Consider the following 144,179-nt stretch of genomic DNA (forward strand, 5'->3'; position numbering starts at 1 on the left):
TTTGTTCAGTGTTTCTCTAGGTAATAGCTTTTGCATATATATGTAGGCAAACCCGAGACACCAAGAAATCATTTCTCCATCTCTACACTATTGCTGTCTATTGTTTCATTTTTACTGCAGAGCATCCTAAAGGCTTCTTTTACTATAATCAGGGAAGTCTGACTTACAATCTCAAACCAAGAGGATCAGACCATTGACTGGACTCAGACCTGTCAAAACATCACTCTCTGCAGTGGCTTCCCTGTTAATATATCAGATTTCTTTTTAAAATACCTTAAAATTTCATTACAGAATAATTTAGGTTGGAAGAGACCTTTAAGATCATCAAGTGCAGCTGTTAACCCAGCACTGAGCATTCCACCACTAAGCCAGGTCCCTCCTCCATCTACACTTTTTTAAAATACCTCCAGAAATGGTGACTCCACCACTCTTTTAGGTGTTCTGTTCCAATTCTTGACAACTTTTTACATCGAGAATTTTTTGCTAATATTCAATCTAAACTCCCCTGGCACAACTTGGGTCCATTTCCTCTAGTCCTATTGCTTGATATCTGAGAGAAGAGACTGACTCCCACTTAGCAACAACCTCCTTTCAGGTAGTTGTTGAGAACTTCCCTGAGCTTCCTTTTCTCCAGGCTAAACACCCCCCTCCCTCAGATGCTTCTCATACCACTTATCCAGACCCTTCCCCAGCTCTACTGCCCTTCTTTGGACTTGCTCCAGCACCTCAAGGGCTTTCTTGTAGGGAGAGGCCCAAAACTTGATAAAAGTTCTGTCTAAAAGCAATGAATTGGTCTCACTGTTACTTTTTGCTACAGCCTACAGCCTGTGTAGAAAGAGAATTTGAGTGAGTTTATTGACAAAAGCTCAGCACCTCTTGCTGCTGCACTCACCCCTAACCCTGGCAGGAAACCTTTCAGCTAAGAGAGGGTTTTCAGCTAGGCAGCTGAACTGAGAAGGGTTAAGTGATATTGCTCAGATACTGCAGAGTAAAGCTATAGAGAACTCACAGGGAAATAAAGATACCCACTTTCAAGTCTTCTGTACTCCTAATAATATGTTCCCAAAATAACTCTGTGCATTTCTGTTCCACCACGCACTTAATTAGAAGACTGCATTTCACAAACCTTTCCTGGTTTAGATGCCTGTTATTTTTTCCACTTGATAAAACCTTGTGATGAAGTCCACAATCTTTCTGACACATTGAGAAAAATCCATAATCAAAGGGAGAAAGTAAATTTTTAAAAAAACTATACAAGAAACATGGAGAAGAATTGTAAAATCTCTGTCATTTCTTACAGAAGATACTGGGATATTTGACACTGGGATTTTTTAGAAGACAACCCACATAATCAAAGTGGCTATGTGACAGAAGTTCACATCTGCTCTGGAGCTCACAGAAGTCAGTGGAATCCTACTCATTGATTTCAAGAAAGTTTAATGCCCATCTTTGATCTCCACTTACCCTTCTCAGCTCACAAGGCTTTTTCCCAGCATTGATGCAAATAATGCAGTGCAAAGCTTGTCTTTGACCTTCTTTTGTCCTGCACTTATTTTGCTGCACAAGAACGCTCCTTCATCTGGTGTCATGAAAAGCAACCACATTTAGATTCTGCTACCAGGATAACGTACAGTTTGGGTGGCTGTAGTTTTCCTCATGAGCAGAGCTGAAATGTCATGGAATAAGGGCAGCCTGTCTGCTCCCTTGCAAACTCACCAAGGGAAGCCACAACCAAGCAACAAGAGATGTGACAAACAGCTTCTTTCATTATCTCACTACTATTCTCAACTAAGCACCCTCTCACAGGACTGGCCTTTCAGATTAAAATCATAAGCAGAAAATAAGAAGACATAAAGATGAAAGTGGCTGAAAATCTTGGGAGGAAAAAAGATAATCTTGAGTTACCAGTCAATAGAGAAACTCCTTTCTGTGTAGATTTTGACAGAATTAGCAAAGATTAATGCCTCTGGGAGGGCCACTCACTGGACTGGGTCACTTAAGACTAACAAGAGTACTTTTAGAGTAGAGCTTTTACTTCAGAAATTGACCCCAAAAATTCTCCTGTAAAGGAAGAGTACATGGTTGACTGCACTTTTTCTCACTTTCTAGCTTTCTCTCTCTCTCCCTACATACCCATATGGCCAACAGCCCTTAGCAATTTTTCTCTAAAATTCTGCCTATAGCAAAGTTAACATTCAGGCACAAAGCCCCAGGCTCTTTACCCTCTTAAGTGTTTCAGCTTCAATATTCTTTTCCTAAATTGCTACATCCTAGAAGCAAGGAGTGAGAACAGCCATTTCAGCCGCTTCATATGCTGACTGACCACACGTTTCTGCCTGTACCTTTTTTACAAAATGTAATCTCTGCTCAATAAATGGTTAAACTGAACTGTACAATCCACGTGCCCTCAGTACCTCAATACCAGATTCACTAAAAATAGTGACCATGCACTTGTTTTTCAGGGTTATGCAGGAGCACATGAGAAATGGCTGGAAAGGCCATCTTTACAGAGAGCCCAACAGCAGGAGACAGAGGTGGCCAAGGCACTCCTTGATCCTTTTGGCATTGGGTCATCCAAAAAGCATCCCAAAATTTGGGCACTTAGAGCACATTTAATGCTGCTGTCAGTGCTTGGGAAGGGATATTTTGGGGTGATAAAGCCATGAATAAACATCCAACAAAAGACTGATCCATGACCCTAATCTTGAGAAGAACTCTGCAGAAGTGCCCTGGTTAATGCTGCACCGTGCTGTGTAACTGGATATGTGTTAACAGATAAAGTCACAGCAAGAGTACTCAAGAAGTCATAGCATTTCAGGGTCTTGACTTGCTTTTTCAGAGAAGCAGTATTTGTTTCTTGTCATAAGGGGTTTCTTATGGCAGCTTGACGCACGAATTTTTAGTGTATTTTGGGACTGATTTGTTTTACTATAATGCCTCTTTTACAGGGCTCTGTCACTGGAAAGCCACTTAATGTGGAGCTAACGGGTAGGGAGTAGAAAACTGTCTTGTTGCAAAGAGAAGTTGTCCTTTGCCTATAGTCTGGGGAAAAGCTTGCAGAGCTACGTATTGCTTTATGTGTTTTGTTAGCAATGAGTTAGAGTGAGAGCATCAAATACATCCAGCATCTGAACAACAGCTGCACTAATTTCTGTGACCATGGCTTTGTGCAAAAAATGTACATCCAAGGAGCAGGAAGAGAAAGGCTTTTTGACTCCAGAACCTGAGCAATGCTCAAGTAAAAAACTCAGCATGATCCCAAAATTGTAGTTCATTTTAGCTGTCTGAGTGTAGTTTCCTCAGATTGGGAATGTACATGGCAGTCTATGTCCAGTCTTTGAAGAATTTCTTATAGTCAAATCATTTCAGTATTTCTGTAATATAATTATTTCCCTGAAGATATTTCCAAACACCAGGGAATCTCTGGATAAAGTCTCTGCAAGTCGACTAAGTGGACAAGTTGGTCCAAACCTTGCCAAAAGCTGAGATCCTGGAAGGCTGCATTAACAGCACTGGGAACTGGTGTCATCAGCACCTCAGTTCACATCTCCTTACAGTGTCCTCCAAAAGCTGTCACAGATCCTGCACTGAATCTTGCATTTCGCAACTATCAAAAGTCACAAGGGCTGAGCAGCAACATAAAGGGAAAATTAAAATATAAGAGAGTTGATCTTAAACAAAGATATGCAATGGAGCAGAGATAAGTTATGTTGAGAGAAAATCCAAGTCTTAAAATATGCTCAGCATGCCCAGGACCACTATTTTCCACACCAGCAATAACTGTAAGATTTGGGGGCAGCTTTGTGGGTCCATCTTTTCTAGTACTGCAGCCAAATGATGCTCATCTATGAGAAACAATTTAGGAATAATGTAATCATTCTGCCAGTGTGATTTACTACTGATTCCATTGACCCAAAGGTCATTGTAATTCCTCAAGCACAGATAACCTGGTATTATTTCATGGCCAAAAAATCATTCTTATATATATCTTTATATGTGTGTATATATATATATAAAAGCCCTTTATTTACTGTAACAATAAACTATAGGCATCTGATCAGGCATCACTGCTTCAGCAGAGGCAGCCTGACTCCATAAAAGTACATTAAATCATTGTTGCCAGGATTATGAATAACAACTTATGGGAGTCCTCAAGAAAGTCCTATGACCATTTAAAATGAGGCAAGAACAGTGTGTATGCTATTCTCCTTCCTCCAAGAAAATGTTTTAATTTATAAAAGCAGTGCATTGTTCAATATCCATTGTGTTTTCTTCATTAACTCCAAGGTTTGCTTCATTTCATTTTTCCACCAAAGGGGAAGAATATATTGAGCTGTCAGTGATGTTATCTATGAAGAGAGGCTGCAGATTTCATATATTGAATCTAAGCTTTACAAATAGTCAAGTAATAGAAAAGGCTTTGTAATAAAACACAGGTAAAAATAAGCTTGCAAAAGTCAAAGGGAAAAGAAAAGTCTAAATTGTTTATATAATCAGTTTTACTCCCCTGAGTTGTTGATCTGTCTCTTCCTTTTGAAAATTTTCTCTTGTATATTCCGGAGTTGGTAAACCAGTATTTGAAAATGGCTGCAGAAAAGAGTATCTCAATTGCTTCACAGATATTGTGATCCAGCTCTTATCCATGTGGGAGGAAGCTCAGATGTGCACATACATGCACATACTCTCTGATCTGATATGGTTTAGGAAAACTGAAGTAGGATCTGAGCAACATTGACTGGGTAAGATCACAGAGTGTGGAAGGAGGTTTCCTTTCACAAAAGTTGAGCCTTGTTCACTTCCCTTGATCCTGGAGCATTTGACAGGGAAAAACCTGCAGTGCAAAAGAAAGGAGATACTGCTGCAGACCGGCTGGGAGGGAGAAGAGATTGGAATCATTTCCATGAAAATGGCAATTGAGCAAGTTTGAGTGAGTGGGAGAACTCTGATGCTGGGGCATGGGGGAGCACACTGAGAGGTTGGAGGAACCTCAAAAGTCTTGGAAATGTATCATCATGGAGGGACTAGCAAAAACAGTTGAGAAGATAGAGAGGATTTGGATGACCAGAAGGACTGAAATGAGGTCAAAAAGACGTTTGAGACTTTGGGAATCGCCATTTCAACACAATAAAACAGGAAAGATTGAATTTATAAAAATAAACCACTTACATGGAAATAACTGAGGCTGAAATCAGGCAGCAACAGGAGCGGGAAGCAGTGTGGGGGTGAGATTGACAAGGGCTTTGTGGAGAATGGCCATCGAGTAACATATTTCGAGATGATAAAGAGCCATGAAAAGGATTGAAGAACATAAGAGGAAGTGTCAAACACTTGGGAGAAATAACAGACTAGTGCAAAGACCAATCCACAGGTGACTTTGGAGCCTGTGGTACTTCTGAAAACTTCAGGTTATATAATGAAATACCTTGATATATTAAATTTTAACACAAAACACTCAGGAACACAGCCTCACTTAAGTAAATGCAATGTGTTCCCGAGCAAATGCTTTCCAAATTCCATCCCAACTGTCTTCAACTCTTGGGATAAATGTTGAGGCACATCACAAAAATAGTGCAGACTGAGATAGGAATATTACAGGTCTGCCAAACCTTTGCCTGCCAAACCGACTAGAGAATCAATATAAAAATAGATGAAATTGCATTTACTTATATGCTCCATGTATTTGTTTCACACACAGTCTCCCAGCAGTTTTGTCTTCTCTCTAATTCTCTCTTTCCTTTCTCTTAAATCTAATTTTCTTTGCAGCAGTTCAGCTCTAGATGCTACAGATTTTTGTTTGTTTGCTTGTTTGTTTAGTGAATAATCATCCAAAACCTCTAGAGCATATCCTTTTCTAATCTAATGTGAAATGTTAAAAGCTGCTTACCAGCAAATTAGCTCTTTCTAAATTAGGCGCACACCAGATCCTACAAGTCAAATAAAATTAAACTGAAGTTTGGTTTGCACTTTGGTAGAGATAACTTAGAAACTGGCCCTGGGGCACACAGTCAACTAACTGGTTGTCTGGCTTAATAGCACAAAGCACATACTGTAATTATGCCCATCATTTCCTCTTAACCACTCATTGCTGCAAAATGAGCACTTCAGAGATGTTTACCTGCTTTTTCAGGGATAAGGTACACCATGAAATTCTACTGGCCGAACAGAACTGCAAGTCACAGCTTATAGCACACTGCTTTTCAGGAATAGCTTGAGCTGTTTGAGAGCTAAACATCATTCAACATGAATGACAATAGCCTGGAACTCTTCTGCCCCCCCAGCCGGCATTTTCCAACCCGTTCTGATCTTCATTTGGAATATCCTGCTTATTTGCACAACGGTGTGCTAGAACGAGACCTTATAAAGAATTTGATGGTTCAGACATTGCCAGACAAAGATTTATCTGCTGCTTTGATTACAAATGACTTCCGAAGTCTGGGTTGCTCTGTCTCACAATCACAGCCTTTGTGATGGAAATGCATCAGGATAAAAAACTGTCCCATCCTTAAAGGGTAAAACCCCACCTCTGCTGAAATCAGGGCTGTTTGACCCCACGCAGCCTGTACAAATTAAACGCAGGGAGAAAAGTAGTGGAGCAGGTTTATTCCCTAGAATAGGGAGTTTCCTCACTTTGAGAAACAATCTGCCTGTTTAACTTCATTCACTCCAGACCAGAAACCTTCCACAATTCAACAAGAAACTAACTCAGAACAAAAACAAAAACAAAAACAAAAACAAAAACAAAAACAAAAACAAAAACAAAAACAAAAACAAAAACAAAAACAAAAACAAAAACAAAAACAAAAACAAAAACAAAAACAAAAACAAAAACAAAAACAAAAACAAAAACAAAAACAAAAACAAAACAAACAAAAAAAAAAAAAGAGAGAAAGGTGAAGAGCAGGACACTCAGCATTTTGTTATTAGTGGTGCCAAGCAGTCCATAAACTCACCTCTCTCAATACCACTACATGAGTTCAAGCAATTATCCTGATGTGAATCTCACTGAGCTTCTGGTTCTCACAGGTGTTGGGTCAAGTCCATAGCGTGTGTTACCACCAGCACATGTAGCTGTAACATAAATATTTCTTTAATTTATGCAGGTTTTGTAGAACAAGTGAGTGCCACTAATCAGCCGAGGTGATTTCACAAGGACAAAGCAAATCCACATGATGTGCCTTTTCAAAGGACCAGCATGCCATCTATTAAAAATTCTTAAATTATTTCTAATAGTTGAGTTCCTTCAAACTAGATTGTCAAAATACACCTAAAATGCACCTGTGAGGCTGAAGCTATTCATAAATCATAATAAATATTTTCAGCTGAAAAAAAAGAGTTTTAAAGTGTGACATTTGTAAAATTATAGAGGAGAGTTTCAGCATAGAAGCAGCTCCATTTGGGTACACCTGAAGGGATTTTTTTAAAAAAATAATTCATTTATGAGAGAAAAACCAGTTCAGATTAGCTCAATTTTAATGGGGGGGGTGGTTCTGTTTGGTGGGGTTTTTTTGTTTTGGTTTGGGTTTGTTTGTTTGTTTCTTTCTTTCTTTTCTTTTCTTCTTAGTTTGTCCAGGAGTTCATGAGTTTTACTGTTTGGATCCTAGAGGAAATGCCATTTTTATAAACAACGTGTTACCAGAATAGATGCCTAATAAAATAATGCAGTTTCATGATATACTTTTAAGACTGCTAGCCTTGTCAGTGATTAATTCAGCCTCTCTGAAGTGGAATGCAAAGCAGAATATCAAGGAAGAGAGATAGTAATCAATCAATATTGTAAATCACTACTAAAATCCACAGACAGCACAAACGTAGAGTAACAGAAACACCTTTATATGGAATTCATGTCAAAGCAGCACTGCTCTGGCACCCTGGGGTTCAATTATATCTACAGTGCCTCTATATAGGATTAGTCTCTCATCTCTGAGGGTGGAGTGAATGGGAGAGGAGAAGGAGAATGTCACCCAGAATTGCTAAACCTTGGATGAAAAATGTAGGTGTGAGCATTCTTTCTGGAACTTTAAAGTGAGTTTAATTCAAATGAAACAGTCCAATAAATAATACCTTGCAGCTGACTTTGAAATGTTCGCGCTACTGAATTCTACAGCTGCAAACTCTCATTCCCATCATAAATGACATGCCATAATTATATTTTTTTCAGGGTTCTCTATATATGTTGATTTATTTTTTTTTAATTTCTCTTTCATTAATAGCTTTTTTCTTCCTTGGCAAGATAAGGTGATCTGAAAAATGCCCACTGGCTTATTCAGTGACCCTGTTTTTATGGCGTGACAATACCAATAATAAAAACTAATTTCCTCCTCTGATTTCCTCATACATACAAAGCAAAGATTACTTCTGCCTGTGCTTGAAAGTTATTGAGAATGCAAAGGCCATCAAATAACTGGTCTAATACACATGCATATTTTTTTCATCTTCTCTTCAAAAGCTCACTTTTTAATCCATTAACAATCACAAACAGCAAACTGAGTCACGGGTGGTTTAGGTTCCCCTGTTGTGGTATGTCACCACTGTAATTGATTGCCAGTTAACTTGTGTTAGCCAGCCAGTTCAGTAAGCCACAAACATCCATCTCTGGGAATAAATGTTTGCAGACTGTCTATACTAGCGTTTACAAATGCATTATCTAACCAGAGTTAATTCCAGCCATCCTTTAACAAAATTAAATCTAGTACAGAGAAGAGCTCTGTTATCACTTCTCCTTGCACACCTGCTTCTTGGAATGTTTAGACGTGTTATTTGCTGCTGACAGTATTGAATTACAGACCCTCACACTGGGGCTTCCCTGGAGATGGCCTTGTCTGTCTTTCCTCCTTGGTTTTTTTGGCTTCCATGACTGCTTTTGTCTCTGTGATTCCTCCTGAGAGCCCTTCCTGAGCCCACATCTGGGTCAGCTGTTTGGCACAAGTCTCTGTTTTGCCAATAGGGGTGGTCTGCTCCTCTTCCTGGTGTATGCACACACCTTGATGTACACCAGCACCAGACAGAGGGCAGTGGAATTATGTTTTGGACTGTTTCTATATCCCTAAATTTACGTCTCCAAAGTGAGGGTTAAGAAAGGGCATGCAGACACAAGAAATGGTTCTTTCCCCAGAAAAAGTATGAAATGTCCAGATGATATGGCAGCAAGGTCTGGGAGGAAGGACACAAGACATATCTTGTGGTCCTCATTTTTTGCTGTTGAAGGAAGACAGGAAAATGGGAGAGATAGGGGAAGTAATAGAGTAATGGCAGGAAACCATCAGGAAAAAATTGAAGGAAGAGCAGGTTAAGTCAGGATGGTAGCCAAGTGCACTTTCCAATGGATGTGAGAAGTGGTGCTCATGCTTTTGCTGCTATCTTCCAAGGCTCTTAAGCACTGAGGGAGGTAGTAACATGTAGTAGTAATATGTGGTAGTAAAAAAATCATAATAAGTACTCTTATGTGGACTAGAAAAAGGTTCCACACCCAAGTTCACTGTGAGTATCCCAAAGAAACTGTGGAGATCTGTGCTTTAAAGATAAGACACATTTAACAATGAGCCTCTGTGTGAAAGGAGAGGTTATGAAAAGCAGCACTACACAAGAAAACATCTTTAGGAATGAGCAAAGAGGATGCAGTGGTTTGGGAAGAGGTGGTAAGCCAGGCTTGTGCCTGTATAAACACATAGTTTGAACGTGTTTACAACCCCTTAAAGCAGCATTTGGGCTCTCTTCACTAAAATGCCTGCAGACGGCCCCAGGGCTGCTTAGGTAGGGACATAAATGGTTTGTGATGCTGAGGGTCCCACTGACAGACTGCCAGGAGGCTGAGTCACACTTAATTTGCATATAAATTGCAACCATTTTTATCAAATATAAATGCATGCAATCATAATAGAGCATTTGCTTATTCTTCTCTCTCCTTTGAGAGATGAATACAAATTGTTTGCCTTTAAGTTTAATATTAAATAGCTGCAACATCTGAACATTGCAGCAAATGGAGGAGGAGGAGAAGACGTTTTGCAGTGGAACCTAACTTAGGGTCCTGGCAAACCAGGCCTAACCAAGTATAGGTTTAGTGGATATTTACATGAACCATTTGATATCTTCAGACAAACCAAAGGTGAACAAATTCAACCCAATGGACCTGCCAGATTAGCTGCATAACTACCAAAAAGTTCAGACCAGAAGCGAAACTTAATTGTACCTGAGATTTATACTGAACTCAAGCCTGATTTACCATGGCAATTAGGGCTCCTGCAGTCCTGGATTGAAATGTTTAAGCTATTTTACCCAAGGAAAATTCTGGTAGTGGGGGTGTCGGCTCTGTTAATATCACCAGATTTGTAGTCACAATTTTTGATAATGGGATAAACACATTGCTTAAGACACTAAATTACATTGTCCCAGATTCCTAAAAACAATGCCCTGAACTTCTCTTGTCCTTCCTGTGCTTGTTGACCGAGGTTTGCAGAGTGTGAGAGCATTAATGCCTAACACTTTTACCACTGTTCAGAACTGATTTCGTTCACAATGTAAACACTGTGTCTACTCTTAGCCAGACAGTATAGTCTGTGGGGTTTAGTCTTTATGTTTGACAGTGACACAGGTTAAAAATATTGCTATTAGCTGCTAATCATGCGTAGTGATAATAATCCCATTTTATCATGTGCCGAGGCTGTGAAGAAACAGAAGGAAACCCAGCTGGCATGAGGCCAGCAGCAAGAAATCACCATTATAAGGCCAGAGAGAAGGATGCTGATGAGTAGCACTTGAAGCCTGTGTGAAGAGATTAAGGCAGAAGGCACTACAGCTAGGCAGTAAGGAGAAAAATGCTGGATTCCTGAGCCTAGGCCAGAGAAAGTTTTCATTTGTGCATAGGAAACATGGAATAAGCTGAATGCACGTTGGCAGCAACAAAGATTCTCTCTGGGTAGTTGATGAATTTGCACAGCCTCATCTTTGCCTCCTCCCATTCTCATGGAGCAGCCAACAGACAATTTTTTTCTTTTTGCTACTAAGTTTTCTTTCACACTTTGGAAGAATCTCATCTCTTTCCTTTTAGCTTACTGATAACATTTCCTTCTCCCTTGTGAGGACACCACTATACAGGTGGTTTCTTTTTCTTCACAGCCAGCACTGTGAAGATACCAAGGGCTAAATTTGGCTCTGAGCAGTGTGTCCTAGCAGACTGTCCCAAACTGCACTAATAGCTTCCCCAGGTTCATGGGAAGCCTTTTTCTTTCTTCCACTGGCAACAATGGAAGAAACTACAGACAAATTGCTACCAGTACTGCAGGTAGAGGATGAATCCATGTACACAGAGCTCTGGAGAGCTCATCCTCTACCAAAGTGCCTTTCCCCACCCTTCTCCAAAAGGACAAAAAGGAGAAGAAGAAATTTAGGTTCCACAGTCCAAGCACAACCTCCCTCCAGCCCTGGCAATGGATTGTCATCTCCAGCCCTGGCAATGTGGTGAAATCAAATGTTCATACACACATACAGCCTAAAGGTGTAGATGATGCCAAATTAGAGTCCCACATGCAAATTTCTTTGCCAACTCCTAAACACCTGAGGATATTCATGGCATAGAACCTGTCTTCCTTCTTTCACAGATTACCATATCAGTTGTCACAGCTGGGGATTTGGTAAAAGGGACATGTGTTTTCTGGATAACATAAAATTTAAAATGTCTCTCGGAGGACTTTCTTTGAACCTTCTTTGTAGCCTTTAGCTCATTTCTTGCTTATTGTGCAGCAATTTATATCAAAACTAGTAGTCAAAGATGGGTTGCTGTGATTTACATGCTGCTGGCAGTGCAACAGAGCTTCAATATATAAATGAGAATAAAGTCAGGTATTTCAAGCACCTGCCTGAGAATCAGTATTGCAAGAGAGTGTTTCTAGCTGTGGCTTAGTCTCACCAGGGAGAAATAAATGCCATAGGCAAAAGAATGTGAGAAAAAAACACCAGGAAGGGAGAAAGTTTGCTGCTCTCCTCTTTCCAAAATTCTGGGATTTAATATCCTCTGAACACCACGAAGTTCAGCTAGTTACACATTTACACACTGAATAGTCTTGGCCTTTGGTATCACTGTAAATAGCATGATTAAATGGTACTTAGCACCTCAAGTAATAGTGATCAATACTTACAGCAATGGCCAACAATCTGACTTTTCATCATTCCAGAACTGCTCCCTAAAACGTCTAGACATTTATAATTGCAACTTGTTGCTACATAAATAGTAAATTAGTGCTAAGGCTAGGAAAGAAAATGTTATTTACAGCAGAAAGGTCATTCCTTCAAAAGAGGTCTTCTGTCATACATCTGTCCTAAGAAAATTTGTTACATGCAGTTTGTACATTGCTAAATTATTTTAACAGTTGTGAAGCCTATTGAAAAAAATTTAAACCTAGAAGCAAAAATATTAATTATACAACATGTCTAAATGGAGAATTGAACTGGGAGTATTATCGAGAGAAAAAAAATAATCTTTAACTACAAATAAGTTGAGCTATGTTTGTCAAGAAGTCAAATGTACCCAACAGACAAAAGAAAATCCCAGAGAAGGACTCCTTTGGGCCTGGCTCTATCTTTTTGCCTACTCTCCATGCCAAGGCTGACAACCCACCCTTGCTGACACGGGTAAGGAGGAGGATCTTACATGGACCCCAACCATCACCAGCTACAGCGATACTCGCATCCTCGGGCAGAGCTGCTTAGGTTGGTGATGCTTTCTACCCACAGCTGTAAAGCCTGCAGCAAGGACAAGCCCTAAGCCCCATCAGCTGTGTGGTGTGACAGGAGCCAGCAGAAAGAGACCTCTGGCAAACCTGCACTGCCCTCGGGGTGACCTCACTGCCATGCCTTCTCCTCATCAGACCTTCAGGGACTTCATGTGTCAAGGTGTTTCCACAGGGAGGTTGTAGGGGTCCTCTGCTGTGGCTGACACCTTTCTTGGGTGGCTTTCCTCAGTGAAGGGACCCTTTCATCTTCAGGTGGATGGAGCTGCACTCCTCCTTTCAATGCTGACAAAACCCCCAGGACCCTTCCATTTCCCCTCTACCCTTTGGTAAATCAGTACATGGAACCTCGCTGACTGTCTTACCCCAGGGTTAAGGTATTGAGTCCAGTGAAATCAATACCAGGTGCTGTGGGCAGCACATATGCTCTTTCCCTTTCTGGGGAATAAGAAATGCTACTCTGTTGTTCAAACTAAACAATATCCCAGGCACTAATCCCATTTCTTAACAACACCACTATAACCTCATATTACTTTGTCACTTGGGGATTTGACACTGTAACATTTTATATTATCCTTAGCTAAGTCTAGAAAAAATTAAGCCTTTCTTATTGTCCATTTGTGAAAATTTTCTTAATCCTAAAAAGAATGTGACAACCTCTTTTTCTCCATAGTAGATAATGCATAAATATTTTAAGTAAGTAGACTGGATGGTAGCTGTAAACTTTCAGTAAAAAAATAGTTCACTCAAATAAAAAATATGGCATAATGGGCATTAACAATAAATAAACTACCTTTATTTTTTCAAGTAATTTTAGTTAACAGTAAGTTAACTAAAGTTAGCAATACAAAATAACAATGAATGCTAAATCAATACAAATTTGCTTTTCTTATAATTCTTGGTTTCTTTCTGATAGCTGTAAGCTTTGGTTGCTATTCTAAAGTATATAGAATCTGATTTTTTCAAGCAAATATTCTCCAAGTGATACAATATTTCAGAGAGAGCTTTTGATAGCCTTGGCTTTTGACTATTTAAACACATCACTAGTAAATAATTAAACATGAAAAATTGAACTTAGTAAATGCTCTAGTGAGAAGATGGCACTCTTTCCCTCAAAGGCATGTAACAAGAAACCCTGTTTGACCAGTTAAACAAGCAGAAATAAAATCTTCACAGCCTAATGCAAAACTTGCTGCAGTCAATAGAAACAAACCTATTAACATCAAAGGGGTTTAGGTTATCTCTTCACTGAATAAGTGTTTGTACTATTAGAATGGTCAGGGAGAAAGGGAATTAGCTGTTACTGATAGGACAGCAATTCAGCCATCTCCTTTGTTTTTCCTGCAGGATGCATTGCCTTTGGCTGTATGGGCATTGAGAGGCACAAGGGCTTCTCAAAGACTCAGGATAGGTAATTTTTGATTTCTTTTTCCTTCCTGTGAAAATAAAGGAGGAGACTCACCTGTGATCCAACCAGGCCATGTGGTTTATTGCCTGCTATCTAGAAAAAGCCTCATATGGCAGTTTAACTCCAGAAATTTAAATGTACAAAATTTCTGTGGATGGAAGAAATGTTCCTCCATCATGCACAAACTATGAGAGAGCAGGCCACAGTCACACCATCTACATTTCATGTCCGAGTGACAGATCAGGGCTCCTCCTGTTGCTCCTGGAGAAAGCTGATTTGGGTGTGCTGAGCTGTCCACGAGTGACACAGCACACGCATCTGCAGTCAGGCTGTGCATGTCCACTCACACGTACATCCACCCACATCACTGTAACTTTGCTTCAGCACCTCACAGAAAGGTTCTCAAAAGCCCTGCACTGTATGAAAGCATGCACTTTTGAGAATAAAAGCCAAAGATCTTTTAGCTTTGGTGCAGTTTCTTAGATGAAATTCCTTCAATTGTCTTCTTTAGCTACTCTACTTGTTGTTGTTTCCTAGTCTGAAATATCTGATCATGACTGTGAGCTGTTTATCAGTTCACAGGTCTGTGCTCTTCCTCAGCCACAGGTACATGCAGCAGTAGTTTTGTCTTTGCCCTGCTTCTGTTACCACCAAAATCAACAAATTTGCTCTGACTTATTGTAGTTAGAACCTATTGACTTCTCAAGAAAGGTACTCTCCACCTTGTGCTTGACTCAGTGCATTAAGCTGTAAAACTGAGAAAACAAAGTGAACTGTGTTTCCCTTGAAAAAGAAAATTGAAAGACCTTTTTCAAAAAAGCAGAGGAAAGGTCCCTTAATGGACTTGGACTGCATTAAAGATGTTATAAAATACCATGCAGCTTATTATATTACTCCTGCCATTTTTATTGAGTAAGCAAAAAAATCCCAAACAGAAAGCCTCTAAAATTCCTTAAAATCTATTTTAATACCACCTGAGTTAACATTTAAGCAGGTTTTTTTTTTCATTTTCTTTCTTTTTTTCTTCCTTTCTTTTTAATTTATTTTTGTATTACTATGTTGGATGCTAGGAGCAACAGTTTCCATAGAAGGTGATGGCCACACAGCTTATCGATTTCTCAGTCAGTTATGCCATGACAGATCAAAGAAGTAAAAATATAACAAATCAGTTCAGTGCCATTGATATTAGTAGCAGCAGACTTTAATGTATGAGTCAGTATTACATCAGCTGGAAGATCACACCTTGGATCTATCAGGTACCACAGGGGAAAAGAAAAAGAACCAGTAAGTAATCAGGTGACAGGTTTTGGGGTCTTTTTAACAGTGACCTTGCAGGAGCTGGCGACCAGCTAAGCATGTATGTCTGGGAGAGGTTATCATCTCCCCCCTTGTATTTGGGGACAGCACACACACACACACACAAACATACACACCCTCATGCCAAGCACAAAATGGAGTGTCAGGATTCCCTTTTCCTCCAAGCCAGGTTGATTCAGCAGGGAGGTTTGGGGGGCTGATTGCTTGGATTATCTCTCAGTGTTCCATTCAACTTTTAATAGCAGGTATAAAAATTTTATCTGATTTTCTACTTTACTCTTTTGAAATATTAACCATTGATAAATTATTAAACTAAATATAAAGTGGTACAAATGTACATAGATTTCATAAAGAAGTCTGCTCAGGCAGGCTACATAATGGGACTGCTTCTGTCACCCAAACAGGTCAGAAACCAGCTTCTCTCTTCTCTTCTCTTCTCTTCTCTTTTCTCTTCTCTTCTCTTCTCTTCTCTTCTTTTCTCTTCTCTTCTCTTCTCTTCCCTTCCCTTCCCTTCCCTTCCCTTCCCTTCCCTTCCCTTCCCTTCCCTTCCCTTCCCTTCCCTTCCCTTCCCTTCCCTTCCCTTCCCTTCCCTTCCCTTCCCTTCCCTTCCCTTCCCTTCCCTTCCCTTCCCTTCCCTTCCCTTCCCTTCCCTTCCCTTCCCTTCCCTTCCCTTCCCTTCCCTTCCCTTCCCTTCCCTTCCCTTCCCTTCCCTTCCCTTCCCTTCCCTTCCCTTCCCTTCCCTTCCCTTCCCTTCCCTTCCCTTCCCTTCCCTTCCCTTCCCTTCCCTTCCCTTCCCTTCCCGGTTAAGGGCCCCCAAGAAGTATATTCATGCACCCTGACACAGCTTCAGTATATTTTTGCTTTGAACCAGCCAATATCCAACCAAGCTGTTCTTAAGAGACTTTAGCAGCAGAGACTATGAGACCTCTCTTACTTGTTAGTACTGTAATAATTTTTTGTCCCTCGAGGTCTAATGGAAATACATCTCTCATAGCTCTGTCAGCCTGACATTTTTTGCTTTATGCTCATATAGAAAAAATATCTCAATGAAATACCATAGATATTCTTGTGCCTTCATCTTCACTCTCTTTTCCTTCTGACTAGACAAGTCAGGTTATGTCCCCACAGCTCACGCCCTTAAAAGCTTTGGTCATCCTCTGTCCACTTCCCTGGGATTCCTTCGAATGGTATTTTGTAGAGGGAGCTAAAACCACATTACCAATGTGTCCCTCATGGTGAACTCCTCGCACAGTGGGTCCCCTCACCCTGGAAAATGAAATCCCACTTGGGACCCTGGCCACAGGACACAAGGAGGAACATGACAGCTGTGAACTGCAGCTCCTAAGCACCATCCTGCAAAGCAAAATGTTGCTGTCTCAGGATTTGGCAGATGTTGCTTCACTGGTCCCTGAAATGCCAAGAATTCCACCACAAAGAGAAGGAAAATCCTATTTTATAGTCATTACAACTGTAAAAAATCAGGAAAATACAGAAAAAGTGGATATTATGCCAGCTTTTAGTGAGAGCTGTGTGCACCAGGGAGCAGAACTTGCAGCTCACTCAGACACTGTATCATGGACTTCAAAGAGACAGTGTGTAAGTCATTTGAGAAAAAGTCTAAATGCCACAGTAGGTATTGTTTGTCCTTACATAACTCCAACAGCTTTAGCACTATAAAGAAAAAGGTTAAATCTGGTCCTGATTTGTATTTGTATTTGAAACCTGGAGAATTACCCTGGATATTAGCTGTATTAAGTTCCTCTGAAAATATAAGCCTTAACAAAAGTAATTAGCACTCATACCTTGTTTTACATTGCCAATGCACTTTGTGGATAAGAGAATAACAGTGGTGTTAAAGTCATGCACATTATGCTTTATCAGACTAGTGTATTATAGCCCTTCAGGTTAAAGGGTTCAGAAAAATGAAAAAAAGTCCAGGTGCAATTTCCTGCTGCTGTTTTGCTCTAATATCAAATCCTTGCAGGGTTAACTCTTTACTTGCTAGATTCCCTATGAGTTTGCAGTTTCAAGTTGCCATGAGATCATTTGCTGTACCTATGCAACTTTTTGCTTGTTTCAAGAATTATGGGAAGTGTTAAGCATGAAAAAAGTGGGAATACAGATCAAGAAACTGGTAGCAGAAATCTATCTAGATTTCTTTTCCCATTTTTAAAATGAGTGGAGTTTTTTGCTTTGAAGACCATAGGCAGAAGGATCACTGCATATTCATGGGGATGTGCTTGCACCTCTATCTTTTGCATAGATTTTTGTTTCTGCTTTTCCCTACAACGAAAAGTAAGACGCAGAGCTGTGGCCCTTCCCCACAATTTGCCATAATCATCCCTTTTTTTGTGGCAGGACATTTATTGAAAACATGGTTATAGCGAAAAAATGCTCAACTGATTTTGGGCTAATTAAAGCAAGATACAACTGGGCTGTGAAGTGGCTGATGAGAATCCCAAGCCAAATCAGAATTACCTGAGTGCAGCCTTTGGAAATATGACTTACCTTTTCTGCTGTACAACACTGCAAAATTACTTCTTGAGTCAGTACTCATCGTCACTGCTTCAGCTCAGCTGAACTCCCTAAGAGAAAAACAAGAATCCAAGGCTGCTTAGAGCTCAAGACTTTCCTGAGGAGGATATCAGATAATAAAGACATCAGCCAAAATAATCTAGGACCTTTTACCATGCAAAAAATTATTTCATTGATCACCATATAACATATCACATTTTCTGACACATGTAAAGTTAAATGAAAGCAAGTTATCTTTAATGTTCTCCCAACTTAAAAATAAACATTTCATGAGTGCTCTATATATATACCATATATATATTCATGGGTTTTTTCTCAGGAAGGATGACAGTTTTAACTATTTACATGAAGGAAGGAATTTTCTTATTCATACATGGGTATCCTGGGAGGCTTTTTCCCAGAAGTTCATAATGTCAGCATATTAGGATGGAATGGACATTCAATGGGTAAGAAAATCATCAGTCTCCAGAAAATCCTCTGAGAAAAATTTTACTAACCACAGAATCCTTGAAAGGAACATAAGCCCACAAACCCACATGCCTCAGGCTTTAACACAGCCTCTAACTACCAGAGGTTACAGCAGATTCTGTGGGCAATCTTCTCCATAATTAAATACTGTGGGGTCTCTTGCTCTGTGTTTGCAGGTTGTATCAGCTATTGCTAGAGACAGAATTTATCAAGACACTGGGATTACAGTCTGCTCAGGCAGTACCCATTTTTACATTAGAAATTGACACCTTTCAGAAAAGTAGAGGTATGCTTTAATTGAGGTCTCAAAAATAATTCCAATATGCTTAAAATAATCACGATGGTTTGATAACTCTCTTAATATTTTGTGCTAGGTTTGTTTGCTAAAGTGCAATACTTGAGGTAATCCAGGTGACTTCCATAACAGGACAGAAGGTAGACTCAGTTCTGTCTCACTATTAGCATTCAAAATACACCAGTTCTCACATTTATACAGTATGAAGAGTGCACCATAGAGGGGTGTATATTAGGTAGGAAGTCTCATGTATTTATTTTTTTCTCACTGCATTACATCCCTGGGCTGATATCCCTGGATATGCTCTTTTCCATCACCATGACATGCTATGTTAAAGTAATGCATTGTAAGTGAAGCAAGTGTTGCCATAAAGAAATCTTTCATAAAATCATGTCAATGGAAAGTAACACATTCCATTCAGACCAATCTCCCTGATGGAAAAGGGTGCTTTGAATAAGCAGAGATTGTCTAGCTCCATGGATAATTTATCAGTGCCACCAGCTGATCTCTAGAAAAGGCTTAAAAATAACAAAAGACAACTAATCCATTAAAAAAAAAAAAAAAAAAGATTGAAGATGTGTTTCAAAAGCTCATTGGTGCTTCTCGCATTAAAAAGCTTAGCCTGGTGCATTCCATCGATGGCTTTAGACTATTCATCATATCATTTGCATGAGGAGGCTTACAGCTCTCCCCAGACAGAGAGCGGATTACAGATGTTCCTAAGTCAATAGCCTTCGCATTTTAAAGTATTTGCTTATTAAAGGCTAGTTTTAAAAGTTCAGAACCAAAACCTTGCTACTCCTGTTTGACAAGAGAACCTTGGCAGCTCCCTAATTCTCAGTATAAAAATTATGCTTTACATTTCTTCAGTAGTTTCTCTCCTAGGAACTCCAGGTGCTTTGGATAATTAACATAATTCCACTACGTATCCCTAGACACATCCCTCTGCAGTACAGAACTCCTTACACCACGCTCTCTCAAGAAGAGGTCACAAAGCTGGCATCCAAAGGCAATCAATTCAGAGCTTGGATTCCTACTCATGTGGAGTGTTTTTTGATAGATTACTGATGGATTTGATAGATTGTTTGGTGTGGTTAGGGCTGAAGGACCTTCCATGGGCACACTGGCTGACCTTCACAACAGTGAAGGATTGTGCCCAGTGAATCTCTAAGCTCTTAATCCCATGGATATGGCCCCAAGATTCAGCTTTTCTGCATTCATTTGTATGCAGATGTTGTTCTGTCTTTGCTTAGATCTCAGAGGAGGAAAAGGCAACGCAATCACAGTGTCTGCACACTCCGTAGTGTGTCCTTGCAACCCACAACCCTCAATCTATGAAGAATTCTAAGTAATTTTGGTGTAGCAAAAGAGACCTCACAGATGGTCCAATAATTTTATGGGGAAAAAATTATAGGTCTCAGCACTCAATCTATTACTGCAGTGGAGCTCTAGGGATATAAGACACAAATCCACAACAGACTCTCTTCATTAGCCAGGATGCCCATGGACCAGACTATTGTACTGGGACAGATAAAGCAATTCAAATTCCAACAGAGACAGGGAGAAATATGTAGGACTAATAATACAATAACATTGAAGTGACTGTACCTTTGTCTTAATTCTCACTAAAGTTTGTGAGCACAAGGATTATCCTGTATCAAGAAAAATAAAACATTTAACAAATAAAATAAAAACTCTAGGTGCAAATAGACTGTTGTAGAGGCAACACTTAGTTTTACTGACTTGCCAGCTGTAGACGTAGTTAGAAATTCACCCTCTTTCTAATAGGGACAAGACAGGCTGGTTTGGAATATTGAAAAAAAAACCTACTGGGCCCAAGACAAATAGCAAATATTAGATCAAAAGAACCAGACAACCTGGTGGGGTAGAGAAGAAGTTGCATCTGTTTTACAGGTGATGATTTGTCCTTTATTGACTCTGGCCTAACTGAATCATGCTGGTTTTGTGGGATTACTAAACTGAATAATAATAGAAAAGAAAATAATGACATTCTAGTAAGAAGCCTTTGTGAATGACATTTACAGTTGTTTTGGATCATATAGATGGCTTAAAAGAACATAGCATTAGTTTTAACAGTCCCTATTTTTCCCAAATGAACTCACTGGTGGATTGATTTTTCTACTGATTCCTTCCTAAATATTAAAATCTAGAGAGAAAAAAAAATGAAAAAAAAGTGCCAAATTATGCCTTTCCTATATCTGGAAGAGCTAAATGTAGTTTCAAGCTCTCCTACAGACCACTACCCAGAATATTTTTACCAGTATGTTGTTTCACTTGCAGGGAACATGCCTACTGCAAGAGTAAATCAATACGATTTTATAAATTGTATCAGTGTAAAAGTTCTTAGTAGCTGGGTAGTATATTGCTCTTTCTGGACAGACATAAGATCTATTACTACAGGTACCTTAACACATATATACATGACTCTACTCTTATAGTGCTATGCCATATTTATACCAGAATTTTGAAAGCAGCTTCATATTTTGTGCTATAAAAAGATTACCTAATATTATTTAATACTTAATGCTTCAGATCTCTCCCTATTTTCTCCCACTCAGAGGGAAGAAGAGTTTAATATTCTTCCACCCACTGCATGTCTTACTTGTCTAAATATATAATTTCTTTAGGTCAGAGTCTTTTACTTAAGATGAGCGTGTGTGTATCTACAAATTCTTTTTGCTGAGCAACCTGGGCACAGTGATAACTGCTTGGGAAAAGCTGGTGGAGGGATATACTGGCCTCCACCCCATTTGAATTCTTTTGAGCTGCTGAAGTGAACTCAAAAGATGCACCCTGGATACACCAGTGGTTGTGGGTTCAAAGTAAAATTTACTGAGTGAAAAATGAATGTCTGATAAACACTCAAAGAAACAGTAAATAACTCTAGAGGAAACTAGTGCATTATTTGGATCTTATTTAATCAGGGTTGCTTAGCAATATTATGATAATAGAAAAATTAATACTAGGAAAAACCTTAACCATAGACTAGCTGTATGTGGGCAGATATAAGTGTAAAGAGATGTGGATAGAGATGTAGCTTAGATGTAGATGGTGGATATATAGATAGAATGGGGGGCACTTTCCTAAGTATTGTAAAACCGAATGCTGGGATAAAGTTCTGAGTCTCAGAATCTCCATCTGTGGCACAGGGAACCATCACACTCAAGTCCAGTAGCAGCCTCCAGATGCTCCTCCTGGAATCAAGTCAATTCCAGTTGCTTCAAGAAATGTCAGCTAAAACACATTGGCTGGTACTCTACCTTAAAGTCCTAATGCTGGCATAAGTGACTTACAGCACTTGCAAGCTGAGGATATGAAAGGGGGAATGAGACTCTTGACTGGCTCAGTGACAGAGTTTGTCTGCTTTGGGGGATTGTTAATTATTATCCTCTTAACTGAATCACCCTCATGTGGAGCTTATCAGTCCAGGTAAGTAGACAGGCTGTTGAGTGGAAAAGCTCTGCAGCTCACTTTGACCTTCATTTAGCAGTTTCTTCTTTAAAATGTAGCCCTAATGTGTATGGTATTTATCCTATTCAATAGTTGATTGCACACCACGTAATCTCTTTATGTTGGTCTAATCCATCCATGCCATGGATTTTTGTTACTGTTGCCAATACTGGACTCCCTTTATTTATCACAGTCACTCTCACTACATCTTCTCAGAAAGCCATATCAATCAAGCAACACTTCTGATTTGCTGCATCCCAGGGTAACAAGAAATGCTTTGTTCTGACTGTATATTTTGAAGCTATTTTGAGCCCTCCCACAAATTAAAGTTAGAGGAGCAGTAACTGAGATGGTTGTCTGTGTCACGGGGGAGCAGCATGAGCTGTTCACAGCACTAGGATGGGTTTTCAGTGGTGACAGGAAACTTCTACCTACCCTGAACGTTTCTCTCAGGACTTTTCTCAGCCACCCAGGTTCTGTTCCCTACAGACACCACGATGAGCAGGATTCACCCTAATGCCCCAATGGGTCTGAAGAAACCACCTTCCCAGAGGCAATAGCACACAGGGACTCTCCATTAGAGAGAGGGGCTATGTTGTTCTCAATCATTCTCAAACAGTTCCAAGCTGGTCCTTAGTTCATATTTATGTTTCCAAATGTATCCTATAATTTTCCCTGCAACTCAGAAAGGCACCATGGAACACACTGGTGAATGACTACAGTCCCTATGCCAATTTACATACACTGCTGTTGCCATCCAAACCACGGGTCAGTGTAGAGGGGCTGGGAAGGGCAGGAGGGGTGGGAGCAGGGCAGAGGAGAGGCTGCTTGGGTGAGTTTTCTTATCTTGGGCAGGATTCTTCTGTCCCTGACAGGGGCATCAAGTTTGAGATTTAGGTCTGATCCACGAGTTCTTCTACTAAGTCTCACTTTATTAATAAAGGAAACAAATGTGTAAACTCTACTAGAAAAATTACACTCATCAAAACATTCATAAAGCCATGCATATTTGCACACAAATCTAAAGACTGATAAAATTACAGCCTAAACCATTTTCCAAAGAAGTTCTCTTTAATTGGCACAAGGTGTTGAATTATGCAGAACAGATCTCAACAGAGATTTTTTTTTAATATAAAGTTAATTACTTTATCTTGGTGTGCATGAGGAAGCACAATACTTTTTGCAGCGACTCTTTGTATCACAGACAGCTAGTATCCATGTTAGTCTGTTCATGTAATAAAAATCAAATTGCATCAATTCCTTAACAAAGCACAGCAGAGGCTTCTCTTAATAGAATCCTTATTAGAGAATCAGATACAGCTATCTCCAAAGAAAGGATTTTTAAAAGGTACTGGGATTTCTCTGTAGTTTATTAGAAAAAGCGACACTGGAATCAGCTGCTGGGAGATGTCAGGTTGGAATAAGAACTGCTGGGTGGATGCAGAGGCAATTAGGATACCCTCTGCTGTTGACAGGACACAATGGAAATTTTTTATTTTATGAGCCAAGCTGGAGAGGTGAGAGGGGCAGGAGTGCTGCCAGTCGACTTTTGACTCTTCCATTTCTATCTGCAGAGAGCTCCTCCCTCATATGCATTTCACTCCCAGGCAAGACCAGGGTTGCAAACCAAAACCCATTCATCTCTGCAACCATTCCTGAAGCCCCAGCACAGGAAACAGAGGCAAACTGGGAACTCTGGCAGCTCTGCTGTGATGAGATTTGGCTTAAACTCCTTCCTGTGCCCCAAAACCCAAACAATTTAACGGGCCACATCTGGGCTTGAGAATTTGTAAGCAAGCAAGTGAACTTTGCACGTCTTTGTTTTTGTGGAGAACAGTTCTCACAGGCTCATCCTTAGCCTGAAACCACGTTCAGTTTGAGCCCTGAAGCATGGGGACTGATAGCCCTCGTTGTTTGCTCCCAGCCAATGTAAGTGCCTTATCTAAGCAGAGCACACCCCACTGCCGAGGGACTCCTCTGGAGAACAATTAGCAGCGGCAATAATGACAGCAGGGCGCTGCCAGCAGGGCCACACTCGGGCTGTGGAGGAACAGACCCCGTGGACATTTCAGAGCTGCTCTCCACAGCTCCCCAAGCCATGGCTGGGGACACTGCTGGCAGGAACTTGGCAGCGTGTTTAGAGGCAGCTGGCAGGGCTGCCCAACCAACAGCCACTGCAAACCCTTCCTGGCAACTCCAGTACTTCACAGACTAAGGTTTTGGAAATTCCAGTTTGTGACATTTTGTGTGCCAGACTCTCAGTCACCACTGCGTATGGTATTCTTGGCCACTAACTTTAATCTGTTGGTCCATAATGGCCATGCAGAGTTCAGCGTGCACTCCAAGCTTGTGTTCAACCTGATGCTGATAGTAAAATGCCAGGCAGCACCATGGCACCCAGGGTTATCCTCCTTCCTGCGGCATCCTCTTGCTCCAGCATTCCAGAGATGCTGAAGTGGGGAAAGCAAAATTGCTTCTAAAACATCCTGCCTCTTCAGAGTTATATTTTCTCTCCTGGCATGCTGCTATATAAAAGGTTTTAAAGACCAGGATTTCAAAATGAAACTAGTTTTCCCCTTTCCTCTCTAGCTTTGGTGCTTTAGAAGTGCATGGACAACACCTGCAATACAGAGGAGGTTAAAGATTCAACAAGAAAACTCTATGAGTATTCCAGGATTAGGAGAGGGAAGAGACAGCCAAAGAAAAGGAGTAGGAGCAAAGGCTTTGCTTGCCAAAGCTGATGGTATTTTCAAACTGCTGAGGGGCTGGGTCAGAAGGAAAAATAGCAGAAAGTTATGCATTCCCATCTTCCCCTTCTCTTTGTCTTCATTCTCCAGATAAATAAAAAGACTGTTTCTTTGCTGGGGATCTAGCAAAACTGAGGCAGGAACAGCTACTGGTACCTGACTGTCACAGCCTCAGAGGTGTGCTGAGGTTGATGCTGAACCCTCATCAACTGCCAAACTCCAAGAAAAGCAGGCAGGATGCAGTTCAGCAGCATTTTCTGTATTCATTCCCTCTGACACGAGGTGTCTAACTGAGCTGTCACCCTCATGCCCTGCTACAATCAGCAGCACATATGGGACTTTCCACAGAGACATGGTGTCTTGTGCAGGCTGAGTTACACTCCAAAGAATCCTAATTTCTGAAACTGTTCTGGATACAACTGTCTGGGAGTGTAGCAGAAACCTCCAGCAACTCTGTCCTTGTCTCAGACCCTGAACAAAAAAATCTGTAGCAGTAAGTGCAAAGATACAGGTTTAACCAGCTAACTTAAGCATAAAACATCTGCTTGAATATGTGCCCTGACGAACTGCAGGTGCTGTTTTTTAAGTAAAAAAGCTACCTGTAATAATTTTAGCAAGCACTAGCTGTTAAATATGAGCACTATTAAGCATGCTTTTAAATGCCCAGAAGGCAGCAGCAACACGACTTTTGGACAGTTCCAGCTTCAATCCCTTCTCAGTTTGCACTGCTGGGACAAGGGCATCTGGTCCTGCCCTCTGAATTTTTGTTTCCCACCTACCTCAGGCAAGTGCCAGGAAATAGTGTAAAGTGCTTGTCTCCAGCTTGCAGAGGCATTTGAAGACAAGAGACAAGTTTGAGTGGAGTTTGGCATCCCGTGGGGTGAACTCTTCCTGGCAGCCAAAGCAATGATATTGAACACTATCATTCTCTGCTGTACACATCTTTGCCTGACCTTATCGTGGACGCATCCCCTTTGACTTACTTCTTTAAAGAGCCTAATAGATTTTCTTTAGCTTGAGGCAGAGCAAACCTCTGCTGGATTGAAATAATGTAGAAGTATTAGAAAAGATTGGTGCTGGGAATTTTTCTCCCCTTTTCTCGTTGCTGCATGATAGGAAGAAAATATATGACCTAAATCTGCCAAGAACCTTCAAAGAGAAGGAAGAAACACGTGGGAAAGCATTAGAAGGCCACCCAGCTCCCTTTAATTATAATGAGAATGCCACCACTGCTAAATGAATAGAAAATAAACGGAATAAGTATTAAATGATTATGGGTCCCCTCACATATTTCTTCTCATCTATCCAGCAGCAGATAGGTTTACAACACAAATTAATCTGAGACGTAAACAAGTGTGCGGCACAGAGCGAGCGGCGATCTGCAGCACCCCCTGCAGCCGGGCCGGAGGGCGGGCCGCGAGTCCAGCTCGGCCCTGGGATCCAGCCGAGATCTAAAACGCTAAAGCGCATTGCACACGCGGTTCACACCAGTTTCTCGCTGTGTCTTGGTCTCAGCACAGAAAGGAACTGTGTTTTGGAATGACGAAGGTGTGCGGAGCGGGAATGCGCTTTCTGCGGGAGGCCGCGCTCCCCGCGGGGCCCCTGTGCTGCCGCCGTGAGGGGCCTGCGAAGCGGCTGCGACTCTGCGCGGAGAGGGAAGGTTTGCAAACCGCGAATAGCTGAGAAGAAAAACAATCTAGATTTTTTCGGAAACCTGAATTTCTTCCCGACGCTGGACGTAGACTGCCACATTGCTTTCCATTGGTTTGCCTTCTCCCTGCACTAGAGACACATTCCAGTCCCCAGCTCTGACTGGCTCTATAGGGTGGACCAAAAAAATATAGTTACACTCTTCAGTTCTTGAATTTTCCAATTTAGCCCTTGATATGTTGACCAAATGGCTTTCCATGCCATCTCCACAGATCCAGCACTGACCTGCTCTACCTACTGAAATGCAGTAAGAACATAGGACAGGGATCATACCCTTTAAATTCACTAAAATGGGTTAGAAGCCTTGTTCCCAGTCAGCTACACAGCAGCAGGTACCCTGTGCAGGGAAACATCACTGTGGGGGCTGTCCCGGCTGCCAAATCTATAACACAGTAAGAGTAGAGAGCTGCACTGTCAAAGATGCTCCCCAGTTCGGTTTGATGCCCTCCAGAAGGACCACCTGGCTGCAGAGCTGCCAGTGAGCCCTTTATTTTGCTGAAGTGCAAACGGGAACTTCGACATATTTGCCTCAGAATCAGGATGGTCTGAGACTGTTTTTTGCTAACACAAGAGAAAAGAAAATTTACAAAGTGTTCTTTTCTTTGCCAGACTGCTTCCCAGGCAGGTTTTGAGCAGAGTTAATTTGACACATCCCCACAGGCCTCCCTGGTGACAATTATGCAACAGACCCTTCTCATGTGGGGCATTTCACACCGCTCAAACACACATCTGGGAAGAGATCTGTTTATATTGTATTTATATCCTCCTTTGCATCCCTGAGCTGCTGAGTGCTGCATGCCCCTCTCCAGCTGCCCACAGTCTCCAGCCCTTCCCTCCTGCCCCTTCTGTTGAGCCCCTAGCGTGACTTTTCTCCTCTGCCCTGTCCCCTTGTCAAGTCACCCTCCTGCAGAGCAGCTGCTGTTAGAGCAGGTGTAAAACGGTTCAGTGACACTCGCTAATATTAGCATTGACACCAGCACAGAGGGGAAATAAATTCTTTTCTGGGGGAGAAGCACAAATTACTTAATGCAGCAGATCAGAGCAGCATCTGTAACAATGCTGGAAGAGAACTGGTTTAATATCTCCTTGAATATAGAACACAACATAAAGCAGAGTCACCTGTCCACCAGGAGCCACGGTATAGCCTGTCCCAGCACACCATGTACAGCCTGTGGTGATTCTTCCCCAGCCTTGCAGAACTTTGGCCATTAATCTTGGATCTATTTGTCAGTCCATAAAACACTGCTTCCAAGGGCCTTTTCCATGACAGAGCTGGCACTGGCAGTTCTGGAGAGGTGGCTGAGGCATGTTGAGTTGGAGGGGCTGCTTGCTGGTGTTTGATCAGGCACAGGTCACAGGTCATGAAGCGGGGTGACAAGCAGCACCCCAGCATGACCAATCCCCTGCATTAATACTTTGCCACAAGGCATGCAACAGTCAGGGTGGCCAGTGGGAGGAGCAGAGGGGTTTACAGTGGATAGGGAATCTAGGCTGAGTGTTGGGGTGATTTGAAGAGGTTTCAGCTTCCTCCTCAGTCGAGGAAGAGGAGCTTCTCATGGCTATGTGCATTGCTCAGCAGTCAAATCCCACGTGCTCTGTACTATGAGGCCTTCAGCTCCAAAACCTGCTTTGCCAATGGTCCTGCTTCCAGCCCTGACAGAAAAAAGGGATGCAGGGATGGAGCTGTTGCACAGGGTTCAAGGACTCTGAAGCCTACAGGAAGTGTCTCAACATCTGCTACTGCAGCATAGCTCATACCAAGAGATAAGAATTTACTCTGCCCTGAGTGACGTCTCCAAGGCAGGAGTTTGGCCAGTGATTTATGGAGGCCTTGAGCTGGAGAGGAATCACATCTCACTGCCGTGTTACGTGCCAGGTTTTCTGTCTGTACCAGCCCTAGTAAAGAGATTTTCACCTGCCTCTGAAATCTCAGGTACAAGAGGGATTTGACAGGGATGGGATGACCTAATATGCAAATGATTACGTTCCTGACCTGGAAACTCCTCTTGTTTCTCCTTTGTTCTGCATTTGGGATGAAATCAATGAAAGCATTTCAGCAAAGTCAGTACCAGCTGCCCTGGTGGGAAATACCTTCAAAGGGTCCCTTTTGCTGGTGCTGCAAGGCTTAAACACAGCTCAGGAAATAAGGAATCACTTCGAATTTGTGAACTGCATCCACTGACACCATCAGTAATTGGCCCATTGTCCCTTTGAGGAGTTCTAATGGAAATCTTGGCTGGTGATGGGAGTGTTGATGTGTTAATCACCAGAGCACACAACTGCCTCAATTATTGGCCAGCTCTGTGGACAATTTCTGCTCAGGTTATAAATTGGTGCGCCATGTGCAACACAGAGTAGCCTTATCCAGGCAGAAAGAAAATAATGAATTCAACACAAAGAATCAAGAAATGAAACTGTTTCGATAACCTTAGGCATTTTTCTGCTAAGAAAAACAATATGGTTAGAACTTGGAAAACTACCCACGTTGCCAGAAGAGTCAGGCAGCAGAGACACAGAGAAGCCAATATGAATAACCATAACGGTTTAGTTTCCTTGGTTTTTTGGTTGTTTTTTTGTGGGTTTGGTTTGGTTTGGGTTTTTTTGCTTGCGTTACCTTTTAAAAACAATTCTAAGTATTTAACTGTAGTTTTTTAACTGTAGTTTACACCTATCTCTTAAGGTACCTTTGCCTGTAAAGTTCAATATTATTTGTATCCAAAATCTTGGTTCTCAGTCTCCTGTATCTGAAATGCTTCAGCCCTATGAGTTCCCTTCCCTTTTGATGATATCTGTTATTGGAGCACAGAAAACCTGGCATAGAAAAGACTGCGTCAACTTGCAGTTTCCCAGCGTGGGTAGTTTATTCTCTGTATTCCATTCACACATTTCATGTCCTCACCCCGACAGCCAACATGGGTGCTAATTAGCAGTTACACTCCTCCTGGCAGGTTGTGTGAGCACCCTTCAAGTAGCACTTGACATGAATTTAATTCGCATCACGGATTAACTGTTTTGTTATTTGCATTGCAAAAACACCTTCAGGTACCAGGTAGGGCTGGGACCCCAGGCCACAGATGAGGGAAAAGGACTCCCAGCAGTGTGGAAAATATAATTAGGTGTGAGGGCATTAATAGGCCTCAAATGACCCTAACCAGCGTCTGCTGGGACCCACATCCACACCCTTCCCCTGGGTCTGAGAATTCCATTTAAGCAAAGACCAGGGAGTTCAACCCTTCCCCAAGCTGTGCTATGGATGTATCTGTTCTCAGCCCTGCTGCAGAAGCTCTTTTCAGACTTGGCCCAGGGCTGTAAATAGCTTCTTTCTAGCCCTGTCTCATGGGTGGTGCTTGGACCAAGACTGCAGCCCATTCCCTGTCTTCTTTTGCTCCTGTGTACATTGTTTGCATGGATTCTGGACTTGATGGATTCTGGACTTGATGTGTTGCCTTTCTTTATCTGGGACTGTTGATAGACCCTGTTACCTCCAATGCTATGGTCTTCCTCAGCTCACAGCTTCCCTTCTGTTGCCTTCTGTTCTTGCTGCTCCCTGATAACAAGACAAGAGAATTGGGGAGGAAGGAGTGACTACAGCAGCTCAGGGAACACTGGAGGAGCTGCCACTAAAGAGTGAGTGGACAAGGAAGAAAACCTATCCTCGTGTGCTGCAGCGAGGAAGGGATGTATTTGGTAGTCTTCATCCCACAAGGTGGACAGAAGGAAATTGTGGGACTACCTGTGTCTTCCTTATCCTCAGGTAAGGATTCAAAGAGAACAAAGTGTGTCCACACCACCTCTTACTCCAGCAGTCAGTGGATGCAGTCAGGGCAGGTGGCCAAGGACAGCAGTGGGTTGTGCTTGCTGTGGGTCAATCTTTGATCCTTGCCTAAAGATGCAGGGGAATCTCAGGCAGGAGCTCTGAAACACCTGGCATGGGGACCCATCTCTGGGTGTACCCAGAGCTACCTCTGCAGTGGGAATGCTAACAGTGGTTTAGCTGATTTCATGTCTCCCTCTGCCCAGCCTGAGAGACTAAGCATGTGCTCCTGCTTTCCTTAGTCATTCCCACCTGATATAAGGCTGTACCATGTTCTCCTTAGCAATATGGGTATGCCCTTGAGATGGCATACAGAAAGAATTCTGATTATTGGAGATGGAAAAACACTAGAGCAAAGAGCTCTTTTTAAGCAAATAACAAAATAATCTTTGGAATATTATTCCCTGTGTGTTTTAAAGCTTATGCTACAGAAAGGAGACACCATTTGCTGCAAAAGTTTGGGGGGTTTTGTTTGGTTTTTTGTTTTGTTTTGTTGTTTTTTTTTTTATATTGGAAAGAGACTAAAGACAGAAGCACTCAGAAAAATAAGTATCTACAGATACTGAAGAGTCAGGAAACAGTGAGATCTCCTCCCTTTCCATACTTTGTATGCCAAATGGCTACCAGTGCTTGTCAGCCTTACAGAGTATCAGCAGACTGTGTGTTGCAGACATAAGGAGAGCCAGCTGGGCTGCCCCATAAGGCAGTGCCTCTCTCAGTGCTGCTGAGCCATCTACATCCCCAGCACCAATAGCAGGTTGGTGAAAGCCAAGCTGGAGCCCCCCAACAAAGCTCAGAGAAGAGAGTTTAAATCCCTTGTGGGGGTTTCTTAAGCTCATCTGGCTGTGCTGCCAGCCTGGAGTCTGCAGGGAGCTGCATCAGCCCAGGTGGAATACTGTGTGAAACAGCTCTGCATGCTGTGGGGAGGAAAACTCTAGGAGATTTTTACTGAGCAAGAAACCCTAGATTTCCCCATAGGGACCACGGATGTGCATACTGAGGTGTTGGATGATGATATAATCTATAAAACTCTCATGCAAAGAGGTGTTTCTCTGTAAAGAATGAAGCGATGCTAAACAGTGGGAGATTAATCACTCCTCCTCCCCTTTCCTCCCACTTACCTCGTGGATCATTAGGTCTCAGGAAGGTTTTAATTCTGCATGTACACAGAAAAATTGACAAGAGCTTCACCTGACTGGTGACTAGGTCGTGTTAAGATCTGTATCACAACCAACACTCATTAGTCCAAAACAACGAAGAAACAACGCATCCTACTGGAGGAAGAGGATATTTATCAAGTTAGGAGGCTTTTATGGGGGATTATCTTGACAACTGTACATACAGCTCTTCTTTCCTTCCACAAGAGCTTCCACTTATATAAGCAGGAGACAGGGAGAACTGGTGTCCCTTGGCATGCCTCTCACTTGAGCCATCACAGCTTTATGTTCTGGACTGCTTCCTCCAAGGAGGCTTTCCATCACAGGAGCTTCGGGGAGAGAATTTCAATGTGTTAATCAAAGCTCCTCTGTTTAGTGCTGAAGTAATGTCTCACTCAAATGCAAAGCCCCTGAGACTGTCCTGGACTGGATTTACTCCAATCTGAGCCCACTTTGTGCCTGGAGTTATTTACTGTGAAACTGTTGGGAACTGGACTTTCCCATGCAAAGCAACAGCTGTGATTCACCCTCAGTCATGTATTGATCAGATTTTGATCCCTTTTCATAGCAAATGCTCCTGAGACTCTATTTCTGTCCAGAAGACATTGGGTTGTGTCTGCTCTTTGTGGGTTAACAGTTGAATTCTTGTATTCATCTGCTGGTGCTTCAAGCAATGCTAATCTGTGCAGAGAACAGGGACAATGATATGGGATTTAAGGGATCAAATCAACTGAAGTAAAAATCAAGATTGCAGAGGAAAGAGGTTTGACTTAAATGTTTGAACTAAGATAAAACTCAAAGGCTAAAAACTTGCAAGTAAGTAAGGGAAAATAATCAAGTACAATCTTTATTTCTTACCAAGTGTGTTTTAAAAATAGAAATAGATTTTTTTCTGGTTTTGAAGCTTCTCGTTTTTATAGTATTGATAACTAAAGTTAGAACTAGTTTAGAACTTAAAAAAATCTTTAAAAGTAGTTTATAATGACTATGCTGGTCTTTTACGGATAAAAAAAATCTGCTTTCTTCCCCAGTTTACCAAAACAAGCATCAAACACGGCCTTTCCCTCTGCAGATGAAACTAGAAGCAATATTTTATTCCGCCTGTTCCAAAGGTGATTCCACTGGTAAATGCTTCCTTGGGGGGGGTGCAGTGAATTGTAAACAGTCCATCCTCTTCTGTAAAAGAGGTTATTGAAGTGTATTACAAGCTGTTATCAAGTTTACAAAAGAGATTCACTCTGGAGTTATGGTATTTTATACCAACTTTCAGCTTAAACTAAACTTTTATAGCCAGGATATAAACTCCTGAATATGGGGTCTTTGTAATAGAAAACTTGTCTGACTAAAGAGTCAGGAGGAGCAATGGCATAATGCAATTTATAGCCTGCTCAGCTTGGATTTACACTTCTTCACAGTACAATATCAGGAGCAGATGTTACAATGGCAGTCTTTCTTTTTGTTGCTGCCGTGTAAAAACACTTTTGAGTCCTAAAACAGAACTGCTGTTTTCCTAATGGCAGAGCAGGGTAGCTCATGTTTTCCAGAAGTATTTTTATAAGCATAGCCTTTGCAACAGCCTCAGACACCCCCAAGACCCTTCAAATACAGGGGCATTCAAGATAAAACCTCTGATTTTGACCTGTGAAATTAGAGATTAGAAGCACAGGAAAATCAAAGGCTGAGCTTCCTTGAGACAAAGATCAAGCTATAGGAGCTCCAGAAGGTGTTGGGAAAGGAAAGCTTCTTTTAAAGATGAGAGACAGGGCATTTGCCATGGGTGGAATCATTAGGGTTGGAAAAGGAGTACTCTGGCCAACACCTGCCCAAAGCAGAAGGAATAAAGTCTCATATTATTAATGGTCCATGCAAATAAGTTATACTCAAGAATATTGCAGTGCTTGCTCAGTGCCCAAATCGACCAGTTCAGTGACAGATATGTCACCCTAATGCTACCTGAATATAAACTTTCTCCCTGGATCACTGTACAATGTGCATGTAACAGATAAAGTAGAAATGTTTGAGCCTTCTCTTGTCTCCTTGCACCCTCCACCCACTTCCTTTTAACTTTGCTAATAGGACAGAAATTAACAGTTGCTTCAAGGCATGTAATAATTATAAAAAAACACTGTTTTCAATCCTGGGTGTTGTTTTGAGGAAAACTAGTAAACATTAAAGTTTTCATCCAGTCTGGCAGAGCTTGTCTTGTGAAGGATCACTGGGACCAGATAGCTTTTTGTTCTGTGCTTGTTCAGAGTCTGCTCTGAGAAGGGAGAGTTCAAATACAGAGCTCTCAGGCATAACTGGAAATTAAATAATGATATCAGGAATGTCTCCCAGTAATTTTCAGAAAACTGATTATGTGAGATTATTTACTGCAGCAAATCACGTATGTGATTATTTCTGTCTTTATTCTTTATTGCCATCTGAAAGTCTGCAAGGCTGAGGGAAGACCAGTCTCCTTGCATCACCTCTTTGTCACTGTAGAGATACTTTCCAGACTACAGAGCTACATCTCTTGCCATCTACCATTGTATAGCTCTGTGGAGAGAGCAATGTTGGTAATATTAGCAAGGAAATTCTTGGGCAAGGCTGAAGCCCAAGATCCAGCTGGTGCCTATCGTTGAGGTATCATTACCCACATGGTGGTGCTCTGCGCCACCAGCAAGGCTCTGCTAACCAGCAAGGTTAGCAGGAAAACAATGATATTTAAAATAGATCAAATGCATTCTACTCACTTTAGTTAGCTCCTGGCTGCAAGAAATGCTGCGAAGTACCAGTGAACCTTGGCTGACAGTTAGTGCCTGCCATTTCGTGATTTTTGGGCAGGTTCCCTGGAGTTCTCTAATGGTGCTTCTGGCCTTGAAGGTGCCAGATAATCCATGCAGAGAAAAGGGCAGTGACGGTGTCTGTGCGGTCTGTTTGAGGAGGTCAGAGAGTGGAAGTACTGAAGGGAGAAGTTCAGACTGTTGCAAGAGAAGGAGACTGAAAACATACCCTTGTTTAATATTCTGTTCTGTGCCAGTGTGTACCAGAAAGCACATCCTGGGCATGACATTCAGAGCAAGGCCCAATCTGCCATGTCCTGGCTATACTGTCAGTGAAATTCGACTTAGCTTACAAACTCTGTACAAGTAAGCCTCCAAAATATTCAGTCTTCTGGTTTGCAAATGGATACCCAGACTCGTCTTTTACTATTTGGTAAGTCCATGCATAACATCTTTTTGCCCTTGCAAAGAACTTCCCAGGAATAAACTTCCTGATGCCATTTTGGCTTGTCTGAATTGCATATGCAAACACATGATTTTCAAGGTATTTTTTAGAATTTTCTGTTTTCTAAGCATTAATTACAGGGGAAGCAAGAACTACATGTGGTTGTAATAAGAGTTTCTCCTGACTCTATGTAATTTATTGATTGTCATAAACCAAATAATGGATCTTTATGGCATCTGTGATGCTATCTAGTAAGCTAGGTGCTAAAGGACAGAGCAGAAGCTCTGTTGTTCCCTGTCAGTTCCCCTCATTTTGCTGCTTTCCTTCTCCACAACTACTCTGCTTCCAACCTGACTTCCTATCAAGTCCTTTCTGTATGCAGTTTGTCACTCCATGATAATCTTGATAGAGGCATCAAGGAGAAATCAGCATGAAAGAAAGAGGTAGGATAAGTGATTAGAAAATTTCTGGAAGATAGGATGACAGCGTGAATCTCATAGGCAGGAATTTTTCTCCCCTCCCATAATCCTGGGGAACCCAGGACTTTCAATTAGGGCAGATGTGTTTTGTGTTTTCACACATCAATCTTTCATTGGCCTTGCATCAATCATTCACTGGTTTGTGCAAATAACTTCTCCCAAACAATATTCTCCTGTCAGAAACAGGCACTGTCATCTGCAAAACTGGTTGAATATTTCATTATTACCAGATGATGCTTTTTGTTGAGGCTTTTTGTGTATTTTCTGGATGACATAGCAATATAATCCCTGTGCTCCTTGCCCTCATGAAGCTGGAAGGCCAAGGTAAAGCCAGTAACTGGGGCTGTGTCTTAGAAACCTTTTCTTTGTAGACTATGAAGGCAGGAACAAAGGTAGCTGCAGACAGGGAACCCTTGTTCACTGCTTGTTTGATTCCAGTCCAGCCAGGCTCAACCTAGCTGATGGCAGGAGTGACTAATTGGTTTTGTAAATTCAATGTATACCCACACAAAGCTTACTTTAGATACCTATTGCTTCAGGCAAATATTAAGCCATAGGTCACAGTTCCAGCAGTTGTCAGATTGCTTTTCTGAAGGTGCTACTGGAAGCTCTTTGTGCATGATTCCTGAGAGGCCACACTGGCCTGAGTCTAGGTCAGCATGGATGAAATGGGCTTACATGGGGAGAAGAATAGAAAAAAAAAAAAAAAGAAGAAAAGAAAAAATAGAACTGAGGGGAGTTCTGGTGAAAACTAACCCACCCAATAACTTCTGAAAATCAGGTTTAGCCAGCCGTGGGACACTACAGTTGGCTGATGTGAGCACTGAAAATGAGGCCTACCCAGAGAGTATATCACTGATGCAGTGAACAGTTAATGCCTGTGAACTGGTTAACTCATGACTGGCTTGGGCAGTACAGTGTCTACTCAGTGAAGAGAGCATGGCACTTACAATTTTTATTCCTGATGACACAGAGATGGCCATTACTTTCTGTGATGGTAAATAGCTTTGCCAGGAACAGTGCTTAACTCAATATAGGTCTTTTCAAAAGTGCATCAACAGATTAAAACTACAAATTAACACCATGTTGCTGTGTTCCTGTGGTCTCAGATTTCTCCCTCAATATACAATAGCTCCTGCAAGTGTGTATCGAACTTTTTGTCTTTGTGCTCTCTCACCAGGTTTCTTGGTGCTATGCTTTTGCAGTAGAAAAGGCTTTGAAATCAGTTGCTGAAATGTAGTTCAGTTTATGGTTCATAAAGAGCTTTGAGAAACCATTTTGTATAGAATGTGTAACATAAATAAAGGCAGCATATTCATTCCCTTTTCTTAGTTTTGAAATTATCCTATTTAGCTGGCAAACCTGTCAAATATGTAACTTACCTTACTGAAGCCCTACCTACCAAAAGGCACTTAAGTGGATGCTTAAAATTAAGCATGTGATTTAATCCTGCCTTATATAGTTCTTAACCACAGGCATAAGTCTGACTGGAGTCAAGGCAAGCACATTGAAGCTAAGTGTGTGCTAAACACTTTGTGAAATCAAGGCCTAACTCTGGTTATTTTCATATTCCTTTCTAATTCTGAAAAACAACAAGTGTGCTACAAGAGGCAGTGACATCTCAACTTCTGCCCCCATTACATAAGTTAAAAAATCATGAATCCTAAAGCAATTGCATTGCCATCATACTACTTTTCTTTTATGATTAATCCAGAGTTTGATATTTCTTTCTATAGGATTAATATCTTAACAGCAAGGTAATAGGTAGTGTGACATTTAATCTCTTTGATTAAATTCCATACTAAAAATGTCCCATAAATAAAAGAAACAATTGAGGCAATCATAAATTACCTTCATTGTTGCAAAGTGATGGATTTAGTGGTTACAGAGGGTAAAATCTCATGAGCTCATTAAAAGCTATAAGGATTTTTTCCTTCCATAGCCCTAAAAGTCACTGTGGCCTAGGGCAGGTTTTCTCACATTGCTTTAATTTAATCAGTTGAAACCTTAAAAGGAAATAGGAGATGCTTCATATGTGTCCATTTCATCTTCTAGGAGAGATCACCAGATCCAAATAGGGTTTTCTATCTCAGGTGCCTCCTGTGGCCTCAGTACTGTGTGCCTAATGAGAGAGGGTGTATTTTTGAGTTAACAGGCAGAATGAAATGATTTCAAAATCTGAGTCTGCTTTTCAGCTCTGGCACTGACCTCCATTGTGACCTTGGGCAAGTCACAGAAGGCCAAGTATTCAAGAGCTCAGTATCAACCACCAGAGCCAGATCAAAATGTATCAGCCACTCATAGTGCCAAATTAACATGGTTTGGATGCAGCCCAGCAAGCTGTTCTTTTGAGTACTTGCCTAAAAGTAGCACAAGGGAGATGCTTATCTGAGTGTCTCTGAAAATTCACAAGCAGGTGAAGGTCCCAAACCTTTCAAGGCTCTACTGTACTACTTAAATGCACCTAGAGGATTAATTTCTACCTTTCCAAAATTAGCAAAAGGTTGTACCCAACCAGAAGGGTTTTACTTAGCCTAATAAGACATCATTTTCCTGTTAAATTAAAAACTTTTTACTACAAATACTAGGACAGCTTTTACCTTTCTGTTTGACTATAGCAGGTAAAAAAGTCAAGTGACAAGGGCAATAAAGTGAACAAGACTTTCATGCAAATTGCTGGGGGTTTCAAGGGCTCTCATAAGAACTTTCGTAGCTCCTGAAATCTGTGTTGTCCCTTTGATGCCTCACAATGAACTGTCATGACATGAAACCCATTGTCCAACAAGGAGCACACAAATGCACAGGCTGCACTGTGCTGCCTCTGTTGAGCTGCAAGGTTAGCTATGGACAAGAGCCTTCTTTACTGTCTCACAGTGCTGCTAAAGAAAAAAAAAGAATTAAAATGGGATTAAGGATTCAAATGAAAGGCTTTCTGTAAAGACGCATTTTTAATATAAAAGGCTGACAGCAGAGGAGTCCCCCATGGTGCAGTTTGTATGATCTTCTAAGAGTTTAGCAAGATTAAGTTAATGTAAATTACTTGAGGAGTATCTGCATAACCCACAATGAGGTTGGTTTTGCTGCACATTTCACCAGATGAAATGCTGCATTTCAGATTTAAACCTCATTCAAGTACCCATGAAAACAGCACAGCTGACAGTGCTGGGAGCAGTAGGTTTCCTGCTGGGGAATTACTGTGGGAAGCCTTAGTGCCCATGGCATGGGTGTTCTGCACGGGTGGGCCATGAGTGGTTTTGCTGTAGGTCTTTGCCATCAGCAGAGAGTGGGAAACTCCTAATTCTGCCTCAAAAACAAACACAATAACAACAAAAACACATGAAAACCCCCAAAACCAAAACAAACAAAAAAAACCCCCCACATAACAAACAAAAATAAAACCCCTGGCCATACTGACCAAGAAATTTCTCATTGCTGTCTCAAGAGCTGCCTACAGCTTAAGTCCCTTAAATTGTGGGAGGACTGTTTTAGCAAAGATTCATGGAGGGAAGAAGCTGGCTGACAGGCCCTGATAAATCAATCAGATCTTGGATTGCTTTTCAAAAACTTCAGCCTGTTTTTCTGAAATCTGTTATTAAGCATGCCCTGTTCTGACCAGTTCCTTTCACAATAACCTCCAACATTGTTTTGTTGAAGAAGCTATAAAAAAAGAATGGGCTTATGGCCAGGGACCCTTAAAAAATGCCTTGCTATAGAGGATGGCAGGGCAAGAGTGGCCCAGGACTATATCAAAATTCCAGTTAGGGGAGATTTAGTAATGCTTTGGGTGGATTAGCAGGGAATGCATCCCAAAGGGTTCGAAAAGGGAAGAAAACATGACTTAGCATCCCTGTGCTTTGGTTTTCTTGTCTTTCTTTGTGTACCACCATATAGTGACTGGTTTATGACAGACTGGGCCAGTGCAATCCTGGATTACTGTAGAAATCTCACAGTGAGCCTCCAGACGTGATTCTTCATAAGCCTTGCCAGCCACTTCTCTTCCATCACCTATGTTGGTCTGAGAGTCATAGGCTGTAGGGGATGGAGATGTTTTGCATTCCCTACAAGAATGTTTTTTAGATTTTCACAGAGAAAATCAAACATTTTTCACTATGACTGAATTTGATTCAAAACACAACTGTCCATAGGGAGGGGAAATTCAGATTTTTCCCACCTCCTTTGTTATTAAGCTGATTGTGCTCCAGGCAAGAATTAATAGGATTTAGAGGGAACTGGTCACTACCAGGACAGTTTCAGAAGTTTGTGACATGACCTGAAGAATTGATTGATTTATGCTATCCCTAGGCAAGGAAGATAAGTCATGTGCAGGGAAAGAAGCAGCCAGGCATCTAAGGTCCATTGACCAGCAATCCTGCAGTGCAGAGATGGGGTGCAGAGCAAATGATCCAGTTTCTTTGATAACAGGAATTCAGCCCTGCTTTCTTTGAAGCTGAGAGAATTGTTTTCAATGCGTTCTGATTTATATTATAAAGAAAGTACCCATCTCAGGAAGCTGAGTTGCCTGATTCAGACCAAAGTAAAACATTTCTGACTGCTTTAATATTTGCTTGGAAGATAATAATTTAGAATTAAACAGGCAAATATTTGATACAACTAAATCTTAATGATTGTTGTTGTTGTACTCAGTTTGCATTTGTTCTAGTTTCTTTTTTCCAAAAAGACCAGTTCACTCTTTCCTGGTAACCACAAATTAGCTCTAAGTGTAGTCCTTGCAGCAAACACAGTATTCCTTTTCCCTTACTCACTTTCAGTCTCCCCATGTACCTTTCACAACCTCATGCATACGTGGCCACTTTTGTGCCCACATGCATTTTAACAAGTGAATTTCCAAAGTTTGTGTGGATGAGTATTTACAGGAGCTTCCTTGTCTTCCCTCACTCTTTGTACAGCTATTGAGCCTAGTGCCCTATTTGTAGGTATTTGTTCTTATAACATATTTCACTCAAGAAAACTGCCATAATTATAAGGACTATCACAAGGGGCACCTTAAAGCAGAGAGTTAGTATTTTTCAGGTAGACTCTGATTTTGTATTCATATTTAGAATTGATTTATAGGTTATTCACTGTAGGGTTTTAGGGATTCTTTTTTTTTTTCCTTAAATACTGCAAAATGTATCTCAGGTTGGCTTGAAGAGCTGTTCAAGGGATCTCCCTGCATATTTATTTGATTTTTCTTCTTGAAGCCCATAACTTAATTTAGCAGATTTAGAAAAACAGAAATCTAAAATCTAAAATCTGTAAAACAGAAATCTAAGCAGGGAGTTCTGGCATTGCAGACAGTGTCCTGAAGAATGGGTGAAAGCTGCAGGTATGCTGCCACATGCATCGGGCAACAGGTAAGCAGAATGAGAATTCAGAAGAGGGATTGAGCTAGAGAGAAAAGGGATTTACTGGATGTATTTCAGTGGACGAGGATATAGGATTGGATGGCATCCTAGGATTGACCCCAGCACTGTAGGCAGCCTTGAAGACAAACACAGTGTTTCTGTCATGTATTTGCAAATACCCTGGAGCATTAGGCTCCAGTCACGGCCCGAGGGTTTTTTCAGGGTTGACAATACATATTGATAATAATTGGCATTTACCTGCCAAGATGAGAATTACTGGTGCTGGAATCTTTGTCTGTTTAGTTAAGGAGAGCACAGTAACACAATCTGATTTCCCCAGCCATTCACACCTTCACAATGAAGCCTGAGCTTCTAATGCTCCTGGTCCCATTGCTGTGTAGGCGTTCTTTAAACTATCAAGTTCATGTGATAAATAGGTTTGAGGAAATCTCTTCATTGCAGTGGATCCCATGAGCAAAATAGTTGGAATGTATATATGAAACAAAATTTAGTTCTGAATTATTTACTCAGCTCTACCTACTTGCTCTCATTTCCTTCTTTTTTACTTAAACTAGACCAGTCATCTTCTCTTCTTTCCTTAAAGATATGTCAAAGGTTTTTTAATCACTTTGCACATATCAAATGCTGTTAGATACCACAATCATACTTCTGTTTGGGATGCCTACAAATAATATTATATTTATTGAAGTAAATAAACCTCATTACCTTTGTTGACTCCATTAATCGCAGTTAATAATGTTAATGAAGCCTATTTTAACATCACTGTCAGAGATTTAGAACGAATTGATCTCATTATTAACTTCTATGGCATTACAATCCTCTTCAAATTTATCCCTCAGTACTATCAAATTTTATGTGAGGTCAACATTTTCCTATGAAATTCTTAAACATAAATTCAATGAAAAAGATTGATTTGGGGAGCATTTTGAAGGGGTTTGAGTTTGACAGCAAAAAGGCCTAAGAATTAGAAAGTGAGGAGGACTGGAAATTGAAAGAGGAACTACACAGAGTCAACTTCTTTTCTCCACTTGCTACACTCTACCCTCCAAGTGACAGACGTGTCACCTGAGCAGCAGTGTCCCAAATCCCAAACAGGACTCACTCACCCGGGAGCCAAGTCTGACATAAAGATTTTGCCTCAGAGGCATAAAGGCCACTCCAATGATTTCGAATGCACATGGACTTTACCTCACTGTTCCCTCACAGGTTGTCTTGAATACATTTATGCACTTGGATCTCCACATCTAGGGGGTTGCAAGGGGTGTTAGCAGTCTAGTGTATTAGTCTGTTTATAGACTGCACTAAAACAGTTTTATTTAGCAGATATACAGGCGTGACACCATACAGTTAATTCTAGACAGAGCCACAGAAAAGATGATTTTATTTGCATTAAAATGTTGTTCTCTTTTTTGGTGAAATGTTGACAAAACAAATATATTTACATTTCCTGAGCATTTTAAAATTTAAAGCAAGACCTCTAATGTTACACTAATACTATTTTCTTCTTTTGATGCTTGGGGTTTTTTCTATATATCTCCCATTCTATTTTCTGGCATGGATTAGAATTGGCAGTATCTAAAATACCTTGAAAAATATGTCTTCCAATAAATCTTTGCAGCTGAAAATAGGAATAACCAGTGATATAAAAGAGCCAGTTTTGCAGTTAGGCTTGATAAGTATCTATTCATATTAATACATACCAGCCTTCTGTATGAGGTACCCAAATCTTTCTGAAGCACAAAAGCCTTTCCCTAGAGTTTTTCCCATTCCCACAGCATGAAAACAGATCAGTTGCTCATTTCAAAAGTGCTAATCCTAAATAAACATAGTTTCTCTATTTCAGTCTCCAGTTATAAAATGTTAAATGTCTGTGTTGGGCTTGAGGTCAATCAGTTTGAATTTTTTAAGAACCAAAGCCTGAAGTATCTCCAGTGTGGCATTCCCTCAAGTCAGGCAGCCTTAAATCCCTTCCCTACTCCTCATACTTCACAAAATAATTATTTTTATTCCTACATAATTACCAGGCAGAAAGATTCAGGAAAAGAAGGGTGGGGAAAAAGACACTTTAGAGCTCTACCTAGTGAACTGTCTGAGCCTTTCCATCAGTTCCCTTTAACTGCTCTGTGGTTAACTTCCCAGGTTTCTTTCAGTGACTAATGCTGGATATAAGTTTAATGGGTCATAGTTACTGATTGGATCCTAAATACAGAAATTCCACCACTGAAGCTTAAAAAAATCCCTTAGAGCTATTCAAGAGGAAAGTAAAACTCAGCAGAATAACCAAATATAGTATCCAACTGTTGGCTTTCCCTTATCAAGCCTTTCCTGACCTTGCTGCATTTCCCCTGTGTGAAAAGGGTGCTTATTTCTTCAAGAAATCCAGATTATATAATATCTTAGGCCAAATTCTATTTCCCTTTTATTTGGAAGGAAGGGGGATCAAGGCTGAGGCTACAAGCCCAGGTCACTAGAATGACCTAGAATTTGTTTAGAATTATGAAGACCATCAGTTTTGCCGGGTGTCAGTGGCATTTCTGTTCTAGGGCAGTCTGGTACAACTTCATTATTGCAGTGCTTTATTGAAGTCTTTGAGGGGTAACTAAGGAGCTATTTACATTGACCTTTACAACACCGGCCTGAGGCTCAGAACAACATGGCAATATTCATTGCCAGTACAGCTCTGCAGAGATGCCTCACACTGTAGGAGGTGGGAGGGAGGCAGACTGTCACAGCAGTGGCCTGAAAGTTTCCAGGTACAAAGACTCTGAAGTTCAATGTGCACCAGTGTCTGGGAGTGTTTGCAGCCTTCCTTGCACACCTTGTTCCTGCTCTGCATGGGTGTTGGACTGCCACATGCTGCAATGGAGACACCTGCTCATTCAAAGTTTTAAGACTGACATTGTGGACCTTTGCCACATCTCACAGTATCTAGGACTGCATTTTACTTTGATTTGTAACTGTTAGGTAATATTTGATCACATTTGTACATCTTCTCTTTAGAGCTGTAAAAATGAACTAAAAAAAAAAAGTGAATACTGAAGCTCATTGGGCTCAAGAGTGGAGTCTTTAAAATGAAAGTATTTCAAGACTCAAAATCCAGCATGTGAGTAGTACCAGTTGAGTGGGATTGTTAATGCTCTTTTCCTCTCACTATTCATTTGCTTAGGAACATTCATTGTATCAGCTACTTGCATCTGAGTTCCACCTTCAAGGAAATATAAATCTCTTAATGAAATATAATTTCCAGGGACAGGTCCCCTGTCTGGCATGTGTCAGGAAGGACAAACCAGAATGTGTATATTTTTACCACATTAACTCCTCTCAGGACTTTCTGGGAAGGAAAAAAATCCTTATCTTTCCTACCTGCCTTTCCAAAATCCTGCCTTTCAGTCATGTATAGACACACATTAGAGGGATGCAGTGTAAAAGAAGCATGCCATCCATTTCTTGTAACTTTATTTAAATCTTTCTTTTCAATACAAAGTTTCAGGATGTTTTCCCATTCAGAATCTGAGCCAGCCATATTAGCTTTCAGACAGGTTCAGATGAGTTTTCATCCTGTTTATGAATGAAAACGTGAGTATGATGTGAAGGGTTCAAGAACTCAAAATTATTTCATTGTACTTTGGAGGAAGCAAATTACAGATTCAGGATGAAGGCACAAGTCAAATACAGCTTGACAAAGATTTATCATCTTAACAGAAATGTAAAAGAACTTCCTGGATGACAAAGTTTAGTCCACTGCTAATACCTGCATGATATAATCCCTTTAAAAAAAGTATTTACTTAAAATGGACTTTTATTAAAAAAAAATAGAGTGGTACTTAGTAAAAAGGAAAAGACTGAAAGTTTTTCAGTCCTGGCACAAATAGGTAGACAAGCCTTAAAACAGAAAACAACAGCCTTAGTGATCTGTATTCACTAAGATCACTGAGGAATTTAAGTAGTGCAAGGTCAGAGGATCATTACATGCCCAGCAAAAGCCAATAGGAGCTTCTGCTCTCTTGTATTCTAACTGGAGAGAAATACAGGCAGTGGCATAGGAAAAGACTGTCTGCAGTGATAAAGCATCCTGTAAACCTTGTAATTCTGTGCCTCCTGTGAAGTATGCCAGAACTGCAGCAGAAGCTGCACAATCCAGAACTGACTGACACTTTGCCAAGGAAAGGCGCAAGCGCAGAAATGAAAGGGTTGCCATCCTCTCCTCACAGCTCAAATGTCACATTGAGATAAAGGTTACCATGAGTAACAAGTCTCATTTCCCAGGGAGAGAGCATGCAGCACCACGGCTCTTCACATATGGAAAGTGGTAGTGGAGCAGTGAGCTGGGTACACACACAGGCTTCGAGATTAGCAGCAACAACAGAGCTGACTTCCCTGCTGTCACACTGCCAGCTGCAGAAGTTTCATGCTGTTCCTAACTGATCTCTCAGTAAATCTTCAGGAACATGGAAAGAAAACCACACTCTGAAAAATTATGCACCCTACAAGCAGGAACCCTTGCTGTGTCATTTCAGAGTGCTTTGAAAATGCAAAAATAGTAGGCTATAGGATCAAAAATAGTATTGGCTTTGCTTGCAGCTTAGGAGAACTTCCAAAGTCATCAGAGCTCCTGTTTTCATCAGAATTTGCCTCAATCCCTTGTATCCACTTAATTAGATTGAAATTAGTAAGAAAGCATTGATTCTGAATCCCAATTTAACTTCCTGATGGAACATGAGTCCTTCACAAAAATTAAAGCATGAAGTAAAAGACACACTTCATTAAATGTTTAGAAGCTTCAGGAATAGATTATTACACTAGGCAGAACAAACAATCCTGCATTTTACTTAGTATTAAATACTTCACCTTGAGCATCTTATAATAATTGTTATCTTGCTAACAATTAGCCAGCAAGGCCATCTTTGATGTGCAGAACTTGCCTCTGAGAAGTCAGGAACACTGAAGGTGATTTGATTATTTTAGGATTAGTGGGGAGGTAGGTGAAAAATTACTCTTCTTGTGTTGTTGCCTGATGCCCCAATGTAAATCTAGTTGATGACAGATGCCCTCTGCCCTTGCCCTCTACAAGTTAGAAAAAAAAAAAAAAGAGTAAAAGCAAGAGCATTTCAAGACTTCCTTGTTGAATGTTTTACATCTCTTTCTAGTTATTTTGCCATCATTAATTTTCCTCACAGTAAATAGTCTGGGGCTTTTTGATTTGCGCTGGTAACAGTGTTGATATTTCAGGGGTGTTTTTGTTCTTGCTGAGAAGCACTTGCAGAGCATCAAAGCCCTTTCTGCTCCACACCCCACCCACCAGTGAGGAGGCTGGGGGTGCACAAGGAGTTGGGAGGGGACACAGACAGGATGCTGATCCCAGCTGACCACAGGGATATCCCATCCCATATGGCATCATGCTCAGCACACAGAGCTGGGGGAAGGACAGGGAGATGCCCAGAGTGATGGAATTTGTATTCCCAAGTCCTCATTACATGTGGTGGAGCCTGGCTGTCCTGGGGATGCTGAACACCTCCCTACCCATAGGAAGTGGTGTATGAATTCCTTGTTTGGTGTCCTTGTGTGCATGGCTTTTGCTTTGCTGTCTTTACTTTGACCCTGGAGTTTCCTTGCTTTCATTCTTCCAATTCTGTCCCCCACTCCACTGTGGTGCTTAATTGCTGACAGGGGTTAAACTATGACAAATACTTGCACTTTTCTCCCTTCTTCTTTCTGTCTTTTTGTCTGTGTACCTATTAATAGACTGTCAGGATTAGTGTAACGCTTGATTGACTGCTTGTTGTCAATCAAGCCTCTCTGCCTTAAAAACTAAACAGTCATTTGGGTAGCAAATTCTCTCATAAATAGGAGGTGTAATGGAGGGAAGGCTCAATTTAGTCTCACAAGATTTGTCCTTATAAAAGAGGGGACAAAAGTGCTGCTTCTGATTTCAGCTTTGGGTTTTTTTAAATCCAGAATATCCCTGTTGGCCATTTGCGATGTGCAGTACACAGTAGCCGCTGCTCCCCACCTCTCCAACAGGCTTGGTGGTATGCTTCCTTTCCCAGTTAGGAAGATTGAATTTCTTTCTGGTTTTCACTAGCCTTGCCCCCTCAGCAGCCTCACAAAGTGCAGCTGCAGCAGGGGAGGGGAGCAGGCGGTTTCCTTGCCCGCCTTTGCCGCTCCGCAGGAGGCTGCAGCCGCATTCGCGTGTGCGCTGTGCCATCGCGCGGTGCTGCCGCCGCACTGCCGCTGCAGCGCGGGGACCTGCCCGAGCCCGGCCGCCTGCACGACAGTCCCCGGTCACTGCTGCCCCCAGCCCGCCTGCACGACAGTCCCCGGCCACTGCTGTCCCCCAGCCCGCCTGCACGACAGTGCCCCGCCACTGCTGCCCTCCTGCACGGCAATCCCCGGCCACTGCTGTCCCCCAGCCCGCCTGCACGACAATCCCTTGCCACTGCTGTCCCCCAGCCCGCCTGCACGACAGTCCCCGCCACTGCTGCCCCCAGCCCGCCTGCACGACAGTCCCCGCCACTGCTGCCCCCAGCCCGCCTGCACGACAGTGCCCCGCCACTGCTGCCCTCCTGCACGACAGTCCCCGGTCACTGCTGCCCCCAGCCCGCCTGCACGACAGTCCCCGGCCACTGCTGCCCGCCTGCACGACAGTCCCCGGTCACTGCTGCCCCCAGCCCGCCTGCACGGCAATCCCCCGCCACTGCTGCCCGCCTGCACGACAGTCCCCGGTCACTGCTGCCCCTAGCCCGCCTGCACGACAGTCCCCGCCACTGCTGCCCTCCTGCACGACAGTGCCCCGCCACTGCTGCCCCCAGCCCGCCTGCACGGCAATCCCCCGCCACTGCTGCCCGCCTGCACGACAGTCCCCCGTCACTGCTGCCCCCAGCCCGCCTGCACGGCAATCCCCCGCCACTGCTGCCCGCCTGCACGACAGTCCCCCGTCACTGCTGCCCCCCAGCCCACCTGGGAGCGGCTGCTGCTCCAAGGCTTCCCGCACACTAAAACATTAAAACATTTGTCCTACAGACAAATTAGCGAGGGGTCAAGGAAGAGGGTGATGGGATCTGCCTGTCCTGACCCCCAAAAGAGGCAAAAGGGGATTAATTTTCTGTTCTATGGAGCTGTCTTCACTTGGATTTGGGAGAGATACAGGGAAACTGTATTGGTTTTTACACATTCTTTACACTATCTAGTGATCAGCCCTTGTCAGGTCCGTTGACAACATCAGGGACATGGGGCACACAGGTGTCTCCTGCACCGTGTCTTGGCTGGCTTGTGCTAAATTGTGAAAAACTTTTGCTAGTGCTTCTTGCTCTGTAAGCAATGGCAACATGAGTGAGAAATAGTAACATTAGTAGAAAATACGTGTCTAATGGCTTTCTAGTATATTTTCTAAATTGCATTATATTTTCCAGTAGGTTCTGACAGGGAATAATCTGTCTCATTATCCTGATTTTCTGTAGCAGCAAAGTTTGCAGGACTGCAAGTATCTCTACCATTCTTTCCTTCAGTTTGAATTTCTTTGACACAGTGGAAGTTTCAAAGACCTGAAATTCCCATACATTTTGCAAAAATAAGAAAAGATCAGAGAGACTCTAGAAGAGCTTTTACCCAGAATAAAGAGTGGAGCATAAACTGACCCTTGATTAGACATCAAAGTATGCACTTGAGAGAGCATACTTGGAAGACATAAGTCCACAGAATCACTGTCTCCTTTTGATATGCTACTTGCAAAATAACATCATATTCTCCCCTATACGTGCAGAGACAAAGCAACATAAAGTGAACATCACAAGTGGTTCTCACACTGCTGCAATTTCCTGACAAGTCATTTTATAAGGTCATGGCAATACTTGAAATTGTTAAAATGGCATCTGGGCTGCCTTTTGATCTAGAGGATTCCATTATCATTCCTTTTATACAGTTTATTGTAGCAAGAAAGCACAGAGCTTGAAAATCTATAATCCAATGTTTGTTTCTCAGGAATATTTATATTCTTATTAATATACAAAGAAAGAACTCCTCTACATAAATAATTTCTACTATAAAATTATTTCATGTAAGGCCAAATACATGTTGCTAATGAAGTACAGCCTTCTGAGTTAGTTGTCACAGTAAAGCAAACCAAACAATTTTAGAATAAAATTTCCTAGTACCTATAGATAGTAGGAAAACCCTTAAATCAATTCAGAAGAAAATGTTCCGAAAAAGGGCATGAACAAAACCACACAGTAGAAAGAGGTGACATATTACCAGAAGATGGAAAAGGAGCCAATTGTATCAAATAATTCTGCACTGTTTTGATTACTCCTTCTTTATATTCATATATATATCTGAATATTATATATATATAAATATATATACACACACACACTCTTTGGAATATACTCTTTGGAATCATATGTTTGAGACCCATGGTACAGGAAGAGCGTGCCCATGCTACATGCAAGCCAAACTAAGTTACACCTGTACAGCTATACCTGTTCCCCTTGGCTCCTTTAAACTCTTCCTTCCTGCACTGATTATCTTTATGAAGCTTTTCTTAAACTCTCTGTTCTCTATTTTTTCCAAGTGATGAGGGGCCAAGGAGTCCATGACAAATAGCAATTCAGGCAAATTTGTCTTAACTACTTTCCACTTTTGGCTTTATTTCATCTTCTCAATTTCATCTGCCTTTGACTCCCTGAAACAATTCAGTTTAGCTTGAAGATTTTCTCTTATTATTAATACAATGGCTCATTAGATTAATCTCTGCTTAAAATTCATGTCCTTCTCTCTCACCTCTGAGAGACAACCACTGAAAAGCAACTTCCTCTGATGTGTGTTTACTGGCTGTTGAAGGTCACTTTCTGAAAAACCTTTTTCCTTCCCCAGAAGTCTAAAGATTCAGGATGGATGGATGATAACCCGTATCCTGTCCTCTTCCTTTATAGCTTGTTGTTTTAGATTTGAGGGTTTGGGTTTTTTTTCAATCAAAGGAGATTTCAAAGTGCTTGCAGGAATTCAGTATTTGTTATTCAAATTGTCTGTGCCACTGTCTTGACAAAGCAGCTGTGCTCTGAAAATGATGACATTTCTACCCCTCTGGGCTAGAAAAGGAAACTTCTGTCCAGGCTACACAGATCTCTAGTGACATTAAAAGAGATTTTCATGAAGTGGAAGGCAAACACCACTTAAAGGTGTAATTTTTGCTCTTAAGAAATTATGCATATTTAACCAGATGTCTTTGAACTCATGCCACCTACGTAAAAAAAACCAACAGCTTTTTTGAGAATTTGAGGATTATTTTACACGAGAATTTAATTTGTTTTAAAGGAAATTAATATGGATGAGGATATTTGAATAGGTTTAGTGTGTTTGTCAGTCACAATTGCCAAGCCGGGACTAATCTTGGTGATTAGTAAGGGTAGTGATAAAAAATGTGCTTGTACCCAGTGTGCCTCCTGATTGGCAGTTTATTGCTCTTAGAGGAGCAGATGTCAAAAGCCATATGCTAATACTCAGCATAGAACAATCCTCTGGTTTACGCTTTAAAATGCACCATCATCATATGTCAATATGCAGCACAGAACAATCCTCTGGTTTGTGCTGTAAAATGCACCGTGGTTGTCACTGCTGAGCAGTGAGCGAGCAGCAGCCCTGAAAGACAAGAGCCCTTTCAGGCACAGGCAGCATTTGCTGCAGCAGTTGGCAGAGGGGCTGCGGGGGCTGCGGGAGCTGCTCCAGGCTCTGCTGCCCACTCTGGGCATCTTATGGAGACCATCAGGGAAAGGGACATGAAATATTTTACCTAAACTACACTTCATACTTATTTAAACCAGGAATTATTTTCTCTTTACACAGCATCTGGCATAGATGGTTCTGCCTCATTACTGGAGGTGCAGCAATGGAGTTACTAAATCAGAATTAAAAAGTGTATTATGTGAGAAGTGCATTAAAAAGAAAAAAAAAAAAACTTCTAATATCAATGACTTAAAATGTCTTGTGTTTATATAGGATTTGAGTTCATGATCTTCCTGAGCAGGGGTAGTTTATATTTTACTGGAATTATGAGTTTTGAATACAGAATTAACAATGAAAAAAAAACCCAACCTATTAACTGTTTATTTAAAAATAGAAGTACAAGCAAAAGAAAAAAAAAACATGGAGGGAAAAATACACCCTTGAAGCATTTCACTTACATAACAACGAAGCCAGCTTCTGCCTGCAGTGAAACCTTCCAGCCCCAAAAATCAGTGATACAAAGTTTGCCTGAAGGCAGGATTAGGATAGGTGTATTCTGGTAGCATTTTCTATATGCCAAATATATTAACCATAACAATTTCAGGTAATATTAGCCATAATGCCAAGGAAATAATTGCCAGAGCCATTGGCATTCGCTGCCCACCCAACCAAACCATGGGGACAGCAATGGGCAGGTCTCTCTCAGGACAAACCAGGCTGTAGAAATGCGGAGAACCAACAAGATTGCCAGCAGTAAGCAAAGCCACCAAGGCATTCTTAAAGGCAGTGGTGTTCTGCAACTGCAATACTGCTGCAATTTCCTGAGGATTATTCTGAAGTTTCAATTCCTTCTTATTTGATAGTTGCTGCAGAAAAAACCCTCTTCAAAGATCAGTTGAGTTGAACAGCACTCACAGTAGCTGATCTTACAGATTGTTAACCTCATTTTACATCCCATTTTCTTGTACAGAGACTGAAATGAGCATAGTTCTGTACTTGCATAATTCCATCTCCAAATGCATCTACAGCCACAGCCTAAATGGAAAGTGTTTCTTTGAAACATCTCCATTCCAGGCTGTATTTTGATGCAAGATGAGAATTACAAAAGCCTTACCAAAAAAAAAAAAAAAAAAAAATCACTTCAATTTTTTTTTCTTTAAGGAGAATACTCAGGTTTCAGTGTGTCAGAGCCAGAATTTCAAACTTTTGGAAAGTCAGTCTGGAGTACATTTAAACTGGAGGAGAAGATACTCACTCCTATTCCTGTACAGCTGTATTACATCTGACATGAGCTTCCCCTTCATCCTTTGGAGAGCTCTGTCTCCTTCTAAAGGAGAACTGAACTCATTCTAAAGGGTGAAGGAAATATTAATCCAGTTTTTATGCTATTCCACTCCCTTTTTTTTTTTTTCTCAAAGTAGCAATATGGGGAGGTCATATGCTCCTCTATAATAATTTACACCATTTAATGAAATTCTTTTCACGAGTTGTGTAATCCCACATTATCTCTCTTTAATTAAAGAGGGCTTAATAGACCATTACATCTCCATTAACATCACCTTGTGTTCCTCTTGGAAGGTGTCATACACAGGGAGGACTGAACAGGAAGGACCTCAATGGGGGTAAATGATCTTCTGGAGGCAAATGGTCCTGTGTATCTGTAGGAGACAGTGCTTGAGGACAAAGGTGTGTGTTTCATGCTCCATAATATGTAGATTGTGCTTTTCTTACCAATATTCCCTTCTTTGTTTTCAGCTTTGTTGGGAGAGGACCTTGGCAGAACATGCTGGAAGATCCCAGGCTTCAGAGGATGCTGTTGGACAAGAGGATCACTGTGACAGTGCTGCTGGGATTGTGATGGCTGAGGTTAAAAAACAAAGAGACTTGTAATGGCATCTTCAGAGAGTGCACATACCCCTGAACAAGTAAGTTTTAAAAAGTTGTAGACTCTGTGGCCAGGGAATGATGCACAGATGGATGTCTTCTACAGGGCTTTGAACCAGAGCTGGTTCAGAGCCTGCCAGCTGGGAAATGCAGGCAGAGTTGGTATGCAAACCCTGAGCCCCAAATTATTGCTGTACCCTGTAATGTCTTAGTTTTAATGGATTTCTTGAGAACTGTTTTAATATTTCACTGAAGGCTTTGACAAGGGGAAGCTTCAGTAAATTTCAGAAAGACTCATCTGCTGTCTTAGTCTGGTGAGCAGAATGTGCTCTGAGATGCTCCAATGATTCGTAAAAACTAATCTTGGGCTCCCTGAATTTTCCCTGTGTTTTTCAGTCTGATAGTTTTATTAACTGCTTTTCTAGTACTGTATTATAAATCCATTAATTTATTTGGTTCAGGCTGTAATACTGACTTGGTGAGGGTTGTTAAACACTCCTGGCTTTTAAGAATAGTAGCTTAAGAGTTTGTTGAAAAGACTAACAAAACTACAGTGGTTTGTTTATGGGCAACCAAACTTCTGTAAAGGATTTAGGCTAGAAAAAAGGAGTTTTTTCCAATAAGTAGGATCACTTGTAGTTTATTTTTTGTTTTACAAAATGGGAGAAAAATCAGCCAGGATGAAACTTCGTTTTTCCTGTCACATAAATGAGAAATGCTGAAGCCTTCTCCTATGTATTACTAGTCCCTTAACAAAATTGTTTATGGTTAGGATGAGCTCTATATAGATACAGATATTTTTCTCATGTACTTTGGTACGGTGATTAAAATCAGTGACTTAAAATGTCCAGAGCATTGCATCTCAAGAAAGCCCTGTCCCTGAAAGCAGTTTACAAAGTCACTTACAGTCTTGCTGTGAATCATAATTGATTAGCTGCTTTAAAGACAATAATATTTATAAGAATCTAGCTGAAAATCATGAGCTGTCAAGATCTGAAGGCCTGAGGGACTTCTGAATTGTCTATTAGATTGGATCAAACTTTTTTAAGAGGTAGGAATACAGGGGACTGTAAGTGCACATGGATTATTATCTCTAGAGATGTTAATTAATTTCTGCCTGCTAAAAATCACTTGACTTTGGACTTAACAAAGATGAAACTTCCCTTTCATTTGTTACAACACCATATATTCTGCAGCATTAGCACTAATATAATAGACATGTTTTATTTTTTCAGCATATACTCTAAGAGGTCATGTAATTTTAAAGTTTCGTATTACTCCAAACTTAATGATTCTGGGGAGAAAAATCTCTCAAGTTTGATTCACTAAGTCTTAACAAGTAATGCAGATGCTACAAGTCACAGTCTTGTGGGCCCTTAATTTACAATTCTTTTGAAGCACATATTTTATATCTGAGTCACCTTGCCAGCAAGTGCTCTTGGTAGAGGGAGGACGGTGCTCTCAGGGGGGTTATTCAGGCTCTGTTTGTTAAGCTGACTTAGAATGACCCTGGTATGACCGAGACTTTTAATTTTTATTTGAAACCCCATTCTTTATTCTGGTTCAACCCCCACTAAACCCAGAGCCTATTTCTTAGTAGCTCATAACAAAGCTGATGTGTGACTTTGAGGAGGCCAAAGGAGATCACCTTTTCAGTGGAGCTGGGGAATCCCTGTTTCTGGAAGAGGCTCTGGGTAGGACACCATCTGCAGGTGCTCCAGATATGCCCTTGGCTTTGTCGAGCTGCCCAGGCCCCTGTGGGAAACACAGGCAGCGACTAAAGACAAATCACTCTGGGCAGAGACCATGCTCACGTTTGTGTGCTTTCATAATCTTGCTTTTGATACTGAAAACAGCATTCCAGTGTCCTGGGAGATGCCTACCCAGGGTAAAACTGAGAGCATGCCTGGATATTGCTAGACTTGTCTTCTCAATGGGTTGTTCTGAAAAATCAATGCAAGCTGGACAGGATGTGGTCTCACCATTTTTCTCACACCCTGGTGTGATTTTCACCTGAAGGACTTATTTCCTGATCCTGACATCATTCCTTGTGGGGTCTTTTGAAAAGCAGCTGTCATCTTGGCCTGTTTTGTGCCCTCTCTCTGTCTCAGAGAAGAAGCAGATGGAAGCTTTGGACTTCTTCTCTTTTTAGATATAGTATGTTAAGAACATAATGGCTTCTGTAGCCAAGAGTGGCTCCTGGCCAGGCCAGAGGAGAAAACATTTGTTTGCACCATATGTGGCCCAAGTGCTGAGCTTTAAGGAATGCCCAACAGCTCGAAGTATGGGTATATGAAGAGTTTGTGCTCTGTAAGACAGGTGTGATGAGATGTTCCAGCTGCAGGTAAGTTCTGAGTGTAAGAGGAAGTGGCTGCTGTAGGTGGCTCTTCAGTGCTTACATGTCCCCAGGTACTCCACAGGGACCCTTGGGAAACCTGGCAGCACTTCAGCCCCTTTCTTCTGTTTATTTAGATCCAAATGTGTCTGAAACCCAAACCCTTTCTTTTATCCTCTTTTGCTGAATTTATAATTTAGCCCTGTTTAGCCTGTGTATCCCAATTGTACCCACAATTTTTTAAAATTGGAGGAAGGAGGACACAGTTTATCAGTGAATTTATTTTGATTTCCCGAGTATTACTGTATACAATATTCTCCCAATCATAGCTCTTTGGAGGCTAAAGAAGTTAGAAGCATAGAAATATCAGTAGAGCTCAACTGAATTACTTGTGCTAAAATAGCCCCATGCTCCTGCAGGGCCTTGTGAATCATTACACTTGTAGCTTTAATTTAGAAGTGTCAGTACTTTTTTTTTCTCTCAATTCCTGCAAAGCTGTTTCTTAGGCAATTCCTGGAACTTTTGGACAGTCCAGATTGATCCTGGACTCAACGCAGTCCTGAAATCCTTTACAGGTCCCCTTGACACCTGCTGTTCCCAAAAGGGCTGCAGTGGCCATCTGTCAATTTTTAGTCTACAAATGTCAAGTAGCCAGGATGAAAACAGCCAGGAGAAGGCTGCAAACTCTTCCCAGCTGTGTCAGTTGTCTGAGTGAAAAACAGCCTTTCCCTGTTTATCTCATCTGTGGACTGTCACCATTGGTGTCCCTGGTGTCCCTCTACTCCTGGCGCTTCTGCCTCTTGACTGTTCCTGGTCTGCTCACAGCAGAGCTGCCTGCTCCTAGATTGCTCTCCCTCTCATGAGGGAACAACATGGAACCGAGTGGACAAGGGATTAAATTTTAATGCTTTCTGTTGATGTCAGAGGCTCTCTCTAGCTCAGGCTGTTTCATGCTGGCTGTGCTGAGAAGTGCCTGAACGTGAAGCAGTCACACATTAGGTGGTGCTAAACTCCAGTAAATGCGGGTGAAGTGATTCCTGGAGCTGTTTCCCATCTCACTTGCTGCCACTTGCCAAGGCTCTGCACTCATGCTCATGCTCTGAATGCTGACCTGGATGGAAGAGATTGCCAGTTCAGAAGCTTGCCAGTTTGCTGCTAAATTTGCAATCAAAAAATTCAAGACTAAAAGTTTCCTGAGTACTTTTTTCTTTCCCAAAAATTATACCAAATATTACCAAGCTTAGGAGCCTGAACTTAATGTTCTGGGACTTTCCTGCTCCTAGCTACATCTCTGTTGCATTTGAGGGACACATAATAGTGAATCTGCTGTTGGGTATCTGGTAGAGCTTGAGACATGCTGCAGGGTATGAGGAGAAAAGGATGTCTGTGTTCTTCCCTGTACACTGCTGAGCACAATTTTGTCATGCTCTGCACACACCTCCAGGCTGCATGAAAGGTCAGGGGATGCAGCAAGAATTGGAATGGAGTGCATGGAACTTGCAGACACCCATCAGAGTTTGCTTGTAAAACTTCTAAGATGTAAAAAAAGGTTCCTTTGTGTTCTGTTGTATGGGGGAAGTTTTGCATTAGGAGATCAGGACCTTACAGGAAAATCATGGACAATATTAGAAATGAAAGCACGTAAAATAGCTGAAGAGGTGCTTTGAAACAAGCTGCCGAGTAATGAATAATCACAGGGAACTTAAATGAGACTCACAGTACAGCCTTTTGTTTCTTAAGGCAAGCTATGTCTCAGACTTCTTTTCCTCTCTGAGAACAAAAGGCAGAATCAATAAGCCAGTCAAAGAGACTACTGGAAATCACTTTGAAGTTGGTGATGAAAGAGAATTTTCCTTCCTGTTTGAATTGCAGATTCCTTAACACAAAACATAGCTAGATCACTTCTACCTCAACAAATCCACCCAAGGAGTCTAAGTTATTCCACCCTAGCACCCAGCTCTCCTGAGCTCCACTCCACCAAATGAGTTCAACCAGCTGCAGTCTCTACTGTCTGTCAAAATAGGGGCTGAATCTGCTGTTTCACCACCACAGCTCTCAGGAAGTTTTGCTGTGGCTACTTTAAAGTTCATCTATATTACAGGGCGAAGTAGGGGGAGGTTGTTTCTCAAGCAGCCCTAAGCTCTTTAGCCTTTTGATTTTTGCCTTTAGTTTGTGTTCATGCGTTGAGAGAGCTACAAAAGTACCATAATCATTACCAGTAAATTAAGAGTTAAGTTATATTAGCATGTAAATTAGTACTCGATAATTCTAAACAGTTAATGAACTATTGGTTGGAAACTGGTTGGACAAAAAAACCACGTAATTCCTAAGGATGAACAAGTCTGAGTGCTACGAATCATATCGGTCTTGCTTTCAACTTTTAAACATATAACGCAATGAAGTTGGATCTCTTGACTTTCTAGCTCACACCTGAAGGACAACACCACTTTTTCCTGGCTGATTCTGGCAGGCAAGGGATGTTTGCTCACTAGCTGGCTCCTACTTTACAGACACTCAGTTTCTCTTCTGCAGTTTCGGAACTGCTCGAAGGCAGGGTACCAATGGAAGTCACTGGTCAGGGTTATCCAGGGACTATTACATTTTAATCTTACCTATTTAATCTTCTTATTCTTTGCTGCCGTTATGAGTTAGTAATGGTGACAGAGACATGGGTGGTCTTTATTAGCATGCAGTCTGCAATACAAGATTGTCCTTGGCCAGGGCAGTTCTATTCCAAACGTATCCCTGACAGGGATGGCTTCTGTGCTCTGCATGTTTGCAGCACCTGGTGATTTCCTTTCCATCGAGGCCCACTAATTAATATCTTACTCTATTCAAAGACAAGACCTAAAACATTAGGATAGCTACTTCCAGATAGATGAGTAATTGGCAAAGCAGAATTTATGTAAGCTTTCTTAACCATAAAAATTATCTTGCTAACACTGGATGGTCTGTTAACTCCTCTTGCATCTTACTGCACAATCACTCAGCCTTCAGTTGTTGAACTACAGCCTTTCAAACCACCAGGACCTGCTTTCTATCTGCCAAGGTTCATGCTGCTCGCCTGGTGAACCCCAGGAGACCTGTCCACATCCCACCTGGCAGCTCCCTGCAGGTCCTGTTGGGCCCTTCAATTAATCTCCTTTTAAGAGGGAATGCAGAATGACAAAACTTGGTGCCTCATCTTACTGATGGCAAGATGGAAAGCAGGATGGACAGCATTTCAGTGGCCCAAGAGAAGACATTTCCACCTTCCTTCCTATTCTCCCAAACACATTTCAGAAGACCAGGTGTGCCACAGACTTCAGCTGAAGACTTTAATGTCCCTGGCACTGCTTCAGTGCTCACAGAAATCCCTGCCATCCCAGTCATTTCTCAAGGAAGTTCACCCAACAGAAGTGCTTTTATGCTGCTAGTGGCCTTAAACACTTGGCTTCCCTCTGAGCTAAGGTAAAGTTGCAGGGAGATTTCTTCAAGTGGAGGGTGGGGAAGAAAAGGTTAACCAGCTGACTGCTAGACCATTCCCTTTAACTGCAGGCAGGGAAGCATGCTGCATTTTTTATATAGCTTGGGACAGAGAAGTGCACAGTATGGCATGGATGCAGAATAAATGTTTCATAAGTCTCCTAAGAGACTCCTCCCTGAGAGGAGGGAGCTGGCATGGTGGTGGCAGCCTCAGGGCCTGCAGGAGCAAGCCGTGAAGTCTCTGGTAGCTGAGGCAGCTTTCTTAGAGGATCTTCCCCCTTGGACTTCCATTGCTTTTCATTAAATAAAACTTGATCCCTTTCGTGGCAGAAGGGTGCTGTGCATCCAGCACGCTGCACTGGACATAGAGCCAGGCAGCACTGGAGATGTGTTTGATGCAGCTCTGTGAGCCTGCCTGCCCTGTACTTGTGAACACATGAATAATTGAATGTTCTGTCAGACCATGCTCTTATTTTTAGCAGCATTGTTGCAAATGCCCTATGTGCTACACAGATCTCTTTCTGCAAAAAGAATGTCATTTGCAATCTAATTTCCACATGGTTAGCAGAGTTTGCAAACACGATAATAGCCTTGGGAAAAATTGTTTCTGTGAGAGAACCACCTTTGGTTTAGTCTGAGACTGTTATTATTCTATCTCTTATGCTATCTCTGTTCTATGGCAGAAAGGTTGCAGGGAATTTGTTATAGCTTGCAGTGAAAACAGATGGTGCAACAAAGGAGTCAAAAAACAGAGAAAACAAAATAGATTATGTTCTTAGATTAGATTATGTATATATTGTTATCTATGATACTTTGGCCAGTTCTTTAAAAAATGTCAGGCATCAGCTTTCTGGTATCAAATATAGATATCAGGTGGGTTTTTTCAGAGTGACTATGTAAATTACTACACATTCTTCAACAAAATCCCTTTGCTCCAGTTACCAGGGAACATTCTTTCCCCCCGTGAACGTCCCAAGGTACTTTCATAGTCCCACCACAAAAAGCTGTCAAAAAAAATAATTTTTCCCTGGCAACAGTGTAATGATCCTCACTGCTTATAAATAATGACATTCCACAAGCAAAGTAGAAAATTCATTCATCACTTCCCGTGGTCAAGTAGGTGTTCAGCCATCTCCAGTGTGACACCAACTGAAGAAAACAAACATCATCACACTGAACTTTTTGCTGAGCATGTCACATACAGGAAATCCCTGTGGCCAGTTGGTGTCCTGTGTCCCAGCGGTGTCTCTTCTCAACTTCTTGTACCCCCGGGGAGCAGAAAAGGCCTTGACTCTGTGGAAGCACTGCTCAATAGTAACAGAAGAGGTGTCAAAAGGTGTTTAAGAGGCATCTGGAGCTGGGAGATAAGGTTGAGTGGTGTTGGGGTTGCAGTGATAGTGTTGGGCTCACGATCTAAAGGTGTCTTCCAACCTGCATGATTCTATGATTCTAGAAAAACATCGCTAAATTATCGACACTACTGGCAGCACAAAACAAAACCATAGCCCCATACCAGCTGCTATGAAAAAAAATTAACTCTCAGCCAAAACCAGCAGAGTCACACTGAATAAACTAAAACATTAAACTGTCCAGAGCACCAAGCTGGCATGAAGAAACAAGTCTGAGAGCATGGAAGACCAAGGGTTCTGATGTTCCCACTGCCTGGCACAGGGACCAGGCTGTGTCATTTATTCTGTACAGAACTTGTGCACGTCTGGAGGCCAGTGGTGCCACCGCTACGTGTGTGAACATTTTTCTATTTAGTCTGGCCACAGCCAGCTCCAGTGGTCACTATCACCTCGGCTGTGCCCTGGCCCCCCGGCAAGGGGAGCTACCCTGCGCCGGGAGCCGGCTGCGAGGTGCCGCAGCAGCAGCTGCTGTTTCGGGACTCTCCACTCCGTGTCCTCGCTCGCCTGCTTTTGGATCAACTACGAACAGGGAGGGCTCTCGTTCCAGGAAGGACAGAGGCTGAAAAGCAAGACCTGAGTTTACCCGCATTTTTTACGACAAGAATTAATCTGAAAAATCCCGTCCTCCCCAGGCTCTGACTGCGCACCTTTGAGGTTGCAGCATCTCTCCTGAAGCCTCTTGGCTTTGAATGGCTTCAGGATGGGACCTGCACTGTGTAGAGATTGTAAAACACATTCAGGGCCCTGTCTTGGCTCCTGGAAGCCTGTGGAGTATGGCAGACTGACCTGCAGGGTCTGATACAGAGCTGAAAATCCCCGGGAATCCCTTCTGATCCAGAGAGAGTGTCTGCCTCATCGTGGATAAGCAAGTGTGAACTCTTTCACACCATATCTGCTAATTAGTTACTGGACAGAGTGTATTGGTCTCACTTTGAGTCCTGATGCTGTAAAGCATCAGTGCGTGCTTCATGCTGAAGGTAATTCTTCCCTTGCATGTTCACTGATAACTACACAATCCAACTGGGAAACATCCATAGACCTCTGTGTGTATTTCAGACTGGAGGAAAAACCTGAGTTTTCACAACTATCCCTGTCAAGCTCATATTGCTACCTTTAAAGTTCAACTAGCTTGTTAACAAAATCTCATTTCCTGGATGCCTGGGGAGAATAAAGTCTGTGCAGACCAGCTCATGTATTGCAATCACCTGCACCTCACAGGACATGTGGAATTGCAGGAGAATCTCTTCACATTTCCTCTTTGCCCAATTCCTCAAACCTGAAATGGATCTCTTCATAATGCAAAATATTTTAGTAAATGTAATGAAAGAATGTATAAATAATTTTATAACTTTAGTATGATAACTATTGCTCAGCTTAAAGAAATGTCTTTGCAGCTTTTACATTACGACAACAAGGAGTGCACAGAACAATGCACCTGCTCCAAAAGTTTTCACCAGCTTGGACAGAGGAGATTGAACCATGTTGCTGAGCAGCCCCGTGTTTGCCATGATAATTGTTTCAGGAATCTTTTTCTCCTTGGGAGTCTGGAGCCCTGAAAGCTTTAATTCTGTAGCCAGTAGAAGAAAAAAACCTATTTCAAAACCGAAGTCTTTTGTGAAGGAAAAGCATTGTATTTCATATTATCTTCCTTTTACCATGTTCTCCTTTTTTAAGGTCAAAACCTGTGCATTTTTTTCAGATCTTTTCTCCATACAAAAGCACAAATTTGAGACAATCCAGCCCTTTCACTGGGGATTTGTTCCAATGATAAAAACTATCTTGACCTATTTCTTTTGTGAAACATTTCTAGCTTAAGTTTGCAGCAGGTTGTTCAAGTACTGCCAATCACTGCTAGGGTAAACTTCAGAAGGATAGATTTCCTGTTAATGGTAAATATTCATGGCATCAATTCATGTGTTGGACTTTCAACCAGTAATTCCAGAACAGTTTAGGAGCATAATAAGAGGATTATCTCCTTCAGTTCCCATTCCTGTTCCCCAAACTCAATGCTCATCAGTCCAAAGTCTCTTAATTATTTTCTAGGGCTTCTGACTTTTGTCCAATTGAGCATTAACTTGAACAATTGTATCTGGCAATATTTCATGTCTATTTAAATCCAGCATAATTCTCCTTTGCTATATAATTCTTGATTCCTTTTCTTTGTCCTGACAAATATCAGGATACAGGCCTCTAACCCAAACCTTTTCCTTGTGAATTGTTAGGATCCGAACCTTGAGGCTATTGGGAAGTGGATGGCAGAGCTGGGGGTTTTTTTGCAAGATCAAGAATAAAACTGAAAAAACAGAAGCATTTCTTTCTCCAAGGTGTAGACCTATAGCAACTGGAAGGTTTGGGCTGTCACTGATGTACTAGATGTGAAATAGCCACTATCTTTAACAAGGTGAATCCCTGACAGCCAAGCCTTTTATTTGTGGTATCAGAGAGAACTTCATCCATGGGGCAACTTTCTGTGCAACTGAAAATCTCACTGTATTTCTTTACAAAAAATGCACTTTCTTTGCAGGAACTGATTCTATTTGGGTGAGTTGTACTGAAGGAATGCTGTTATTTTAAAAATAACTGTTATTGGTTTTAGTTTGATGTGGAATACAATAAAAACTAGGCCAAATTATGCAGGGTTACTATAATTATTTTGAAAGCTCAGCATGGAAAAATATGTAACGGCTCATGTGCTCACATCAGGGATCATTTCAATTTTACCCTCAGCTCATTCATTGCTGATTGCAACAATCTTTTAATCAAGAAAAGAGTGTGGATATTTTACTTCAGCTGGTAACAGGGATTGAGGGAAATGGTGAGATAAATTTTACAAGCTGAATTTGAGAACTAAATTCTTCAAAATAGTAATACTTGCTAAATAGAAAGAAGTGGCTTTAAAGCTTTTTTAAAAGGAAAGACAGTGTCAAATTCAGCCTTTAGGAAATGTGTTGAAAATGCTTGGACCTAAGAAGCAGCAGTGGGAAGGTCTGTGTCACAGCCAGACTACAGAGGGAGTTTTTCCCCATTGCTCTCCATGTGGCAGCAATGGGCAGCAGCTCTGGTTTGCTTCACCAGCAACAAATTATAAATCACTAAATGAATGAGACAACACACAACAAAACAGCTGGAAGCAAAGATCTTCCCTTCCGTTCTCCTCGACACTCCAATTAGCTCATGCAGCGCTTATTTACTCTTCAGTGTCCAATCTCAGCATCTTTCTGACTGCCTTAGAGCTGGTGTTATCTGACAGCAGAAAGGTGGACAGACACTGCTGTGCTTCGCAGAGAGGCAGATACAGGGAGGGGATAAGATAATGAGTCTTTTCTCTGTTCAAATCCCACACTCCTTCCATGTTAGTCATGGCCCATCTGAGGACACGAGTGCAAAGGAGAGTTTACCCCACATCAAAGATGTACTTTTTAGCAGTAAAACAACACTGCAAAGTTATAGACAAGTTAGGGCCTTTTCTGTCAGTGTAAAAGGATAAGGCCCAGGCTCTTCAGGTGGAGTGACACCAGATACCAAAGGTGCAACTGATAGGCTTCACTCCCCCTGCCCTGGTTAATGCTTGGTGGTTTCACTGGGGATCTTGCATACCTGCAGAATTCAGGTTGGGACTAGTCATCATTAATACAACAAAAAGCAAATGAGAAATCACTGGTTAGGTGTGTTTTTAGTGTCTGTTTTCACAGATTGCTCTCCAGAGTGATTTGGTTTAGGGGGTTGTTTTTTCTACTGGCTCTTCTGGAATGCTAGTAGAGACTGGGAAACTTGAACCTCTTCAAACTGATCTCTTGATATTTCTCATTCAGTTATGTACTGAGATTATTCCATAATGAGAAAATGTTTGGATTTTTCATACAGAATCAAGTTGCTTTGATATGCCATACTTTACCCCAGCCACTATCATCTACATAGAGGGAGAATAGATTGACCTCTGTCATGGTGATATTTTCCTTATCTTTTTAGTGGCATGAAAACTGGCAAGTAAGTCTTCTACAGAAGCTACCGTCACAAAACTGAAAATGAAATATTTAATCCCCATGGAAACAGCTTATCATGGAGGGAAGATTTCCCCCAAAATCAGATTGTGAGCTCCCAAGAACACATCCTGAAAATGGTGATTTCACATCAAAGCTGAAAAGGCAAGTGGGAGGAGAGAGATTTGGAGGAGGAGGGGGAACCTGACTGCTGCTGTTCACCAGGCCTGTGCAGTCTCACCCCCCAAGACCTAACTCCTTTGGATTTAGTGTACATGTGAGCACTTGCATAGATTTTAAGCACTACGGGCAGAAGTGCTATTGTTAGGTATTTAATCAGAAAGTAAAGAGGATCATCTTTCTTCCTTTCAAATCTAAATCCCTTGTTGGCTTAATTTCTTAAGAGAGGAACACAATCAGATGCTTTTTCCCCCCCAATGCAATTGTCAGGCTTCTTTTCTGTCCTTACTCCCAAAGAAAAGGTACAAAGGAATGCTTACTTTTATTGGTAGCTTTTTTCTGATCACTTAAATGCACGTGATATGTCAGCCCTTAAATCCCTATATTCTGTGTCTGAGTCTCCCCTCTTCCAAGAATTTTCTTTTCAGTCTGCTGTGTCACTTCCCATTTTCCTCAGATGTTCTCCTTTTAACTGCAGCATTTTAAAACTCAGTAACCACACACCACCACACAACCACATCATCTTCTCTTAGGTTTTAGATTTTCTACTCTACTTCTAGGCAATGATCAATGCACTTATTGCTCATGCCATCTACCAGTGGTAGAAGAAAGGAAAATCCCTCATGAATGGCCCAGACCACTTTTCACAATCTGTGGTTCAACTAGCTCCCTCTGCACTTGTGTCCTGGAATTTATTTTCTTTCTGCAAGTCACTGGATTGTCCTCATATGCTTTTCTGATAATTCCTTAAGTGTCTCAAGTTATGGCACTTGGACTCCTCTTCTCTGTGGCTTCTCTGCTTTAGAAACACTGCTCAGGCACTCAAGGTATTTAAGTGTTCATAATCTTTGCACAGCTGAGGGAGAACGGATGGTTCCAGCTGGTAGCCCACTTCAGAACCTTTTATTCTAATCTTGCTGATTTGGATCTTGGCTGATGTCTGAGTAAAAACTGACATTACCTGACAGCTGGTTTTAAAATGAACTGGCAGTTTCTATTTTCTAAAGGTATGTGGTTGATATGGAATACTGGAAATTTTGGTGACACATTCTTAACAGAGAAGAAGCCAAGGACGGAATTAGCATTCAGTCTGAATTACTGCAGCATGATGAAACATCTCTTCAGATCAAATTAACCTCTTGTCAGTGCAAACCACCCCAACATATTCAAACTGCTTGGATTATTCCTTTGGAACCTGGACTGTTGCAGAATTCAAAAGATTATGTTGTTGGATATAAAGGCCTGTGCAAGCAACAGCATCCTTTATCCAAATGGACTTCAGAGTGGCAATATACTGCGGGTGAGGTGGAACCTCAACACTGCAGCAGCTTTGCATGTGTCCATCCAACGATATTCAAGCAGAGGCTCTTTGAGCATTAGAGGTCTTCATCATCCACTGAAAGCCTGAGATGAGCTTTGCTTCTTGCAAAGAGACAGCTATGAAAATGTCTGGTCTTCCATAAACACCACCCAGTCCTGGTGAGTGAGGGGATGTGAAGGTAAAGGGTTTAGTCCTTCCTCACTCAGGCAACATATCATTAATTTCTTTCTGAAAAAAATAGTTCACTTTTATTAAAACTTGGCAGCAAGCAGAAGTCTAGAGAGCAGCACAGTCCCAGCAGCATCCCCATGAGGTCTCCATGTGGGGCATGGATGCTGGGCAAGCAGTGTCTCTTCAGGCTGAAATCATTACTGTCTTTGAAGCTGTTCCAAACTCAGCTCCTCTTGAGGAAGCACTGAAAAAGAGTGGACTTGTATCAACCATTATGGCAATTTTAGTGACTTTCCATTTCAAGACAGTCCTTCTTTGAGTAAGGAGTTTCAGTTTGTTTGTGACCTGATCTAATGCCTGCCACATTCACTGAGTTGTAAGATTATCTCTTCAAATTTGCTTTGCTTGAAGGTTTTCCATCAACTACCTATAAAACAGTAGGGCAAAGAGCCTGTTTTCCCATTTCCCAGTGAGGCTTGTTTTACTGATGTTTGTAAAGCACATGGTAGTTTCTGCTTAGGGATTTCAAAGATTTGTACTTCTGCCTAGTCTAAGTATCCTGACTTCAGCAAAGCTATAACCAGATGAATATCTCCTTCTTGTGCTAGTAACTCCTAACTAAGCTTATTAAATCCTTTCCAGACCCAGATCAATATCTGAAATACACTCGGTCCTGTAATTAATCTGATGAGCCTTGCTAGCCTTGTTTATAAGTCTCTTTAGAATTTTTCTTTAGAGATTTTTATTTTAAAATTAAACTTGCTCAGTAGAAGCAGGGTCATGATCTCTGTTTCTCAGTAGCTTTTTCATGCCCTTTTTACATCTTCTGTACTGAGTGCATTCAGTAATTCAGTGATTCTTCCTGGTGAACAGGGCTGGACACCAGGTTCTCAGAGACCCTGGACCGGGGCATGTTTGGCAGTCTGATGGCTCATATGTGAAAGGAATCAATCAGAACAACCTGACAGATTTGTGGATTTGTTCCTCGGACACATAACTATGTGATGAAGTGTGTGGAACTACACGAGTTAGAGCAGTGTCAGCACTCCTGGCTCCTACCTCATGGAGCCACGTGTCCTCACCAGTGCTTGGTCTGCTTCAGCTCTTGTGGACAGGGTCCACCTCTTGGCAAGGATGGTTTCCTGACACCTGGCTCTTTGGGAGTGAAGGGCTATTCAAAAATCAGTGATGAACCACTAATCAGTGATTAGTGCTACTAACTGATTAGGGCATGAAACCACCAGCCTTTAGCTTCATTGCCCTCCAGAAAATTATCTTAGTTCATTAATAGCATAGATGACAGCAGGACTTAGAAGTAAGATTAGAACAGAAGGAATGAACAAAACAATATCCTGACCCAATTCTGTTGCTGTTGACCAACAGTCACATAGCTCACGTACACGAGAGTGCAGGAGGCAGCAATTAACACACTACTGTTGTGTGCAGGCTCAAACCCACGGCTGCTGGTCTAGTGCTGGCAGCAACTTCCAGTCTGAGCAGGAGGCTGGACTGCAGACCTCCACAAGCCCCTCCCAACAAGCCTTTCCAGGACTCAGTGACTCTGCCTGAGAGCCTTGTCCTCTTGTATGACACACAGATATTCACACTCTAGTGAGAAAGAAAGGGGTCTAAGCATGAGGAGAAGCTACTGGATATACACACAGGGAATCATTAGAGATCTGGAAACAATATAATGGTGTTGGTCTCTTTTCCTTCATCAATCTTTAGTATTCTTCTTTGGAAAGAACTCAGCTAATTCAAGACATCAAGGAGGTGCTGAAGAGGCTTATGGCAACAGGGGCAACACGCAGGGCAAAGCTGAGACAAAACACTGAGATGCTGGGTGGAAAACAAAGCCACAGATATTACCTCATCCCTACACCTTTCTGTGGAAGTCTGAAGTTTTTCCCTTTTAACTACCGGGACGCACAAAGATTTTTTGCCTTAGATTTAAGGTTTCTCCATGAGACACAAAGAATACTGCACAGTTCAAAATGCAGTATGTGAAATCACTGAGAAAGTGTCAACTCTTGGACACTGCTGTTGCCCCTAACAGTGCTCAAAGGCCCTGTGAGGAGGTCCATGACAACCCTTTTTATTATTTGAAGCTTAGGACATCACAGAATTGCTTAGATTGAAAAAGAGCTTTAAGATCATTGAGTCAAACCATTAACCCAGCATTACCAAGGCCACCACTAAACCATGTCCCCAAGTGCCACATCTACACATTGTTTAAATACCTCCAGGGACAGTGATTCAGCCACTTCCTTGGGCAGTCTGTTCCAATGCTTAACAATCTCTCCAGTGAAGAAATCTTTCCAAATATCCAATCTAAACTCTCCATGTTGCAATTTGAGGCCATTTCCTCTGTCCTGTCACTTGTTACCTAGGAGGGGTGAGGAGAGAAATGGGCCTTTTTGTCCCTTCTGTAGAGACTTAACGCACTTAGCAACAGTTCAGCTAATGATTTAAGTTTGGCACAGGTCTAGACTATTCTTGTGCCCAGTTCATAGATCTTATAGCTGATAGATATGCTAGTTTGGATTCAGAGCCCCTTTAAGAGCATCTTCCTTATCTCTGAGGGAGTTTGCATGCCTCACTGTTCCCCTTGTACAATGAGGAAAGCCTGACCCTCCAGCTTGTGAAAATCAGCCCACAGCTTGTGAAAATTACCCTACTTTTTTGGGGTAATTTTTGCATCAAAATTTTTGCCTGAGCCTAGTGAGCCAGCCCTGACTGGGAGAGATAACTTGACCAGGCAGGACCGTGCTGGGCTGACAGGAAATCGGCAAGCTCAGTTCTGCAAAGAGCTGCTCAGCTGGGCTGCTGCTGCGTGGGATGCGAGGATGAGAAACCCTTCCCGGATGAGGTCTGGGACACAGCTCGGCCCTGCGTGTGGGCTGCACCACCAGGGTCACACCAGACCCCTGCTCCTGCAAGGAAATTTTAGAAGAGTGCTCAGCATAGTTTGAATATCCCAGCGTGGGGTGGGGGGTAAGGGAGGGCTGGGGGGCTCTTCCTCTCACCCTTCCTCCTCATGGGAATTAAACATGAGAGCTAAGTGCTCGCTTTTCTGAAGCTATTATTGGCAACCAATGCAAAATGCCCCTTTTCATGACAAGTAAATGACCTGCTAAGTACAAGCTATAAAAATTCAGGTCATGTTTTCTGTTTCATTAATATGCTGCCTGACAAAGCCTTTGCCTGCTGGGACTCTCTGCTGGGGAATGGGAGTTAGAAAACCCTTAAGGATTTCTCACTGTCATTATGAGATAGAAAGGCAAACAGCCTTCTGAAGGAAAGACGGCTCCCAAAAGACAGGCTTTGTGTCCTGATCTCATGAACAACCACAGGAGGAGGCAAGTAACGCCATTTACACACACAGTCCCAGTAGTGTGGGGTTCCAATGCTTTTATGTTTCACTAATAGCTGGGCCTGACTGTCCCAGAAGTCAATAAGAAGGTTCTTTTGATTGCAATAGGCAGTGGACCAAAAATGTTATTTAGACACAGAAAAGTTTGTTAAGTTGGCAAGGAGGGGGAGAAGAACAATATTAGACAGAAAGAGAATTCAAGGGAGAGTCTCTGAAATGTTTTTCCACAAAAAAACATAGAAGTGTTTACATTGGAAAAGCTCTCTAAGATCATCAAGTCCAGCCATTAACCCAGCACTGTCAAGGCCATCACTAAACCTAAGTGCCACATCTAAACCTCTTTTAAATACCCCCAGGGCTGATGACTCGACCACTTCATGGGCAGCCTGTTCCAAGGCCTGACCAACCTAACAGTGAATAATTTTTTTCTAACAAACATCCAATCTTAACCTTCCCTGGTGCAGCTTGAGGGCATTTTCTCTCATCCTGTCCCTGGCTGCCTGGGAGAACAGACTGAGCCTCACCTGGCTACAGCATCCTTTCAGGGAGTTGTAGAGGGCAATAAGGTCATCTTGGAGTCTTCTCCAGGCTAAACACCCCCAGCTCCCTCAAATGCTTCTCATAGGACTTGTGCTCCAGACCCTTCACCAGCTTCCATGGCTACTGTAGTCTTTGGGTCAGCAGCATCAAGAATTTACTGGATATTTTTAATGTGGTTGTTCTCCCCACATAAAACTGTCTTTCAGAAATCAGAGAACTGTATCCCTGCAGGAGACATCCAAGGTGGATTCAGAGGGTGCATCACCACAGGGATTTCCCATAAACGATGCAGCGAGACTGGACCTTCATTCAGATGCTTGGCTCAAGCTGGATTAATCTAAAGCTGGGTTCTGGATCTAAAATCTTTTCCTGGTGTAGGGAGTTTAAGCTTGAAGGAATTTAAAGAGCATTAGGTTTTGCTCTTGGCAATATTGAGTAGGATGTGTCCTGCCTTCCTGAGTGTGTTCTCTGGGCTTGCAGGATGGTAATTGATGTGCTGTCCTGCCTAGGGCCGAGGTTTGGCTTTCCACCTCCAGGTCAATTCCCATCTTCTCATCTGTTCTGCTTCCTCAACTACAAGCTGATAAAGTGAGTTTCATATGGAGAGCTGAGATCCAAAATTTAACCTGACTGCCATTCAGAGGGTTATAAACATATAATTTATAAATAAAAATCACTGCCATTCAGAGGGCTATAAATATTTCCTTGAGCTACCAGGTATTTCCAGGTTTGGCATCCAGGAGTCATGAATTACTTCTTGCCAAAGGTAGGTCTTAGGGACCTGGCTGCTGTGTGCCCTTGGTGTGGTTCACTACCATGTATTTTGCTCTCTGCAGGCCTCTTGCCCAGAATGCCAATGTTTTGGAGCAGCACTATCAGCCTCATTCCAGGGATACTCAGCCTGCAATGAATGCATTGATTCATAGCTTATTTTCAAAGCCAGAAGGAATTGCTATGCTGATCTGCTCTGACCTCGAGCATTCAGTGGGCACAGGAGTATTTATAGCTCTGTTTACAACATTCTGCTCTGTATACAAGCAAGCAGGGACAAGAGAAGGTTCCCTGTCCCAGTGTAGGTTTGACAGCCACTACAAGTTCAACAGCTTTATTAAGGTATTGCCCTCAGTAACTGGCAGGGTAGATTAGCTCTGCCAATTCCAGAGCACGTGGGCAGAGAGTCACCCACACACAGCACTTGTGCATATAGTTATGGTCTGTGCAGCACAAGCAGAAATAAACTCCAGGTGCAAGGACAGAGATCTGGGAAATCCTGAGCCTGTGTTCCTTAGTTTCCTTGCTAAGCCTGTCTTGTGTCTTCTCTTGGGGGATCATGTATCCTATGTTCTAACCATATGGAAGCAGCCCAAAAGATGCACAAGATCACTGGATAAGATGACTGAAATGAGTTTAGGAATAAAAATAACTTGTAGGGAGGTTCTAGAGAATAGCTGGACAAAGCCACAACCAACTGCAGCTGTTACAGCTCTCCCAGTCTAATATTTCTCAGAGTGTGTTCCCTGCTTTGTATTTGGAGTCATTTGGAGCATGTTCCAGAGCACACCACACTGCTGCATTTCAGATGTGGTGATGAACAGACCAGCCCCAAGCTCAAGCAGTCCCAGAAGATAAACTTGCTTCTATATGTGGAACTGAGACCATTAAAATGGAAACTGCTAAAAGTTACCTCACTTTCCACTTGCCATGTCTTGTCTTCATGCCCTGCAGCACACAGCCAGTCTGCATGGCCATTTGTCTTTCCCCTGGGCTTAACTGTGTTGCCTGAGCTCCTGATGTGTAGTGAATGTCCAGCCAGAAACCTGAGCAACAACCAGATAAATTCATTAGACAGATTAGCTAGGTTTTTTTCCTGTTCAAGGTCAGATTTCTGCAGGTTAATGCCCTGGAACTGCCACTGCAACATAAGATGCCCTTGTCACTTTTTTTTCCAGTAAAATGGAATTTACTACATTCCTCAGAACATGATTTTCATAGCTAAATTTTGCTAGAGTCCTGATTGACATATGTCCTCTCAGGCTCAAATTCCCCTGAGAGCCTGCCTTTTTCACCAAACTATATTTGTGAGTGAACACATAATTGACTAACATTGTACATCTTTCGCATGAAATCCCTAAGAGGAAAAGTAATTGCTTTTTTACATGCACAAATGGTAAAATCAGCTGGAGCTAATGTTCTGATAGTTAAGAGAAGCAGTTATTAATATTTCTGCGCGGAGGCAGCACAGCCACCAAGCCTCTTGCAACTGTGAATCTCAGAGTCTTGCTCTTGGGCAAAGTATATGCAGTCATCTCTAATCTGTTCTATCTCTCCCCAAGCAGCTCACCCAGCAGTGTGAACAAATTGCCTGGAAATGTCGTCATCGGGCTTCATCTGGCACTATCTCTCCTTCTGTCTGGGTCATTGATTTCCTCATCTCTGCCTTGAAACTCACATCATACATTAATTTGTGGCTCTCCAGCACTGAAGCAGCTGCACTGTGCCTTCGCTGCTCAACACCAGCAGCTTTCAGCCTCTGAAGTGTCCTTCACTGCTGCTCACATGAAGACCTCCTGAATGTGTCTCAAGTGGCCTCCCTGCCTGCCACATAACAACATGTGCTCTGCCAGTTTTTGTTTCATCACAAGAGAACCATGAGCTCTTCTGCTTTTGGAAATTGGGTAAGATTCAGCCTCCTTCCTACAATGACTCAGTGTGCTGCAGAAATTACTCCTGCCTTGTACGAGCAGCTACTGTGGATCTCTCAGAGCTGTGCCAGTCTCTGCTAGCCACCAGCTGCCCTCTGGAGAGCAGAGCAAAGACCTGGGGCTGCTCCACGCTCTAGTCTTATGATTGCTAAATATAGTCCATTGATAAATAACATAAATGCATGAAGGGCACAAGAATCAACAGTTGTTGCAGTTGCTAATGCAGCTTTTTCCTCTGTTCTTTTACCCGTGTCACTGATGCCTTTCAACATCACCCTCTGCATTTTGAGTAGGTATTGTAGCTTTGCACAGCTATTTCCAAGGATCTAATCTGGCCAGCAGAAACTTACTTCCCTTGCATTTTATTAGGAGCAATAAAAGTTGCACCTTCTCTCAACACTCTCAACTCAACTGAGTGCCTCTGACATGGAAGTAAGTGCAAGATGGTGAGACATCCAATGTGAAGCCCTTACTCCTAAATTAATGGTGATCTTAATGGGGATAGCGCCATTCAAAGGAAGTGTCAGATAAAATGAGTCTATTTCCTTAGGGAAGTGTGTTCTTTTATGAAGCTCTGCCAATCCTTGCCTTTTTAGAAACCAAATTGGCAGTCCCTTTGTTTTGCAGCCAAATTCCTCATCCTAGGCCTGGAGTATGTCTGGAAAAACATTTCTAGAGAATCCCCTGTTATAAATAACCTGGAGGAGGGAAGTATTCTTTGTATTCTTCCTAGAACAAAGAGCAGTAGGCTGTAAAAGGGCATGAAGAAAGGGCTGATCTCTTGTACCAAAGAAAAAAAATCTTGATCTTGAGGCTGATGTTTGCAGCGTGTGCTCAGGATGAGTCACATGAAAGGCAAATTGAGATAAGAGCAAGGACTCCTGAAAGAAAACGACCGATTTTAATCTCTGCATCCCAGCTTACAGGGTCTTTGCTGTAGATTTAAAAGCTCTGCACTGCCCTATAATGTCTCTTTAAAAGGTGCAGCAGCACCAGCTCCCCTGAGCTTCCTATCTGTGCCCTCACTGTGTGTTCCCTAAGCCTCTCAGGAGGTTTTTTTCTTTGTGACCCGTTTATAGAGGGTGCTCATGGTCAGCCTGTCCCAGCCCTCCTGCAGCTGTCACAGCCACACTGTGTCCCATCTCCAGCCATGCTGACTCTGAGGCAGTCACATGAGAACTTTTATCACGTTTATGTAGTTGCACGTGAATATCACTAGATGTCCTCTACTGCTAAGTAGCTTCACTGTGGTCTGCCAAGCGCCAGAGAAATTCGGTGAAATCAATCTCAGTTGCTTAAACTGTGTTACAGCTTCATTGTTCCTAGCCCATAGAAGCAGAGCAATATTGTTCATCCATAGCCCGAAGGTGTGATCTGCTATCTCTGACCAACTGGACTCACAGTGGCAGCAAAGCTACCAAAGCTACTGCATTGTTTTCATGCAGATTTGGAGTCAACTGGCAGTGGAGGAACACCTCAGCCTTCTCCTTTGCAGCTCTTTTAAGACTGAGCCATCAGACAGGGCTCAGGCTATGGTCTCCTTGTACTCTTCTCCAAATTCAACACTGAGGGTCAAGCCCGTAGTCAAGTCTCTACTCCTGCAAGATCTGATCTGGTGCAGGATGTTGCATTCATCTCTGCAGGGTGCAGGCAGGTACAGATCTCTGCTCCAGCACAGCCTGCCTGTCCTCCAGACAGTGATGCCAGCAGCACCGTGGGTTAGTTCCTGGGAGGGCCACTGCATCCCCTCAACCTCATCTCCGTCCTCTGACTTCCCTCAAGTGACCTCTTATCCCTGGCTATGTGGCACCAGCAGGAACTCATATTGACAAAAATCTTACTCATTGCACTGTTCCTGCAGGGAAAACATTTTTTTTTGTTTTTGTGCAAACAGTCCCTGCCTTGCTGTGGTGCTGTGCAAACCCTCGTGTTTGCAACCTCCTGCTGCAGAGCCTGGGCAAGGGAAGTGTCCCCAGCAGCCCAAAAGGCAGCTGCCAACAAAACAAGCCAAGAGGCTCATGCTGCACTAACCCACTCAGCTTTAATATGGGATAATAAACAGCCCCATTCATCTAGACCTAATAGTGAAATATTATGCTACGTACATAATGCATCCTCTGATTTTGTGAGAGCTTGCCTGGAGTGTAATCTGACTTGAGGAGTTCAGAGGTTGTATGGCCACTTTAATCTATCCACTGAAGCTGAAACAAACTGGAAATGTCATGTGCTTAAATTGGCATGGGGGAAATGTTGGCTGAAATTTTAAGGCACTCTTTTCTTTTAGCTTTCCAGGGTTTGAAGTGTCACCCATCCTGCACTCACATCCCCCCCAGGGAGGGCTGGTAAAGGGGAGGCTCTGCATACCACTGCCTCTGCTGTCAAAATGAACATGATGTTTTGTTTGAGGGCTCCTTGGGGTGACTCAGCAGGAGACAAAAATGCACTTTAAAAAGAGTTGGATTGTATAAGTGCTCAACCACAGCAGCAATTCCCCTTTAGCAATGTTGTTAACTAATACGCACTACAAGAAATTTAACGCTGCTCCAGATACTGGAAGGAACTGAAAGAAGACTTTTTTGCTTTCCTCTGTCCATAATTTTAGTATTTCTTATGTGTAGGAAGGCTACTGAGAACTGAGCAATAGCCCAGATACCTGACATAGAGGAGCCAGGCCACAGGCTTTTCCTGCCAAATGTTACAGACTTTGGTATGAAATGCATCAGAGATTTTCAGGTTTAGGTGTCTGAATATTTGGCTTGGTTGGCAAATGCAGCTATCTCCACAGAAGCAGAAATGTGCAGCTCTGAAGGGTGATCTGTTTAAGATGTCCAAACAGAAAGCTGGATGCTCAGATTTAAAGATCTAAACCTAAAATCTTTGGCCTACCTGTTCCAGGACTGCTGTGTCCCCAGCATTTAGTGACAGCATTTCCACACCTCTGAGGGTGTATAAATGACCTGCTGTGTGTGCAGCTTTGCCAATTCTACCCTTGCTGGTGGCAAGATGTGATGATAGCAAAAACCAGATTCCTCATAGCCAGTCACCTCCATCACTGCACTGCAGTCTGCCCTGGGAAGATGAGGAGACTGGTTTGTCCTAGAAGGAAAATTTGTAACCAACAAAGAAGCTGTTTCACACCGAATTCAGGTGTAAACATGTGACTTCTTTTGACAAATGCATGTCTTACAAACCCAGCTGTCGATTCATGTGAACAAAACGCATCTGTCCCATGGTTTGTTTGGGAAAGCCCGTGGGGATCCTCCTGCTCTGCTCCTTCTCACCTCTTCCATGCTGCCGGACCAATGCAGATTTTGAGGCCGATACTCACGTATCTTGTATGTTAAATGGCGGTACACTCCTCTCTGCCTCTTACAGGTGTGGCAAAGATAGCACAGAGGCTGTCTTGTTCTATGCATGCCACAGCACTGTGCCAGACTCCTTGGGTAGATCTTTCTGGGGCCTACTGGAGTGTATGTAATGCTAATTCAGCAAAGGAGGAGAGCTGGAACTGTTCACTTGGGTTTAAGAACCATTTTGAGTTCCTGTACCTCTGTTTTGAACACCACCAGGGAGGTAAGCCCTGACCCAGCAAGGTAACTTAGCAGGTGCCTAAATGTAGCCCCCTGAGATGCTGTGGGCACTGGGTATGTTGTTTAAACTGAGCGCCTGCAGAGTTGTGCCCAAGGTGTTCCTGTGGTAGGACACATCCTTCCTGCCGTGGATTATTCTCACACAGCCATTGCCAGCAGCCTCTGTGAGGGCAGCATGTGTTTGTAAGCGTGTGTAGATGCAGGAGCAGACCTTTGGCTGGTGCCAGGTACAAGGTGTGAGGCGGCAAAGGAGCCCGCAGGTGGCACGGGAAGCAGTGCTTGGGTTCTGCCTCCCAGTGCCAGCCAAAGACACAAATGAGAGGTAAGAAAAGTAACTACTGCCCACGTGTTCCTTGAGCGCTGTATGGGATGAACTCTGGTGTATTAAACACAAATTCTCTTACTGGGATTAAAGTTGATGAGGCTTCCTTGTATTAAGTATGAATATAAGGCGCGGAGGGGGAGAAGGGTGGTTGTGTGGGCATAGTAGCTGGTTCTCAAAGGCTCGGTGTGTGCCGTGTTCATGGTTCTCAAAGGCTCGGTGTGTGCCGTGCTCATGTGGCGTGAACGGCGCTTGTACCAGTCCGTGCCCTCCGGCTGCTGCCCGGTTCATCAGACAGAACCGGCTGTTTACCGTCCCCCTCCTCCTCGTTTGCTGGCGGCTGCACAAACCCGCGGCCGGAGGGTCGCTCCGCTGCCCTTCAGTCCCAGCCCCGAGGGGCCCGGGGTGCCGGGCGGGGAGAGCCGGCCCGAGCGGTTTAAGGTGCCGCCGCTGCCGCCCCGCTCCACCTTAACGCGCGGCGGCGGCGGACGGGCCCATTGCCGCGCCGGGGGTCGGCGGGCCCGGGCCCCCGGGAGCCGCGCCGCGGCCGCGCCCGCCGGACAGCGGCACCCACGCGCGTCCCGAGTGGCAAACGCGGCCGAGCCGCCGGGCCGCAGGTGACGGCGGGTCCCCGCTCCGCCGCGAATCCCCCTCGGCGGCGCCCGGGCCGGCCCCCGGCGGCGGGGCCGGGCTATTTATAGCAGCCGCCGCGGCGATATAAGGGATGGCCGGGCGCGGGCTGCGCTGCCGCGGCCGCCGGGGCCAGAGCGCGCGGGGGCCGCCGGCGCTGCCCGGGCGCTGAGGGCGCGGCCCCGCAGCCCGGGTGAGCGGGCGGGGAGCGGCGCCGCCGCGGTCTGTGAGCGGGGCGGGGGGGACACGGCCCAGCAAACAATAACGCGGGTGTGCTCTGCCCGTCCCCCGCGGGGCGCGGGACAGCGCCGCGCACTTTCGGCGCTCCACGCGTGACAAGCCCGCGGGAGGGGCGGGACCGCCGTGACACCCGGCGGTAACCGCGGCGGGGCTTCCCCGTCTGCTTCTTTCCTCTCTCCACAGCGATTCCTGCTGAAATGCGGCGCCCCACGCTGGCATGAGCCCTCCCGTCGGGAGCAGCGCGCCCCGGGCACCACCGCTTTCCCTGGCCGCAGCTCGGTGTCGGGAGGAAGGCGCTGTGGCCGCGGAGCCGCCGCTCGCAGCAGCGCCGGACGGACGGCACGGACGGTACGGGCGGGGGGCGCGGGGCCCTGCCCGCCGGGGCCGGGAAAAGGGAACGCGTGGCGCAATGGTCGGAACGCCGTGCGCTCCGTGTCCTCTCCGGGGTGTGCGCTGAGGAGAGGGGTCGCTCTGAGTTGCGGGGTGTAATGGAAGATGTTTGTAAATTGAGGGTTTGTTGGATTTTGTGTGTGTCAGGGATTACTCTCCCGCCGCCCCCCGCCACAGATTCAGAATCACGGTAATGTTTTAGTTTCCTACCCCGGGTGTGTTTGGATGTGATCTGGTTATGGCGAGGTTTCTTATCTTACATTAAAATTGCTCTTGGATCGCTGAGTACTTTGTATAAGCTTCCATAACTTTTAGAAGGATAGAGATGCTATCTTCAATTACAAAGAGAGGAGGAGGTACGGGTTTGGGTTGGGTAGTTGTTGTTTGTTTGTTTTTTCTGGTTTTACTTTACTTTTACTTTGTATTTTTACTCTCTGCTTTAAGAAGACGAACCGAACCACAGACAGGACAAAGATTTTTCAGACCTTGTGATTTGGATTGCTGGGGATTAGATAGAAAACTTATAGGTTGTTTGTTTGTTTATTTCTTTTAATCAATGGCTCAAGAGCCCTAGAAACAACGTATAAAGGCCCTGCTTCCTAGAGAGAGAAACTAAGATAGAGCCACGCTGGCTGCAAGCTGAGGAGCAAGCTGTGTGTTAGACCTCGGGTGGATCAGTCTCAAGCATCCTGTACTCCTCTGCTCCAGTGACCTTCCCTGTCGGGCTGATCACGTCGTGCAAGAAAGTGAGACTGCACACCGGCAGGTCGGGCTTTTCTTAAAACAGCAAAGCGAACACAGGAGCCCTGAGCGTGAGGCTTTTTCCCAGCACAGGGAGCTGCAGCTCTTCAGCACTGTCAGCTGGCACTGCTCTCCAGTAATGCCATGGAAATACAAAAATCTAAGCCACCAACTCCTCAGATAGCTTAAATCATCTATGTTTGGATTTTATTGGCCGGCATAAAGAGATATTATTGACTGTAAGTGTCTATGTACGTCTTACCTGGAAACAATTGTTCATACAAGAGGTGATATTAAGAAAAGTGAATCAACTTTATAGTGGTATCAGCTATAGATGTGCTTTCTGAATTTTCACTCTGAAATGGTCGAGTTAGCTCAGGCTCTTTCTGCACAAGAGAGATGCATTTCAAAGGCCTAAAACTGTCTCTTTTTAATGAAAGGTACTTGTCTGTTGCTCTGAATCTGTTAAAATACATTTGCAAAAACAGGGTCTATTAATTTAAGAAAGGCTAGGAGAAAGATAAGAGATGGAACAGGGGGTGTGGCAAGGAAATTATTAAGTAATAGCTTTAAAGAAAAACACCTCTCTAATAGAGCTTTGGACTGCCTGAGAGAGGTAAGGCTTCTTTCTAGATATTTGAGTCTGAAAAAACCAAACTAACAGCATCTCCTTAAAAACAATAGTATATGTAGAAAATGGGTTTGACTAGCTTCATATTATAGTTCTGCATCAATTTGTTTGCCTTTCTTTGATTTTGCTCCTCCATTCCAGGAGATACCCAATATGATAGAGTGTATACCCAAACTGCAGAGCGCCAAACACCAAGCATCACTCCTGAACCACAGCAGCTGCACTAGGGTCAGAGCTGGCCTAGCACCTCTTTTCAGAGATTATGTGAGAGGCAGTTCTATTTACTGAAGTTTTTGGTGGCAATTTTCACAAGCTCAAAATTTTTTTGCAGAGGTGCTAAGAACTGCAGAAACTGAACTTGCCCTCTTCACGGAAGAAGCTTTTGTTACATGTGCATATGAGAGCTTTTGGTATGTGCAGCACTGGATAGTTTTTTCTTAACCTGAGACGGAGGCTAACACTAGGGAGTAATAACATTGTATCAGAAGGCGATTAGAGAGGACTTTCTTCTTTCTCCCAACATTTTTTTGGCACTGGTGGAGACATGGCATTTGGGGATGGAAGAAGGAGGATGAGTCCTGCACATGAGCTGGTGGTCATTGGCAAAGGCAATGTAAGGCAGGTGGATATAAGAAAAAGGGATGTGGTGATTCATTATTGTTGACTTTGTGCTGTAGTTTCTTAGGCTCTTCTTTACCTGCAGTGTCCTGAGTCCTCCCTGGCGCATGAGCTGCACCATGCACTCTTAGTAGTGTTTCAGGGCTGACAACATTCGAACAGAAACTCTATTCCCTTCTCTTAATTCTTGAAGACTCCTTGAGCAAAACCATTCAGCTTCATTCATTTCTACCCCTCCATTTTTATCTTCCTTCCTTGGGTGTGAAGTCCTTTTTGCAGCTGGATTCAAGCCAAGAACCTCTACCCACAGCTGCCAAGCCTGGCATTCCTGCTGACCTGCTGGCTCTAGGTGAGTCAGTTCATTAGGATGAATCAGTATGCCCTGTAAAAGTTTTAGGCTCCAGACTTCAGCTTCACCACTCTTAATAATTTGGTTTTGCCCAGGTTATTTGTTTGTCCCTTCTTCAGCTAAGCTGCCACTTCTGGTGGCTCCTTGCTTCAGACTTGCCCAGCTTTTGGAGCCATACAGGGCCTTCAGTTCAGTGCCCCTACACTTTGTGGAGCTGCTTCTGCCTCAGCATTGTAAACTCTCCATGACTGCTCTTCCCTTTACCTCTCTTACCTGCACAGGTGGTTAGGAAGGATTGCACCTCAGCATGGGAATGTGCAGCTCCCAATGCAGAGAATAATTCAGACTCTGGAGGTGGAGAATATTAACATGAATCCACAGGAATGAAGAGGGGAGTGTTTTGGTGGTGGTGTTTGCATAAGCTTTTACTGTCATAAATAAATAGACAGGGGACAGATTCAATGTGAAAAACAGGGAATTAATTTTCAGGCTTCCAAGGCAGGGCTGAGGAAGAAAAGTAGTGTTAAAGATATGGAAATGTGCCTTGAAAGTGATCTTTCAAAGATAGATGACATTATTTTTGTTGTCTGAAGCATCCAAGTTTAATGAAGTACAAAGCAGAAGGGGCTGATTTGGTCCAAGTGACAACAGAATGAGCGTGGGACTGGCAGATGGGAGGAACATTAGCCCACTCCCTGGTGGAGTTGTTGCTTCTTTCTCTTGCTGTATCTTACAGGGGTGCTTGAGAGAAGATACTGGGGAGGGGAGATGAGCCTTCCTGTTCTACTTGAATGTCACTGGCTGTATTTTTCTCCGTGGGCAGACAAAGCTCCAGTGCTCCAGTGGGTCACATCCTGAGTGTTTGTTTCCAAAGTAAATCTAGAGCAACACCATCTACTTCAATAACATCTGCAATAGGCCACGACTGGCTCACTCTGAACACTGAGGAGAGATGAACAGCTGTAACTTCAGATGCTGAATTTTTGGACATACTCATGTTTTTGAGATTTATGGCTCTTTTATTCTCTGTTTGAGAATGTAGTGGAGCAATTGCTGATCCATGCATGTGTATGTGTGAGAAAATGTCAGTGGAGGAGTAATATATATGGAAATCTTGCATAGAGATAGAACAGGCAGCCAATTTGCCATTAGATAATGAAATAATTGTACAAAAAAATGTCTCCTGAAATAACGATTGAGGGGAGGGGTAGGGACATGGTTGGGGCAGGTTAACAATATTTTTAAGTAGTTTGTTCTACTTACAGTACTTGTTACTGTCTTTCCTGCAATTTTACTGCTTCGGACACTGCTTTTCCAGTGAGTGGTGTTTAGTGTTGCACAGGCAGATCGGTTTCATCTGAGACCAGCCCAATTGCTAGAGCTAGGTAAAGGCATGGGAAACTGCCCCCAAGTACTTTCTCTGCCACAAACTGGCCAAAGGTGGGTAGGCTAAGGTCAGCAACTCTTACAGGTACCAATGAGCCTGCTTCCCACTGAGACCACTTTTTTTCTTTCTAAAATAGGATAGTAGAAGTTATTTCTTTGTGGGATGTGTTTGGAGCATAAATATAGCTGAACTTCATAAGGCATCTAAGGATCAGAGACAGTCTTGGATGGGATTCCCCTTCCTCTTCTGGCCAGAACTGACCAGCAGAAATGTTCAGGGCTTGGGCAATTTACATATTAATATTTTGGCTAAAATTTGTTAACCTTGAAATTTGTTTGACATTGATAGGCTCAAAGAGTAAAATCTTTAACTACTTTCTTGTACTTTCTTCTTCTTCTGTAGAGCAGCTTAAAAAGTTCCTGGCACTCCTTCACCTTCTCCCAAATAACACAATGCCTGCCTTCCCTTCTCTTTGAGAAGGTCTGCTTCTGCAAAGAAAGTCGTACCAAATATATAACTTTATGCAGGGTGGTAAAAATGGCTTATTCTTTCTTCATCGCAGCCCTTGACTGCATCTGCCTAGTTCTTGGTCTAGAGATGAATGTCACTCAGGACTGCCTGGGGACTATTTTGCATCTGAATGGTGACTTGTAAAGATTCAGGTAATAGGCCAGACCACTGTTTTATGTAGTGACTGGTGCTAGTCCACTGAAGTCCAAATAGCTGCTCCAAGTTTCCATCATCTCCAGTGAAAACAAGTACAACAGCATCAGCTTGCAGCCAGTTTACAGTAAACCTGCTCCCTGGGCTCTGGGTTAACCTCCTTAAACGTCCCTTGTGGTCAGGTCTGTAACTCTGTATGTGAAAATCAGTCTTGGTGTGCTTTCTGATTTACTGGAGTGTAAATAAACCAAGAAGGTCTTTCACGTTCAGGCTCTCTCATCAGCATATATTAGTAACGCTCATCAGCTTTTGACTGGAACTTTGATGGCATAATTACTCTGAAAGGGTAACATATTCAAAATTACCTGTGTGACTTTGGGAGTTAGATTCCTCAGAGTCTTAGTCATTATTTTAAATAGGAATTAGCTTTTTAAGCTACATGCACTCCTGGAAGTTTTAAGCAAAGGCTTCTCTTTAGCTTGTCTATAAAATGCCAATTTCTAGGATGAGAGTGGCAGCTCTGCCACTCCACTCATTTCAGATATGAAATAAGCATGTTGGAGAAACAATTAGATAAATACTGTGGTAAATAAATTCTCATGGGTAATCTTACTAGAGAGGTCCAAGAGGTAATAATGGAGTTTTCAGTCACCTGACAGCAGGATGGATATGGGCATGCATTTTCAGCTATGTCTTTAGGAAAGCTGAGAGGATAACTGATGTTTCAGCTGTTGTTGTAGGCAGAGCAAAGCATACATTTCTCTAGACAGGATTTGGTGCACTTAAACAGCTTGTGACTAGAACAGTTCAAGTCACTGGGGCAAACATGGTTATCAGAAGAAACAGATAAACTAAGAAAACAGTCCTGCATACTCCAATGTTTGTGTAGGTTAGATTTTAATTTGCTATCAGTCCTAGGGCTCTTTTTAAGCAGTGATGGATTAGTCTTGATACTTGTGCAAGTTTTAAAGCATTCCTGTAACACTTGTAATGCAAAATCTATTTATTTTGCAACATACCTGTGAGATAGGGACCTGCTCTTTATCTCATTTGTACAGCTAGGAAACTGAAGTATTCAGTAAAGCTAAACACAGCATGAAGGATTGATCACATGAAGTCTGCAGCAGGACACAAAGGAGGGTGCTGAAACTGGGTTTCAATTCCCATGAAAATCAACAAGCTCTGGTCCATGCTTTTCCCATCTGGTTCTTTCTTGGTGCTTCTGAAGCAGCTTGTGGTATTTGCTTGGCTAGATGATGCAGGTTTGGCTTTTCTGAGGAAGAAAGCTCAAGCCTGGTGATGGAGGGAGGGAGCTGATGCATATCTGGGGGAACGTGAAGAGTGGGGAGCATCCCCCAGCTACAGATGCCTCCACCACGACTTCTTCAGTGAGTGCCTTCCCCAAAGCTGGCACAGGCTGCTTGTCAGCAGCCACTGAAACTATGTTCCTCTCTGGAAAATCCCTATTCTTCCTGTACCCAAAGCCAGCTCTGCTCTTCTAATAAAGCTGATATGAGTGGCTGGGTTGATGATGGAGCTTTCTGCCCAGCTCCACATCTGCTGCCACAGTGCTGAGCCCTGTGCTGCCTGGGTTCCCTGCTGGAGCAGAGCCTCTGCTACTCCATCTCAGTTGTGAGGGTCACCAGTGTTTGCAGTTTGGTGGAGGAAGCTGTCCAAAGCTGGCAGGAGGAATTTTTTGTTATGGTTGCATGATGAACAGTAACAATGTGAGTTTTATTGCTCAGAATGTATCCACATTTATAGGATGCTATATTTAAAAAGGAGAAAAAATGAGTCATGGGGAGCTATGCTAATGCTAAGTATTTATGTCTACCTCTTGTGAGGCTGAAGGCAGTGGGAGTTGAGCAACATTCTTGTGAAGTGTCTAGAGGATTTAGGGATCAAACTAAAGCCTGCTGAAGTCAGCTGTAAGTCATGCTGTGCCTTGCTCGGGGCCTGTGTCATGTACTGTGTGTGGGTTACAGTGAAATATTCCTCTGGGGGAAACCTGGGAGTGCTCAGTGCTGCTGGCTTCCCTGGGCTCGGGCAGGAGCCCAGGGAACTGCTCCCAGCAGTTATTGCCTGTGACTGAAAAGTCACTCCTGGGTTGGTGCCAGGGCAGGGATGTTGCTGTGCCTGCAGCACCACAGGAATGGTACCTGTACCCCGAGTGGGAGCAGGCAGAGCCTGGCATGTCTCAGCTCCTCCTGCTCCTCCACAGGAGCTGCAGTCCCAAGGAGATGTAATGTCAGGGTCTGCTCTGGTACGAGCTGCTGGAGCTTTCCTTTCAGAGCTGCATAGGGACACAGGGGATGCCAGGGCTTGGATACTTTCACTTATGGCATGTCTTGACATTAATTCAGTTGGCTTCCACTTAATTATGAAGTGCAAATGTTGGAGTTTGTTTTATTTAAAAGTTCTTTAATGAAATTGCGATCTGATTGAGAGCGACAGTGAGTTCAGCTTTCCAAACGTCTGCTTGCCAGCATGCCTCAGCTCCTGTCACAGCTATAGGAAGGACTGGGGTCAGGATTTCACTGCTGGGTGAGCCAACAGTGGAGTACAGAGAGGGACTCTGTGAACAAACCCTGACAGCACCATGTGTCCAAAAAATGCAGATTTGGCAACAGCAAGAGGCACGACAGTTCCTCTGTTTTATCCTCTTTATTGGAAGGAGGAGATTTTGAAGTGAGAAAAAAATAATTATTAAAGCAAAATAACATTTTTTCGTTTGTTTTCTTGTGATTTGTTTTGTGTTGGATTTTTCTGTTTGTTTGTTTGGGTTTTTTTTTGAGAATTGGTCATATCAGTATGAAAATGAATGTGATGAATGTGTTTGAACTTCCTTTAATACAGTTTCGAGTGGTACACTATTGCAGCCTGTTCTGTTTTCCAGTGCAAGGCATACTCTGGTTTATGGAAACAAGTACTTGCTCATTTTGCAAATATAAGCGGGGTTTAAAAGCTTTTGAATAGGGATCTGCTCTTTGCAGTGCTGGAAGCACTAAGCCTCATGGTAAGTCTGATAGGCAATAGCTGGAAAAAGACCCACCCAACCCAGATTAAAATATGTTAATGGACATCAGTGTAGGGGGAATCACATCCAGTGTTTTTTTCTTTTTCCTTTCCACTTAAAGAGCTACTAAAACACCCTCTGTAGCATGTCTTCAGGTACCTGGTGACTCCAAAAAAGCATTTAACTGTTTTGTTTTTTTTTTTTCTGTAAATTTGTGATCCTGTGATACAAGCTCTTTACCAGTTGTTGAAACACAGACTCTGAAGGGGTACTAAATGACAAAATTAACAGGATGCAGATGGAATTTAATCTCTTGGACACATCCAGACGCTGTTATCAGGTCTGTCATCTGTACTTAGCATACCCAGATAGCTCTGAGTGGTCTGCATAGACAGCTGGCAGTTTAGTAGAGATTGTGATCTTCAGAAAATATGTAGCTGATGTCTTGTGTAATACTTGCTATGGAAGTCTTGGTGTCACCAGCCTAAGTGCAACATTTGCTGGCTGGGGAACATATGTCTAGAAAGCAGGACCCTTTGGAAGAAGTTATTCAGTACCAAGCACTCAATCCCAGAAAGAGCCATGAAGGGCACCCACAGAGCTTGTGCTGCAGAGTGATGAACTGGGAGTGGGGAGATCACTGAAGGAATCCCTTTGGCCCAGTAGAGCTTGCTGCTGAGCTCCAGCTGCTGACTGAGGCTGGTTTGGTGGCTGCCGAAGTTTTGTGGGGACAAGAATCCCTAACTAACCTTGGAACAGGAGGAGACATGCCCCAGTGCTCTGGAAAAACCCTCAGCTGTTGTGAATTGTTTTTGTGCAACAGTGCAAGGTCAAACACTGCTGTGGTAGCTCTCAGAATAGTGCATGATCTCGCTGTTAAGGTACCTGCCTGCATCTGACACAGCTGCCCTTGGAGACCAAGGCAGGAATTGCCTGAGCCCACTCTCTGCACTTCACTGCCACTTGAAGAGACCTTGGTGGTAGCTGGAAGGATCGTAGCTCAGAATTAGCAAGTCCAGGGGCTGTGATCAGCTGCAGCAATGAGGTGGACTTGAATGAGTACTTGCAGCACTTTCCTAAGAAAATACTCTGTAGCTCAAGGGCAGAGTACTCGGAGAGAGGCTTCTGCTTCCTCCACATGCTGTGGATGCTTTCAGATCTAATCTGCAGAGAATATGTCAGGCATGAGGAGCTGTGCAGACCATTTGCTGTTCCTGAGGTTTGGGCAGGTCTGAAGAGATACTGAATGCTCTGTTAAGATGCTCGGCCGGGCATCCCTTCTTCTGTGCATCCTGCAAAATAGCTCCACGAAGCACAAAGATGCTGAGAAGCTGCTGCATCACCCCAGTCCTGAGAGCAGCACAGGGTTTTGTTAGATGAGATTTACTTGAGTACTAAGTCTGGCTTAAAAAGTTTGACTTGGACCAAATGTCTGTGGAGTGTGAAAAGGCTTTCATGTTAACCCGCAGAGTTAACTAAGAGAATATATAATTCCTTATTCTTTTTGCAATGTAGCAAGCCTGTTTAATTAGACAACTGGGATTTGAATTATTAAATACAGAACATTTCAATCTACTTTTCTGTTGGTAAAGATCTCCAGCAATCCCATTTTTATTCCATAGATTTTTAAATTGAGAGTTTCAGAAACTCTTTGAACCTCAGGAGGGTGACTTACTGGATCCAGAAGGACAGAGAAATAGGACTCTTATTTTAAGGTCTCCTGAGCACAGCAAGTTACTCTCTGTTGTTTACATACTAGCCTCAGAAGAATATGGAAATAAATGCTAGGCTGTTGAAGCGAAGCAGAAAAATTGCGGTTTTGGGCATCTCCTGTGTCAAAGCAACTGTTTGGTTTTGTGCAGCATAAGAACAAATCTGTCTACTGCACAAAACACTGGGAGCAGTTCTCTGGTTTGGGGGAAAAGAGAGCAGAGCAAGGCAACAGGAGCTGCAGTTCATGTGGGCTTGGTAAGACTGGTGAAGATGGACTGGCATAGCTGAGAGGTGGGAAGGGACAAAGAGGAGCTGTCTCAGCCAGAGCAGTGAAGAGCTGCTAAACCTGGGCAGTGATTGGAGGTCTGCCACCTTCCAGACAATGACAAAAGGGCTGAGGAAATGCCTACTAGTGTCCAGGGTTGGGGCAGACATGCTAATAGCCCTGGGTAGGGTGTCCTTGAGGGCAGCGGGAGGTGAGGGACTTGCTTACTTAGCCCCAAAAAACTCCTTAAATATCTCCCAACCTCAGGCTCCTCAAGCCCTCCTGACCCTAGGCTAATGTATTCTGGTTCCTGTTTGGGACTGGTGCACTTCAAAAGCCATGTGGAGTGGAGGGGTGGGTGGACACCGTGGGTGGAACTGGTGACCCAAAATACCATTTCCCCTTCCTAAGGCTGGGCGTATACCAAACTTGTGTCTCTGTGTGGTAAAAGAATATGAACCAAAAGTGCTGAGAGATGCAGTGGTTAAATTGAAACATGCTGTGGCAGGATGAAAGTAATCTTGTCCCTTACAAGGCCTTAATGCTTTTGGGTTTTATTTATTTTATTTTTTTTTCAAGTGGCTGCTATCCATGCTGTCTCTCTCTGTGCTTATAATAGAGATATTTTTATATGCAGAGATGTGTCAAGATGCCATCAGGTTAAAACACTCCATGTTGTATTATTGCTCACTAGGTTGATATAAAAAACAATAGTTGTGTTTTAGTTAAAATTTTAAGTCTGAAGTGTCATTGAATATGCTGAAGCGTAAGAGGATAACTCCATGTAAGGGTCTGTGTCCCTTGCAGAGAACCCTGCCATACAAACAAGGGCCAAATACAATTTTTTTCCTGTTTCTGTGAGTCTGGTATGTAAAATATGATGCAAATGAGAGATTTACCTGGATTGCCAAGACTAAGGCTAATCCATAATCTCTTTGCTTGGTTTTGAAAATAATGGCACTGTACATGTAAAGGAATGGGATATGAGATCTACCCTGAGGCTAGAGCAACATAATTCTGCGTCCTGCTGGTTTTGAGAAGGGACCTTGGTGTATTGACTTGGTCACAAGTTTGCAGCAGGGTAGCTGTACTTCAGAACTGTGTGGTGGATAGAGTAAAAAAATGGGTCTTATGGCACAACCCAAACATTTCTTTGGAATTTCTCAGCCAAGGTCCGTAGGAGATTGAACATCTTCCCTTGCTCAGATTCTTGAGTTTCAAACAGAAGGAGAGCAGAGTAGTTGAACCAAAGCAGTGATGTGGAAGAGCTAATCAAGGACCAGGGATTCTTCTTTGATGGTAGCTCTTGAATTCCCTCAGTAGTCTAGACTCAGAAACTTTGTCCAGGTACTTTGCTTTATTTGGTTCATTTGGTTTGTGATCTCACCTGTGAAGTGACCCTTCCCTACTGCTCAGGTAAAGCACAAGTGCTGGACACTTGTAGGAGCTCTGTACCACTCAGGGGCAGCTGCAGAGTACAGCGGCACTTAGTACCACCCACAGTTAAGGAAAGGTGAGTGTGGTCCAGCCCCAGAAAATGACAGCAGCGTGGCAACACCAGTGTTTAACTGATGCTTTAACCTCTTGTCCCATCAAAGGTCCTTATCTGCCCCTTTGCCAAGACTCAGTGGTGTGTTCACTGCATGTATTGCTCTGTAGCCCAGCGCATCTCCTCATTCCCTCTGGGGCAGCATCCTCTCAGGGCACCTGACTGTGCAATTTCTGCAAATCTGTCAGTGTCAGCCAGATGATAAGACAGCAGGAGGCATCATGCTGGGCGTGGGGTGCTGACTGAGGCTGGTTTGAAAGCTGACTTCTGAAATGAGTATAACCAAGTGTGGTGTGTTTCTCCCATGTGAAAACAGTTTATAGGGTAAAAGCAGATGTTATTGTTTGGTGTGTGTGAAAGATGCTTTGTGGCAGAAGTGGGTGTGCCTCTCTTTTCCTTTAACTGGCAAGAGAATCTGCTGTTGCTTTCTTCTTTTCTTTTTTTTTTTTTTCCCCACCAAATGGTAATTGAGTTTTGAGGAGGTTTATCTTCCCCTGAAGTTGTGGGTGAATTTCTGATGTGATTGCACAGTGTAGTGGTGGTTGGAGCCCTGCTGTTGCCTTGTTCATCAGAGCTGCTTCACGAGAGTGCAGAACACTTTTGAGGTATGATTTCCCATAGCATGCTAATCCAGGGAAGTGCTGTAGATTCACTTGCTGGCACTGTTGAAATCCATAATGCAGCACCACCTGCCAAACCACAGGGCATAATGGAAGTGTTAATGAATGTACATACATACCCTCCCACACGGCTGCAAGTTGAATGACTTAAGAGTCAAGGCAGAGAATTTAGGCTGAGTGTAGAAGGAACCAGAATTAGGGCATCCTGATGCAGATCTCTGCTGAAACCAGAGCTGAGGGATGGCCACAGGGGTCTAAAGTTGGGTCAGCTGACTTACAGGGTGCTTTCAAAGATATGTTGATTTTCAGCTGCTGCTCTATGGATTCATCCACTCATGACACCTGAGATGTAACTTGGACATTCAACAACAAAGTGCAGGTACTGAGCAGCACCAGCTGGGGCCCTGGTACCTCTGTTCTGGGGAGAGATTCTCAGGGGATGCTTCTCTCCAGTGCTGGCAGGGTGAAGGCACTTGACAGGAGAGTGGACTCGAGTCATGCAAGGGTGAACTGTGCTCCTCAGGGCTGGTTTGGCCAGCCGCCCACTGTTGCGAGTGTCAAGGTGTGTGTTTGCCACCAGGCTGGCACAGAGCAGACGGAGCACGGAAAGAGCTGACAGCCAAGGGATTTGCCAAAGAGAGGAGAGGAAGAGGCAGCAGGGCTGGCCTGGCACATGGCTGGGATGCTGGCAGTGTACATGCACCCTGTCCTCAGGCAGGTTCAGTGGAGTGCTGTGGCTTTGTAAAACCCTGTATCACCATGTGTGAGGCAGAGCAGGGCCTATGCATGAGTGGGCCTCAACCCACTCCTCATCCCTGTACCCAGCCCCAAGTTCTGCCCACCGTCCTCTTTGAGACAAGCAGTTGGATTTGCCAAGTATGGAGTCACCTCCCCAGCATGCTGTACGTAAATAAGAGGCTTATGCTCTTGGCAGACACTGTAACGAGCCTGGAAAAAATTACTGTTACGGGTCCTGGCCCAGTGATGACATCTTGGAGTCTTCCAAGTGACAGAGTAATGACATGGACCTGGGAAATGCCTGGAATAGCCTTCCACACAGTTCTGGGATTTAGCGTCATTAAATTCTAAGAAAAATGGGCCATGTGCCTATTTGGGTAAATTTGAGAGATAGCCATTCCTTCATCTTCTGAAGTCCATGCTGGTGAAGCTCTACTAAATCTCCAGCATTACAGACCAGCATACTCTCTGTTCTTTGGTACCTGTACATGAGTATTACATGTGTTGTGGGGAACTGGAAGGACTGTCCTTGATCCAAAACCCTGGGAAAACTCAGAGAGCCCTACAAGCCTGCCCTGTGCTGTGGGGGTAGAACTATTGCAGAAACATCAGTGCTGCCCCATAGCTCACAGATAATTTCAGGGAACATTGTGATGCAAAGTGAACAGGCTATGTGTCTTTTTTTTCCATAGGATATGTATAACAATAGTCTTTTTGCCTAGGAAGGACATAGAAATGAGTCGAGTTTTGGAAAAGATTTGCAGGTAGAGGACAGATTTTGGAAATAGCCTGGAGATCCTCACTCTCCTCACCTTCCTTCATCTGTCCCTTGGACTTGATAGGATTCACCCATCCCCTAGTGGAAATGCTATTACCAGGGAAATTCACAGCCTTCAGCTCTTTGCAGCTGTCTAAGAGATGCAAAATGTGTTTGCCAGGAGGGAAGGGAGTCTTTAAAAAGCCATTTAAATCCTGAAAGACATCCGGTAGCAACACTGGAGATGTAAAAAGCATTAAATACTGAATTGAGCCTGACTGGAAGACAAGCTTGGAGCCAAATGCATTGATTGATTTGCAGGAGGGTGACTGGAATGAGTTGGCCCTGTACCATTTCTATCCATTAATCATCTCCAAAGCATCCATAGGTGCCATGAAGTCTGTGCCTTGGCTCAGCCATGTGTGGGCAGCAGGGTGCCCATAAGGCTGCAGGGCAATGACCCATCGAGGAGCTGGGCAGAGGGGTGGACACACCCCTTATTTTGGCAGGGGCTTTGGGACTGATGTGGGGAAGGCAGGGGTGGAGCTGTGAGGAGGTCCATGCTGGGCAATCCTTGGTGCTGCTTAGGATCCCCTCACAGCTCCATGATGCAGCACAGGAATTCATTGTCTGGACCACTTCCACCTGCCCAAGGTGATGCTGGTTGAGGCTGGGAGAGCTGTGCCATGCACATCTGGCTGTGCCATGCATCAGGGCCTCATGAAGGCAGCAGAACATCTGGGCTGTAAACGGGGCGTTGCTGAAGCACTGAGCTATTGCTTCAGAAACCTCACTGTACAGTATTAAGAGTAGCAAAACCACCCAGGGCAGTGAATTTGGGGTCTTTTCTATTGGTGTGTCAGCAGGCTGGGATGTGTAGGAGGGAAGCTGCCCATTTCCAGGGATTGTGTGAGCAGGAAGGGCAGCTATTGGAATTCGAAGCCGCTTCCTCCACTAAATTTGTTCTTGCTGTGTTATCTCTGCCTGGGCAGGGCAGGGGAACATCTTGGCTATCTGCTTTTTTGCTACAGTGTGTTTAGGTCAGCTTCATTGGTTCCATGATAACATAGGAGAGGCCTTCCTGGCCTCATTAGCAAAGAATTTGCAAGAGTAATACAGGAATCTGTCATCCCCTGATGTCTCCTGAGAGCTTTGGAAATAAATGGGTAAGGAAAGGGATGGTGGATTTAAACACACAAGAAGTAATGGAGGTAAGAATAGCTGAGCCAGGCCCCAGTTACTGCTTGGGATGCTCTCATTTTGTACCTTGGCTAAAGGCTTGGATCAGCCTCCAGTGGACACCCCTATCCATACAGTTATATTTGAGGTCTTAGAGATACAGGAATGGACCAGTATCCCTTTCTGGTAGCATAACTGTATTCTTCTACAGAACTGGTAGTGGCAGAGCTGTAACTACAAATGATCTAAATCTGACTGAAGTGCTGTTTTTAATAATAATAATAAAAAAACCAAATCTGGCTTCTGCACCTGACTGTTGGCTTGTCAGAGTGACAGAACTCTTCTTATTTTGAAAAGGGCACCACATCACCAAGGGAAACAGGCTGAAGATTAATGGAGTTGCTGTGGGAGGTGGAGGAGGAGTTGGGAGAGGGAGCAGAGTTGGTTTTGGATGACATTTGTCAGTATGATTGACTCATGCTGTGCTGCACTTGCATACAGACTGGGACACCGACAAGCACGTGCTTCCCAGTAAAAACAAGTGAGTCCCTGAACCCCGGCTGGCCACGGGAAAGCTGCTGCTCTGTTCTACAGCAAGGGCTCCTCCTTACATCACCTAGGGATTCGCAGAGGGGGACAGTGAGGGGGCCGCCCACTACCTAAGCCATTTCCAGTGACGTGGCTTTTTATTATTATTATTTGTTCAGGCTATAATTCTGTGTTTCCTGAAATAACTATCAAGTATTCATCAGGCAGCTACTGCCTTTAGCTGCCTTTTGTGTGAATCTTAAGTGCTTCATTACTCCCCCAGTGCATTTTCTTTCTCTTACAGTAAATCTGAGCAGCATCTGTGTGGTGGAGGAGGTGATGCAATTTTGGGTTTAAAGGGAGAAAAGTCCTGTGTGGCACAGGAAGCCAGTGAGCCATTCAGGGAACACAACACTTGGGGTACAGCATCTTTTTGCCCAGGAGGAGAATTAAGAGGCCACTTCCAGGACCCACACTTGCATCCCCCCACATTCAAAGCCCAGCCAATTTCAGCTCTTTATTGCTTGGTAGAGGACTTTATTTTAAATGACAGTTGTTTTAAGGCTCTTTTTTTTTTTTTTTTTTTTCCTTTTAGTAGCAATCTGATAGTGCTTTGATCACTGCTCCAAAAGGAAATCCCTGTAATTTCCTGTGCAGGTCTTACCAGGTGCTGGGCTCCATCAGATCCGGAAGCTGATGGGAGTTGGGAGCACCTGTTAGAATCTGCCTTCTTAGAAAACCTCAGAGACTTGAAATTCCACTTGTGATTTGAAAAACTTAGTGCCAGAACTACAAAGGGCATCAGACTCTGGCTTCCCACATGACAGATCTGTTCCATGCTGACTTCCCACTGAAGACTGGAACATGGTCCAACTTCTGTTCAGTGTGTCCTTTTGGAGGCATTGACTGGGAAGGAAATCTGACAGGCTGGAGAAACTTGGCTAAGAGTTAATCATCTTTATTTAATAATAATTGGCAGTGGTTTTTCATACACCTACAAGTCCTTTGGGTCTTGAAGGCTTGGGACATGGTCATGCCTACTTGAGGGAGAAATTCCTGAAGTTCATTCAGTCCTGATGAGCATGACTCAAGGGAAGCAGCAGCTTCCTAAAAGGGCATGTCCTGTCTTTCAAGGATTCTTAGTAGTTCCCAGCCCAAGGGATTGCCTACAACACATCGGGCTGAACTATTTTAGTACCTGGCTGGCGTCTCTGGGTGTGTCGTGGTGGTTGTGTGGCTGCAGCCAGCAGTCTGCAAGAGGAACAGAGAAGGAAGTGTTCAGATTTCGCAGAGTTTCAGCCCTGCAGGCACTGCGTGGAGCTGCTAATGCTTACAAAGTGGCCGGGTAAAAGGGTGTAATCGAGTGAGCTGTGGGTAGAGGAAGAGTTCTTAATTGCAACCGTGGGAGTAGTTGGCAGCCTCAGTGGCTGATAGTCTTCCTCAGGTGAGATTGGCATCCTCAGCTATGCAGAGCTCTGGCAGGCCATGGGTGAGGAGCCATGGACCAAAACAAGCAGATGATAGGAAAATTGTCTTGGCCATGGGTTGATGGAATCATCATCATCCATGCTTATACATTAGTATGTGCTAAATCATAGCCTACTGCTGAAGTGGACACAGGCTTCCTGAAGTTGTCTGCTTTGGAGAGCTGCAACAGAGGAGGAGGGAGCTTGGTAGTTCCTACACAGGCCCTGCTGTAGCTTTTTCTGGAGGTTTCATAACAGAATTAAGCAATTTGTGTTGCATGTTGCCATGGAGACTGTAAATCACTGTCATGCTGGCCTTCTCAGTCAGGGAGCTGGTGCCTTTAATTGCACTAACCTCTCCTACAAATCCAGGGCTTGGTTCTGAGCTTGCTGATCTTCTGTAAAGGCCTCGCCTTGGAAGCTCAGCCTCCAGGACAGCAGAGCAGGAACCAGGGAAAGGGGTGCCAGCACACTGAATATTAACTATTTGGGGTCCATTTTATTTTTTATTATTGTCTTATATGGCCACAACCCTGCTCAGAAGCTGTGCTCAGACCCACTTGCATTCAGGGCAAGTTTTGTAATGGGGGTGGGGATTAGATACACTACCTACATTTTGTGGGGCAGTCATACAAAGTTGAATGTGGTGTTTTTGTTACTTGGCTGCTCCAAGGGGATAGCTCAGCCCTTCCACTCCATCTCCATGTCCAGACAGGTAAATGGGCTTTTATGCAGTTTATTCTGCCTCCTAAAAAAGCTACTTTTTGCTGAGGAGGCTTCCTCAGTGACACCCTTGGATCAATGTTTCTTTTTTCTTCACATCTATCTACCATAGAAGTAGCCACACTTCTGACTGTCTCAGCATTACTGGCTTGTGCTGTCAGTCCACCAGTTGTTGCCAGTGTGTATGAAGATGTTTGTATAAATCAGACTCCTTCCAGTGACTAAACCAGAGCCCTGACGGCATTTGTCAGCGTAGGGTATGGATCCTTCTCTTGGCTCCTTCAAAATAACTATATAAATTGTAAGATGATTATCATCAGAGCTTATTAGTGTATTACCACATGCTGCTTTGTATTCAGACAATAGATAAAAACATTCGTGCTTCACTTATCCCAGTCAGATCTACAGCAAACACGCTTATTCTTGCTCCCATCTGAGGAGGACTGTGTCAGTACTCTTGCCAAAAACACATGAAAATCAGCCCAAGTCTTTTGCACTTGGAGCTCTGTGCACCTTTGGAAGTGTTCAGTCTTTTTTTTTTTTTTTTTTTTTTTTTTTTTGGAAATGATATATGCTGTTTTAAAGGTTTGACTCATGAGCTGGTTACGTTTATAATCTTGTCAAGGCAAGAGTTGTCTTCTTGCTTTGGTTATCAGGGCAGATGGAAGGGTAGAGGGACTGAAGTGCTTGACTTTCAGAAGGTTTTATGTACATGCATGGCTGGAACATGGGACCTGCCATCTCAGTAGGAAGAAGTGTTTCCATGAGCAGTAGAAGCAATCCTGCAGAAACATCTAAACTTGTTGCCTTTTGATGCCCTGGAGTTTTCATCTGTTGTGCTGGCATCACCTAAAATACAGGGAATTGTGCTCAACAAACCAGCCTACAGTTCTTGACTTTTTTTTTTTTTTCCCAAAATTTATTTTTTCAGTTCAGTTCTTGCTGTTTTCACCCAGGCTGTGTAACACCCAGTCTGGTGGTTCAGACACAGCAGGACAAACTCCTGGCCAGGCTGATTCAGCCGATAAGCATGCTGGGCAGAGACACAGTTTGTACAATGGGCTAAACATTATCCTAGCACTTCGGGGAGCATTTCGTGCAAGATAAGCTTGAGGCTTCTTAGGAGTGGGTTAAAGGGCTGGCACAAAATGTCAGTGAAAATGTAATGCTTGTTGCCAAGCAGCAGCTTGTGGTTTTGTGAGGAGGTCAAAAATCGTGCATAAACCGAGTATGTTTTTCACATCCACAGACTGTCCCCCACCATGTCAGTAACAATCAGTCTTTCATTCTGCCTGGCTGGAGCTGCTCTGCTGTGTAAAGAAGGATGGGGTGAAATCTTGGCCATGGGCAAAGAAAAAATTGTCATTAAATGTGTTGGAAGGAGGGGCCGAGCTTTAGCCAGGGTCTGTGTCTCAAAAAGCCCGTGAGGATCATCTGACCCAAGAAGGATTACAGAGAAATAAAACTTGGTCTTTTGAGCAAAAATAAGGCATTTAGTTGAAATTCATAGGCTTTTCTGCAGCTGAGCCTGCTCTGTATTGTTGTGTGGTCTCATAAATATGAGAAAGTGGCTTACTCAAAAATAGGGCTAAAAAACTTTTCCTTGGGGTTGTTGTAAGGAAATGCAGAAAGACTATTCGAAACCTTAGCTGGTTTGGTTTTCTCCCCATCCAACAACTGTTGCTTGCAGTGGAAATTCTTGCTGTTCTAAAGAATTCCCTTCAAGGGTGATTTAGAAACAAGCAGACTTGATCATGCTTCTTCTTGCTCTGAAAATGTTGGCTTGTCTCATCTTGGACAAGAGTCCTTGGCTGTTCTTAGACTCAGCAATCTCATCCTCTGACTCCTCTTTATGGGTTTTTCTTCTTAGGGGTAGTATGGGGTCTCCAGTGTACTGAAAGAACATAAGACCCCCAAGTTTGCCAGGTGAAAGTGCTTTTATGGTTCAATATTTTGGATTAAACTGAAGTAATGATTTTGGAGAAAGCAACTAGAGAAATCAGAAGCTAACCTGGATTAGGGAATTATGTTCTTGTGTTTTGACAAGAAAACATTCAGCTTCTGTGGCACAGAGCACATCAGTCTTGCTTGGTGGTTTCTGAGAATGAAAAAGTTTAAGCTGTCTTTTTAGTGAAAAAGAAATCCCTGGGGTTATTGGGAAAGCCTCCAAAAGCTTGTGTGGGTTGGTGGGGACACAGGTTGGGAGCCAACAGTTTATGGAGGTTCTCTCAGAGCAGTCCTGGTCCCACCTCAGTGCTGAGCCCAGCCAGCACCTGCAGCCCAAAGCACACAGCAAAACGAGAATGTGTGGGAGCAGGTGTCTGCAGAAAATGTCACCACAGCTGCTGCTGCACTGAACAGTGTTTTCAAGAAAAGCAATACCAAGAAAATCAACTGCCTTGTCTTCAGCCTTATCATTATGATGGGTTTTTAAAATTATTTTTCCTTCAAATATGTGAAAGACCTCCCAGAAAATGCAATGGTCATTCAGATCTGGGAGATGGCCACCTGTTTGCTCTGTGATCTGAGTCAGCATCACTGCTGCCCATGGGTAGGTGGAGGGCACTTACATGTACACAACCTCCTGCCTGGCTTCTCCTTCAGTCAGCAGTCTCTGCTGCTGAGGGTTGAAATGGGCCAGCTGGCAACAGCTGCCTCTTCTCCTTTCTCCACATACCTGTGCTATTGCCCAGTTTCAGCCAAGGAAATTTTTTTGTCTTTCTTTTAGGAGGCAGCACTGAGGTGAGGGGAGCAGTGTGACCGTGCTGCTGGGAAGGTGCTCTCCTGGCTGTGTCACAGCCACAGGCACCAGCCTTGCTGCCACAGTAGGGTAGAGGGTTTAAAAAAAAAAAAAAAAGAGGCAAAACAAAAACCACCTGTTGTTCCTGGCCTGCTGCCTTCTTGTTTTTATTTCTCAAACTTGAAAGTGAGAGAGAAGAAAGCGGCTAAGTGCATTTTTGTCTGCTGGCAGAGCCAGGATTGGACCTTTAACTGCAGTCTCATCCATCACCACCAGTTCTGCCTCCAGATCTGGCCCTGGGATGTGACACACCATTTAATGTTTGCTATACCTTGGGTTAAGCAGGGAGGAGCAGCACAACTCTGACTTAGCAATGAGATTTGGTCTCTGGCAACAGGAAACTATTGGGAGCTTGACAGGTACACTGAGCCGGGTGATTTTTGTCATTGCCATGTGGACCCAGCCCCTGTAGGAAAGCTGTTCAATGCCAAAGGTGTTGCATGTGCATTTGGTGACAATTAGCAATGCTTATAGACAAGGCAGGAGTAAACAAGGCACAGTGGTGGAGTTTTCTGCACTTGTAAGTGCTGGGTCTGAGTTGGAGTAGATCTTTTGGGAGGGGTTGGTGCTGCTGCTCCTGACGAAAAGGATTTTGGATGTCAGAGCTGTCTTCATTCTCACTTCTTGGGCAGCAGATAAAAGCTGCCTTGTGCAGATTGCCCTCTTTTCACTGCTGCTGAGTGACTGGAGATGCTCTCTTTCTCCAGCAGGCTCAGCACACTGGAAGCATGGCTACAAGTGCTGTTCCCAGCGAAAACCTCCCCACGTACAAGCTGGTGGTCGTTGGAGATGGTGGTGTGGGGAAGAGTGCTCTCACTATCCAGTTTTTCCAGAAGATTTTCGTGCCAGACTATGACCCAACTATTGAAGACTCCTACCTGAAGCACACAGAAATAGATGGGCAATGGGCAATTCTTGATGGTAAGCAAGCCAATCTCACAATCCCCTTTCCCTTCTAGCTGAGCATAACTGCAAATAGACCTCAGTGTCTCCCACAGCCTGTTGTGTACCTGTGTCCCTCCTGCTCTGCTGTGGGCTGGCGGGAGCTGGAGCTGCAGTGCATGGTCTGCAGCAAGTCTCCAGCAAAGCTTCTGCTTGCAGTTGCTTTGGTTCCAGTTCTGCACAGAAGTGTTTGGTGCAGGCCTGTGAAAAGGCCTTACTGCTGTTTGGAGTAAGCTTTTGCAGCAGGTGAATTACAGCACTGCCAGGTGGCTGTTGCTAATGGTACTTCATTGTGGTTGAGCTCATCACCTGGGAAATAACAGTGGGCTGGTAACTGAGTGAGGGTTATAGCCAGAAAGAACATTCAGTCAGAACTGTTGTCCACTGACAGTGAAGAATTGCTATAGCTCTTAACTCCAGCTATTCAGGTGTGATGTTTTTATATTTATTCACCTGTTTCATTTAAATATGGGTAGAGTACCAGCCTGGAGAATTGTTGTAACCAAGAGTTTTCAGTTCTTTGAAGAAAAACTGCCTTTTTTTTTTTTTAACAAAACAAAAACAGTGAAGCACACAGACAAAAACCCCACACAAACAAACAAAAAAGAAATCATTAAAAAAAACCCCACCACCCAAACAAAAGTGACGTGATTAGGAGGTGAGGAGAAATTTCTGTATTACCTAAAGCTGCAGCTTGTTCCTTTGTGCTGCATGAGGCAGACTAACCACAGCTTCAAAGGGAATCTTGCTCTTAAATGTTGTAAGTTTTTGTTTTGCTTTATACAATAGTTAGGTAGTACATAAAAGCAAGCATTTTGTGCTGTAATTACCCAAGTTCATGTATGTGGCCACTAACATAACTGAGCTAAATTTAGCCTCGCTTGTGCTGAATTCAACCTCTACCCTCTTGTCAAGAAGGCTCAAGATCTTTGGTGTCTCTGCAAAAGTGTCTTTGGGGTGTGGGGACAGAAAGCTGGGGGATTGTCACGAGTGGTGGAATGTGGATGCTGGTGGGGTTTGCTGTGAAGACTGTTACTTGGTCTGGAAACCTAAGATCTTAGTTGCACTTTTAAGGATTTATCAGGTATAATTTAGTGAGTACAAATGGCCACAAAGTCCCTAAAAGAAGAGCTTTTTTATTCAGTATTAAAAAACCAAAACCAGCAAACAACAGAATAAGTTAATCGTGCCAACATTTGTTCATTTGAATATGTTAATAGTTGATATGAGGGAGTATTTGTGAAATTTGTGCTGAAATGTCTCTTCTTGTCATCTTCATTAGAGATATCTGCTCCAAATTAACCATCTCATAATGCATACATGCACCCTTATTTTGAAAATGCCAGCCCTGTATAAAAGAAAAATCCAGTCCTGCTGTAAATTAAATCCATTATTTTAAGTCCAGAATCCAGCCCTCTAAAATGAGCAACCTTTATCTTCACTGATATGCCCCATGTTCTGATATAACAGTACCAGCTGCTGTACCTGTTGGCTGTTGGTGTTGGCTGAAACAGCCTTGGCGTTGCAAATTATTGAAAAGTAGAAAAGGTGTCTTTTACTGAATATTTGGAGTTTTTGTTAGGCAAAAAACCCCAAAAAAACCAAAAGAACAGCACAAAACCCAACCGAACCTGATCTGAGTGGGAGTGGTAAAATAAATTGTTTTCCAACAAGCAGCAACTTAACCCTTTGTTTTAATGAAAAAGCCTTTCTTTTGCTCAGATGGTGCTTAGTGGCTGTACTTGGGCTGACCTGAATTCAGCTGTGGCCTTGAATGGCATGTTGGGAATCCCTGACTTCCAGGGCTTGTGTGCCCACAGATGCTTCACAGCCACAGGAGTGAAACTGCAGCTGCTTCTCTTTCCTCCCACTTGAGATTTTGAACAATCACAATTTTGGAAGAAAGGCAATAGTCTTCCCTGAAAAAAGGATGTGACCCTTTTCCATCTGCCTGGCAGAAGCAGGGCACCAAGGTTGACTAACACTCGTGTCATTTGCCTCAGCTCTGTCACAGGCTTTGGATCTAGGCCATTCTCAGAGGTCACCATATACTGGGACAGCTGCTCTTGTTGTGGCTACATGAATCACTTACAGTATAAAATTAGGGGCAAACATGATAGGTAGGGTGAAGATGCATCATGATAAATCCTGGACTTTCCAGTTGTTCTTTATGACCAAAGCCTTTACAAGCTGAGGTTTCATGCAGTGCTTGGGCAGGAGCAGCTGCCCACCCCCAAAATAGGAACTAGTTTTGGAACATGAACAATGAAGGGAGGATATAGCATGAGGGGCTCTATAAATTTTGAAACTTTCAGAAACAGTTATTATTCAAAAAAATTAAATCCACAGACATCCAACAACTTAAAACAAAAAGGAAAACAGCCCACCCTTTTCCAGGCTGTTGCCTGAGCAGTTCTGTACAAAGCATCTCAATCATTTTGTAACTGCACCAGTATTATATTGTAAAAAACCCCTTCTGCTAGCCAGCTTGCATAAAGAATTTGGCTTCCCTCCATGAAGACCTTCACCCACATTTATTCAACAGCACTAACTGGCTGCATGATGAAATGGTTTGACTTGCATTTTTTTCCTTTGCTAAAATCTCTCTCTGAAGGTACACTGAAATGGAATAGAGTTTTATTTTAAATCCTGGAGCAAAAGCTACATTCAAAATCTTTTTACCTGTTTGTTCTTTGGCTTGAGCACATCTCTCTATTTTTCTCACCACAGAGTTGTCTGTGATAGTTCCCTGCTTCCCAGAAGACTGTGGGACCTGTGTTTGTAGTGTTCATGTTCCACACTACACAAAACCACTTTGTTGTTGACCTTATGCCAGCTTTAGAAGACCATCAGTGCAGTGTTTGGAAGACAAGTGTTGTAGAGTGGAAGAGCGCACTTAACCTGAATCAAAGATGCACAGGCAATTTGTGGCTAGCCCATTTTTTGGTTGCTGCCACTCTAATGAGGCTTTAGGATCAGCCTCCAATTTTTTCTGCATATGTTATCTTGGTTTATTCCCTGCTGGTTGTGCTGAAATCAGCACAGTGCTGTGCTCAGGGAAATGCACTCACACACAGGTGCTGTGCAGACATGAGGTCAGAATTAAGTGGGGGCTAGGGTTAATGTGCTTTGATTAGCTCTTCCTCCAATTGCATTGCTGTGATTAATTTTGCACTCTCCTTTCTATGTGCAGGCTTACTTAGCAAGTAGCAGAGGATTTTGTATGGTGTGGCTACAAGATGCCAGTCTGGAATTATTAATCTAGGCATGAAGCCAAAGTGAAATACCTTAATATGGCAAAAAATTCCATATGGGAGAAAATTACTTATGGTTCATGCACCACACAGATAAAAAGGTGGCAAGCAAAGGGAGATGAAGAGATGACCACAAGTGTGGTCTTGTTGGGGAATTGGGCTGAGCTCTTAGCTGTTGGTAGGGCTGTGCCAATTGGTACTGGCCAAACAAGGAATTGTGTTGGATGAAGGGAAGCTGTGGTCTCCCTTCTCGTCCCTTCATTTCCCTGGTATGATTTTGATGCAACACTCACAGCCGAGTTGTCTTTCTGCTCCTGAGCTTCAGTTTCCATTCTATTTCTCTTCCCGAGACCTCCTCCCAGTCCCAGGGTGCCCTTGTGCTGGGCTGGAGCTGCAGAGCCTGGAGTGCTCCCCTGTGCAGTCACACCAAGTTCCATTCCTTCCCCCACACTCGCTCTGCCCTTCCCACCTGTCTGTCTATCCCTTGCATCCCTTTTTGTGGAGGGTTTTTGCTGCTAGTCATCCCTGGGCACGCTGTCTGCTTTTCTTCTTGGGAAATTTGAGATCATCTCGGCCATGAGGCCAGAGGGAGATCAAAGGTCACTTGAGATTTGCAGGCAGAAGGATTAGTGTGTGGCTCACTTTCCTCTCGTTTTTGTTAATTTAGACTTTCAGTAGCATCACTGAGAGCATTAAAATTCAAGTTAAATTTATACTTTCATTCTTTTATTTGTGTGTACAGTATTTCCCCTCCCTTAATTGCTGGGATTTTGCAGCCATGAAAGAGGGGGTTTTGTCTTGGATTGTGGGGATTCTTTTCCTGCCAGGAAAATTTTGATGCTGCAAGATGGAAAACACAAGGCTTTGAATACTTGCCCTTTGTTAGAGAAAGAGCTCCTTTAAGGGCTTGCATCTTTATTCTGTTTATTGATTTGGAAGCCTTTCTCTTGAAGACTCCTCTCTTCTTTTTGCTTAAAGAAAGGGCAAGAATTCAAGTACTTGGTTTTTCCATGTTATAACATCTGTGTATTTAGCCAGGGCACAGAAAAAGGGCTCATAAAAGCCTCAGTGTTTTCCTATCATGTGTTTTTTGCTGAGGAAAGCTGTCATGCCAGGGGCAGCGTGGCTGTGTCTGAGAAGGAGCAGAAGCATCAGCGTGACTGAGTGAAGCATTTGCCTTGCCTTGTGCACAGCCAGGGCACCTCCTCAAGGTGGCTTGGGCTGTGGGTAATACAGAACAGGAGCTGTGACCCCACCTGTGCAGTGCCCACAACAGCAGTTCTCAGCTGAAGCCAGTGGCTGACAGGAGTGCCCTCTCCCACAGTGCTGCTGGTGGGAGAAGACACAGACTGTGGAGGTGGCTTTCCTCAGCCTGAGGCTCGTGAGTTTGACTTGGCAATTCAAGTTAAATCTTCCCATGAGCTTAGGTACCAAACTGCAGGGCAGTAAAACCCAAAGGCTGAAGGACAGAAAATGGGTTAACATGCCTGTCAGTTCATCTTTGTCCCCTCTAGATGCCATGGACAGTGGGGAAACTCTTGAGGTGACCTATACACTCAGGTGCCTGTCAACGTGAAGATATAAGATGCAGGAGGAAATTTTGCCTAGATATGAAAAAAGAAGAACTCATCTGCACAACCAGATCTGAGCTCCTTGAAGGCTGGGAATGCTGTGTTTGAACTGAATAGGCTCCAGAAAAACTGAACAGGCTCCAGAAAAAGCCATGTTATTGTTGACTTAGAGTTCCCAGTGTGTCTCTGCCCTTGGTTTAGATTCACCAAGTGCCTTTGTCTCTGGGTGGGCACTTGGAGCACTGTTGGTTGCAGAGACATTGCCACATGACACGCCTTGAAGCACCAAGGGCTTCTGTTTTGGACCACAAAATCCCATGTATTCCTGGGCTCCTGTGCCTGCTTAGAAGTGCTCTCTAGGCAGCTGCACTCTTGCATGACCCATCAGGATTCACAGGAAAATGGTGAGGAGAGCTCTAAAGGGGCAGGATTCAATGAGTTTATCACAGCAGCTGGGGATCACATCCACTGGAAAGTGGAAAAGGCCATCTCTTCACTCAGCAACCTCTTACCTGCAAAGCAGGAGACCTCCCTGCTGGGCTCTCACAGCCTAATTGCTCTTAGTTTAGTCTCCAGCTGGTCTCATGATAGCTGTAAATGGCTTTGCCCTCTTTGGATGTCTATTCCTACATTAGACATTGTCCTTGGCTTCTCTCTCCTTCAGCTTACCCAAATGCTTTTATAATTGCTCCTCCATGGTTCTTTGATCAAATTTGTGAGAACTTCACCAAGTTTTCTGTTGGAAGTCCCTGACAATGCAAATCAGACTGTGAGTCTGATTTCAGTTCTTGGAAGAATGAGGTAGGAGAAACCCACTGGTTTTTGGTCCATCCTTGTTTCCATGCTGGCATTTGTGTGCTGCCAGTGGGGCAACTGATGGTTTAGAGTGTACCAGCTCACAGTTCCTTACTCATGGTTATTTCTATCTTCTGGCATCCTATATGCAGAAACAGGAATTTTGCAAGAAGGTGAATGCTGGCTAACATGCTAAATCTCCTTATGCCTTTGGGAAGCCAAGTTACCCCTTCCTGAGGTTTCTCCTTGCTGTTTTCCCGTTTCTGTAGGCAGGAGTCTTCTTGAAGCTTTTGTGCCACAAGATAACACCACAAGCAAAGCCACTTAGATCTGGCCCTTTTTTGATGCTGATCCTTTTCAGGATGTGGTCCTGTCCTGCCTACCAAGGATTCAGATCAGTCTCCTCTGTTGTTTACAACTCACAAAGCACAGAAGTGTTAAGCTGGGGGGTTTACCTTGATGAAGAGCACATTTAAAGTTGTCAGGGACTTTCTCTGGCCATTTACACGATGCTTAACTTTGTATGAAACCCATCTGAGATTACCCTTGAGCTTCACTGCTCTGTGTCTTTTACTTGCACTTTCAAATTGCCATTTTAAATGCTGCCTGGACTTGCTCACCTTTTTATCAGTGCTGCAAGTGAATTCCCTTTAAATAGCAGCTGCTGACACAGCAGCTGTCCCCGTGTTTAGTGTGATGGCCAGGATCCAGGCAAGGCAGGAGAGCCCCATGCAGAGGGGTATCCCCACCGGCCCCAAGGCTTGCCCCCTCTCCCAGGGGATGCAGAGCTTTGGAGGGGCAGCAGCTGGGAATGGGTTGATGGGTGCAAAGGCAGAGCTGGATGCTTCTGATGTGTTTCATGGGAAGTTTGTGAATGTGCCAGAGCAAGGGGAAGTCCCGAAGCAAATTACCATGCAGGATACAGCACATCCATCTCCACCTTCCTGCCCACAGCTTTGCTGGGGCACCTGCCCTGTCTCAGGGGAGGGAGGGCAGGAGGGATCGGCTCTCACAGGGAGCTCTCCCACTCCACCACAAGTTGGGTTTGTGTGCTAGATGTCAGCTCTCAGTCCTGCCCTGACACAGTGTCTAGCTGCTGCAGGAGTCAGATGAGGGCAGCCCAGCCTCTCCATACAGGTTGGACAGGTAGGAGAGATTAATTTCCTCTTCTGTCCCAGCTCCAGTCTCCTGGCCTTATTCCATGGTAGCAGTTCTGCCCAGGGCATAGAAATTTACCAGCATATGCAGTCTCTTTGGGTTGTTTTCCTACTTCCTTTTTTTTCTTTTTTTTTTAATTTTTTGTACAGTCCTTAAGAATAGCCTAAATGCCTTTGAGCTGAGACCATTGTTTCTTAGATTTAGAGGGGGAGGAGCAGAATAAAAGGCTATGAAGAAACTCAGGTGATTTTCCAACACTCTTGGAAAATAAGCCTAAATCTCAGGGTCTTTGCAAGAGCCTAGAAGCTCTTTTTACCAAATAGCTCATGAAACCAGACATTCAACACCAGTTAAGGCAGGAGAACAAATGAGGCTGAAGGCTTTAAAGGGCCTGCCATCACCAAGGAAGGGTCTGCAGGTCTTCCAGTGTAGCTGTCTCTCCTCCAGACATGCAGTGGAGGTGTGTGGCAGGCTCGTGGGGTGTGCTGTGACATGTGTCCACCTCTGCCCACCTGTGCTGATGCAGCAGACTGGCCTTTATCATGGTCCCATCTGGAAACTGGGGCAGCCTGAGCACTTACCCCTACAGAGAACACCTTGCTGGGTCTGTGGGCCTGTTCAGACTGGACAAACTTGTATCAAGCCCTGCTGCTCTGTCAGCAGTGGGTTCCTGCCACTGTCTCCAACCACAGCTGCCCTGGGCTTTCCCCATCACTTGTGGGCAGCAGATGGTTACTCCACGGCTGCACAGCAGAGGCAAAACAGTTTTCCCACCCAGGCCAGCTGACTGGGATGTGAAAACCAGTCATGGTGAAGGTCCCACATCTGCCTCTGGGGTGCATTAGGACTAGTTCTTCTGAGCAGCTGATGCACTTTGAGTGCACCCTGTGTTTGTACTGGCATAGCCTAAACTGATGAACTCCTCTTGTACTCTCCTCCTGCCAGTCAAAATCCTGGCTGTGCACAAAGCTGGGGCTCAGAACCAGTGCTGATGTGTGTATCAGTTTGTGGTGTTTACCCAGAAGGCTGGGGTAGCTTGTTCCACAGGTGATGGGACTCCTGTGAGACAGATCCATGGAGAACCAGTGAGTTATGATGCCATTAAGTTTAATCTAGTGGGGAACAGCATCTGGATGGCTGACACAACTGAGGTGTTCTAGGGGGTTTAAGCACGGATTTATTCACAGAAATGTGATCACTGTATTGGATGTGAAGGCACTTGAAGCTTTTTCCTCTGTTTTAGTTACCTCCTTTAGTTACTACCATTTGGGACTAAATATTTAAGGGGAGTTCCCCAAGGCTCACTCTGAAAGGACAAAATTGTCTAGAAATAATATCCAGGTGTTGAGGAAAGAAAATGCTTGTAGCTATTACTTGGGGTTGTCTCCCAGCTCTGCTTCACCATGCTTTTTGTAGGTTATCCCTGACATTTAAACTGGCTTTTAGCTAATATTCCAGTTTTAGGTTTTCTTTGATGGGAAAGGGAAGAGTTGGGAGGGCTGTGAAATACTTTGAGCCATATCTTGCCAGAGGAGCAAGTCTCCAAATTCAGTGATCAGTATTTGGTACTGGAAAAGAAAAATGAAATTACATAGTTATCTTCCCTGTCATGTGCTCCCAACTTAGGCACAGAGGGCTGAGTGAGGCCTGGGACAGAAACCCCCTTGTCCATCCAGCTTGGTTTCATCAGATCTTATCTTTGAGCAAGCCCTGCAGAGGCAGAAAGGCCACACAGGTCCCTCACAATAACTGAAACCCTGTGTCTCTCCTGTGCTAGTTCTGGATACCGCAGGCCAAGAGGAGTTCAGTGCAATGCGGGAGCAGTACATGAGGACTGGAGATGGTTTCCTCATCGTCTACTCGGTGACGGACAAGGCCAGCTTCGAGCACGTGGACCGGTTCCACCAGCTGATCCTCAGAGTCAAGGACAGGTGGGTGCCACGGGGCCGGCCCTGCCTGACCCGCCAGGCTCCTGCCCCGACCATCCTGGGGGCATCCTGCACATCCCACCCCAACTTCTGCCTTCTGGGTGTCCTGAGACAAATCCTGCTGTGGGCTTTGTGGACCTCAGTGTGGTGAATAAGAAGTGGTTTACTTCCTCTAATAAGCATGAAGTGCTTTCAATGTGGAAAGGGTCAGTAGTGTTACAGTGGAGTGAAAATGTTTCTGGAGGGGAGAAACTTCGGCCAGAATGGTCTGACAGAGCAGTGTGAGAAAGAGAAATCAGACGCTTTTGAAGGAAACCAGCTCAGCTCTGAAGAGGGGGAAGGATGCTCTGTGCATAGTGCGGGTACTTTGGGATCACCAACAGGGAGTCAGAAGCATTCAGCCCTAATGATTTTGTGTGTTCTGGCACCATCTTCCTTTTTCTCGCTTGTGCCAAACACACCTTTGAAGGCCCTGCATAATTTGGGGCGTGAACAAGTGTCTTGAAGGGGAAAAAACTCGTGCTGGAAGGAGCTGTATTTCTTACCAGGGGTGTAACGTAGTTAATGCACTGTGCTCTGCAGCAAAAAATTGCATAGAATAAAACATCTGTCTGTGCCTGGGGAGACAGCAGGACAGGTCCCCTCTCTCCTCCTTGCATGTGCAGAGGAGAAGGTATCACCAGGAGTTTAATCGTGGTAAGTAAATGTGTCCTGGCAGAGTGTGGGGAAGTTGCTGGTTTATCTTCAAGATAACTCCCTTTTCCCATCCTGGTTCAAGAGGCAGTGGATCCATCCTCACTGGGTGGGGTGTGAATTAAGCCTTATATGTCTGCAGCTTTGAAACACTTAGTTTTTCCGTTCATAATGGCTTTTAATTATGGAAGTCATCAAGAAAAGTCACCAGAGGGTTTGGGCCTCGTTGCTGGCTTCCTTTCACAGCTCTGAATAACTTCCCCACAGGAAGGGTGGACTCATATCATGTGAGGTTCACAGCTGACAGCTCTTCCAGTAAAGCGTCCAAAGTGTAGCCCAGAAGAGTGAAAAGTAAAGGAAAAACCACCCTTTGATTTCTTTGAAATGAAGAAGACTGTCAGTCACTCAGTCAGCCTCCCAGATCACAGCAGTCTAAGCACTGCTGGCTTAGCTTGGGGCAAAGTAAATCTGTTTCTAAAAGCTGAAGGAGATGGAATTTCCTGTAACCTGCCCCAATCTGATGCTGATTTTATCTAATTTAACTCAGTGAAAATAAGATGCGGTGTTCACTGTTTGCTCTGGACTGAAACTTTTACCCTCCATACGCCTGCAAGTGCTGCAGCAGCACGTGAGAGGCAGGAAGTGAACCGGGCTGCTGAGGCTGAGGTTGTTTGTGTTTCCCCGCTCAGCGCCACTCGGAGCGTGAGGAGCGTATCAATGCTGCATCCAAAACCTGAGCGCGGTCAGAAAATCGCAGCAGCGGGAGTGAAAACACCTGCCAAACCCACAGGTAGCTGGGAGCAGAGCTTCACTCTGGTTTTCAGGCTGGCAGGCAGTTTTGGCAACTTAAAATCCAAAAGAATTGCAGACTGCTGTGTTAGCAGGGATGTTCAAAGCCTTCCTCCCGTTCCTTTCCGCAACCTTCATTATAGTAAAATTCCCAACTGTAGCAGCTTTGTTCAACTAGCTTACAATAGGGAACAAAGTCCCCATAGAGTTTTATGCCTGATGTAAACAAGGCAAATGAGACACCATCCAAAAGTAATCCCTTTCTAATCAAAGTGCTGCAAGCCAAAAAGCAATCAAATAATCCAGACAAGCGAATATTTTGCTCCAGAAGGATCAGAGTCAAGATATATCAATGCTCAGGTATTAACATTAAATCACAGTCACATTATCAGAATGAATAACTCTAAGGCTCATTTAAAATGCAGAGTGCTGTACAGTATTTTTCCAGTCAGAGCAATGGGGCAACATGCCAGAGGGAAGATGGAGCTCTTATCATCCTGATGAAAAATGACCCAGAAATGCTGTTTAAAAATCCAGAGTTACCCAGGGAAGTGTTTTATATAGAAATGAGTACGGCCAGCTGCTCTTTACCCCAGTAAAATCTCTGTTACAGCAGAGAACCAAAGAACTGGGATAATTTAGCAGGGTTTAAAGTTAAATATAAGACAACACTACTGCTGTAACTGTCAGTGATCAGAAGGGACCTCCTCCCTCCCAGCAGTGCCTAAGAGGCCCTGCAGCAGCTGATTGCTCTGTTTCATGGAGCCAGGGGAGAGAGTGGCACTGCCAACACCTCCCATGGCTCCTAGCCTTGGTTCTGATTGTCTCTGCACAGTGGAGCTTTCTGCAGGGGGAGAGGGGAGAGCCTTGCACAGGACATGCCGTGGATAGATGGATCTCTTCTTTGGGGTGGCTGAAGACAGGCACTTAAATACCTGGTAGTTAAGGAAATACTGAGTATTATTACGGAGGGAGATGGGTTTGGTATTTTTTTCTGGGATTAGAACCAGGAGATGGTAGCTAATTGCACTGGAAGCTTAACAAATCCCTTTGGTTCCCTTCAGCTTCCTTCCAGCTACCACTGCCAGGCTCAGTTTGTCTTGATGGGCATCTTTTTGCTCCCACTCATTTTCTCCACCCCTTGATGCTCCTCTAAGCACCAGCTCCCGCAGTCCTTCTTTCCTTCCCCCACAGTTGCTCTCAGTGGATGACCAGGAATGAAATGACTCCAATTCTTCCATCATCCCTCAGTATCTTGCCAAGATATGCAGTTAATGAAATGCCTTAACTGCTACAAAAGAGTCACAGTCTCCTGTCCAAGATCTGTCTTTATGTCTCACTTGATTTTCTGGCTAATTCTCTAGATCTTTCTTTACCTAGTTGGGTCTTCAGGCTTAGTTATCATCAGGCATTGCAAAAATGGTGACAAGAGTTCCTGAAGTCCCTACAAATAACAATGAATGTGTGCATGCATGCAACTTGTCAAGTAAATTTTTACAATATGAACATATGTATAGCACAGCCTGGGGGTTTTCTTTATATTTCCTTACACATATGTGGTATGTCTGTAGCTGAAAATGTTAGATGATGTCAGCATCAAAAAGTGAAATTTATGTTGTAGTCTGCTAACAATTGGGTGGTGGATTTGATTTTTTCCAGGGAGTCTTTTCCAATGATTTTGGTGGCAAACAAAGTTGATCTAATGCACTTACGGAAAATTACAAGAGAACAGGGGAGAGAAATGGCAACAAAACATAACGTAAGTCTGCGGGATTATTTCATGGGTTATTGAAAGTCTTGTTACAGGTTCAGAACTGAAATCTGTGCTTGTTAGGAGCTGAATTAAAGCTTACAGTTAAACATTTGTAAATACATTTTTGACTACTACGAAGTAGCAGCTATGCAGCTTGCTTTCAGTAGGGCCAATTCATGACTGAGACCAGAACCTCTGCTGTGCACCAGGCTGTAGCAGAGCTGTGGCCATCACTAGGACTTCTGTACAAGGTGTCTGAAAGTGGTGAGAAGTGTTCAGGATGAGGGAAGAAGGTGCCACTCTCCCGGAGTGAAAAGGCAGAGTCAGGCATTAGGAGGTACATCCAGGTGCCTGAGCTTGTTAAAGATAATGAAGTTAACAGGGTTGTTAAGCCTATATAAATCTGGCCCACCATCTTAGCTCTGCATTATTCATGCTGTTAGTTTAGCCTGAGAAATTGGTCTTAGATGGGTGTAGATCACATACTGCTCCACTAATCGCCTCTAAATGCCAGCAGCCCTGAATACCCAGAGGGAGACAACAACTCCCTTAGGAGGTGAAACCGAATGGAAAGGTTAAAGGCAAGCAAGCCTGAGACCTCTTGGCAGCTTGCTGTGCCTAAAGGACAAAGCTGTGTGGTGGTTTCTGAGCAAACCACGATGGGACTTGGGCAGGGCAGGTTCACTCCCCTCTCTCCCCAAGGAATCTGGTTTCTGTCAGAGCCAGGACACCTAAACTGCAGCACAGCATGTTGTATCCATCTGCATACACAGGCCTTGGAAAAGGCCCTGCATGAAAATGCCTTATCAGAGGCAGTTTTATGAATCTGCCAGTGTGCTGGACAAGCACTCTAGGAGGCCCCATCTGGCTGTCAGACTTTGAAGGGGAAGATCATTTTACACTGAAGGGGAATTGTAGTCATGAAATATTCATGCAGTAGTCCCAATAAAATGTGGCAAGCAAGAATTTTTGGCAAGTGCTGGTCTTTCAACAACCTTCGGCTATTTTCATGTCTGTGAGCACAGCTCAGGGGGAGAGAACATCTGACGACATAAAGTCTGGGATTATTCTGCCCCAAACCCAGAGCTCCAATAGCAGCTGTTTAGCCTGCTGCTTACTCCAGACCTTTTGTAAGCACTCCTGACCTTGCTGCAAGCCTGAGGGTGTTGATAGCAGTGTCATGGCAACATTTTCTTTACCTGTATTTCCGTGGTATTAGCAGCCCGTTTCTCCAGGCTTTAGGCTTTTCATTTTGAAACTGGTATTACCCCAACACTAGGCTGTTACTGATCTCTTTCATGATGCACTTCTCTCCTCCAGATTCCCTATATAGAAACGAGTGCCAAGGACCCACCTCTGAACGTGGACAAGGCCTTCCATGATCTCGTGAGGGTAATAAGGTGAGCTGCAAATTCCTCCCTTCCTTACTGCCCATGGTTGGGATGTGCAGGAGTCATGGCCCAGAGAGCCAGGATTCAATTTCTGGGGAACCAGGTTTTCTTGGGGCTGGGATATTTCTAGTGTTTATTAACTTTCTTGTCCTGTATCTGCTTAGCTATGTTACTAGCACTTAGCTACCTGTGCAGGACATCAGTACCAGGCACAGTAAGAAGTAGCTGTGGCCATAATGACTTCTTTTATTCAATAAACAGTGCAAAGCCTACTATAATGATCAGCTCTAAAAGGCTGGCATTGAAAGCTATGGACCAGTAATTTGGGTTTTCATAGCTTTGTCCTCTCAGGGTCATGCCTTGCCAGAAGTAACAAAGGACTGGCCAAAAATTCTACAAAATTCTAATGTTGTAGGTGACTTCTAACATTTTCTGCTCACTAAGTGGAAAAAATTAAGCCATTTTGTATGAGAAACTGCATGATCTAATGGCTGAGCCCCAGGTTTCCTCAGACTGCAGAGGTTTGTTCCCAGTTTTGGCAAACACACGCTCTCCGGGCGAACCCCTGCTCCGGCTGCCAGCAGGGAGGGACTGCCCTCCCAAACCCCGGCTGCCCTGCAGGAAAAGAGCTGCACACACATCCCAGCATCTCAGCTGATAACCTCAGTTCTCTCTGAGATTTGTTTTTCTGGCACTAGTTGTCTGCCAGATTTTCTGGGCCCTAATTTTTCATGTTTTGGGAGGGAGCTGAGCTGAAATCGTGCTCCTCCCTGCCGTGCAGTCAAAGTGCCTCGCCCGGCAATTAAACCACAAGGCATTTATTCACAGCATATCTGTACTTGTGAAGATCCTAGCACAGCCTCAAGCCAGCCTCCATCAAAAGCAGATGGTACTGCCCACTCTTCCCTCATGTCTCAAAAGCAGAGGGCAGAAAGTCTTTGGAGAACTGAGTTGGAAGTGTCCCAAGCTCTTTCCCAACTGTTCTGTAATTCAGTATTAGCTGGCTCAATATTACTTTTGTGTTGCAGCAAGCTCTTACCACCATCTATTCTGCTCTGCAGGAAAGGAAAACAGCCAAAATGGATGGAAAGGCTTTGTTTGCTTTCTCTAAATAACATAACTCCAGACAGGCTGAAAGGAGTATTATAATGAGGCATTACTAATTTCAAGCCCTGAAAGTGCACTCCGTAACCTCAAAAATAAGTGGTACACCTCAGTTTCCTGAAGAGCTACTGTAAAAATCCTTACCAGCCAGATGAAACCCTCTGTGATGTGAAGGGCGCAAGAAACGTTTACAAGAGCTGGAGCTCGGGTGAAGTCAGAGCGCAGGGAGATGCTGTGTGATCTGGCTGGTCATTGGCCCCAAAGCAGCTTTGCTCCATTTTTGGATGTTACAAACTGTCCATAGTCCAGAGTAGCATCACCAATCGAGTATTGTTTTTCTGGTTCTCAAGTGAGCTTTTTCAAATAAAATGTAAATTTCAGCTCCCTGGTAACTGTCCTTGACGAGTGCTTTGCAAATCAAGGGCTTCCTCAGAGCCCTTGTGAGCTCTCAGGGTGAGGATGCTTGTTCAGGGTTGCACTATTTGTGCTGCTTGCACCTGATTCCCAGTTTATTTATCTTCATGCAAGAAACTGTTGTCTGGAAGTAATCCAGAAAGGAGTGGGGTGATTGAGTCCACCTGATAGATGTTTTAAATTTCCTGATGCCCCTTTTATGCTGCAGCAGTGCACACACGGGAGCTCTCACAGCAGAAGCCTTGAGCAGGCCCAGGGTGTGGTTTCTGGATCTCTAAAACAAATCCAGAAGAGTTTGAACAGCTTGCGGTCACTTAGTGTTTATCCAGATTTAAAGTATTTTCTGAATTTCATTTTTCTAGTTTTGAGCTTTAAAGTTTTATGGTTTTCATGCCTCCAGCTTTCATACTCACTGAGAAAAAGTCTTACTAATCAGGACAGAGTTTCTTAGGTGGTTGCAAGAATTTGGAAGCTGAGGCTGTAGGAGAAACACAAGCTAAATTTATGCCCCAGTGATGTCTCATCCTGGTCTGGATTGCTTGGTATGAACACTTAGATAACGCCTGGCATATACATGACAAAGAGGCTGCTTTGGAACTGTTCAAACTCTCAGGTTTGAATCTACAGAAGCTGCTGGTGTTTGTATGTTTTATCTTGCACTAAAATCTACATCTACAGGCTGCCTGTCAGGTGTTAGAGCTGCAGAGCCTTCTGCTGGAGTTGCACTGCTGGGCTGGCAGAGTAGCTGCTGCAGTTGGGTGCAGGTGCAAGCAGGCATTTGGGCAATGCCTCGTCTTACTGGACAGGGAGAAGCCCTCAACAGATTGTTTTGGAGGCTGCTCACAGCTTCGGGGCACAGTGCAGGAGGCCTCTCACCTGTGTGTTCTGGTGACTGTGATCAGACAGCCAGGGACATCTTTCTGGGGTCAGCTCATTCTCTGTGCTCAGCTGCTCTTCACAACTTCAGAGGAAGCCAGAGCCCCATTGGCAGCAAACTCTGTTTTTGGATTATTCTTTTTTAGTCCCCCCTTCATCACCAAGTCTGCATCAGTGCAGCTGGCTAAGGGCAATGCCCGCTGAAAGGCAGAAGAGTGTATTGCTCTGTGCTCTCTGTATCTCTCTCATCCTCCTCCCTGCTCTGTCAGCAGCAGTGTTGCATGGCTTACAGCATCCCTGTTCCCGGAGCAGCCCCCGTGGCAGGGGAGGAGGCAGCAGTTTACCCTGGGCAACTGGAGCATAGTGCCCTGGCAGGACAGACATCCCTGCCATTATCCTAAATGGCTTCTTTCCTCCTTTCTGAAGAGTGCAGGCGGTTCTGAGCTGTGTGGCAGGAAAAGCCTTGCAGTGCTGGAAGGATATGTGGAGATATGTATGCAAATATGCACATGCACGCCAAGATGCTGCTCTGCAGGCTGCCCAGGGCTCCGGATCCAAGCCAGCCTTATGTCTCACCTGCCTGCTTTCTCCTCTGTCTCCCAAAACAGGCAACAGATCCCAGAGAAAAGCCAGAAGAAGAAGAAAAAGACCAAATGGCGAGGGGACAGAGCCACAGGCTCCCACAAACTCCAGTGTGTGATTTTGTGACGGGACACCCTGGGAGCGCCTTGGATGCCTCCCTGCTGCCCCCTTGCCCCCGGCCAGCCCAGCGAGCAGCCGCAGCTCGATGCTGCTGCCCGCGGCCCCTCGGGCTCCTCAGCCCCGCCGGGGGCGGCTCCAAGGGCCCCACCCGCAGAGGGGCTGCAGTCAGGGCCAGCGTGGGAGCTGTGCCCACGGGAGGCGGAAGGGATCAGCAGGACCTCAACTCTCAGACATCCCCAGCACCTTCCAGGGGCCTCCATGGTGTTTATTAAAACAAAAAAAAAAAACAAGGCAGAAGTTAAAAAGTGTTGGTTTTATCTGCAAACATTTCTCTTTGTGACCCGTTTCTGAACAGCCTTGAATAGCCCCCCTGTTTGGTACAGTTGTCTGTGTATGTGTGGGGGAAGGGAAAGGGTTTTTCTTTCTCTTTTTTCTTTTTTTTTTTTTTGGTCCTCTTCTTCCTTTTTGTTGTTTGCTCAGTGAGTGTTGGGTTGCAAAGAAACAACGGCCAGGCTTAGATTTTTTGCACTGAACTCTCTCTTGGGCGGCAGTGCCAAAACACAACTTCATATGAAAGTGCATAGATTTGGAGGAAGAAAATTAATTCCAGCTGCTCTGGGTGCTCCAGACATTGTGTCAGACTCTGGAGAGTCGCCAGCTCACAGACCATAAACTCCAGCTTAGGAAAGGAGGTTTGGGCCTGGATTATATTTTTTTTCTTACCCTTTGTCAAGAGGTTTTGTTTCTGTTTTGTAACTTTGGACATGTCAAACTTAAGACATTTTGTTAACCTGGAAGTATTTAAATTAAAGTAATTTACAAATGGAAGGGTATGTCATTTTTGGGGGAGAGGGATGGAAGGGAAAGGAGAAAGGAAGTAAAATCTGAACTGAATTTGTTATTTGGGTGTTGAATTTCTCCCTCATAAATGCATGTAAAGTGGTGCAATCTAAATCACTCTCTATTATTCCTTAACCTTTCCCTGCAAAGCCACTCATGGGTAGATTAATTGTTTTGCTTTTCCCAGGCTCATCTCACACACACAGGAAAAAAAAAATCTGTTTATGGACTTTGGCTCAATGTTTCTTCTTCTCCCTCCTTCGCCAAGTTGGTGACTTGAAAGGAAGAGGTGTTTTTAAAATTATTCAAGTGGGATGTGTCTCTTCATAAGCTGACTGTATCTAAAATGTCTCCCTGAGAACAGCAAGGAATAAATCCGCCGTATGAAAAGACAAGGCAAGAAACCTGCAAGCATTCAAACTGCCATCTGTAGCACCAGAAATACGGCTCTGCACATCCTGGAGAGGCCACATCTTCTTTCACACCTTTCCAGGCACTAAGAGCTGCACTGGCAAATTTGTCTTTAATGGAATGTCATCTGCTGGATTGAATCCATTGGCTCCATTCACATGGTCACCAAACCTGTTTAAAAGTAGCACCTTGCTTTTCATCAGCTTGAATCTTGCTCAAATATGCTTTCTGGGCATGACTTAAAATATTGGCAGAGTACGAATGCCTGACATTTATGTGTCTGAGCACAGAAAATCCTGGTATTGGATACTGAAGATCCATCCAAGGTGATGGATCATCACAACCTTAGTTGTCCCTACTTGTCTATTTGCCCACCACATTTCATTTCTTGACCCTTTGCCAGGCCACTCTTTAGAAGTGAGTTGGCTGCTGATTATGTTTCAGGTGAATGAGGCTAATGGAAACATGTTCTTAATTTGCCCAGTCCTCGTCACAGCCAGAAGATGGCAAAAGCCTGTGGCTGGCTCAGCAAGCTGCTTAGGGTGATGCTGACTCTGCTGCCTCTGTCCCCTTTGGTGTGGTGACAGATGCTGGGATGGATTAAGCAGGGGGATATTGGAAAGAAGTGTCTCTCTCAGACTCCTAGGTTGGATGTGGGCCACACACTTCAGTGAAGTAGCAACGTGCTGTGTCAGCTGAGATGTGGCTCCCAACCATCACAGCCTTTCTCCCAGTGCTGGCTGAACAGAACTGCAGCAACCAAAGCCATCCACTGCAAATTCTGGTCCTTGAGACTTGCCTCTGTCTTCTGGAGGAAGATCTCCCTGCAGGCATTTCATTTGTTCTGTTTGGAAAACCTCTAGTAAGTCAGAAATTGTCTGATCTTTGCAACCACCCCATTTCACCATCACCCCTGTAACCACTTCCCTACCAGAATGCCTTGTCTGCCCTGACTGCTGGCTTAATAGTTTTAATTATACACTACTAATGCTATGAGATCCCACACACAAGAAGATGATGGCATTTTCAGGGAGCTCTTTTAATACCCCCTAGAGCTCTTCCACTTAAAAATAACTTGACTCCTGCTGAAACACCTCATCATTATTTTTATCTAAGCCCTCGGGGATGCTTGCCTGAAAACAGTGTGTGTGTCTCTTGAGTCACATCTGCTGCGTACTCAGCACTGCATGTGAGAAATTATCTGCTCTTTCTAAAGGTTCTTAATTGTTTCTTCAGTTCCTTTAGCAACTAACAGCTATTGCAGAGTAATGGAGGGGAGGAGGAGGGAAAAGGAGCAGATTAACAACAGAATATGGAGTAGTGGCCAATGGGGAAAGCATGGCTGTTTCCTTCTATGTTCATCAACTTGGCTATAGCAAGGAGTGTTTTCCAGCAAGGATTGCATCTCTGACAATCCTAGGGTGCTGAAAACAGTGAGGTATACAAATCCTGCTGCCACCTAACCCACCCTGTCATATTCAGGGAAATGGAGAGCACCTTCCCAGCCATGCACAGCACGTACAGACCTGTATAGGAGACACCAGCTGGTGACACTGCAGAGAGCAACAGCTCATTGTATTTTTCAATGGAGCATCCAATGGATAGGGACATTTTTGTTGTGGTCAGGGGCAGTCGGGAGAAGGATCCTGTAAGGGCACATGTGGGACTCATTTCCAAAGAGTGGATAGTGCAAGTGACCTAACATCATCTTCAGCCCCTGGGTAAATCAGCATTTCCTTGTCTCAGAGCAATCTGGTTCCTCTTCTGTTTAACAGGAATTGGCAAGGTAGAGTTGGCCATAGAGCTGACCTTACTTTCAATACACAGTTTCAAACAAAGTAAAAAGAGAGGTAAAACCCTACAGATTTATTGGTATTTAATAACCAAATAATGTCCTTTTTCTATTTTAGACACTGAATAATATTTGTAGAACAACAAACAAAAAGTATTAAGCCACCTAAGTTTTAGCTTTGCAAAGGTGTCATCACCTCCCCAGCCTGGGACCCCACAGCAGCTGTACCACTGCTTTCAGGTAAATCATGTTGCTGTTTCCTCTCTCTGGGGATGCCTATAAGGCAGCCACTGGCTTCGTTTTCTTACAACTTCTGAGGTGCCTGACATTCATTGTACAAGCCAAGGCACCCGTTTGTCTGTTGACCTCATGTCTCTCAAAAGGGGGGTAGGAAGGAAGAAAAGGAGAAGTACCTGGTTGAAATAAATACACATTCCTTTGGCATGAGCAGAGTTTAATTGTCCCTCTCTGCCTGCCAACTCTAAATGGCACAAAAGCCTGATAACACCAATCACACACCACCATCCACACCCGAGGAGGCCTGCACGTGATGGCCACCTACAAACCTGCTTTCTTGGCTGCCTCAGCTGAGATCAGTGCTGTCACTGGCACGGCTGCTCCGTAGTAGCCTGGGTACATTTAAATAAACCATGTTCAGGTGATGGTGCTCAGCAGCAAAACACTGGAGATGGTGAACAAGAGAAGCAAGTATTTAACAGGGGGCTGAAATTGCTTGGTTTGGATCAGATGTTTCAGTTTAACAAGAGGCCACTCCCATATGCTGCTGGGTTCCTTAATCTGAAATAATTAATTTTGGCTGGCTCTTTTAACCTACAGCTGTACTAGAATTTGCAAATTAGGACAGGCTGAAGGGTTTAGACATAGATGGTGTGTCTCATCTGGAGAGGAAATGAGCATTATTGGGCATAGAGAGGACAGCATTGTAATACTGGTTCAGATTTTTTGTTTTAGCTTGTTACCATCCTCAGGCCAGAATGGACTGCCCAGAGCCTTCAGTGATTCCGCTCCAGTGATTTCAAGGGATGGTCCCTAAATGCTGCTGAAGTGCTTGGGAAGCAGGTGAGCCCTTCAAAGCTCTGCTCAGAGTAAAATATAAAGAGAAATACAGAAGAGATGCAACTTGTGGTCTACTCCTGATGTCAGAGTTCAGATATTTATTAATGAGGGACAGAAAGGCCTTGAGAAAAGTTTGGCATTAGGGAAATAACCAAGGCCCTGTGACAACTGGCCACATCAACCTGTGTACCTTGGAATGGACAGAAGAGCTCTGTGTTTGGAAATCTGCTTTCTGTGAGCTTGGTTCAGTGGCCAGCCTATTCTCTCTGCTGTAGGCTGAGCAGAAAGGAGGAGCTTTAGTGCATTTATTAAGGATTGCATTAGAGAGCACAGCAAACACGACAGTGAAAAGGAGAGGAAGGATGCTGTGGCATGGGAAGTGTTGCCGTTCTTGGTCACTGCTCCCTGTGCTGGGAGGGCTCCAGCGGTCACACAGGCTAAATTGAGAGTCTTGCATTTATGTATTTGATGCCATCTGAAGATGCCTGGGGGTATCCAGGGCATTTCAGCTGTAGCATGAGACCTGTGGGAAATCTGGGCCCTTCTGGAACAGCAGCCACCAGCCAGGGAAGGATTCACCAGAGCAGCTGAGATGGCTCCAGATGTTTGAGAACCCATTTCTATTTCACAGCAGCACTCTGAGAAAAGTCAGTGGATATTGCAAGTGTCTGTGGATACCATAGTTGTTCTCCTGCAAAGTGGTGTCACCTGTGTTTTAGGGACTCACTGATGCATCTAGACAAAGTCTGAAGCAGAAGTCACCATTTTGTGAAATGTATTAATTGCATTTTGCAGCCTCGGTGATCTCGTGAGTATCAGTTGCACAATTGGGCTGTAAATAATTCAATATTTGGCTATCAGGGATTCCATCAATATTATGCAGGCCTTTTGCTTCCTTTTCTCTTGCATGCAAGGGAAATAAATATTTCATAGATGATCTCACAGATGGTTTCTGGGATGACACAGGACTTGCTTGCAGTAGAGGAGAGCAGGGAGAGAAATGACTGTGTGTGCTGGATCCCATGGTGGGGAGGCACAAGGGGTTACAGCACAGAGGCAGGCTCTGGTCTGAGGGGGTTTCCCACTGCTGTGGCAAACCACTGCTGCTTCTCCCTAGCTCCAAGAAGTCACTCGTGAGTGGCCAGCAGGTCAGGCAGGTCAAGACTTCCTGAGGCAGGAGAAATGTGCAGGCACCGTGTCACTGCTGTGCCAAAGGGAGGGGCCAGGGAAGGAAGGCTCACACCCAGCAGGTGAGACCTGCCAGCTGGGTGAGTGCAGGGGTTACTGACAGGAGGGGGATGTTCAGCAGTGCTGTGTGCAGTAGAGACAGCTAAAATCCCCTAATCCCAGCAGTTCTGGGACAGCTTTTTAAATTCTTTTGAATTCAGGGTTCTCTTTGCCAAATCCTGGGGGACCAGCAACATCATGCCAAGCTAAACACAGCAGTCTGACTAGCCATAGGCGTTACTGCTCTCCTGGTTTCCATCCCTCCTCCCAGGTCTCTCTCATGCAGACAGGACATGTACAACATTGTCTGAGAGCTCAGACTGGGCATGTGGTCAGAGCCAGGAGCCAGAGGGACTCAGGCAACATCCTGGATTTGGTCAATAAGAGAGCAGGGGTAAGAGGTGAAGGAAGGAGCTTTGTGAATCAGGACCCTGTTCTATAAAGCCAAATCCTCTGCAAATCTGGGCAAGAGACACTGTACAGCTCGAGATTAAGACAATCTCTGCTGAGAAGCCAGCCCAGCTGAACAAGTCACAAGCTGCTCCTTGGGCTGCCACACACAGGGGGTTACCATGTGGCTGCTGTGACAGCCACTCCTCTCAGTACAGCAGTCGAGCCCAACCAGCCCAGACCTAGACAGATACTGGGCCTGTCTCTCTGCAGCTCAATAGCTCATGTCCCCATAAAGCAGGGAGTTCTTTTCTGCAAGCTCCATAATAAGAGCTGTGTTTCAAACAGTCCCTGGGATGGAGCCCACAGAAAGCAGGAAATGCGAAGTTAAGGCTGATGCTCCGGGCTTTGCTCACACAATTGTTGAGGTCGAACAATGATGTGAGCTGGGGCAGGGTGCTGCTCACCCTCCCCTGGGAGCTTCCTGCCTTGCCTTGTCTCATCCCAGCTCCAAACTTTCATAAGAGCTTGTGCTGGTTTCTGGCACTGAGTTTCCCACAGAGTTGGTCACAAAGTCTCATTCCCATGGGATTTTTTGCTTGGCTTGGTGAAGTCTCTTTGTCTCCCCCAGCACCCTTCGGGCAGCAGGGTCAGTGTGGTGATGGGGGTGTCTGGGCAGCCTTTGGCAGAAGGTGCCTTGTGGGGAAGAGGAGGTTCAGCAGGAGATGGGGAGAGCAAAGCAGTCACACCATCAGCATAAAGCACTTAAAGGCAGAGGAGGCACTCGGCTAATTTTTTGTTGGTTTTACTTTAGCACATAAAAATTGTTCTGGGAAAATTTACGTGACACCTGCTAACATAAAAGAATCAAGAATAGAGAACAAAAACTAATGAAAGAAGTAGAGAACTAATGATTTTTTGCTTCAGGATCTTAAAGCATTCAACAATCCAACCTCTTGCAGTCAGGAAACAGAAGTGGCAGATCCTGTTCCATTGGCTGAAGAAACAAAAGCACAGACATCTGAAATGTAGACAAAGAACAGGGGCTGGTGACATGCCCAAACATCAAACACTGCTGGGACTTGTGACCAGTTTGCTTCAAGCTGTGAAACTCTAATTAACATAGACTTAGCTGAAGATAAATATTAAATGCAAAATGAAGAGGTCTGAGGCCAACTATCTCGAGAGCTTCAGTCCCTGATAAAATCTGTAAATACCTACTAGATATAGCCTGCTTTCATAAGTGGAATTTTCAGCATTTTCGATTGATTTTTCCCCCTAAGCAATCTTTCCTAATTTAGGATTCATCTTATCACATCATGCAGATAAACTAAAAATGGAAAAGGTCACAAGTTCTACTTTATTTAGGGAAAATATTACCCTTTGTAAAATGCCTTTGGACTTATTTATGTGACTGCTTTTGTTTTTCTTAGAAAACAAAAGCTTGATTCCTGCTTGTCTCATGGAACCCTCAATACCAGTGACTGGCTCAGGGATGGACTGATTGAGGAAATCAAACCTGTGAGCACCACGTGAAAGCCGTGTGAACCCAAGGATAAGTTGATGTTTTAGGTTTCCAAGGGTTGGTAGTGCTTAATTTTAAAGTGACAGGTCCTTTGGCAAAGTTGTCCTAAGATGACAACAAAGAAATGGCACCATCTAATGCCAGTGACTGCTCCTCCCAGCATCAGAGGGCCACCAGAGCTGGCCATGTCAATAAAGGTGCTGATGCCTGTGTGGAAAAAGCTGCCTCTGCTTCTTGAGACAGGAGTTAGCACCAGCCTGAGCAGTGCTCCACATTACTGCCTATTTGTTTATGGTTTATTGCCAACTGGTGCCAAACTGCAGGCTTAGTCAGGTCTACCAACAGTCTAAGCTGGATTTCCTTTTACTGTGACCAGGGTGGGACTTGTAGCACTGAAAAATCACTGGAAGGTCTGTCTAGTCCTAGCCTCATCACAACATTTTGTTACTGCCCAGCTGCCTGCTGTCTGCAACAGCCTTTTACCACAGGCTCTGTGAAGGTGGGACAGAGCTGCTGCTGCTCCCTGGAGAGAGATAAGTGCCTTGAATTTGATTGTGTGGGCCTGTGCTTGTGTCTTAGCATCTCTTTGGGGCAATTTGGCTGTTTACAAGAAATGAATTATCTGCATTGACCAGCTGAGGGCAGGAACAATTTGTCTGTGTTTTCAGGTGGTATCAGAATTAAGTGGTTCATATATAGATTAAACCCCAGGAGAGCATCTGTGATGACAGATGACTTTACCTGCCATGTGCACTGGCCTTGGCCCAGCCCAGTCTCTGTCAGTGACGTGCCCCTTGCAAAAATGTCCAGCAGCAAACACGCACAAGGGATGGGTGGCATTGGCATGAGCAGGGAAGGCCATGGAGCAAGGACCCCTTGGGTGTGTGTGCACTGGGGATGCCCTGGGGGTTTTAGTGAGGGCACACCATGCTTGTCCAGATCACTCCTGCCCCCCTCTTTTGCCTATTGGTGCAGAAAATAACTCAAAGAGCAACTAAACAGCAGACAAAGCTTCTATAACATGTTGGTTTTTGTATTCCTTCTCAATGAGGGCTGGGAGTAAAACTGTCCCAGAAACAATGGTTAAAAAATGCTGAAGGGGGAAAGTGTAAAAGTGAAACTACAATGTGCACTTGCATCGTCGTGGATGTTTTTTATTACTGTTATTGGCTATTCAAACACTTACCCAAAAAAAGAAAAGAAGTGGAGACAGCAGCCTCAAATCAAACAGATTTCAAACAGTTCACAAACTTCTTCTTAAATATATTAATCTTAAATATTCTTAAATGTAATCATCTTTAGCCTGTTAGATTTAAATAATCATGATCTAGTGCTTACTAAGTAACTAAAATCTTTTGAGAGTTCACATTTATAGTCCAGATCACTGTAAAACAAAGGGCAGAAAGAAATCCCAGTTGGATGTGAATATTTAATACAGGATTTGGAAAGCTGCTGCACTGACACTAATTTGAGCAGATAATCAAGTAAGTATTAAAACAAACAATTATGCAGACATATAATTAGAACAGGAAAAGGTTCTAAGTTAAGCCAATAGAAAATGGTTTATAAAAACCGTTTGATCACGGCCTTTCAAACAGAACTGGAACAAAACACCAAGGCTGTTACTTTGTATTTGGGATTATAGATCCGTGGAGGTACCAGTAGTACCTGGCATGTAAATATGGGATTGATACTGGGTGTGTTCCTCAGGAACCCACTTCAGAGCCTGTGAATGTTAACTGGAGCCTTTCAGTTATGTCAAACAGGCTTTGGGTCAGGATCCATCACCGTCTGATGAGAGAGTCCCACAATTCCTTTATTTGGCAGCTAGCAGGAGAAGCAGAAGTAAAACATATTGCAAAAGCCAAGCTCCAACAGGAGTTCTGTTCAATTATGTCTTAACATTAAACTGTAGCTAATGTGCTTTTACCAGATGTCCTGATGAAATACTATTACAAGCTGGTGCATTGCATTAATTAAAGTGAAATTTCGTAATTAATTCTTTTTTCAAGGCAGCAGGGATGAATTGATGACCTACATAACCTCCCTTCCCTCTAAAATAGCTTTCCAAACTAATGAAATGAATCCCCCTGGTTGTGGCAGGGGAGCGGAGCAAGCTGTGCTTTGCATCCCAGCTACACACTGCGACAGGAAAAAATCTGGGCACTCTCCACAGAGATTGTGGCTTGCCTTTCATTGTGTCTAGCAACAAGAGGGAACTTTCAGAGGCAGGAGGACTCTCCATTAAGGCACCTTGCATAACGAGTGGCTTTTGAAAGCTCCATTAAAATTCTTGGACAGTGCCCTCGCAGAGAAGCTGGGGGATAAGCTGGCTGACCCTCTACCTTATAAACTGGCACAAACGCACAGACAGTTAAATGCACATTTGTTCAAGTTTAAGAGGCTTAGGGTATGTCATTAAAATATAATCCACAAGGGACAACAAGCGTGCCCACAGCTGGCAGGCTCAGCCTGTCTCTGCAGCGAGCGTGTCGGGAGAGAAGCGCGAGGATCAGCATCGCACAGCCCGGGTGTGTGGGGAGCTGGCAGGAGGAGGGGAGGCCTCTGTTCCCAGGCATATGTTTTCAAAAGAGAAAATATGCCTGTGAATTCTGATTATGCCTGTGTTAGAAAATTTTGATCCATGCTGGTTCGAGATTAAAAGCGATTTATGGTGTTGCTAAGTCTCAGCAGTCTACATTTCACTAAGCCATTGCAGTGCAATCAAAACAGTGCCTGTAGCAGTGCTGGATTGTGCCAGCGAGTCCTAATTGCCTGAAAGATAATGGTGTCATTAAAGTCTCTTGCCCCTGTGAGCCTTGTACTCCTCGACAGAAAAGATGCTTTTATTGTTGGTTTCAAAGGAGCCCTCAGTCACTGCTAAAGCACATTGTCCATTCAGAGGTACTGGGAGGCTCTATTCTGTAGCTGCTTTATTTCTCAGCTTCTCCCTTCATAAGCAGTGGGCAGGCAAAAGCAACGGAGAGAAATGCAGAAAAAATATTGACTTTTCAACAAGCAAGACAAAATACAAATCAGATATGATTCAGTTAGACATCATAAGGGATAGAAGTGTCTGAGGCGTGCACTGGTTTAGGCTTCTAGCAACAGAAATGGAGAATGCTTCTGTATAAGGAGACACACTCCACAAAAAATGCCAACTTCTCCAATAATTTTCCAGTCAGTAATCATTTTGACAGAAAAGCTGTGACCAGCTTCTTTACTCATACAAAAGGCATGTGGCCCCGCAATTACACCTTAACTCATAGCCATTCTTCTTTCTGGACAATTTCAATTAAGAAATGACCTCTCCATAAAACATTCCGTTCTGTTACAAGATTTATTCCTGTCTTTGTCTGGTGACATCTTCCTGAAAAGCAGAAAGATGCAGGTAAATTTATCACTTGTCTATTTAGGGGTGGGAGTTTTCTTAAATAAAAGGGGGTTTTACTATTATTATTTGCCTGTACTCTGAATCTTGCTATTTCTTGTGCTTTGAGAATCACCTTTCTGTTTGCTTTGCACAGTGCCCTGCTCACTCAAGGAGCCTGTCTTCAGTGGGTCAGCAATACCAGACCACAAACATATGACAAGTGACATGCAGAGGTAGCCTATAACAAGAGTTTTCTGCATTTGTGCCGTCCCAAACTGAACAGAGATGTATTTAATCTTTAAGACCTCAGCAATGCCAGGACAAGTAGTATCTGCTGAGTACAGTAAGAAGCTTGATTTGCAGAGGGGCTGTAGCCCACCCAACCTGCTACCCTCACAAAGCCTTTACAGTTAAATATACACTCAGTCACACTTAAGAGACTTAGGGCAGGCCATTACAACATAATCCAGAGTGCTCACCAATGCATGCATTACACAAAAAATGTGTGGCATTGCTGGTGCAGGGTACTTCCAAGCAGAGAAGAGCCTCCACAAATCAGCACTCAGATAATTTTCCTTTCATACTTTCCTTCTTCTTATCTGCCTTTCTCTTAGCTGTTCTTTTACTCCTCCAGCTGTTACCTTTCCATCTTCTATCCATATTATCCATCATGGTGTATATAAGAGCCTTTCTTCATTGAATCACATTTCTGGAGTACTTTGGAGTAGTCTGTTGTAGTTTTTGCCACTGATTCTCCATTTCTTTAAGACTTAGTGGCATTTAGTGTTTTTTCTTTGCTGAAGCCTTTTGAATGTAGTCTCTAAACTGCAGTCCTGCTGCTCAGGGCTGTGCCTGTAAGATGGCACCAGAGCAGGAGATTTTTCTGAAGGCAAGAGGGGTCTCAGTCAGCTGGATGAGTTTGAGGGGCCTTCCACATGGCAGACAGGAATTACACAGAAGAATTTAATGCTTCTTGCCTGAAATGTAAGTGGTGGAGGGAAATTGTTTAAACCCCCAAACCAAATTTGTAGACCCCCCCTGTTCATGCGATGCAGCAGCCTGGAATGGGCCAAAGTGGTCATTGATGACCACACCAGAAAGCCCAGGGCAGCAGCGTGGGCAGCTCTCTCCAGCCTCTCAAATCCCTTTGTGCACACCAGGACCTGCCAGGGACTCGCTCTGATGCCCAAACCCTGCAAAATGTGAACTCAGATCTTAATCTAGTGTATTGAAAATAGACAGAGTTTTACTTGTTTTTGCAAAGAACCAGGGCACGAATGGCAGTAAACCCATGAGCCTTTTGGCTTAATCCCATTTCAGACACAAAAAAGAAACTCCTGCCTGACAGCCACAAGCTCTCTGGGAAAAGTTGGCTCTTCCTATGTTTCCCTAACTATATTTACTCTGCCGTGTGCTGTCATCCTCCAATCCTCCTTGAGTGTCACTTGAAGACAAAAATCTGCAGTGAATTATAATGACAATACATTGAAGATGGCTTACAGCAGAGAATGGCACTTCATAGCAGCCGGCTGTGACAAATCTGGGTTGGGAGAGAACATTGTGCACGTCCCAGAGAGTATAGCTTTTAAAATAAAAACCTCATTCTTGTTCCCTGGGGCTTTTTAATGAATTGCCACATGCAACAATGCCTTAAACGAAGCATTGGTGATTATCCATCTGACTGTGGCTCAGTGATTACAAAATAAAAGAACAGGCAGCACCCTGAAAATTCTAAACCTACTTGAAGAGCTCTACTGATGCTAAGGACAGTCCCATTTTAAAGGCCAAGAAGCAGAGGTCACCAAAGGAGCAAAAACCTTTAGAGAGTTGCGATGCCTTACTGTGGTTAACATTTCTCAGCAGGATGAAACTCCCACCTCTGAGCCAGTTGTACCACACACAGACTGAGGGTAATAAGTGCCAGTCAGATCCCAGGAGGATTCAGACACCTGACTATATGGAAACTATATTTTACACTTCTGGCAGGAGCAGCAGTCCTGCTGCTGTGACCCAGAGGGAAGTGGTTCTTGTTGGACCATGAGGATACAGTCTAATGAGGGTTACAGGTTTTACATCTAGGACAAAGGATGTCCTGTCCCATCCAGAAATCTGCTTAAACACATAAACACTATGGCTTTTCCCTCTTGGATACACATGCTGATGACAGCATTTAACTCTGCATTTGGTTTAGATGTGCAGGGGAAGAGTTCAAACTACCACGGCTCCCTCTGCAGTTGCTGGGTGAGATGGGCTCCTCTCCCGTGTAACACAGGCTCTGCTGCAGGGAACTCTACCACTCTCCAAGGAATGCTCTGGAGGCCACAGCCCAAAATCAGACCCCTCATTTAAATGCCTCAGCTTGGGGCTGTGCAAACACACATCGCAGCACCACGTGCTAGTGGAGACCTCCAGCCCCCTGGTCTGTCTTTAACCACTTTTCCAACGCCTGTGCTCCAGCCCCCTGGGGCTCTCCCAGCCCTGTACAGCCCTAAGCAGTCCTGTGGGGGCAGAAGAATGTTTTAAAGCATCCCAAACTAGATTGCTCTGAACAGCCTCTGCAGATGTAGAAGGTGGCTGATGCATCCCCCTGCAGGGGGCTTGCTGTGCATGGAGCACAGGGTCCCTCTGCCATTCCCAGGAGCCCTGGATGCCCAGCCTGGCACACACCCAGACATCCACCAGCTCACTGCCTGCGCCACTGGGGAGCTGGCAGCTCCACACACTTCCTCCACACTCGCCCTGCATTCATTTTCTGTTGCTCCTGGGCTTGGCAGCTTCCAGGGTAAATCTGGGTCAACATTTTTCCATAGGATTTCTGTTCCCTTCCTGCCATGGCTGGCAGAAGGGGATGTGCCAGGACAGTACTGAAGAGCCATTGACTGATGAGGAAGGACAGGCAGGGAATGGGGGTTTTTGGTTTAACTGTGTCGAAGCTGTGCACAAACACAGACCCACAGGCACTGCAAGCAAATGTCAGTAAAAATCAGAGGCTGATGTACGAAAATCCCTTCTTGTCTCCAAAAATTGCACAGATTCATTTGAATGCAGTGGGAAATTCAGTGTTTGCTTTTTTACTGTGATTAATAGCTATTCGGGTTTTCAAAATTTTAATCCTTTATCCCTAGCATGTGTAACAAAGTAACTTTAAACCTTAGACCACTTCAGCTCTGAATGTTGGGAAACTCACAGGAAGAAACAGTCTCAGCCCTATTTCAGTAAATGTGCAGGAAGATGAGTCTGAGTAAAAGCTCTTGTTAGTTCTCTCATGCTTTGCCCTTAGTAATTGGTTGATATTTTAGGGATGGAATAATCTGTGGAAGTTGCTTTCTGTAGCATGTGCTGCCAACCGTCTTTTTTTTTTTTTTTTTCTGTCAGAAAATCCTTTTGAAATTAGACCCAACTCCTGGAATCAACCCAGACACTGCTTTTCAAGCCAGAAGCATATGTATAAGCATCATCAATCATGCCACTGACTCTTATCACTAGTCTATATTCACTTTCTACCTGGTTTGAATTCCTAATTGGCCCTGCTGAGCAACTTAGAGGCCTGAAGAAAGTGGTGGAAGGGAGGTGGGAGAGAGTATGACTTTCCAGCTGGGATTGGGAGGGTTTTCTGCAAATTACACTGATAAAGTCTGTTTCCTGGAGAAAATAGACAAGAAGCAGTTGGCAACAGGGTGAGTAAGAGTCGGATGTGATGGGGTATGATGTACAAAAGTGTGTACAACTGGCTCAATTATCATCTGAACAGTTGGCCTGGCAGCTGCTTATATCATGTGTTTCAGACTCGTGTACTGCAATGCAGGCACATGAGGAGTCATTTGGGCAGGAACGGAGTAGATAATTCAGGAGACAAGGCTGTTTTTCTGATTTATGGACAGGAGAGGCTCTGAAAAATGCAGGTGATTTCCTGTGCCACCTAGAGCAGGATTTCTCTTTCTCTGCTTAGGAAACCACCGATGTTCTCCCCATCCTCTAGCTCTCACAGAAATCTCTTTCTCACAGTAACGTTGTCCCAAACTGCCTAAAACAACGTGAATTGGGTGGGAGCACCCTCATGGCTGGTGACCCATGATGATGGCACTGGGCTGTTCCAGGGCGTGGGCTGCCTCCTCAGGCAGGGATGGTGGGCTCAGGTACAGTAACCCAAACGGGGATTTGAGAGCCTCTCCATCTCAGGTGCAGAGTAAGCACAAAGAGTGTGCACGCATTTATTTCATTGCTTTGCCCCCACCCCGCTGCCCCCACCCTCTTCCCATTAAGCAGTCACACACGCAGCTGAAAGCCAGGGCAGCTGTACTCATCTATCAAAGCCTGTCAGCTTGAGAGCAGGGGCTCTTCCCATTAATTAAGCAAATGTAATGTGATTAGCTAAGGCTGTAAATGTTTCTAGGCCCATTTAGAAAGCTACAAAACACTGAGCATCACGGTCTCTTATTTTCATATGTTTGTGCTGTGTGGGATGCTCCTCTGGAGCTAAGACTGTCATTTTAAAATTTCTGTGTGTGAGAAAAAATAGGGAGATGTAATAGAAAGCACTAAAAGTGGGTCATGTAGTTCGAAAACTGCTGTTTGAATCTGAAGAAGAAATTAGTTTCTGCACTTTTAAAAAACTTTTGCCTACACTTTTTTTTTTTAATGGATGTAACAAGAAATGCTGAAAGCCGAGTTTTTGGTAAGAATCTATATACCTCATTTAAGTTCTCTACTCGCTTTGATGAAAAATATATATTACTTAGCAGCTAAGTATCTAAACTGGGGTGCTTTAGGCTGCCAACCTGGAAGCAAATGGAACCATCAGTGGGAAGCTGCACACAGAATAAGAAAATTCTTGTAGTAAATTTGAGTCTTATGAACTAGAGCTACTTAAGGATTTAAACCTGAAGTGGGATGTGGGTGCCTAAATCTAACACTGTGATGCTGAATGCAGCCTGTGCCAGACTTTCAGTGTGCACGAACTCCAGAGGTTTAAAGCTCCACAGAGGTTTACAGTCATTTTGATCTCTGGTCTCAAAAGTGCTCCCACCCCATCCAGGCTGAGCTGCTCAGGAATGTCATGTGCACCTACAGCTCTTTGGGATCCAGAAATTTGGCATTTCTTTCCCTAATTCCTTGCACAGGCTCTGCCTGGTAGGCATGCACTAAGGATATCTCAGACATGAGGGCTGTTCCTCTCCCAGCAGCTTAGGCCACTCTTGATCTCCTCCGGGGACTTCCAGAGGTTGCATCCACACACGGACCACAGCAAGTGAAGCCCAGTGCCTGAAGTCTCACCCTCTGTGGGTTCTGTGCCAGCTCTTGAGATCAAAGTCTTGGCACATCACATATCTTCATGTGGATGTAAAAAAGCCCTCAGGACTCAAATCCTGAGAGCCATTTCCTGAAGCTGAATTCATTTAAATGCACCATTCCATCAGACCCTGACATCCTCTCTGCAGTCTTTTAGCTTGATCCAAGTTCCCACTTTGTTTCCAGAAATCTGGGGCTTTTCCTGTATGGCTGAGGAAGAAGCCACCCTCATGGCAGACAAGGCAAGGACAGGGATGAATGCCTGGTAAGTTCTTTTCTGGCAAGGCAAAAAGCTTTAGGGAGCCTGGGATGAGAAGGTGCTCCCTGCAGTCCTTATCTCACTGCTCTCGCTGATGCCTTGGGAAGGCTGACCTGAAACAGAGCCTGGACAGAGCTAGAGAGCAAAGTAAATATTTATTGAAAGGCCTTAAGGTACACCTCAGGCAGGACAAGAGCCTGGCTAGGACTGCACCCCAGGTGGACTTAGAATTGTCACAAAATGGAAAACTGGTCACAAAGCCTTACACTTTAATAAGTTTTGGTCCATTTGCATATTGGGGTTTAATTGTCCAATTACAGCTTCAGGTTGTGAGGTCTCATCCTTCTTGTTCCTCCCTTCAGCCCACCCTTGTTTGTGCTGTTGGGTCTGAAAGTTGTCCTTGGTCTTCAGAGGGAAAAGGATTTGTTTTGTCTCCCTACTCTGTGAAAAGAGCTTACTAGCACTAAATATGAGGCTCAGAACTCACCCCTAGGCAGCACAGAATCTGGAAATCATGAAAGCTAAAACTTAAGGCATCATCACAAACACCCTGGGGACAAAGGGAGGAAAATGCTCCTTGAAAGCACTTTAACACCTTCCCTGAAATGGGACAGCGCTGCAAAGAGCTGCTGCTCTCACCAGTCAGGGCCAACAGAGAGCATATGGGAGGAATCTCATCACAGCCTGGTGCCTTCTGAGGGATTGCTCCTTTGACTGCCCCAGCCTCTTCCCAGGGAGCACTTCTTACTGCTGTGGTAGAAATGGAAGGGGGAAGAGGGCTGTTGCTCCAATTAGCCTCTCATCTAGACAAATGTGATTAGATGTGAGGTTTACCCTTATGGTGGGTCTGTGGTGCTTGAGACCAAGACTGAGCTCAAGCCCATCCCTGTCCAGGCCTGTTTGTGCAGCTGGGGACACAAACACACCTGGGCCCTTCTCTTACAACACTCTGTGCAGTTGCTAGACAGGCAGCAGCAATGCCACACTTTGTATAATTTCCTGATACTGGGATCTGAAGAAGCAGGATCCAAAGGAGATTCAAGGACCTTTCATCAGACAGTGCCTTGCTCCAGGCTCATAGGAGGTTTTGAGTGGAAAAATCTCCCATCTCTCCTGGACCAAAAGCAGAGGAAAGGACTATCAGGCCTGTATGGCCAAGGAGCACTTACACAAAAGGACACAACACTGGAGATTCATGTTTTGGGCCTTCACCTGGCTGGGGGCATAACTGAGAGTAAACAGACCTGTTGAAATACTATAGCATCTCCTAGAAATTGCTGCAGATGTTTCAAACCCACTTAAGGGGCATAGGTTATCTTTTTTATGCTGTTAGATCCAGGCCATCAAAGGTGATTCTAGTGAGTGGAAGATACCAAAATATCACCAGGACCCTGTGACTTATTGGCTTTCAAAGAAAAACAGGTTATCAATCTGATATCTGGGGGTGTGTTAGCACTGGAAGCAGCATGGGGAAACCTAAGTGCCATTCTGACAAGGTCCCCCTGGGTCTCCAGGCCTGGTAAAAACCATGGGAGCCTCATAAATGGGATATTGTGAAACTCTATTAGGTGTACTCTCCTATTTCAGGCAAGATCCCCTGGAGTGTTACAATGCCCTTAAAAATCAGTGGTGGTTCAATGGCTGAATGCTTGCAGAAATCTGGCCTCCAGCTTTCTCAGAAATGGGAATTTTTCCCTATGATTTATGCTATTGAGCTGCAGCCTCTGACAATAAGAGTAGAAACCTAAATATTTTACTCAGAGGACTCAGCCTTTTTCATACCTCAGTTTGAGGCTGGCATTCAGTTAATGTTGATGTAATGTCTTTTTTAAAAAGACTGTAATTAAATTTACCAACACAGTCACAAAAGAGCCATTTATAAATTGTATATATAGTTGCAATTCAGCATCTGTTGTGACTATTTCATTGGGTTAGTCCTAACATCAAAAGCTAATAATACTGAAAACAGGGATATGGGTAATTCACAAAGGGCACTGTACTCAGTATATAGCTAACAGTGATTAAGTAGTCTCTGCTTTCAGAAGAAAGATAAGGGCCAAAAAGAATAGGTCCCTCGATAATATCAGGTAATTCTTATATATGGTCCCTCATGACACAGGCATAAATCACAATAAAACCCATCTGCAGATCTAAGGGGTGAAACCATAAATCCTGCTTTATAAATGAAACCTGCACATCTGATAGTGTACACTGCTCCAGATTTACAGCAGCTGTAAATGATGTACTAAGGTTCACAAACCCATTTGCACTCTCTGGCTGGGAAGAAGGGAGGTGAGATTTTACTGGGGAGGAGAATATACTGGAAGATGCAATGAGAGAGACCATATGGACACTTGTGTGTGTGTGTGTGTGTGTTTGTGTGCAAGTGAGAAATGTGTATTGCACACAGACTTCCCATATCTTGACTTTACATTTGAGACTCCCTCCTCTGTCCCCAGCTTCTATAAATTCATGGCACTGTGTTATGCCTTCCCATTCACTCCAGGTCTGAGTGATGGGGCCAAATGTTCAGCATTTGCTGTCCACTGGAAGAAACTGGGCTCAAATAAAACCTTTTATGCTAGCCAGGAGCCAGTGCCTTTTTTCAGGCTGCAGCTTTGCCTGAAGCAGGTGAAACCCAAGTGATCATGTAAGCAAGTGCGGGGTGATGATGCTCCAGCACCTTTCCTGGGTCATGGCCCATCTTCTGGACAAAGCTGGCCAACTTGTCCATCTGCTCCTTCTCCTCTGGGCACTGCAGGCTGCACCTCCCCTGGAACCTGCTCCCTCCTCTGAGCACAGAGCTGCCCCCTGAGCTCCCTTGAGGCCACTCACCACTGCACCCCAACATGAAACATCTGCCGGGGCTGCTCCCAGGATGGCAGGTTTGGGTTTTTGGTTTGCCCAGCTCCTTGTGTCGCTGTAGCTCTCCTGTGCCTGCATTTTGCAGTGCATGTGCTGGTCTTTTCTGCTGGCAGCGCAAGACACGATTTGCCTGGTGCTCCTGTGTGCTTTGGCAATGCTGAGCAGGGGTGGGGCTGACTGGGCACATTTCCTCACCTGTGGCATGCTGTCACTTGGACCTGCTCTGTTCACACCGATGCCTCTGCCAGGGCTAACAAGGGGTAAAGTACCTGCACTTCCCTCCCAGTCTGCTTCAGCTCAGCCAGTTTAAGCCAGGCATGATCCAAAATGCATTGATTATTTAATTTTCCTTGCTGGGACTGGGACCTTGGAAATGTCCTGGTTTCCTATAACATTTGCATTTCACATTCATTAGGATGTTTTCCCAATGGCACTCTTGGAGTTTGGCTTTATACAGCCAAATAAAGGTGGCCTTCCTCACACAGGCTTTTGCCACAAAACCTTCATTTTTAGCACTTTACTGTGAAATTCCAGTATGCTGTGCAGCAGAGGTTAGTGCAATCCAGCAGCGCTAACTTCTCTCCCTGTTTTGGTATTACTGCCATCTCAAATTTACATTTCTAAATAATTGAACCCAGCAGTGTTGCTTCTTTCAGAGCAGTTGGAGCTCCCAGGCGTGAGCTCTCTGTATTTCCAAATGTCATCTATGTAAAGTTCAGTACCTCCTGAACAATCAAATACGTTCCTGTGTTTTCCTGTGAAATGCCTCAGGGAATGAATGTAACCAAAATGTCAGTCTGAGGAAGAAGTGTCTCCTAAAGAGTGAACTGAGCATGTAGAAATATGGACTTTGTTTCTCTAGGGGCACCTGCCAGACATCAGACAATGCATATAAAGCTATTTGCTACCTGCCAGCTCTCCAGAAATCTTTCTTTTGAAGCTACTAAAGACCGCTTTATTTTATTACCAATTTTCTTTTTTCTTTCAGTCATACATAAATATAACATTCTAGCTTTTTAACTTTTAAGACAACTGTATCCATGCAGTCTCTCTGCCTGTTTCTCTGTCTGCCTGTGGTAATCTGAATTTCTTGTCCATCTAAACACATTAGGCAGACAAATGGAGGCTTCCAAGAGAAGTTTCCATATGCTCAATGTAAAAATCTATGGCTAGATAGAAGATAAAATTATTAATGCCTCTACTGAGGGAATATTGAGGTCCATCCCTCTGCTTGCTGATGGCTGATTGCCAGCTAGCCCTGTGTAGCTTCAGATCAGTCAAATCTCCCTTTTGAAATGGCAAGAGGCAAAATACATGATGGAGGGCAAGGAGGAGCTGGGAAGTTGGTTTAGAAGCCATACCATGGAGTGAAAGACATGAAAAAATGGGAAAAGGGAGAGAAAAACCTGTGAAAAATATCACAGACAGGTGTGAGGAGCAGGGTGTGCTCTTTGGGATGTCCCAAGGAGCAGCAACAAAGAAAAGGAGTATTGCAGGAGGACAGTGCAGGGACATGGACCGTGAACTCCCAGTGAGTTGGCTTCTTGTGGAAGACATTTCAGTGGTGGTGGACCTCTGTTTCCATTGCCTCCTTAGCCTCTACCTGGGCTCAAAGCCCAAAAGCCAGCAATGTGCCAGCTGCTTTTAGGCAAACTGTTTAGGAAACCCTGTCTGTGGCTCCTGGAAGGAATTCCTGAGTGTTACCCGTGCTTCTCAGACTCCTCTCCCCTGCTGTGAGTACCTGCTTGACATCTGAAAAAGGTTGTGAAAATGATGGTAGGGTTGGGGTTTTTTTCATTCAGAAGGTTTATAATATATTTGTCACCTTTTCATACTGCCTTATCTCACTTCAGTGCTGCTGTAGTGTCCATAGCTTTCCCCTTTGTCCAAGTCAGCTGAAAGCTATTAGAATTGTCAAGCAATTCAGGACCAATTACTGTTACCACAAAACTGCTTTCCCACTGCTGTCTTCATCAGTTTTGCTGACATTTGCAGCTAATGGGGACAGAACAACAAGGATCTAAATCAGTTGTCTTCCACATTTCCAGAGTTTGAAATACAGGAGGGCTATTAACTGCCCCTCTGTGCAACTTCAATGATTATTTTATTTCACTTTATTTCATTCTATTTCATTTAATTTTATTAGCAAGCACTCCAAATGCCTTGCTCTAGGCCAGCAGTGGTGGTCAAGGCTTGCCTTACTGCCTGAGCCAATTCGCCCCCTGCAAGGCAAACCTTTGCCCTCAGCTTGCTTGCTGCAGTGTCTCTGAAAGGTCCCAGTCTTGGGAATAACCTTAATGCTTTCAAGACAATATCTGACAGACTAGTTTTGCCCGTGGTTCCCCAGCTGGAGCACAGGAGCAGCAGAGCTGCTACAGATGCTGTTGTGAATGCTTGTGGGACAGCAAGTGCAACGGGGTGGCTCTGATGAGTCGTCTCACTGATATTCCTAGATGTTTGTCAGGGTTCCTAGGGGGTACAGGGAGCAGGAAAGTGCCCTGTGTTTTAGGAAACGTGAGGAGCAAGAAGGGGGACTCACAACCAGCTGAACTGGCAGCTGGCAAGGCACAGGGCAGGTCCTGGTTTTGTGCCCAGAAGCGGCGCTGCTCCCAGTCCCTGCCAGGGACTGTTTGTGTAAGCTGCAGTGTGAAGCTGGCTGAGGGAAGCTGCAGGCAAAGCTCTTTTGTTTAGATGCTGGCTCAAGGTCTGCTTGGACCAGAGCTGAGGAAAGAGCTTTAACCCCTCTAGCAGGCCACCACCTACAGCCAGGAGGAATCCCCTCTTCTAGGCTATAAAGCAGGGGGAAAGTGGCTCTGTGGTCCTAAGGGAGCTGTTAATTCCATGGGTGCTCGTCTGAACTGCTCTTGCTAGAAATCCAGAGGATAGGGTGTGTTGTGCTTTAAGGGCCTCTTATTATTGAAACCTGAAGAGCAGAGCTTCTTGTTTGTCAGTGCAGCAGGGATAACTCAGCTTGGCACCTCTTGGGACTTTTCACATGAACATTAAGCACACGGTTTAGGACTTCCTCACCTCCCAACCTCCCCTTCCATCCACACACAGTTTCCTGGAGGGAGCAACAGCTCATGTCCCCCAGCCAGCAAAGGACAGTTGGAGGTGAGTTCTGTTACAGTTTCAGATTCTAATTGGTCTTTAAAGTGCACATTTAATGCTGCTAACCCACTTCAAAGATAAGCAGTACCTTCCAACCATCCTCCTCTGTAACATCTGACAGTTTTCCTGCACTGTTATTTCCCCTGAAGATTTGTTCCACAGCCTTATAGATGTGCTGAGCATCTTAACCCTCCCGGATTTTCAGGGTATCCTATCTCAAGAAATCAGCTGCTTGATTTCAACAGCCTGTTGGCCTGCTGGCTTGTCTCTGTACTCTGCTTTGCTGGACCTCAGCTTGGCCCTGAGGGCTTGGATACAGTGGTTCTTCCTAATATGAGGAGCTGGCCAGGATGGGAGCACCGGACCTGACAACTGTGGGCACTGTGGCCATGAAGGAGCAAACACAGACTTTTCTGTTTTGGGGGCTGCCAGGCTGTCAGACCTGAGGCAGGGAAAGGACGGCTTGCTGTTCCCTTCCCCTCCTGTTCCTTAAAGGAATGCAATACTCCATTTTAAATGTGCAAAACTCACCTTCCCCCACTACAGCTGAGCATCTGGGAACTTAAAACGGACTCCACTTGTAAATAAAAAGAAGCAGCTTGATTAGTTTTAAAGCAGTAAAAGTGGGTTAATCACTAAAACTGCTTCTTCTGCTGCCGTGGTTCAGATAAATGGGTTTAGCACAGCAAGCAGCCGAGGGCATGCATTAGTGGCTCCTGCAGCAGAGGAGGAGAGCGTGCTCAGCCCATCAGCCCTCCCAGGCACCAGCCTGCTGCCTGTGGAGATGGTGGCAGACTGCCTGCTGACTTCAGTGGAGCTGAGATTGTGCTGCAAATAAATATATCTGCTTCCAAAGGGTACAGAGACAGATCAAACATGAGTGAGTTTTCTTGTATCTTAGTATGATCTTTTTTCTCTGTTTCCTCCATGGATTTCCACAGCATTAAAGTTTCATTAAAAAGAAAGTGATTTTAAAATTGCATTTACCTAGAGCCTCTGACTATATGCAGCCATATTGCTGCATAAAATGCACATGTATTCTCAGCTTCTATTGGAAAAAAGCTACCTGGGCTTCAGTTGTGGCATCTGTGGGCACCTGGGCACAGCAATATCCACTCTGACCCTATCTGTGTGAGCCTTAGATCAAAAGCACCAGCAACTGGTAGCCAGCACCAGCTGACTGCAGCCTAGAGCCAAAGATAATTCAGGATTATTTTGTTAGTCTGGATGCAGGACGTGGAATATGGTAAATGAGCTGATGTAGTCTGCATTTGTTCACACAGCAGTCGGAGCAGGGAATGTGAAGCCAAGGAGGGAAATGGGTATCACCTCCCAGGCAGGAGGGAAAAGGCATAAAGGCTTAGTGTAATCACTGGAGTTTGGCTAAAACTTCAGGGGGAAAACTTTGAAATATAAAACATGAGCTTTTTTTTTAATGTCCAACCTGTTGTTGGCATTTGTTGGTAGATTATTGGTAACAAAATTTTTGAAAGTATTGTATCCATTTGCATATTTCTACAAACTCTTCAAAAGCAGTTTTGGGGGGTAGAGAGAATATGCAAGATAGATTTCCATTTCTTGAGTGAATAACTACAACAACTCTTCCAGAACAAATACTTGCACAGATGAATAAAGAATTTAATTCCTGACATTTCATGTGCAGCAGTGGCATTCATTCCTGCACAGCAGACTCACTGTGCATGTGTCTTGTAAACACAGCAGAAACTCATCATGTTTTGGTGCTTTTTGGCTTTGGTACTGGCTTTTTGCTGTTATTTCTTCATCGTTCTGGCAAGCTCTCACCTAAAAACTATTAAGATGGAAGAAATAATTAAGCTGTTATTCTCATCTCTTGTCAGTTCACCACTGAGACAGGCACCACCAGCCCCTTTCTTACAGCATGCTGCTCACTGGAGAGGCTTTCCCCCTAACCCTGGGGATCTCACCAAATCTGCACAAGGTGGCTGTCAGACAGCCTACCACCCTCCCCTTCTTCACAGGAAGCAGTAAATGAAATCCCCACTTATTGACTGTAGCAGACAAGCCATTTCAGGTGCATGTGGAAGAGAAAAGCCATTTGGTGGGTTTTCACTTCAGCAAAAAGCTCTCACACCAGCTGCAACCCTCAGCACTGCTCCCAAGCCCTGCACAACTCTTCCCCCATCCCCTCCTCTCACAGTGCCAGTGCTGAGCAGGGAGATGCTGTGTATATCTGCTGTCAGAGCAGCTCTCCAGACTGGTGGAACTGACAGATGGTTGCTCTGAGATATTTCCAAAAGAGGGAAAAAACAGGAGCCTCTCAGCCCACTGCAAGTCCCTTGTCCTGGCTGCATTGGTAAGGCAACGTGCTGAAATGAACCAGGGAAAGCAAAGAAAGGGGAGAGGTTAGGTTAAAGTAGGTCTCAAATCAGAGTCCTCAGGGCAAATTTTTGTGTAATCTAGGCTTTCATTCTTTTCCCCAATAGCTAGGCTGTTGCCCATTTTATGAGGGGAGCAGACCCAAGCAAATGAGAATCAGAAAAGTGAGAATCAAAAAAGGATTTTTTCTAGGAATCAATGTTCCTCTTTCAGCCATGGCATTCAGATTTCTTATTTCTTCATTTGTCATTTGGTTTAAGGGAGTGGGCATGTCCCAATAACTGGCACTGAAATGAGAAGATCTGGTCTCTGTGCTAGAATTTCACAGTGTTTATTCAGGAACACTGGTAACACTGTTAAGATGCCCAGGGGTCTGTCAGAGCTGCTCTCACTCAGGGTTGGTATTGCTGCTGCGTGGTGAGACGCCCTTACCCTGTCCACACTGCTGCTGCTTTCCTCTTCTCTGTGCTGTGGCTTTTCCATGTATTCCAGACTCCCCCAGTTTGTCTCTTCCCTGGCCTCAGGTTAACCCCTGCACTGCCAGGATCCCTAGCTTGCTGATGAAGCAGGAGCTTTAAAGACTCCATGTCCCTACTGAGTGCTTTGCCTTCCAGTAGGTCTCAACTAATTTGAACTGGATACAGAGCTATTATAGCCCAGAAAAAAGGTTGTTAGCAGGGAAGGGGAGTTGAAGGACAAAATATCAAAACACTGTGCCTTTCTAGCCCTGGGAAATACAGGGATGTCACATCTCTTTGGGAAGCGTATTATGCCACTGACAAAAGCTATCTAAGCTTCTCTTTCTAATTTTTTAATGATATTAAATAGCATTCACTATCTCTCCTCAGGGTACATTCTGGATAATTCGTATCTCACTGTAAACCAAAAGCATTTCCACTAATCTCAGCAAAGACTGACTCAGTGGAAAGTGGGATTTTTGACCAGATAATTAGGGCATGAAAAATAGGGTGGTCGTCAGGCTTCAAAATTTTTCTCCAATATTTTTGCAATAATCTCCCTGCAAAGGTGAACATGCAGCAAGGGAACCTGCTTTAATAATTAACTCAACCCTGCCCTATGTAAAAACGATGCTGATATCTAAATTAAACAACCAGAAGTCACACTTAGAGTGGCTCCTTTGTTACACTGATATTTGTGATGATAAAATCACAGTCAATTCCAGCACCTTGTAGTGCTCCTCACTGGCAGAGATTTGATGGTGACTTTTTATAATTAACAGTACAAAACACCAGACTGCTCAGTTTTTAGCCACGTTACCACTTGAAAAGTCTTATGGAACAACACTGTCACCCACATTCTTCTTCTCCCAGTCCCATCACTGTCAGCTCTATCAGGGGAGGAAAACAGAATCTGAAATGTATGGAGTGCCCACACATTTCATTAAATGAGGGGAGAAGACAAATGCTGGTAAGGACCTCCTGGCTGCACAGGGTGAAGGGAAGGCTGGGGTGGAGATGGTCCTTCCTAGATCTAGGAGGGTCCATGCTGTAACCCTGCCTGTACATGAACCCACAGCAGCAACATGTCCGTGGTTTCATCACTCAGGCTTTGATGTCTCTGTGCGTTGCTTTCTTCCCATCCCATTTAACATTCCAGTTGAGAAGGCATCCTCCTAATGTGGGCTACAGTCTCTATTATTTCCACAGATCACTGGTGGGACCATGAACGAGTGTGTTCATCAGGGTTTCTGTCCCTCCACTTTCCTCCCCTGTCATCAGTAACAACTCTTTCCTCCTTTTCCTACCCCAGAGAAGTGTGAACAGTGTGAGCAACCCTCATTTACCACCTCTGTTCACTGCAATCCCAAATGTATTTCTACGCTTACAACAGAAATACTCCAAATACTCTTTCACTGCAGGTCCCCTCCTACAAGATAAAGTGAGCTGAACAGGCGTGTGCATCCTTGCACAGACCATGTTGTCCAAGCAGGTACATGCATTTGCTACAGGCCTTTGGGGACCTATCCTTTCCAGAGCAATTGCATTTTATATGATGCTTACACATCAGCACTTCACACTTCCTCCCCCCAGCCCCCACGTGAGGTAGCTGGGGTTGGTAATTCCCCATTGCTCTGACATCTGGCACCACAATGAAAGCGCGATCTCACTCACCAGGCTGCAAGGCAAGCACAGCTGTGCTTCCCTACAGCTTTGTCACCTCATCGTGTGTCACAGCACAAAGTTCATTGCTGTCCCCGTGACAAGGCTCCTCTGCTACCGAGGGGATGGTTTCCCACCAGGAGTGCACTGCCAGCAAAGCCTGCCCAAGAAGTTTGTCTGAGTTCAAGCCTGCACCTACAGGTGCTTCATCCCATTCAGGTGTGCTAACTTCACTTTTTCCTGTGGTTATGCCCTCAAACTTTTTTAAAGTGGATTTGCTTCTGGGAAACTGTAATGTAGCATGTCACAGAGATCCAACTACTCTTGCCAAGCAAGTAAGAGTTCCTCTTACACTGTGCTATAAAATACTAATGCACACACAGTGAAGCCTGGACTTTAAAAATAATTACCATCACCACTACCACCAAAAAAAACCCAAAAGCAAACAATCAAACAAAAAATCCCAAAAAAACCAAACCAAACCAAAAAAAAAAAAAAAAAAAAAAGACAAAAATCCAAACCAACAAACAAAAAAATCCAAAGGAATTTGATGTCATTCTGTATGTTTTGGATTGAAGAGAGGCTGATCAAACTTCTATTAAATTAGGATTTATTCCTATGTTGCTACTAAGTTAGAGTTTATTCCTGTGCTTCCTGCTCTATAATAAAGTATATTTACTTCCAGACCAGAATGTGCACATAAGAACTTACTCTGCCTAGCAAGAATAAATGAGAGGGATATGAGAGGATCTAAGCAGGACTCAGCTCAACTCTTCCCACTGTGCCCGTTCATAACTGCATTCAGTGGCACTGCCACAAGACACAGTTGTCCATCAGCACTGCCACAACTGACCCTGCCCCAGGAGCTCTGTGGTCAATGCCCCCAAACAAGACAAATCTTTCACAGAAGTACAAGAAAGTCAGGGGGGGAATGTGGGCACATGTAAAGCAGTTCTGTACCTGAAATGTGATTTGTTGAGATCTGTCATCTCTTTTGTTGGAAATGAAATTACTATTTCAGCAATAGCTGCTCTATCATACTGTATAAAAAAAAATAACAAACCCTAAAACTTAGAAATTATATCAGAAAACAAAGCTAGAAAAATTTTAAATTTCCACCAATTCCAGTCTCTCTTGGGATCTCGCTGATTTTATTTCCTTCATCTTCCGCAACCATGCTATGTATTATTTCAGTCAATTTGATGTTGAGCAGTGTGGTATTCCCACTACAGGGTAGGAGCAGGCTCTTATATTCGCTTTATAATTGCCAGTTGCCGCTCTGGTTTTTTGCCACTTTTCATATTATCTGCTTCTCATGCTTTGGATTTCTTTTCCTCTCTTTGTTCCCAAGTGCTGTGAGTACAAACCAGGTATCTGCAAATTTACAGCCATTCCTTCAGTTACAGAGCAGGCACCAACACATCTCTGAGATCTGTCTGCGAGCATCCAAGGAAAAATCAATTCCAGACATACTGTATCAATTTCAGCACTACATAGGAACTGGCAGAGTTTAAATCTCTTAGGTTTGTGTGTCTTGAATCAACTCTGCCTTTCTCTTGCATAGCTACAAAGGCAGAATAATCTTCCTTACTTTGAGGGGGTTTAATTAAAGGGTGCATCTGTCTAAAGAAATTAAATATACGTGTTTCTCCCAATTCATATGTTTTCTGAGGAAGAGGGAAGATGGAATCATTTGATTTTGATGTGTCTAGTGACCATTAACTGATTTTACTTTTGTCCCACATTCTCTGAAGGAATCACAATGGAGTAAAGGCTTAATCTTGTTCTCGTTCATGTCAATAAAAAAAATTCCCATTGGTTTAAATTAGAGCATGAGTGATCCTAAAATATGAGTCATAATTTCACAACCCAATTTTCATTGGGCTAGGCTTAAAGCATCTCTCTTAAACCACATACTCACTCAAGTTCCTTGTGTGCAAAAATACTGGTTTACCAAATGAGGCCCCAAACCCTGACTCACACGTTCCTTAACTGAACTCCCACTGCAGTACTGTAAATATTACCTAGGGAGTTAGAGATTTGTTCTTTCACCCCTACAGCACCATCACTTTTTTCTTCCTTAAGTCTTCTCCTCCACAAGCCCCTACACTTTGTCTTGTGCCTTTATAGGAATAGCAAAAGCAATAAACTTTTGTTTCCCTCTACAAATATTATGGAACTGCTTAATTATTAAAATGTCTGTGTTGTTTCACTGGAGGGAAAAAGTTAAGCTCTGCATGTTCTAATTGTTTGTTTTCTTCTCAGTTTCCTTGGGATAGGCTTCTTTTTCTTTTTTTTTTTTTAACAGCTTAAGCAAATATTTCTCCAGACTCAGCATTCAAAAGGCTCCTGGTGAATTAAACCAACTGAGACTCACCAACCTGAATCTTTCAATGCAGACATGACAAGGGGAGGTGATTTCATTTTATGGTAAGGTGTCTGCAGGACATCTATGAATCTCTGGAAGTGGAAGAATACAGCTGGCCTTTTAAACCCCAAGAGTTACAGTCAAAAACCTTCTTGAATCAGTAGATGAGCTACAGGCAGTGTATTGCAAAAGGCATTTTCTAGTCAAGATGTAGCTGATGCTGTGATAAACTGTGGTTCACGAGATCTTTGTGGCTGCCAGGCCCTCGCATGGGGCATTCAGCAGAGCAGCAGCTGTGCAGAGAGGCTGTGCAGGCAGGGCTGCCTCCCCTGCCACGAGCACTCCTCACAGCAGCAGTGCAGGACGTGGCTCCTGTCTGGAGAAGCAGCCTCCTGTCAAAGAGCTCAGGCTCTACCTCTTGCCCCAAATCACTCCTGCCCATGCTGGGAGCTGCCTGCAGGAACTGCAGGCAGGGGAGAGCTCTCACATCCCTCTCTTGATGAAAATTGTCATCACTAAGGTTTAAGCTCCCTTTCTCTTTGGCTTTTTGAGGCCCCTCAGGCTCTGCTCCAGCAGATGGGCAGCACAGACATGGTGATTCCAGCATATCTGAAGCCAGCATATGCAGGGGATTTGAGTGTGCTGCATGGCTCCAGTCCAAGCGTCAGCCAGCCTGGGAGGGGTTCCAGCTACAAACGAGTTCAGGACAAATGGCCAAAGTCTTTTCTCAGCCTGGAGAAAGTTGGCTTTGTGAAACATGCCCAGTGAAACCTGGACATATGGTAGCTTTAGCTGCAGAGGACTTCATGTGCATAATCCGCCTTCCCGCACTTCTGTCGGTGACAGCTGGGAGGTCACTATAATTATCCTGAATTTGGATGCTGAGCGGCATCTGCTTAGGAGAAGAGAGAGAATCTGTTTGCAAACAGCTTGTAGCTTAATGTCTTCAAAGTGTGTCTGCCTCTTCTTGCTTATAAGGACAGTGCACTGGGAGATCAGGCAGAGGATTAATGAAGTGGATACTCATCCACTCGAGGTTTTGTTAAAGCTGAGTCAGTAAACCCGATTAGTTGTTGGGATGTCCAGGCAGGATTAATTTTGGATTGGAAATAG

General features: G+C 43.9%; 1 protein-coding gene across 6 annotated transcripts; it reads left to right on the plus strand.

Annotated features, from left to right (window-relative positions):
• The first annotated feature begins 76,155 nt into the window (after window positions 1-76,155).
• MRAS (muscle RAS oncogene homolog) lies at window positions 76,156-114,889 on the plus strand. Of its 6 annotated transcripts, none has more exons than XM_063400826.1 (7): window positions 76,156-76,305; window positions 76,742-76,906; window positions 97,399-97,612; window positions 106,189-106,342; window positions 109,481-109,580; window positions 110,895-110,974; window positions 113,968-114,889. In XM_063400826.1, exons 3-7 carry the CDS (start codon window positions 97,420-97,422, stop codon window positions 114,065-114,067), a joined length of 627 nt encoding a protein of 208 aa, XP_063256896.1. In that variant the 5' UTR covers window positions 76,156-76,305; window positions 76,742-76,906; window positions 97,399-97,419; the 3' UTR covers window positions 114,068-114,889. The 6 variants fall into 6 exon arrangements, with proteins under 6 accessions (XP_063256896.1, XP_063256894.1, XP_063256895.1 ...); XM_063400824.1 differs by lacking the exon at window positions 76,156-76,305 and adding an exon at window positions 76,352-76,511; XM_063400825.1 differs by lacking the exon at window positions 76,156-76,305 and adding an exon at window positions 76,352-76,511 and having other exon boundaries at window positions 97,402-97,612.
• Window positions 114,890-144,179: the final 29,290 nt, after the last annotated feature.

Source organism: Prinia subflava, chromosome 6 (assembly GCF_021018805.1).
Source record: "Prinia subflava isolate CZ2003 ecotype Zambia chromosome 6, Cam_Psub_1.2, whole genome shotgun sequence".
In the NCBI taxonomy this organism is placed as follows: Eukaryota; Metazoa; Chordata; class Aves; order Passeriformes; family Cisticolidae; genus Prinia; species Prinia subflava.

Coding starts and splice junctions, on each gene's coding strand:
- MRAS (XM_063400826.1), top strand. CDS start 97,420: ATGGCTACAAGTGCTGTTCCCAGCGAAAACCTCCCCACGTACAAGCTG. Junction 97,613..106,188: donor GCAATGGGCAATTCTTGATG/GTAAGCAAGCCA, acceptor CTCCTGTGCTAG/TTCTGGATACCGCAGGCCAA. Junction 110,975..113,967: donor GATCTCGTGAGGGTAATAAG/GTGAGCTGCAAA, acceptor CTCCCAAAACAG/GCAACAGATCCCAGAGAAAA.